This window comes from Vombatus ursinus, unplaced genomic scaffold, assembly GCF_900497805.2.
Source record: "Vombatus ursinus unplaced genomic scaffold, bare-nosed wombat genome assembly UNPS02014784.1, whole genome shotgun sequence".
Taxonomy (NCBI): Eukaryota; Metazoa; Chordata; class Mammalia; order Diprotodontia; family Vombatidae; genus Vombatus; species Vombatus ursinus.
In genome coordinates this window covers 16,132,594-16,262,837 of record NW_020954562.1, presented here as the reverse complement: position 1 = coordinate 16,262,837, position 130,244 = coordinate 16,132,594, and the positions used below count along the sequence as shown (strand labels likewise).

At 36.8% G+C, this 130,244-nt stretch overlaps 1 protein-coding gene and 1 pseudogene across 3 annotated transcripts; one reads left to right on the top strand and one right to left on the bottom strand.

Annotated features, from left to right (window-relative positions):
- Window positions 1-12,049: 12,049 nt before the first annotated feature.
- RBM46 (RNA binding motif protein 46) lies at window positions 12,050-76,712 on the bottom strand. Of its 3 annotated transcripts, XM_027866919.1 has the most exons (8): window positions 76,640-76,712; window positions 75,808-75,984; window positions 44,386-44,547; window positions 43,224-43,691; window positions 41,448-42,230; window positions 39,151-39,203; window positions 18,590-18,653; window positions 12,050-12,776 (listed from the first exon to the last, which is right to left on the bottom strand). In XM_027866919.1, exons 3-8 carry the CDS (start codon window positions 44,534-44,536, stop codon window positions 12,577-12,579), a joined length of 1,719 nt encoding a protein of 572 aa, XP_027722720.1. In that variant the 5' UTR covers window positions 44,537-44,547; window positions 75,808-75,984; window positions 76,640-76,712; the 3' UTR covers window positions 12,050-12,576. The 3 variants fall into 3 exon arrangements, with proteins under 3 accessions (XP_027722720.1, XP_027722718.1, XP_027722719.1); XM_027866917.1 differs by lacking the exons at window positions 12,050-12,776; window positions 39,151-39,203 and adding an exon at window positions 13,598-13,894; XM_027866918.1 differs by lacking the exons at window positions 12,050-12,776; window positions 18,590-18,653; window positions 39,151-39,203 and adding an exon at window positions 13,598-13,894.
- Window positions 76,713-124,844: 48,132 nt separating this feature from the next.
- On the top strand, window positions 124,845-125,454 carry LOC114046601 (annotated as a pseudogene).
- The last annotated feature ends 4,790 nt before the right edge of the window (window positions 125,455-130,244 follow it).

Sequence of the window (130,244 nt, the reverse complement as noted above, 5' to 3'; positions counted from 1 at the left end):
TGGCAGGACCTTGTGACTCTGAGGACAACCATATGAATGAGTGGCTACTTACACCTTGCAAGACCATCTGAAACATCAATATGGTGTTGGTGGGAAATATTGCCCTTGAAATTAGGGGACCTAGGTTTGAATCCCAGCTCTTATACTTACTGGAAGTATAAACATCAACAAGTCATTTAATTTTTAATTTTTTTTATTTTTAGGCAATTGTGGTTAAGGGACTTGTCCAAGGTCACACAGCTAGTGAGTGTCAAGTATTTGGTCTGAGGCCAGATTTGATCTCAGGTCCTCCTGACTTCAGGGCCGGTGCTCTATCCACTGCGCCACCTAGCTGTCCCAACAAGGCATTTAACTAAGCCCTAGAAATTCTTACCTGTGAAATGGGGATAACATTTGTACCACCCAACTTATGAAGGGAAAAAGTACTTTATAAACCCTAATGGACAATATAAAATAGATGTGAGTAATTGTTATCAGCACTGTCCATAGCAAAGATAATTTCTTTCCATAGGTAAGGCCAGTCTTCCAGTAAAATACATCTGAGCTTCCTTTGCCCCTCTTTTACAAAGCGATATTAAGGTAGATAAAGAAAACAACAAATATTACATGTGGTCCAGTATTCCAAGAAAGCATTTGTAATTTTTTGTGGAATCTACCTTGATGCAATTGCAAGATACCTTAAAATAATTTTTTTTAATTTTTTATAAGTTGGTTCATGTTTCCCTCTACAGGAAAATGCCAGTCATAACATATTTTCATAGAAGAGTACACATGGATTCTCAGAAATGCTTGAGTCAAAAGAAGCTTCTCTTTAGGAGTTCTGATAGAAGGATTAAAAGAGGAAATGCCTTCTTGGATAAGCACATACCTCCCAGTTTAAACCATGAAATATCTCAAGGCTAAGTTGATATCTGGTCACCATTCTTCCCTTCCCAACTATGAATGCAAGGTAAATATGAGGCATGAAAATCACTTAAGGAATCAGAAAGTCTCAGAGTTGAAAGGGACCTCAGATACCATGTAGTCTAATGAACACCTGAACAGGAATATCCGTGACACATAGCAGAAAAGGGGTCATCCAGATTTTGATCGAAGATCTCTAAGGAGGAGTAACCCACCATCTCCATTCCTTTAAGGGTAGCTCTCCATGTTCCCTGGCCTACCAGTATACAAACAGACCTGTATACTTTGATTATCTTCACGTGGAGGAATACATTCCTTGGTAGAGATAACTGAAGCAAAATGGAAGCTGAGTAGTTCCACCTGTCATAAGTTAATATTACGATATACACCCAAGCCATAACAATTCATCTGACTCCGGAACAAAGGCCAAAAAACATAATTGGGGTAAGCAGTGCAAAAGGTGCCCTCGAATCAACAATTTAAGACAAATTCAGTTAAGCAGAAGTAGAGTAATTGGTAGCCAATAGGAATCAAGGGTGGATCCTGGTAAGAGCAAACCATTAAATCTTGACACAGGAGGAGAGACTCTGGGATATCACTCAGCAGAGAGGAAAAAGAAACCTCAGGTCACTGATCCCCATGAGAAAACACATCAGAATGCCATGAGTCCACTAGCAAGGAGGATACCACTGGAGGAGGATGTACTTGGGCTGGTGGAAAACTCATCTCCAGCATGGTTGCAGCAGGTAACCTTCTATTTTCACTAATTAATTTTCCTAAGCAAGTACTAAGATGCTATTACAGCTAAACTAAAGTTGCAGTTATTCTTCCTAAGCAAGTACTTAGTTGTTACTGTTAGTGTTGTTTTAACATGATGAAAGGGTATCATGCTGTCAGCACCCTCTAAATCTTGGCACCTTGAAAAAATGCCTGTTACCCATTCAAGTTTTAGCTCCACTAACCACCCCAGGTTTTCCCTTTCTTATTCTTCTTGCTCTGAATTTAGTTATCTTTAACAATTATTATTTATGTTGTTATTTAATTATCATTGCTATTATTTACAAATCTCCGGTCATCCAAAGCTTTAGTCTAACAGAAAGACTAGTATCTTACAAGTGGTTGAACTACTCTTTTGCATTCATATTTTCTTATGTCCATCTATTGTCTGAACTTCCATACTGAAAGATCCATGATTTCATCAGTGTGAATACCTCCTCTACAGGTGTCGATCACAATTCTTCAACAGCTCAGTTGGTGGTTTTTGGAGAGTTTCTATGGCTGGAAAATTATTCACCCTGTGATCAAACTGGCAATTAACTGCTCTGAACCTTGTTAGATGGCCTCTAGACAGCAGACACTACCCACTGACCATTAGGTCCCACACTCTAACTTTTTCCCTTGGGATGGGCTTCCAAAATCTGTGCTTTTCCTGTACAAACTTCAGGAACCCAGGATACCAGTGGCATTCTAGTCCAATCTGCCTTTAAGTATAGGAATTACCTTTATGAAGAGCTGTAAGTAGGAATTCCAGCACCAAAAGCAAATTTCATGGGTGGGAGGAGGGAGAGACACAAAGCCCTATGGAAGAAGAGTCCTAGGGACACACTCCCATAGAGAAAGGGAGACAGGCGTAGGACCCCAGGGCAGTTTGCCTTTGTCAGCATAGTTGTACTGGGAGAAGGGGGTTACACATTATACAGGGAATCCTGCCTATACCCCACATGGAAACTTCAAAGAAGGAGATGTTTTTGAGTTACAGTGGTAAAGAGATAGTTGCAAGGGACAGTCAGGATCAAGGAATATACTTTTTCTTCACAAGAGAAGGTATAGAGTACTGGACAAGTACTGGAGAAAATGACCAAGGAGGATATATTGTATTCTGTAAGGAGTCAGGTTTGCATTCAACAACTCAATCAATACACATTTATTGGGCATCAGCTTTGTTCAAAGTATTGTGTTAGGTAATGGTAAAAATGGTAAGATGAAAAGCAAGAGATGGCAAGTGTGAGAGAGAGATCTAGGATGAAGGGAACTTTGCTTTCCCAGAATTCCTAGAATAGGTGCTCCAAAGGGCATAACTGGGTTAATCCACAAGCATTTATTACATGCCTACTATGTGACACGCACTGTACTGGGTGCTGAAAATACAAAGACAAAAAATGAAACAAGGAAGAGGATACAAGTTGTATGAGGGCAAGGGCTGAGGTGAACAGGGTTGACAGGAAAGAATGGTAGGATAGGAAAGATGGATTTTGCCTCAGCACCTAGTAACTCTGAATTACAAGAATGAGAGAAGAGGAAGTGTGTTTTCTAGCTAACAAAGTGAGGTTAATGCCAATTAATTGTTATTACCTTAATTTTCCATCAATGGTTCCACTTGGCTTTGACTACATAAACATCATGCATTGCCCAGGATAAGCTCATCCCCTGAAATTTCATCATCACGCAGACTGATTCATCTTTTTCATTTTTCATTTGTGTATTTTATATATTTTTCCAATCACATGTAAAAATAATTTTTATATTCATTTTTTAAAATTTTGAGCTCCAGATTCCTTCCCTCTCTCCCCTCCCTACCTCATTGAGAAAGCAAGGAATTTGATATAGGTTATACATGTGCAGTCGTGCAAAACGTATCCATTTTAGTCAGGTTGTGAAAGAAAACAGACAGAAAAGAAACAAGAAAAATAGTTTAAAAAGTACGCTTCAATCTGCATTCAGACTCTATCACTTTTTTCTCTGGAGGTAGATAGAATTTTTCATCTTGAGTCCTTCAGAATTGTCTTAGATCACCGTATTGCTGAGAACAGCTAGGCCACTCGCACTTGTATAATGTTACTGTTACTATGTAACTTGGTTGTCTTGGCTCTGCTCTTCACTTCACGTCAGTTCATGTAAATCTTTTCAGATTTTTCTGAAACCATCCTGCTCATCATTTCTTATAACACAACAGTATTCCATCACAATCATATACTACAACTTGTTCAGTCATTCAATAAGTGATGGGTATCTCCTTAATTTCCAATTTTTTACCGCCACAAAAAGAGCTGCTATAAATATTTTTGTACGTACAGGTCCTTTTCCTTTTTTCATCTCTTTCAGATACAAAACTAATAGTGATATTTCTGGGTCAAAGGGTATGCACAGTTTTATAACCGTCTGGTGGTGGTGGTTGTTGAATCATTTCAGTCATTCTCAACTCTCCATGACCCAATTTGGGGTTTTCTTGGCAAAGATACTATAATGATTTGCCATATCCTTCTCCAGCTCATTTTACAGACTAGGAACTGAGGCAAACAGGATTAAGTGACTTGCCCAGGGTCACACAGCTAGTTAAGTGTCTGAGCCTCGGCACATAGTAGGTGCTTAATTTTTATTGACTACTATTACCCTCTTAGGTCTAGTGATTATGGAGGGTAGCATCAGGCTATACTACCTCAAACATCAGGGAAGAAGACAGTTAAACCAACAAAAAAACTGGGTTAATTTCAGAGTAAATAAAAACAGTGCTCAAGTCCTCAGGCGCCTGGATGAACTCATAGTCAGGGCCAATTCCTCTGTTTCATCGCCAAATAGCAAGCAATCACATACATCCAGAAAATATCTTGTAAATGGATCCCATACTTGACTCCTAGTCAAACTTCTTGTCAGATTCTAGTCCTAAACAAGTTCCTGGTGTCAAGAGACCTACAGTCTGAGTCTGAAGTGAGAGAGGGCTGTCGTTGTTGTTTATCTCAAAGGATTTCATAGATCAGGTTGAAGCAGACAGTTCTTCCACATGAAATACGTTACTATGGATTAAGGAGGGAATGAAAAAATCCAAGATCTAGAATTGGAAGGATCATAGATTTAAAGAGAGAAGAAACCTTAGAGATCATCATCTATCTCCCTTATTTAATAACTCTACAAATTGAAGCACAGAGGTCAGGTAATACATGGCCACACAGGCAGTACATGGAAATAGATTATGAGAAATCTGGAAAGATGTAAAAATTTCTGTGACTACAACATTGCAAAAGAAAATGCCTTTACAAGACTTAAAAATTCTGATCAATGCAATCAAGAGCCATGAATGATGCCAGATGACCAATGATGAATCTTATTTCCCACCTCTTGACAGAAAGGTGATAAGGTTAGAATGAGACACACGTATTTTCTGAGATAATGTGTTTGGCACAACTATACTTTTGTTGTTGTTGTTGTTGTTGTTGTTAGAAGGGAGGGCATTTTTGAGAGAGGGAGTGGTTACAAAGAGAGAAAGTATCAGTGATACAGAAAAAAAGCATTGAGAAAATGGTTATATAATATACAAAGCAGAGCAGAAAGTTCAGAGAGACACAAACAAGACAGTACTAGAATTGCTGTTAAATTTTATTACTTTTCAAAAGCGCTGTACATAATAGATTCACAGTTTCTTTTATGATTTTTGTACATGAAAATTATCACATCAGGGAGTTTTAAAAGTATAACAATAACTTGCCATTACATTGACATTCTGTCCTTGCTTTTCTTAGTTTAGTTTTTACTCCTAGTTTTATCATATTTGAAGCAATGACAGATGGAAGGATGTTAAAGTCAGAAGCAATACAATCTGTATACTTTTGAAGGTCAAAGAAAGGCAAAAATGGTGATCAGAACGGAACCAAACTGTTCCAAGTCTTCTACTTACCTTCACTACGATTTTAATATCAAGATAACAAAGCCTTTGTGGACTTGAGTCAGATCCAGGTGCAAAGAGGAATCCAATGGAACCAAGTATGAATTAAGAGAGAATAGAAATGGGAATGTTAAGGATGGTGATGGAAGCATTATGAATGCAACTTCAGTGCCATATGCACTCTACGTGCAGATTCCATACTGTCTCAAGAAATACCAATAGAAGTGTACTAAGATCCAGAGTCACTACAATAGACTGGATCCTGACCTAATGAGAGGTTTGCTATGTGACTAGAAAAGTTACCAAGGAAATGATTTATAAGCTCCCCAGTGGAAGTGGCTGGGAACTCGCCTTTAGACAGCACCGTTTCTGTCTTGTCTGAAGAGGATCATTCAGGTTGTGGGTACCACTCATTTTGAATGTATCAATATTATTTACTTATCCATTTTAAATACTGGTTAAAATTTTTGCACAATTTTTATAAGTAAATCAATGAAGCAATGAGTGAATAAGGAATGGGAACAATCTGACTGGGTAATTTGTACTTAAAAGTCCTAGACCATGTTACCACCCAGAAAAGAGTGGAGTTAATTAGAGAGGAGCCAGCTCTGAGAGTAAGAAAGCATAGATGTTACCTTTAGCAAGCCTACTGGTCCTGAGTGGTATGCATGACAAGTGGGGATGAATACTTGATTGACAACACATGGTCCATATTACTGAACATGGTGGGTCATTTACTGGGTTCACCTCCTGGCTGCTACACATTGGGATTCAAATCTGACAGATCACACTTGGACAGAATGTCAATGGTACCGGCTGCCTGTGACACAAACCCAATATGAGTCAAGAATATAGTGTGTCATCACAAAAAGCTAAGGAGCATTGAGAGATAGGATGTCTAGGCTGAGTGAAGAGACAATTTTGCTGTTCCCTATACTGGCCAAGCCACATCTGGACACTGATTTTTAGAAAATACCTAGACAATTAGAAGCACTTAAAGGGTAACTAGCCTAGTGAGAACACCTGAGACTATGCTATCCGATGACCATTTGAAGGAACTGGGGATGTTTAGCCTGCAGGAGAAGAGATTTCTGTCCCAAAGGGCAGAATTAGGATCAATGGGTAGAAGTTGAAGGGAAACAAATTTCAGTTTGATGTAAAAAACTCAACAATTAGAGATGTCCGGAAGTGGAATAGCCTGCTTAGGAGGAGGGTAGTAACCTATTCACTGGAAATCTTCAAGCAAAGACTATATGACCATTAGTCAGTGATGTCATAGAGGGGATTTTTGGCCAGGTATGTTTTAGATTAGGTGGCTATGAATGACCCATCAAATCAATTCTTAGATTCTATTATTTTATAATGTCAAATTTTTATCATTCTTCAAAATGAAAAAAATTCATTTGTTCCATCTAAACACAAGTACCATAACAATTTCACTTTTTTATTAAAAATTCTGAGCCAAATTCTTATCCCTCATATCATTTAAGTTAACAGACTATCAAGAAGGGAAATGCCTTCCAGTCATCAACAAGCATTCATTAAGGGCCAGCTGTGTACCAGGCAATATGAACTGGGACACAATGAAAAGTAAACACACACACACACCATTTCCTGCTCTCAAAGGAGCTCAGAGTCTAATGGGCAAGATAATACTCAATTATGCATGCATGCACACACATATGATAGAGATAATCAACAGAGAGAAAGTTTTAGAATTAAAGTGGATTTAAAAAAATGTTTTCTTGTTTAAAATAGGATTTTAGCTGGGATTTGAGAGAATCCAGTGAAACCAGGATATAGAAATGAGGGAGAAGCATTCCATGTATGGGGGATAACCAGTAAGAATGCACAGAGTGAGGAAACTGAGGGTCTTGTTCAAGGCACAATAAGGATGTCAGTACCTTGATGTAGCCACACTACCTCCTCCTATTAGAGCCATTTCTTTTGAACAAAATATACATTTCTACAGTCATGTTCTCATTACAAGTCCCATCCCACAAGTACTGCCCATACTTATAAAATCAGATTTACCAGAGTTAAAAATCTCAGTGGCCATTTACGCATTGGTATATAGATACCCAAGATCCAGAGAAATTAATTCTTGTTCTTTGCTGCCACCTATATGGGGTGTCCCAGAATTTGTGTAGTGTTACGCTATTAAGGCTTTTAAGCTTAAAACTGCTCTAAGACTTCTGGGACTCCCTGTATTGCTAGCTGCTCACTTCCCATTTCCTCCTTTCTCTTCATAAGTCAGAAGTTTCACCAGGAAGAACAGCCAACAACATGCCCTCTGTCTTCTACGCATTTCAGTTCCCTAAACTAGCTCTTCAAGGTCACTGAAGGAACTCTACAGGTTCTTGTGGTGGTTTTGTTCACTCCATGAATCAGCAAAAAGTTAAAAAGAAGAGACACTAAGAAAACACTCAGATGTTTTCCCACATTATCTCCTCTACCCAGCTCACATGAAGAGGTGGCCCTTCTTCCCAAAATAAACCCCTATCTACCTAGAATCCCAAGCTCAAAGCCCATTTGTGTAAAACTCGAATTGGTGAAGATTGATCACTCAATCCTCCATGCCTACATGAGGAGTGGAGCTGGGGAGAGCTTGGGAGAAGAGAGATCATAGTCTTCTGGCTTCCATTTCAGCTTCAAGAGACAAACATGATTCCAGATTCTCTTCAGATCTCTAGAGTGAAAGACAGACTGAGGAGCATTCCATCACAGTCTTATTCTTAGCTTACTCCACAAGAGATCCTGGACTATCTCTTGGTTGAGCTCTTTCCCAATAGCAGAACTCATTTACTCTGTGAATTTCTGGTATATAGGCTCATCTGCACACTTTCCCTAATGTGCTTTTGGCTTGGATGAGTGGGGTTTACTTGCTATTTGCTATGTGCATTCTTGGGAAACTGGTATCTAATGGAGAGTCACACCTTGGATGCATAGCTTGGGGATTCCCTTCCCCATTAAGGGATAGTGATCAAAAGCTCAGCTTGAGCCTAAAAATTATTTCCCCTAGACTAACTTGGGGGGGGAAGGTGGGCCGCACACAGGGCAGGCAGGGAACGATACAACTCTACCTTGGTACTCTACCTCTCCTAGTACAGTGGCCAGCCTGACTCCATTGTCCTGCTTTCCCTCCTGGCAGAAATCAGTCTCCCTTGGAGAAGTCTGGATGGAGACTACTAGAGATACTTGTTCATATTTCCCTGTGAGCCACATCTAGCCAGACACATGTGGACACACATATGCTACAGGATGGGCAACAAAACACAACACTCTTTACATTTTTGATTCCATCATATCCTGTGTTTTCCAGATTACAGCAGCATCCCCTCTAAATTTCAGTGTCTTCCTCTCTAATGGCAGCTTCCCTGCTGCCTACAACCATGCTTGTCTCCATTCTTTAAAAGCAAAACAACAAAAACAACTCTTGCTTTATTCAATTACCCTTGCTATTCACTGTCCCGTATCGCTATTTCACGGCTTCCTTAAAGATACAGCTCAAATCCCACCTTTTTCAAGAGGCCTGCCTAGTGCTCCCTTTCTCTAAGTCCCACCACTATCACTGCTAGTGTCTTTCTTCTGGGATTACCTTCCCTAATATTGTATATACATTTGTGGATGGTCTCTTTTCCAATTCAGCTCCTTGAGGGCAGAGGACGTGTTTTTGCCTCTATCCCTACCACTTAGTATACTGTAAGCAATTACTACTGATTAATCTCTCCAATTCAACTCTATGAGTCAAGGTTTTTCACCCTCTCTTCTCTTTGCTCCAGTTTATCAATGCCTTTCCTAAAGTATAATGCCCAGAACTAAATGAATGCTCCAAATAAGCACAATAAGACTACTAGCTCTGTATTCTTGGAAGCTATGCCTCTCAATGTAGCTCAAGATTATTTTAGCTTTTTTTGATGACATTTTATAGTCAACTCCTATTAAGACTGCAGTCACTAAAACTGGTCTTTTTCAAACTATTTCCTTACCATGCCTCCCTAAGTCTTCTACTTGTGACTTCGAAGTTTTGAAAACCCAATTAAGAGTTTACATTTATCTCAATTACTTATTGTCTGATCTTATTGGAAAGATAAGTAGCCTAGATTTGCTGGGGGATAATTAGTAAACCTCACCAAGAAATGGAATCTTTAAAAACTAGAATAAATCAAACAGAAATTAATGACTCCATAAGATGAAAACTGTTAGAACAAAATTAATAGACTAAAAAAACAGAAAAAATTCTAAGAAATCGGATAGCAAAAAACAAAAACAAAAAAAAAAAAACACTTACCTGGAAATCAAATCAAGGAGAATTCATTTAAGAATCACTAGACTCCTTAAAAACCACATTTTTTCTTTAGTAAGTACAGACACAACATTTCAAGACATTATAAATACTAACTGCCCAAATATTTTAAAATTAGAAGTCAAAGAATCTGAAGACAGAAAAAATTCACTGGTCATCTCCTAAAAGAAATCCTCAAAGAAAAGTCCCAGTGTTGGCCAAAATCTAGAACTTCAACATTAAAGAAAAAATACTGCAAGGATCCAGTAAGAAGTTCAAGTACCAAGAGACTATATGATCATCTGAGACTAGCAGCTGCAAAAGGAGATGCAATATTCCAAAAGGCAATATTCTTGGTCTTACAACCAAGAATAACTGATGCTGCAAAGCTGAGTATAATTAATTCTAGCAGGGTAAAACAAATCTTTAGTGAAATAGAGGACTTTCAAGAATGAAAGAACAGGACCGAGTAAGAACTTTGAAATACAAACCAAAAAAGTTCAGAAAAAACTAGAAAGGTAAATTTGAGCAATTAGAAGCAACTGTAGTATGATGTAATGTTAATAATATTAAATTAAGGAGAAAAAAAATATCCCTTCAGAATCTTTATACCTTCAGAGCATACTGAGAAAGCTAAATAAGAGCTACGGGTCACTCCAAAAAATGAGAAATGAACAAAAGAAAACACTGGCCATGACAATCTGACAATCAACATTTCTTACAGAATTTTAAGCACTACAAAATAGTTACTATGAATAGAAGCCAGAAACATCAAGTTCCAAAAATGTAGAATGGCTCTGTTAAAAAGGGTTTGAAGAGAAGAAAGAAAAGGGAGGGTAAAGGAATATATGAATGTAGGAAGGAGGAAAAATGGGGTAGAACTATTTCTCATGACTATATAAACATCAAGCAAAGAGGAGGCAAAGTAGGTGTCAGATGAACCTCACATCTGAAACATGAGATAAAGCTTGGCATTAGTAATGCCTTATTGTAAGAGGGCCTTTGAAATATTTCTTAGAAGAACAGACAAGCAGGGCAGTTTTGAAAGTAAAGTGTGTAATTTATTATAAAGCAAATGCTACGAAATGGAGATTCAAAGTTTAGAAGCCTCTTTGTTCTGTTGTACATTGAAATGCTTAAGTTCAGAAATATAAAAACAAAAAAAGGACATTCAAAACATTTCAACAAGCAGGACAACCAAATTAGTGTGTTTCCTTTTGTTTGGGCTGCCATATTTGCTATTTCATTAGCCAGTGGCCACAAACTACTGAGAAGTAAGGCAAGGAAAATGAGAACTCTTTGCCAACCTCACTAGAATGGCTCTTCATGAAAGGAAATGATGTAGTTTAAATTCCACACTGGCACCTCTTATGTTATGCACCTGGGGAAAAAAGTGTTGCTAAGGCTATTAAAGTTACAGACACACTTTATATAGAGATCACACAGTATTTAATACTTGTCCTTCAATGAATATAGAATATTTTACTGAACATGTTAATAAAAATCATTTGAGTTTAGAAGTATAGTTGAAAGTCATGAACAATGTCAAGTTTGGCTTAGAAGAGTTGAAGAAAGTCCACTTTCCAATTCCATAACATACTGCTTTGAAAATGAAGTGTTTCCAATTAGGTCTTCATCATAGGTCTGCTTCAACAAATTCTTCAGAAATGGTGATGAAGAAGTTGGGGAGAAAAATAATGTAATCAGCCAATGAAGAAAGGCCCAATCACAAACTATTTTTATTTACCCCTAAAAAGAGGTTTATTGCAGTTGTGCTTTCACACAATATCAACAAATTTTTATACAAAATGTTTATTCATTGATTTTATGTATGCATAGACCGTGATTTCCTTGCAAGGGTTCTGTACTGTTCTCAAAGAAGAAATGGTAAAGAAATTTGAAAGAGAAACAAACAAGAAATGTAAGTAATTTTTAGCAATCTAAAAAATTAAAACAACAGACACATGTTAAAGACACATGTTAAATTTAATGTCAAAGTGTTTGAATTCAAGTACAGAAATTAAACAACACATGATTTCAACATTAAAAAACCATAACACTTATTCCAACTACTATACATTGAATATCACAAACTCAAATAAAATAACTAGAGTAACTCAATAAATTAACAGCAAAAATTATGATAATTTTTATAACAAGTATTTGTTAACTAAAATACTTATAATGATTTTCAAGGACCACAATAGTAAATTGTTTTTTATTTACTACTAAATAAAATCTACTTAATCTTTTTTCCTCATCATTTTCTGGCCACATAATGGTTAGATGCTTCTGGTTAAATAACTGTTTTAATCTCCAACACTGTAAGTGATCCTTGGTAACTAAACCTAACATAACTACTGTCTGCATGTGTTACAATATTAAAGATATGCTGGTCAGCAAAGGAATTATTTGAAAAACATTTAACATAAACCACTGGGTTCTACTGCCCACTCTTAGATCAGGAATTGGCAATACTTAAAATCCAAAAGTTTAAAAAGAATAGTAGCCTACTGAACCCTAATTCAAGGAAAACCATTGAATAACTTTTTAACTTGTTTCTGACAAGTTTAATAAACATATGCATATTCATATGTATCAAAGGTTACTATATTGAAATAAACATTTTTCCTTTCAAACCAAATGTGCAAACCCAATCTAAAAATAAAACAGTGTTTTAATCTGTCAGTTTTACAAAGAAATTTTTACATTAATGTTTACAACATTTTCTTCAGAAGAATGAGGCCTGATTGGAGATATATAGTCGTTGTCCAACATGGCTGCCATTAGCAAGCGATATTGTTGGTGACAAGGGGTAGCTTGGATAAGAATAAGGCCTTGACGTATAAGGAAGCACGCTGGGTGTCCCAGAAGAGAGGGTGGCACTAACAGGGGAAATACTATTTACTGAGCTGCGACGGAAATTGTAGTCTGTAAATAAATACATGAACAGTTACTTTGCATATCTTTATGGATACAATTTAATACAAAGAGACAAAGCACTGAAATACTAATCACATTTTAACATAATATGTTCTAACACTCAAAATCTTGATGTTATTAGTAAAGACTGTTTAAGCCTGCACAACACTGCAAATCTTGATAGGTTTTTTTTTTTATCAGTTAGTATTATTTGCCCTTCATTGACACAATTCTCCAGAGATTTTTATGGGGGGAAAAAACTTTTTTTTTTTTTTTGGTCACTAGTTTTACTTAAGTGTCTTTTTGTATTTAGGAAAAGAAAGCCTCCAATTTATTTGGCTCCACAGTGAAGCTTTGTTTGGATTAGATTTGGTACTAAAACTAAGGTATATAGTCTCAGAGAAAAAAGCTAAAAAGGCCAATTCATTTTTACTTCTTTTATTAATTATGGTTATTAAGACTTAACTAACAGAACCACTCATCTCCCTGAACCACAGAAATATGTGGTATTTACAAAGTAACTACCAATATTTCATGTTTAAATACTACTATAAACCTTTTACACAACTCTTAACTCACCAACTTAAAGTTGTAGTACTATGAGTCACATAAACACATCAAACTAATCACCTCTTAAAATAAAACTTCAGTCAACCATAATCAACCTATAACATAGAAAAATATCAAAATGTTGAAGCAAAATGTTTAAAATACAATTATATTTGCAAAATTATTATTCCACAATAAACACATATCTTATTTCCAGTAATTTTCCTGCATCATTAATTGTAATTTGATACATATCAAAGACCAAATTTGTAAATCCTGAACTTTCCAAAAACTCAACTATGCTCTTCAGTGTAGGATAAGCCTAAAAGGATTTGAAGTAGGCTACAAAAAGTATTATTTCCAAAAGGTATGATGTTATCTAGGAATGGAAGAAAAGGACAAATTAGGTCATTTAATGCACAGGTTAAGGTTTGCACTGTATTATTCTCCTATTACTATAAAGTGAGGCACCTAAAATACATATAAGCATTAACTTAATGTGGCCAATGAGACAATGTTTAGCCAACAGGAATGAGACCGACATCAGGAGAATAAGCTCAAGCAACATCAGAAAGGACCTAGTTAAGAAAAAGAAAAATGCAAAAATTAAAAATTGCTTACAAAGCATTCGATTTTAGTATTATAAAGAGTATAACTTCATTGTGAATATTTTATTTCGTGCGTGCATACTGCATCATTAACATAGGAAGTGAAATGATTTGGACTATAATAAAGAAATATATAACAACAGGTTCAATATCCTTTCAGTTAAGTTCATATTTAATGAAGGATTTGCTTTTGTGTTTCAAAATGAGATGCCTCTAAAAACCATAGTGAAAAATGTACTATCGTCTCCCTTGGATTAACAGTTCTTTCCTGAAAAGTTAGTTACAGAATTAACTACATTAAGTAAAGCTAGGTACACTAAACACAAACATTAGGATTAAGTGATCTCAAAAGTAAATTTTTTTTAAATCTCATCTCATCAGTAGTATTGTTATACAAAATGGTACAAAAGCTTATAAAACTAACTACCTTCTGGTAACTATTAATACAAAATAAGTTTATTTTGTATTACCTACTCTTCTATAGTATATCCTTATTTAAAAAGTACTTTAAAAATACTTTATTTAGTCTTCTTTATCAATCAGGCTACTGACAAAAACATCCTTGTTTATTCCTAAAAGATCTTAAAGAGCAAATCTTTTAGCCAAAAAAATAACATTTCTGTCCTAAGAAAACATGAACTACAAAATATGGAAAGAGAAACAATTCCTGTGGTGAAGATTTAGAGCTGAAAAGGAACTTCATCCAACCCCTTCATTTTATAAGAGGAAAAATTCAGTCCTATTACATAAGTGATTTGTCCAAGGCAGGGGTGGAGAACTTGCGGCCTGAAGGTCACATATGGCCCTTTACATCCTCAAACGTGGCTCTCTGACTAAAGGATTCAGACAAAGGGCAGCACTTGAGGACCTAAAGGGCCACATGTGACCTTGAAGCTGCAGCCCATCCCTAGCCCAAGATTTCAAAAGCAAAAGAGCAGAGTGGTAAGAACCTAAGTTCTGACTTCATATTCAGCACTTTTTCCAAACTAAAAGGTCATTTAAAGTAATGTCTCTTGTTTTGAAATTAAGAACGTTTGGGGAAATGACTGCATTCACTCCTAGCATTAAATTAGCTTATACCACCTCTGAGTGTTATGTTAGACAAGCCATTTAGTATCTCCAGTTGCCAGTTTCATCGGTAAAATTATAGAATGAGTCCCATTGCACAATTAAGCCTGTAATCTTCAGTTGCCATCTTACTCTGAATGAGGCCTAATGAGAATGGGCAAAACAAATCTTTCCTCAGAACTTTACAAAGATAGCAGAAAGTCCATGAAAAATTACAGGCATTTAAAAAAAGTTTACAAAAATTTACTGTGTACCAGCATGAAAAAGTCAATATTAACAAAAATAACTGTCCTGCCTCTCAAGAAATTTACATCCTAATAAGACGAAGCTCTAGATGTATTTAAAAAAATTATGATTAGAAAGTATTCATTAAAATACCCAGACTTAGATCAGGATAGAAACATAAATTCATTTCCTATTATTATTAGGATCATTTAGCTAGTAGAATCCCTAGGGGCTACATAAAAGTTTTGCAGTCTCAAAGCTACAATTACTTCTCTAGGCTGAATTTAAAGAGAAAGAAAACAACACCAAAGTCCCTGAAATTCTTGAGAACTTCATTACCAAATAAATGAGTTAAAAGTCTTCATATACACTAACCTAGCCTACTAGACTCTCTTTTCACTCTACATTCTTAGTTACTTAATTCCACTGCTCAGTTTTCTTTACCTCTAGGCAACTCAGGGACAATTTTAGATGTTTTATGTTAAAAAAAAAAAATACTATCCAATGTCCCTCTGGCATTCCATAAATATTCCATAGTTAAGTGTAACATAATTAACTAGCATATTTGATCAACCAGTACCTACACTCCCCCAAAAGAGAATTTTAGAGATAGACAGGACCTTAGAGATCATCTGATTTCAAGCCATTCATTTTATAAATGAGAAAACTCTGACCTAGAGATTAAAAATTTGCCGAGAGTCACAGAAACAAGAATTCAGGCCTCCTGACCCCAAAAACACAAATCTATTTTAAAGTAAAATGGTGAGTTGTAAAAACAAACTATTGCCTAGCAGTTCCACAATTCCACCCACGACTTCCTTCAAGTCTCTGAAATGAATAGCTTCCCATCACAATTCTGTTGAATAGTCAATTTTATTTTTAATCAAGAACACCCTGTATTTGTCAGCACTAGCTCTAATAACTTATAAATGAAAGGACTTTTCCACAGTCTCAAATGACAATTTGGGAATAGGAATATTCCTAATATCTTTATTAATGGAGCCTGAACCAAAAACCCATTGAGTCTACATCCTGAGTATACCATGGGTATAATAGACTGCTAATATTCTCTAACTGCATTCCTAACTTTGATATATTTTTAAACTGCTTATCAATGATTTAGGAGTTCCCTAGATGATTTTCCTCAAATAATTCTGACCACCTCATTCATAGTCTTTAAAACTTAAAACTTATCTTCTCCCCAGCATGGGGAGAATCTTTCCTTTGGGGACAAGAGAAGATGCCCTCTTTATTGTGATAGCTCCCATCATTTTTACTTATTAGCCAAGCAGAACTGTGGTTTTTTTCTGTTCATTGACTGTCTTGTCTTTTGTACTCACAGTACGCATTTCGGGGGGGGGGGGGGCGTGTTTCAGAACAGCCCCTTACAGGAAGTTTTCCATTTCTTTTAGATTATTTCCTTTTAAAATTATTTCTTTGGATTTTCCTTAATGGCCCCATTCTGCTTAGTTACCTTCTATAATCCAATAATCATATTTTGTCTTGCTTTGTAATAGTTCTCTCTCCTATTAGAATGCTGACTTTAGCATTCCAGGGAACACAGTTTTAACAGTGTCATGAATTAACAGAACAGAAACACAGTATTAAGATATAAGTACAAAAATGCTTTCCCAAGCCAAATGTAAATTATTTTTAATTATCTATGCTATTGCTCCCTTCCACCAACATAATCTAGATTTTACTGTAATACAGTACTGTAATATAATACAGTAATACAGTATAGTAACAATTATTCATAATTACAGATTAAAAGTATCCTATTAACTAGTTGTCTACAACCCATAAAAGTTAGCTAATCCATTCTCAGGTACATCTTATGAGTTTAGACAGATATAATTTGGAGTCACTGTATTAACTAGCATATTTTCACACACATACCTCCACTACTCTCTCCCTTGCACTCCAATTTATAAGAAATTATAAGATTTCCCCCCCACAACTTATTACCTCCCAAACATTTTATCACAAGTGACAGATTTGAAGAAACATTCTGTTTCTGTTTCTCCTGAAGGTAGCACTGCAGTTCCCATAAGTCTCCATAAATACTTTTAAATACTTTTTTTTGAAATTTTATTTAAAAATGAAAATATATTTTTCAACTCCTCTTATTAATTTCTAGAATAGCATGGTAGTCTTTAAAGTGATACTCACTGGGGGTGTGGGAAAACAGTAGACTATATTACTTGCAATCACTATCCTTTTAAATTGTGACTTAGGTATTACAACATTTGCTATTGAAGAAACAATCATTTCTGTACAGGTTTAGAATCAAAATGTCTATTTTATTTTCAAACTTAAAAGTTTATTTTTCAATTTTTAAAAATTTCCCATGGAATTCTTTTAAAATGGTTTGATTTTAGATTTTAAGATTTTATTTTTGCCTATCAATTTATGTAACTATAGTCTGGTTCAAAGATGGTATATTTATTTTTCAAAGACTAAGACTGAATAATACGTAACAGGTACATAAGAGACCAGCATTTATTTCCGCTTTAAGTCCCCTTTTTGTTTTTTATCAAGATGATACTTTAAGGAGATAAGAAAGTGCCTGTGAATAAAAACACAAATTCAATGGAAAAAAACCTTTCAACTATTAAAATAATCACTGTTCATATCTCAGATTGCAAAAGGAGAAATGTATGTGTGTGTGCATGTATATATCTATGTATTTATATAAAAATTTATCTATCACTGCTAGAGTTCATTATCGATGAAGCAATGTCACTTAAAAACCTCCCGATATCATTTTGTTTCTAAAATCTATATAAATCAGTAGTGTGTACAATGGAAATAAATACAGTAGCACTTCTTTCTAGGAACCACTATAAAAACTAAGCTAAGCTCTTACGATCACAATCATCAATATCTACCCCACAATTTTAACTCTGTAAATGTGCAGTAATCCCACAATCTAGGATTTACTACTGATTTTCCTATCATGATTTCAGAATTATTTTCTTCATATGCAAGAGGGAAGTTATACTAAAAGGTATAAGAGATAGCTCTAATATTAATGCATCTGTTATGTACTCTCAGCTCTTTACAATAAATCTGCCATAGTCCATTTTTTATTGTGCATTGAAAACACAAAGATAGCTGTAAAATAAATCCTAATAATTTATAATTATGTTAAAGGCATTAACACCTGCAGTTTAATAAGAACAAAGAGAAGTCAATTTTTATGATAAAAGGAGAATATAATTTGATTACAGCAAGATAGGTATCAGCATTTACTTAATTTGACAGTTTTATCGTTTATTTTCATGATACTAGCTTTTAAAAAACCAAATGCATCATGTAAAATATTTCTTCAGCAACAGAACAAAATATTCCTAGTGGTATATTTCTTACCTCTTAATTTATTTTCTCCAAATTCTCCTACACAGGTCCAGGCTGAAGAGACTGTGTTCCCTGTCTGTAAGCAGGGAGACAGAAAAGAATTGAATCTTTAGGATGATGTTATCCCTAACCTGGAAGTGTATGGAACCCTGACAGCGTCAGATTTACAAAAAAAAAAAAAAATTAAAACCACTTAAGCAGCAAATAAGAAATTAATTAGAAAGAAAAAAGTTAAACAGTTATATTTTCTAAAGGACTACAGAGACTAACTGCAGAAGAAAGCGATGTTTGAATCTGCCAAAGAAGAAATAAATTAGCAGAAAAGAATTAAATTTTTCTCTTTAACTTTTCTACACAGGTACAAATTACAGGTCTTTCCAAGAACTGTGGCCAAACTAGTAAGATAAAGAAAGAATAAAAATACTTAAAGATATTAACTGGCTTCAGACTTCTCCTAAAAGCAAATATCAAAAGACACTATTATAGCAAATTTGAAATATGTAAATAGGATAAAGTGCAGTTGGATTATACAACAAAATACAGTTCTGTCCTGTTTGAAAAGGAGTGAAGACTGCCTAGACTGCTTGAGTACTCAATACTCATGGCAATAAAAGATACTCTGCCTTAAATACTTAAAAGCTTTGCCTACAGAAGACCTAATTCAACTGGAAATAATACTATACAATAAAAAACAACTGCTTAAAGATTTTTCTCTTCATGTCTATGAAAAGCCATGGTATAATTGTTCCTCCAATCAATTTTGCTTAAGATTTTATATTAGTTTAGAAGTCTGATGATCAATAAAAGTTTATTTTTTATATATTCTTTATAAAAATAGAACTAGCAAGAAACATGATTTTCATTTCCTGAGAGCTTTGATTTTTAATAGGTAAATATCCCTACTAAAAATTCACAAATATAACAACGTAATGAAAATGCACAAAAAGACAGTGATATTGTAAGAAACCAAAAAGAATTACACACTGACCATGAAACAAAGGTACCTAAGAATAAAAGAACTAAAAGAAAATTATTAAGATCTTCAGTCCTTTGACCATAATAATCTAGGCTACTGGCAATAACATTATAAAACAAGTTTTAATGGAGATTTTCCCACAGAAGCACTAAGTAGAAATGATGATAATGTATGGGAAGAGAACCCTTTCTCTCTTTTTAATGTTTACAGTAGTTAACACTTGGACTCTGGAATTACTTTACTAATTCTTAATTTAATATGAAATCAGAAATAAGATGGTAAAAATTTGTCAAATTATTTAAATCTGTGACTACCAAACTTCTAGTATCAATTAAGAGACTGACAATATCTAATGCAAGGTATTTATTTGAGGGGTAAAACAATATAATTCTATTAATACCTCCATTCTTTTCTCAAACATCTTAAAATTAATGAAATTTGAAAAATGACTTCAGAAATGGTATACTTTGTTAAGATATAATGCAAAGAAAAACTGAAAAAGGACAATTATTTTGAGCAAAATGATCCTACTGCTACACTTGTTCACAGTAATTACCAGTGGAAAAGGGAGTGAATCAGAATAGGATGAACTCTAACTTAAAGACTAATAGAAGTAAAATCCTTTTAATGTTCTGATTAATTTTATTGATATCTTCTACAAGATTCAAACTTTAGTATAACATTCCTACTCTTCTATTATTTTTAGGAATTGTGAGACAAAGATCTCCATGTAACAAAGATCTATCTTTTACTAGTGTTGCTGTATGGATGCAAGTCATGGAACTTTGCAGTCTATGAAAAACTTAAATTAGAGGACACTAGAAAGGTGCTTTAAGTGGGTGTAAGTAGGCTGGAACAAATTACAAAAAATTAATTATGAAGAACTGAAGTGAAGACTATCATCAAAGAAATGAATGAATGAAAAGTAATGTGGGCTGGACTTGTGGAGGGAGCAATATATTCCATACACTCCATTCACATCCTGACTGTGTCAACAGAAAATGAGGAAACCATGTCAAGTGGGATCTCCTATAACAAAATTATGGAAGGTCACAGACAAGAACCACACCAGAAAGGAAGAAATTGATAGGCTATGCCTTATATCATTTAAGGTTATTACAGCCTTCCTGCATATCAATGAGATCACAGATCCACTTAAGTATTTGAACTAGGAAAAAAAGCAAATAAACTAGGTGAAAATCTCATCCTTTTTCTCAATTATTTTCCAAAAAACTTTATGATAGAAAGGAAATTCTGCATGGTCCTGTTTAAAACAGAACCTCACAAGATGAGTGTTTTACTGGGTAGAAGAATGAGGAAGGACAAAGGTAACTAATAATGAAGATGAAATGTTTCTCTGACTCTTAGACAAAGCTGTCACGTTGTTATTTTCTCTTTTGAAGACAGAAAATAACTGAATGAGGATTCCAATGCACTCCAAATGAGGAAAATAGCAATATCCTGAAGTTTCAGGTTTTTTTTCTACCTCCATGAATATAGTAGAAAAAATGTCATCCTCTCAGTCTAGACCTGTGTAGGAGAATGAAGGATAAACTCTCAAATAATATGTAAAATGGGCTATTTTAAATTACCCATACTAAAATATTTATGAAACTGTTGTAGATGGCAATAAATGTTTTGTTCATATTAGCTGTGGATTATAAATTTAAGTAGCAGTATGACTCAAAGTTACAAAATTGTACTTAAGGTATACATAAAAAGAGTCTTTTCCTAATAGCTAAGTAGGTTAAAGGATATGAACAGTTTTCAAAATTCTGTAACATTGACATGTTCAAGAGTTGTTCCACATTACTGGGAATAGAAACAAAAAATTCAAAAGCTTCTTAAGTTTCACCTCACAATTCTCAAAGTGGCAACAGATGACACTCAACTAATCAAATGTTTTTGTGAACTCATTGATTTGACTGCTCTCTCCAAGGTTTGTAAATCACAACTCATCCATGCCTGCCTCTCTTTGTGACTGTTATCCACGTTCTCCCATACATTTGTCACAAGGAGACATCTTACATGCTCCAGACCTTTGCTACCTTTTTCAAATATTGTGAAGGTGTCAGGGTAGTACATGGGTTCTCCACAGACCTTCACTCCTGCCACATACACAGACTCTTCTTTTTCATACATTTTCCTAATGACATCTTTTGCTCCAATTATTTTTTGAAGTTCTTTGTTTTTCCTATACTGTGGTATGCACCTCTTTATTGCCCTCTGTGTGATATTCATTTTTAATTTTTCAGAGACCATAGTATGTTCCAATAGCTCACAGCTAAATCACACTAATAAAATATTGATACTAAGATTAGCCTTTGTTTCTAGAAGTACTGGGTTACTTTTAAAGGAGTTTTGTAATTTTCTGGAGGCAATTTATCCCACCCTCCTTTTATTCTGGGTCCAACTCATCCATCTGGACTTCCATTTGTACTGTCCCAAATATGTAAACTAATGGTCACATTCTATAGATGAAGATCAAAAGAAGTATAGTCAATGTGGAAAGAGCCAAGAGAAGATAGGCACTGAAACAGTACCAATGGAGCCATAAATTGATTCAAACTTTTTGTAGAACAATTTGGAATTATGTGAGATTAATGCTAAATTAAACTGTTTATACCCTTTGACCCACTACTACTTGGTAAATACCCCCAAAGAGGTCAAAGACAGGAAAAGGTCCCATACATAGTAATATATTATAACAGTACTTTTTGTGAAGGAGCAACAATTAGGGGAAAAGTGGGTACACACTGATTGTTGGGAAACAAGTTATGGCATAGGAATATAGTGAAATATTTCCACCATATAAATGATGAATATGAAAGATTCAGAGAAACATGGAAAAATGTTCATGAACTAATGAAAAGCTAATTAAAGCCCAACAGATTGACATACACCGCTTGTCTAATATTCTATACAGACCCAGACCACTAGACTATGTTTCACATTTCATCCAGTAATCTATAGGCTATCTACTCTACTGCCATCTACGACTTATTTCTAACAAGAAACAACAACCTTATCAGTCCTCTAGAATCCATGCCCTCAGACCCTGAGGAAATTAAACCAATAACTTCTGGAACTTCCTATCCTGGGACTGAGCCATAATTGAGTGCAAACTTACTTAGCCTACTTAGTCCAGATTAGCCACAGACCACTTTCCTCTCTGATCCTTCCATCCATCCATGCCAACTTGTCATCTGTTCTGTCACACATGTACCACCAATTACCACCCCCTCCCCACTTTTCATTTCTCATTTTGGGCACAGTATCAAATCAATACAATAAAATACAGCCATTGCTTCTGCAAGGAGCATATCAACTGACCAAATGATCGACTATTCCTGTGATCCTCAAGACTAAAAATCCCTTCCTTAGGCACCATGTCCCTATATACATTGTTTCCCCACCTTAGAATGTAAACTCCTTGTGTGCACGGGCCCTCCTCACTTTTTTTAAGCCTTAGGATTTAACACATAACCTGTCACATAATAAAAAAAATTTAAATGCTTTTTTCATTCATGCATGCAAATAACAAATTTTTTCAAAAAAAAAAACAAAAAACAGAAAAGGCAGTTTAACTCTGATTAATTGTAATGACAAATATTGATCCTTAGGGAACTGAAGATGAAACTTTCCTTCATCTAAGTAAAGGCAAGAAGCTATGAATGTAGACTATGGTATATATGCTATCTGACACAGTCATTGTATATTGGATTTAAAATATTTTTCTTTTCAAGAAAGGGTTCGGTTCAATAATGAAGGAAAATTAAGGCTTTGGTGTAAAAAAACAAAGGGAAGCAATAATTTTTTTTAAAACTGTACTTAAAATTTTAATTATCTTATACTACTTTTACTGTTAATAACTTGATCTAGGCTCAGGATGTAGACAAAGAAAAAACAAGTTTTTCAGGAGGTAATCTGTAATAGTAGAAAGAACAATTAAACTGAAATCAAGAGACGGTGGTTAAGTGCTTAACTGCACTGAGCCTCAGTTTCCTCATCTGTTAAACTGGTAAAAAAATGCTTGTAATTACCTACATCTTACTGTGTTGTAATGAAAAAAGTACTCTAAACCTCTTAGCATTATAAAAATGTATTTCTACTAACTTGGTTTAACTACTTGTGACTCATTTAAACAGTGCCCCTATGTATGATATTCAAAAAGATCTGTGATAATATTGATTTGAAAGTTTCCTACAAAAATATAACACAACCAGCTAGGAGGTTGTTAAGGAAATAGTGGAGGTGACTAAAGAGTCAGGAGCGAAGTGAAGCATGGCTGGGGCTTATAATTTTTAATTATCTGGATACTATGGTATTCCAAGTTTTTCTGCTATAGAGCAACACTAATAGAATGGTGGTATTGAAAAGATGGGCTTTTGCTTTCATAATAGGAAGCTTGATGGTAGAAGGGGAGTGGTGGTGGGAGAAAGTCATTTGTGGAGTTTTATCATTTCCCCAAAAGAATGCAACATACTTCAAAAATCTGTTGTTCAGGTCGAGACCCAATTTGTCCTTCTATGCTTTCTGTCCCAGATAAACATAATGATTAAGTTCTGTAGAGTGCCCATCCAAATGCATTCGAACAGTACAAATTCTTCTTCTTGACCTCTCCTGTTAGTTCAAGCTCCTTTGAATAACCACAGCTCTCTTCCAGAAGGCTCTGCTATGTTCAAGGGCTTGATGCAGTTAGCCCTACATCAGCTGCAAACAAGAACACATGAGGATCTTCACCATCCACAGGGAATGCTGCTTAATTGACAGGCTGCACTGGATCTCTTCAATCACAGTAGAGAACACCTCTGGCAGAAGGACAATGAAGGCAGCTATTTCTGTATTAAGTTTTACCTTAATCTTGATTGATTCTGATGTAAGGATTGGCCATTAAGGCCACATTTTGCTCTAATGAATCAAATGCTTTTTTTCTAATCAAAAAGTTTTATCTTCATCTACATCTTTCATTCAGTTGTGAGATGGTAAACATGTGGTCCCTAAATATGGGGACTGTTCTTTTTTTCCTTTCTCCTTCTTCGACTTCAACCAACTCTTTCTTTTCCCTTTGCCTTATTAGGCAACCCCAACCAACATAGTTAGTTATTCAGCACGTAACAACTCACATTTATATAACACTTTGAGATTTACAAAGAATTTTTCTCACAACAAACAGGTAGTATAAGTTATTATTCCTGTTCTACAAATGAGGAAAATTAAGCTTGGGGATGGGTGATAACACAGCTAAATGGTAGAGCTAAAACTTTAACCTAGGTCTTTTGACTCCAACCCAGTGCACTTTCTAATATACCAGGCATCATGTCTCCCATAAACACAGCTTACTACTAATATACTCCTAATAAACTCATAGGCTCATCTTTCCTCTAACCACGAAAGAAATCCCTCCTCAAATCATATCAGCTATTTGCTAAGTACTTACTCCGTGTGTTTGGTAGCATGAAGGTTATATATAGCAAATAGCATGATTCCATGGTAGGATTAGGACAAAATAAAGTGTAAATTATGGACCATGCTTTAAGAAGTTTATAATGTAATTGAGAGGTAAGATTTAGGGAAAAAAATAACGGGAAATAATCACAATGAGCGTAAGACAGTAAATAATAAATTGTCAAAATGTGTGGTTTATAGTACAAGTGCTATAGAATTTCTGAAAACAGATAGATCAGCATCAGCTAACACAGTCCAGGAAGGCTTGGGACTTGAGGCTATCTTAAAGGACAGATGGAAGGAGAGGAAAGGTGAAAGTCTTTTCAGGCAAAAGTTACAAGCATTAACAAAATAAAAAGGGAGACAATGGGCATTGTATGTGTGGATAAGTGTAATAAAACCTGAACAAAGAATATATGTTGGATAGTGTTAGGTGAGAAGGGCGGGCAAGATTTTAGAGGACAAATTAAGGTCTCTGCTGGACAGGAAGCTATTAAAGATTTCTGAACAAGGGAATAACATAATGAAAACAGTGGGTAAAACAGTAATTTCAGCATCCCAGAAAGGACAGGACTGGGGAGGAATTTTAAGTAGGGAGACTAGTTAATGAATTTTTTTTTAAAATTCTTAGGAACAACAATAAGGAACACCAACAGAATGGTAATAATGGGAACTCAGAAAAAAAGATATTACTAAGGGATAAGATATTACCAAGGGATAACCGTTGGAGGGGCAGGTAGGTGGCACAGTGGATAGAGCACCGGCCCTAAAGTCAGGAGGACCTGAGTTCATATCTTACCTCAGAACAAACACTTCACACTTAACTAGCTGTGCGACCCTGGGCAAGTCACTTAACCCCAACTGCCTTAAAAAAAAAATTATAAACCTTTGTAAATTATTATATTATGGGGTAGCAGTGTAAGAATATTGGAATAATTCAGACATAATAGTAGTAATAAGGGTGTAGTTTAATAGAGACAGAGAACAAAGAATGATGTAAAACATTATAAAGGGGAAGAAAATCCACTAACTTGATAACAAAGTATATGAGGAATAATGAAAATAGAGAATGGCTCCAAGGATTTCGGCCTAAGAAACTGGACAAGAGTATGATCAAAACTGGGAAGGCATACAAAAAGGATTTAGTCTTAGGTAGGATTTTTTGTTAAAGGAGATGATGATTAGTTTAGTTCTACACTCTTCTTCACAGAATAACGGCATTTGTGTTATAGACAGTTTTAAGTGGAAAACTGGAGGTTTGGATAAAAGGCTTGGGCAGGAAATATAAATATATGTATGTATGTATGTATGTATGTATGTGTGTGTGTGTATGTATGTATGTGCGTGTGTGTGTGTGTGTGTGTGTTCAAGTCTAAAATGGTCAGATTTGCTTGGAATAGATAGGACCCCATTTACCCAATTCATTTCTTCAAATATTTAAGGGTTTATGGCCACCACACCGTGCCAGGTATTTGAAGGGGAGGGCAGAGACAAAGGAGGAGCTATGCTTGGAAGTAACATGCTACCGGGGTCAGAAAGGATGCTTGACTGAACTGTTGAACACTGTTATGTTCTGCATACAACTAAATTTTCAGTGAAACTATTAGAAGATGCTTCTTTCTCTGATCCAAAGCTCATTAAAAAAGGGAAAATATTTTTATGAACAATGGTAGAATGATTTTTTTTACAGTTTATTCCTAAAATAAGCATAACTCTTGAGTATATACTGTATCTGTGACAATGTCTTTTTTTAAACACACTAGTTTTCTACTCATGTCTTTAATATTACTAAGTACCTACATACTCTTCAGTGCTCCTAAGGCTTTTAAAAAATATTGCATCCTACCAACATTGCTCAGGTTTCTGAAGTCCCTTATATCTTTACTACTTCAATCTCCAGGTTATCATTGTTTCATTTCTTCTCCTCCTTTCTACTCCCAGCTCTTCACAGCCACATTTGATGGTTTCTTAAATGCTGACACTCTTCCCTGTCATCAACCCAATTCTGTCCAATGTCTCTGGTCTCTACCTCGCTGGCCCCTCTCCATTGTTCTCTTCCATTTCCTCAATCTTCTATGATTAGCACATACAGAATTTAGTTTTTACAGCTTTTCTCAGTTTATAGAATTCCTTTCTTTTGATAAGCAAACTGACCAAACACAAAGCTTCTTAATTAAACTTTGTGCCTTTATTATTATTTAGTTCTTCTTATGGATGTTCAATGTCCGAGTCTTCTAGTGACTTCACAGGATCATCAATCTACAGCTGGAAGATATGTAAGAATCTACCTAATTCAATGTCTCCATGTTGCAGATAAGGGCTGAGGGCCAGGGAGGCTAAATGACTTGCCCAAGGGTACATAAGGGCTAAGAATCAATGGTGGGATTTGAAGCCAAAGTCGCTGAATGCCACCCCCGCCACCTCTTCACCCCCCTGAGCCTTACCACTGGATGACAAGTTGAGTTTTCTTAAGGACTGAATAACATATGTTTTACCACATTTTGCTTCTATCTAACACCATTCCACATAAAATCCCTAATATATTTTGCTTATCTGTTCATGAAACTGCTAACTGCAAAGGTCCAACATTTGGATGACATCTGAATTATTGCAAATACAACCCAAACAGGTATTCCTAATCTATGGAAGAGTTCCATTCCAAACAATCTGGCTATGAAGCAAGAGTATACAGTATTACCGAATAACACAACTATGAATGTCCACCGAAATCATCTAGTTCAACCTCTTCCTTTCACATGTGAGAAAATGAAGGCTCAGAGGGGTCAAGTGATTTGCCCAAAGCTGGTCAGTGACAGGAATAGGATTCATTAAATCCCTGTCTTTTGTTCCTATACATCACACTGCCATTTAAAAACAAAGGCAAGGGGTGGCTAGGTGGCGCAGTGGATAGAGCACCAGCCCTGAAGTCAGGAGGACCTGAGTTCAAATCTGACCTCAGACCAAACACTTGACACTTCCTAGTTGTGTGACCCTGGGCAAGTCACTTACCCCAATTGCCTTAAAAAATAAATAAATAAATAAATAATAAAAACAAGGGCAAGAGTCTCTGGTCCTCAATGTACTAAAATAAAAAAAAATTTTAAAAAATGAACTTAAGAGTGGGAGAGCAAAACATCTGAAAACCTATCAAAGGTGCAAGACATACAGTTCTCTCTCTTAGCATAAAAAAACACTTTTTACATGAAATTAAAACATTTTACGTTAAAATTTTTTTTAAAAAAATTAGAATCCTAAAGAGAATACAAGGAGAAATTGGAAGATCAAAAAACCACACGTTGTAGAAGGCAGCAGAAACAGAGGCTCCCTGTTCTCCTACACGAGGGGGAAAAGGGATGCTGGAGAACAGATTAGTTCCACTGCAACAATGCTATCTTCCCAGCCCCATACCCTAAAATGCTGCAACAATTTGAGAGATCAACAGCGGTAGCTCATTTTGTCAACTGAATTGAAAAATCATATAATTTATGTCATGGTCCAAAGACTCAGAACTGTTTTTGTCTCAAACTTCTATTAATGTCCTTTATTAATTTTTAATTATTAAATTCTAAAATGAGTTTTGTAACAAGGAATATCTGTACAGTCAACATTTAATTATTCACACTATATAATAGTATATATCATTTTAAACAGTATCTAGAAATGACGCAATATTAGCCTTGGAATACCTTTATGTACTTATATTTGAATATAGGTACATCTGACGTTCTGAAAATTTGCAACACTTAAACAAAATAATGATGGTGTACTGTAAAAGTTTAATCCAGAATGGAATGGAAAGATGTCTTCCCATATAACTGTTTTGTTCCCTAATCAAGGCTAGAAAGAGGAAGAATCATTTCCCATAAGGATACAACGTATAAATCTAAATAGAATTTAAGGTTGCTGTTATATTTAAATCATAACTTCGTTACTAGTGAAGATGGTAATAAACAGTTTGATTCAATGTCATCTTTAGTACTAGGTAGCAGCAAGGTGTTCATCACAGTCCCTACTGGGGTTCAGGCTATATCTGGAACAAGCAGCAGAAATATATCACCAAGAAAGTTAAATAAAAGAGGTTGATAATGCCATTAATTTCTTGCAAGTATGACCGCTACCAGTAACTAAAAATGGTTGCAGTAAATTCATCATTTCCAATGACGTGACTCTTCAAAGAGCCAAAAAAATAAAGGATGCCTATACCTTTATTATTAAGATTACTGATATAAAAGTAAAAATAATTGGCAACTTCATAAATCTATGAAAACAATGTCATAATCCTAGTTTCACTTTAAGATTGAAGCTACATGACATTTTCATAAACACAATCCAACAAGTGCAGAAATTATTAACACTGGTTGGGAGATGGGTTCTGAACCACAGATGATGGCTTTACAGATACTAAAAAACAACTACAGATACCTAGGAAAATGTGGTTCTGTCCCCAAATCTTTCTGTTGCTCCAGCTCGCTCTACTTTAGCTTTTCATCCTGATAAGTCTCTGGTATCCTAACCATAAAGATTCTGGCACTCAAAGTGGCAAGTGGATCTCACAGTGCCCTTAATTTTTATCTCATGATAAATTATTCCAGCACCAACCATCAAAGATCAGCTATACTCATCACCCCAACAAATGCAATTAAGATCTTAGTTACCAAGCTCTTCAGATGTTAAGGAGTTGTTTATATATGTGGAAGATAAACATATAGACAGTAAAGAAATAAAACAGAAGACAAAAGAAATTAGAAACAAAATATGTAGATTTGTAAATAAATAAGCACATGAGAGGAAATCAAGGGTAGATAAAAGAATGGCAAATGTGTGACAAGACAGTAAATCAGCAAGAGCAAGTAAAAATGGGTAAGCAAAGCATTAACCAAGCTACAAGGAGTATCAGAAATGTCTAATTAGAAGCAAACTGGTTAGGATGGATGTTTTTTCCTAACAGATTACAATGTTAGTGAAAATATGACGATATATAGAACATATATTCAAATAAACAAAAAGGACTGCTAGCAGGAAAAAAAGTTTCCAAACTTGTCACACCTGCAAAACTAATCATGTTAATGTTTATACTCTATTATCTAATCAGAAAACAGACCATGAGATGCATTGCAGAAAGAAATTTTAGAAAAACTACATTAAGTGGTCTTTCATGATAGGATATCAACAAATGAACAGAGGTAATTATAAAATTATTATATAAAATTCAGAATACCAGGAAATTGATAGCTAATAGTGGTTCATTATCTATTTGTTACATTATCTATTCCAAAATAATTTTCCCAAGAAAACAGACATAGGGGAAGAATTTAGATTATAAATTGAGTATATTGACTCTCTCCCAGTCCTATGCTTCTTTCACTTCATTCACCCACACCACGAAAGAGGGGATGAAACTATTTCTGAGAAAGCAGTACAAAAATGAGGTTGAATGAATTGGAAAAAGCTAGCAAATCTGGAGGAAAAGCCTCTCTTTTGTAAAACAACCAGTTTTTAAAATGCATACCTACTTTTGAATACCTACATTTAGGCCCTACATCATTTTACTTCTATAAATACAGTCTACAAGTTTAAACCTGTAGAAACAGAATGGTTCTCAAACACTCCAATGGTTGCTTTTCATCAAACTATCTATAACGTCCTACATATTAGAGTGAGTGTAACAACCAAATACTACCAGGTTTCTGATCATGCTGCCATGAATAAAAGCTGACCAATCTTTAGAGTAGGAACAATACATGGAACCATTCTACTGTTAAGCATATAAATTCTATGGATTTCATTTATGTAAATAAAGTGATGAGTAGAGCTAAAACAAATGGATATATATATGTACATATATATAATTATTTTAATAAAACTGATAAACAGTATTTATATATGGTCTACAATGATGCAAATTATAATTATAGCCAATTAATAATTTATCAACCAAAATGTTATAAATTTAAAGATCAGAAAGTATTGCTACTAATATTCTTGTGATTTAAAACTTTTTACTAACAGATTTCAAGATGATAGGGGGCACATTTTAAACATTTTTAAAGTGCTTAAAAGCATAACTGGCCTCTTAGGTAAACTTATCAGAGATGAAGATAGGACTCCAAAGCTTCTTCTGTTATTCCAGTTTCTGTTTCAGTTCAGTGCTCCACTCACTAAGTCACATTACTTCTCATAAGCAATATATAATTGTCTATGAATAAACTGTAATGGTCTATGGAATATCCAGTAGAAGGCAGAAATTTAAAACATGTCATACTAAAATAGAAACTCATATGCCACAGTACAACCAGTGGATGTCAAACATAAACTATAATTAAGTAATTCTCAAAGATCAGTATTATCCCCTGCATTAAAATAGACTACTAATAATAAAACAGCACTACTACTCAATACTATTCAAAATTCATCTATAAAGTCATATACATATATACACACATACACATATATATTATGTACATAGTACATAATATATATCATATATGTTAGCTGACTATGTGTGACAAATCATGTTCTGCCGCTACAGAGCAACAATTCAGCAATACTAACAAGCAGTATTAACTTTTTTATATGAAGAAAAATTAAACAATTATTTTGAAGGAAAAAAGATGACACTAAAAAATCTAAATTAAGATGCTGAAATTTAAAGCAAAATATTAAATATTACAAACTAGAAAGCATCATGTTTTTCTTTAAAAATTTATTCATCTGTTACCAAGATTACAATATGAAAGAAATAAGACACTAAAAATAAACAAAATTCGTAACTGTAGAATACTAAGGTGGCTGAACATCCCATGTATCAAGGGTAATTATTTACTTGAATGTTTTGTTTCAGAAAACACAGACTTTGAGTTGTTAACAATTGTTTATAAAATAATTATTTTGGTCAATTTGGTAAATTCAGCAAAAAGAAAAAAAAAGCTTAGCCTGAAAGAGATAAAATAGTTAAATAACTGAACTGTTCATTTTTCAATCAAAAGATTTGGGGTGATGGCAATACAGTTTTACTTCATAACTCAGGGGGATGGTTTTTCTAATAAATATTTTGGTTTTAAATTAAGTAGAACTAAATAATTGAAGTATTTTCTAGCAATAATATGAAGAATTCAATGTGATTAATCTTTGGTCCTTCATATCTTAGAAGTTCTAATACTTTTGATAAGATTCCAAATGCATAAAGATGGAAATGGCTTGAAAGTATATTTAATTCAACCCCTTCATTTTCCTGGTGAGGAAACTGAGTCCAGAGAGGTCAAGTGATTAACCCAAAGTCACACAACTAGCCTGCGAGTGGCATAGTGTGAACTAGAGAGCTAATCTCAATCTGAGATTTTTCATTCAATCAACCTTTATTCATTCTTTCCAGAAAAAAAAAAAAAAGTGTTCAAGAAGTGCCTGTCATGATCCCATCTGCCTCAAAGACACATAGTTGAGTTAGTGGAATTTTTTTCTACTCACAAACTGGTCATTAAAATGAAGGAATACACAAAAGTTTACCATTAACAGTTACATTCTATTTTATCAAGTGAATTTAAAACCAATTTAGGCAAATTATTCTTTGTTCTTCGAAATAACAGATTATAAAACTGGAAATAGTATCAATTTCTAAAAATATCATTAAATATCATTTAACTATTAGTAAAATTGCATTTCTTCATATTTCTTAAAAAACTGTATTATTTAGTCTTAAATTTCTTGAAAATAACACTTTTAAAATTTAAAAAAAAAAACTTTGGAAAGACATGATTTATTTCAAAATAGTAAGTAAGCTACCTAGAAAGAAAACAATTGAATTGTTTTCCTTCTCTGCATATCTGCCCATCAATCTGGAAATAATGACAGCTCATGAAGTATAAATGAAAGCACCAATTAAACATTTCAACTTGTATGGCATGAAGACTTTCCAAGTATAGTATTCTTTCTCCCCTGTTATGTCTCCTATTACACCACTTTTTGACAAAGTCAACAGTGAAAATTAAAAGTAAAAGCTAGGCTAATTGAACTACTGTTAAAATAAAGCCTATCACATAAAAGTTTCAGAAATGTTTTACAAGTAATAACCAGAAAATTCATCTAAGATATTAATAGTCATGTCATTTATTATCATACTGTAGGTACCAATGTCCTAAGTACTGAATTATTTCAAATAAAGGAAGTAATAGTCAATGGTAATCAACAATAAGATTATACTAAAAGAAGTTTCATAAAAGATACATATTCACACGTTATTAAAGTTATTACAGGAACAGAATTAAGTAGTCTACTAAAAACGACATTTTTAATAGAAAAACCAACTATCTACAAAACATGTAAAAGGAAAATATCCACAAATAACACATTCCCTATCTCTAAATGAGAATTGTGAAACCTAATTATTGATGATAACGTGTCCTACTTCCTCACACACACAATTCAAGGGCCACTCAAAATAAAAAAGCAACTTTTCTTATTGTATGAGGAGAGAAGGAAGTGGGATTTCCTAACCTGCAATTTCATCAGTATAAAGAGCTCTCAAGTGAGGAAACCCCCTACAGCAATATTGCAACTTAAGAATGTCCTCCATGATTAAGTGATTGTTCAATGACAAGGTAGATTTCCCCAACTAAAGCCAATTTTCAGCCCAATGATCCTTCATGCTGCCTCTCAATTTTTTTTAAATTTAAGATACAATATTTAACTTGCTGCTCTTTAAATTAAGAAGGAACATAAATCTAGTCAATACAGTAAATACTAAAAGAAAAATGTATTTTAGCTCCATATTACAGACAATGAAAATGGGAGAATGAGTAAATAAGAAGAGGGAAATGAGGGAGAAAGAAAAGCAGAGAGAAAGGAGAGAAGATTGAATAAAAAGACAAAGGGAAAAGAGTAGGAGAAAGAAATGGACATAGGATGAGAGTCACACAAAGACAAAAGGAAGAAAAAACACTAAGAGAAACACGAAGCAAAGAGTAGCAAACAGATATATAGAAAAATTCATGTTCTGAGGTCTATTAGCTAAATTAAGCAGTTACTATTATGCACTACTATAAATTTGGGCTACCGGCCTCAAAATAAGCTCTGACTGGTATTATTCTTTAAAATTTTGATTAACTGATTACCCATTTTTTAAAGTTCTCGAACTGCTTTAATCATTTTACCTTGATTGAAGCCACTCTAAATGGGATAGCTGCCATTATTTACAATTGTGGGCCTATAGGCAAAATGGCATTAAATCTATAATCCACTCTAAACATTTAATGTAGCCATACTGACAACATAAAGCTGCTATCAATGTTCAAGACATTGCAGATACTCACTTCATTACTTCAAGTACATATGCACCAGTGGGAAAAGTTGTTATTCATAATACGAGGGTATAGAGTCAATTTTCAATAACATATATAATGAACATTGTCTGTTTAACTGCATACTCTTGACTTCCCCCTAGCTAATGTTCTCCAGGTCTGTCACTACCATAATTTTAACTTTCCAAGGCTTCTTAAATCTCCTTAACTTAATCAATACTACGTTCAGGAACTTTCCTTCACTCTCCCTCATCTCCCACATCCAACTAGTTGCCAAATCTTGTCAAAGTTGTGCCTTCACCAAATCTGCTATCATTCTCTGCTCCACTTGCGCAAAGCTACTTCCCTTATTTTGACCCTTATCACCTCATCTGGACTATGGAAACAGTCTTCCAATTGGTATCCCTGCCTCCAGTCTATCTCCTCGCCAACCTATCCTACACATGGCTTCCAACATAGCTTCCAAAATAATCTACCTAAAGCAGAAGTCTAATCCCACTACTCTTACACTCCACAATATTTTTATGTTCCTTCTTAATTTAAATTTAATCCCTACTGCCTCTAGGATAAAATACAACACCTCAGATTGGTATTTAAAGCCCTAAAGCCACAGCCAGGCTCTAATCCATATTTCAAATTTAATTCACATTACTACCTTTCACACACTACATTCCAGCTAAAGTGGACAACTTGTTTCTCAAATTCAGAATTCTATTTTCCACTTGCATAGCATGTCCCACATGCCTGATAATTACAATTCCTCTCTTGTCTGTCTCTTAATCCTTACCTTCCTCTGAGGTTCAACTCTAGTACCATTTCCCACCAGAAGTCTTTCCTGTGTCACTGATTGTTGATACTTTCCCCCTCCTTCAATCACCTTGTATTTTAAGAAGAAGACATGAAGAACTAGGAGAGAATATTGTTTACATTGTAAACCACTGCAATGATTTGTGCTCATTCATCAAATGCAGCAGAACTACCATATCTGGATTCAAACAACTGAACACCAATATGCTACAACATTGTGCAAATTAACTGGGATGAGGAAAAAGAATTAGCTTTATTGATTTATTATTATTTTATTATTATTAATTATATTATTTATATAATTTTGTTATCTATTGTATAACAATTTACTTTATATATTATTTATTATTAATTACATTATCCATCTTCATTATGAAACTACACATAACATTGGATATAACGTGCATCTCTGACAAATAACTGATTTTCCCATGTCTATCCTTGATTATAGCAGATTTTTCAATGTAGTTTAAATCAAATGAGTTGACAGGATACTAAAGCATGTTTTTATTTCCATCTCTTGGATAAATTTCTTCACCTTTAATGATATTTGGCATTATACAAGATCATACCGCGCAGCTCTTCATCTTCATTTGGGAATTTCTGAATTTCCAGGATAATTTTGTAAGGCAGTAGATCAACATATTTTATCAGTGCTCGTAATTCCCTTAATGGGGACAAGACTTCAAGACCCACAGTCAATAAACAATCCCTAAAACAGTTTTTTTTTTCAGTGGATGTTTTCTAGTCTTTTGAAAATACCCAGATATTACAGGCTCACCTGGACTTCTAACAACAATTTGGGTATAGCCTTGATTGAAAAAGTTAAGTTTTATCAGTAAAAATTACCTTTTACTACAATTTTTAGTAGTCTAGCTTTTACCGAATCTTGCCTATTACAAGTATTTTTTTCCACAGTATAGGTTCGCAGTTATTTATTGCTTTTCTAGTTATTCTTCCAAATTGAAGAGGCCTACAATCTACTGCAGAACAATCAATAACAGTCTCTCCAATTGCTGGGTCCTTCTAAAGGTATTTGCCTTTTTTTTTTTTTTTTTTTTGAGAATCAAGGTTGTTTCAGAGCAATAGTCTGTCAGTTCTTGGCATTATTTTTCATTTTCAGCTTCACTTTTCTTGTCTAGTTCTTGCTTCATTGTAGGCTTAAAGGATGCGTGAAACATCAGATTTTCCCATACCAACAGACACTCTCTAAGAGTTACTGAAGTGTGCTCTTCAAGAGCTACAACTTTTGGATATTTTAATGGCATAATATCCATGTTAAAACCAAAGAATTACAAACACAACAAAGGAAAGCAATGAAACACTTGTATGGCACAAAATCTAGTACACAAATGATAGAGAAGGAGAATTTAGCTGAAGAAACCAGCTAAATTTAGTTTTATCTGGTCAAGAAGTGATGTTCTGAGTCAACCTAGAGTCAGGAGAAACATACATGCAAGACCAATGCTAAAACAAAATAAAACCATATCCAAGTTATTACTCGTTCTAAGCAATTTATCCATTACTGAATAAAAAGTGGAAGGTCAGGGAAAGTAGTTTTATTGGCTGAAGTACATATATTACCAAAAAAAAAAAAACATGCTAGAGGTAACAACCGTAATAGCACTAAGAAGCTGATTTCAAGATATGGTCCCAAAAGGATGGGAGAAAAAAATCAGTTATCACCAGAAAAAGAAGACTATAAAAACACTAGCAACTATTGACCCGTATTCACTTGCTTGACTGAATTAAATCTTTATGTGAATCATCCACAGGTGAACTGATGAAAATGTAAGAGCAGGCAGACTTCTGTATGTTACTTCCTATAGGAGACCACATGTCGTCAACAATAAAAGACTACAACCAAGCAAGGAATACAAGATACCACTGTGTTTATCTATTGATTACAAAAAAGCACCTGGTTCAATGGAACAAAATGCTACTTTAACAGCTCTTTTCCAATAAAATTATTTCCCATACATAAGTTAAAATCTTAAAGGATTTCTTCATTGATGCAATCACCAATATAATTTTGCCCAATGTTCCTCTGATGATTATCAATATGAAGTAAACCATAAAACAGGAAAGATAATGCTTGGGAAAGATATTCACAATGTCACAGACCATGTCTTGTACAAAGTCAAAATATAATAGGATTCCTTATAAATGATGAGGTCATCTACATGTCCCTTCTTTCATATGCAATTGTGCTGACTATAACAAACCCAAGAATACTATGTAACTCCTAAACAAAATCCACAGCCTTTCAAAAGTAATTAACCTAACAATTTACATAGGAAAAAAGTATAATGAGAAAGATTTATTTTCCAGATCATGTCATGTAGTTGGATAAGCAACAAATAACACACGTGTGTGTATTTATACACATATATACTTATGTATATACATACGTATAGGCATCATAAGTCAGCAATGATCAGGGCCTATAATTGTATAGAATGGAGAGGGCTACAATGCAAATGGGAAATTGCGCAGCATTTTCAGTCAACCAAAACTGTTCCCTAACACAAATCCATCTTTATAATACCAATACCAAGATTGGTACACGGACATCAGTCTCAGATTTTTGAACAAGCAAAATTGGGGATAAGACCCAAGGACAAAAGACAAAAGTATGGTGAATGTAAGTAGGTGGCAGCATATTACCAAGAAGGATACACATCCAAGAAGTGGTATAAAAGATACCATCTAGGAACTTTATAATCAAAAAGTGAGTTAGGTTAATTAGGTGAGGTAGAGCAATGTAGGTAACAAATGGGCAGCCCAAGTAATATTAAAGAGACTTAGAAGAAGGCTTCCAGAGAATACATCTCTGGTAAGACATGGACAAGAATTGTACAGTAAGGGCAGGGTCGTGCCCACACTCATGGGATCAGAGATCCACTGGATAGCACCATTTTAACATGAAACTCAAAAATCCTAATAAAGCCTACCAAGGCCAGCCCAGCTTTAAAAAGATGATAAACTTAAACCTAAAACAGAGGTCCAATTAAAAAGTCTTATTAGGGGATAGCTAGGTGGTGCAGTGGATAGAGCTCTGGCTCTGGAGTCTGGAGGACTCGAGTTCAAATCCAGCCTCAGACATTTCACACTTACCTAGCTGTGTGACCCTGGGCAAGTCACTTAACCCTGATTGCCTCACCAAAAAGAAAAAGAAAAAAGTCTTATTATTAGAAACCAGAAATTGAGCTTAAATGCTTAACAGGGCTATCTAGAAAATTAGATTCAAGATTTATGAGGAAAAATAAACTATCAATTGTTCACAGTGAACTCTAGGAATAATTTAGTCCCTCCATAGTCCCCAGAAAAATAAATCTTAAAAACCTAATAAACAACCCTGTTAGAAACTTCAAACTAAGAAAATAGGCACCTGGATAGGAATCCCAAAGTCCTACTCAAACCTTGAGGATGTGGCGCTATTTCAACTACATTTGATTTTAAAGAGAGACCTCAATCATCTGATGAAACCAGCTTGTGCAGAAGATAACAATCCTTTAATCACCACAAGTTGGAGATGATGGAGCTTGCCTCACAAGGTCCAGAAAAGCATTCAACCATCCTAAGTCAAAGCTGAAGCAACATTCAGAATGAAAGCTCACTGAAGGCAGGGACTGCTTTTCATTCCGTCTTCATATTCCCAGATTTTAGTACAGTGGCTTGCACATAGCAGGCACCTAAGACATACATAATGAATTGATTTAGCTGGTTCTGCTTATAGCTCTCAGTCTCTATTTTCACTGCTCATCAAGGTTCTGACCTTTTTCTCCCGATATAGTTCTGCTAGAATCATAAATTCCCTGGATCTCAATTTTCTTGGACTTCAGAGTTCCTTTACCCTCACCCTCCTAAATACTGGTTTTCTGAATGTATCTCCTAGTTCTAACTCCCAAGCCTTTACCTTCATCATCCTTGCTCTTTAACACTTATCAACCATTTGGGTCCACATCCTGGTCAAATAGCTTAAGGTTCAGGCCCTGTGTTTTCCACACAAATAAAATATTAAGCCCTGTATGCCACCTATTTCCTACCTTTTGGCCATGCGAACTCCTTGTTAGCCCTTCCCTCAGATAGCACGAAGAGACTGAGAGAAAAGAAACTCAAATTAGTAAAAATCTTGCTGTTTTTTGCAGCTAACAAAAGGTTTGCTAGAAGGCCAAAAGATGGCTAAAGTGAACCTGAGGAACAGTTACAGATTTTTAACCAAGACATATTAATTTTCCCCCTCCTCTCCCGAACCCTGGGCACCCATTAGCAAAGATAATTAGGATTCTTATTGAATGTGAACAGATACTTGGTTTTATTTAAGTCAGTACCAACTAACAATGACTGCCCTCTTATCTACTCTATATGCCAAAGTCCTCCAATAATGGAAGCAAGCGGTAGTAGTAAATACCTCTAGTTATCATGCAATTTCTTCTGATGCAACAAACTTTTCATGGGAACAACAAAATAGGCAGAAAAAAATAGAAGTCAAAAGAACTAACAGATTAGTGGATAGAAATCATATGTGCTAGGTTTTATAAATGTCAAGATTTTAAGATTTCATAAAGAAAGGAAAATAAAAGCAGAGGCTCTATCAATAACTTTCTACATGACTAAGCTAGTTCACTGACAACTATTCTAGGAAATTTTACCAAGACTAATCTCTAGGAAATCTTACCCTGACTAATCAAGGATGGGGAACTTGTGACCTTCCAGGCCACATGTGGCCTTCTAGGTCCTCAAGTGCTGCCCTTTGACTGAATCCAAACTTCACAGAACAAATCCCCTTAATAAAAAAGATTAGTTCTGGAGAACATGGACTCGGTCAAAAGGCCGTATCCAAGGCCCTCATGTGGCCTCAAGGCCAAAGGTTCCCTACCCCTGAACTAAATGTTTCTACGGTCATTTCTAAACCCATTAACTCCTTCTCCCCAAAAAGTCACCTATTTCTATGTAAAGTAGAACACTACTGACACTTTTTTACATTATAATAATTTTAAAGTAGATTGTCTTTATTTATTAGGAGGGTAGATTTTATAAATGCTTATATCATCAAGAGAATATTAACTGACTGAATGCAGTGATATCTGCATTCTCTCTACCAGATCTGCATATTCTATTTCCTTTTATCTCTACATCTAATACTTCAGATACTATTTCTGCCAAAGGTTCAGACTTATAAACCAGAGTATATAATGAACCCAAACAACAATGTGGGTATAAGAGGCATTTTTAGAAAAACAAAGAAATAATGTAGACGAATATCCTCTCTTGCAGACTATTTTTGGTCTATTTCCTTTTGCTGTCTGTTCTCACTACTCTGCTAGGACCAAATACACAAACTTTAAAGAATTAATGGCTAAACCTGTGGTTGCCAAGAACCATTTCTAATCCCTTATAAGAGTATATAGTCATTACTGAAAAAAGATACCTTTCATTTTTTTACTGTTGACTTTCAAGAAACCATTGACCATTGAGTGTTTCCAGTAGAAATGACATAACTCTGAGACAACATTGTAAATGGAGACCAACAAGAGGAGAAAAAAAAGTGTAATTTTTTTAATAGAAAAAAATAGGAACCAAAGTAGTATTACAACTCCCTTCTTCATAATTTCAAGTATTTTCTTTAAGACATCTCTGAAAAACTCAGTCTCTTGCGTTCATTTTTATGAACTAATTATTCCACACAACAATGTGAAGAATATTTTACTTTTTAAAAATGCATGAATATATCAAAACGAACACAAAAGACTTTAACATGCTTCTCGCTTATCATGATAAATAGTGACAAAATTCCAGATTGGTGAACTTATGGCTGTGTCTACACAGAGTTACTAATTTGGTTGTTTTGACTGAATAGATAGATCAATTTATCCAAACAACTGACTTAACTGATATTTTAACTACACCAAATGGTTATTTAAGCAAATGACTTAACTATGGACCAAATGACAGAACAATGTGAAGACACTGCCTAAGATGCAGCGGTCATGCACTGACTTTAGTAGCAGACACTGTACTTACCACCTCTCAAAAAGATCATAATTAAGATTATTAGTCAAAGTGATAACTCCAGACAAAAAGAATAAATAATAGGGCCATATCCTCGAGGGTAGAACCACTTTACATGTATCACAAGAAAACATTTTAAAAGCTATATTAGAATCGGGAAAAAACGAATTCTACTATAACTTTGTGAAATCAGGGTAAAATTCATTTAAAAAAAAAATCACAGCTGCTTTTGTTGCCAAAAAAAATCTACTAATTTAGGCACAATCTGTAATAATGTTTTTTTTAGTTTCATGTTAGAATTTCTAAAATATCATGTGAGCATTTAACTTACCTAAATGAAGCAAAGTAAACTGGGCTGCCAATTCCTTTGCATCTTCTAGCGTTGTACATAGTTTGTCTGGCATGAAGTAACTCTGAGATCCATTTGCAATAGCAGGAATAACTATTTTATATACCAAGAGTACTTTTCCATCTTGACTTGTTGTTGAATATAAATAATATTCTGGTGGTGCCCAATTATTTTTGTTGCAGTAATAATCCAAATGCATTACTGCAGAATTGAAGTGATTAGATTTTAAAGAATACATACTTATTGGTGTAAGCTTTGTTCCAGGAAAAAATGGATAAGTGCATCTTTCAATTTCTGGGGGGCCTGGGCTATGCTGACCATTTAGACGAGCTGGAAGACTTGGTGGTTTTCCTAGAGTTTTTTGGTGTCCCTCTTCTTTGTTAGCAAATACCAATAGGTTTTCAGAATTTGGGCTAATCTGACCATTAAGATGTTGTCTCCAAGTGCTTTCTTTATTTACTGGTTTAGCCAGTGTTACTTCAATATTTGCTCCATCAATACATCTTCCATTCATAACAGACATGGCAGCCACTGCATCTTCTCGGTTGAAAAAATGAACAAAAGCATAATCTCTAAGTTTCTTCACCCTTTCAACAGCACCAGGTTTGAATTTGTTGAATTCTGCTTTAATTGTTTCCTCTGTGGTAGAGATCATTAAATTTCTTACATACAAAACTTTAACTCTCTGCATTGTTTCTTCATCAACTTCTTTTTCTGGATCTGCCCAATCTACCTGTATAGTATGGCCCCACAGTTGGAATGTTCCTGTAAAAGTTATAAATAATATTCACTTATAGGCAAAATTAAAATGGACAAAATGAAGGTCAAAGATTTGACTAATTCTTTCCAAAGAAGGCGAAATTGATATATCTCAAATATTTGTAACTCTGAAACAATTTTTTCTATCCAAATAAAATCCAAATTGGGAATGTTTAGCTTGAAATTGTTTAAGTCAAAATAATAAATGTTGACCTTCATATTTCTCAAGCTCTATTTCTAAGTTTCATCCTTAAAACAGAGAAATTCAAATAATGCATCTTGTTAAAATAAATGAGAAAGTTATTAAATTACTTCCTGTAATGAATAGCCTACTTGACTTTTAAAAATCTAACTGCAAGGCTTCTGAAATATTTTACTTCTGTTTACTCAGAAATTTTCTTTTTTTTTTTTTTGTAGAGTTATGTGTTTTTACAAAACTGACCTCAAAAATTTATGATCCTTTTAAGGTAAAAAATAATAGCTACATCATTTGACATCTATAATAATTTTCCTTTAGAAAACCTACTTTAAAAATTGATTTTTCTTTCCCAGAACAGTGTAGCACACAGCACAGAGAAGCTCAGAGTCAGATTTACATTAAAGTCCTCCCTCTACACATATTGGCTATGCTTTTTGTTTTTGTTTTTTTGTTTGTTTGTTTGTTTGTTTTTAAGGCACTTGGGGTTAAGTGACTTGCCCAGAATCACACAGCTAGTAAGTGTCAAGCAGTTGGTCTGAGGCCAGATTTGAACTCAGGTCCTCCTGACTTCAGGACCAGTGCTCTATCCACTGTGCCACCTAACTGCCCCCACATATTGACTACGTTAGCCTGGGCAAATCATTTAATTTTTCAGTGTCCCAGGTACTCTTTATAATTTTAGGATGAACACTTACTGACCTACACTAGTAGAGAGAATTTCCTCACCAGGAATTCCCTACACCAATGAAATCACAGCTCTGGATTAAAAAAATAATAGAAGCAAAAAATGATTTGTTCACCTGGAATAAGTTTTCTCCTTGCCATGGCAGCAGCTCTGTGGGACTCATATTCTACAAATGCGAAACCACGATTTTTGGTCTTATCAGTTGCACTTGGATAAACAATGACATCCACAACTCCTTCTGTAACTTTCTTCATTTCATCGAGTATTTCTTCTTTTTTCTTTTCTTTGGGAATAGCTCCAATAAATAATCTGCAATTATCCAAACTTACACACACACCAATAAATTTCCCTGGACGAATCTCATAATTATTAAGAATTCTAATGGCTAATTGGGCTTCTTCTTTAGTTGTATACATTACAAAAGCATATCCTCGATTTTCACCACTAAATTCCATCATAAGTCGGAATTCATATATCTTTCCAGCTCTTTCAAAAACAGGAACTAATTCATCTTCATACATATCACGAGGGATCTTTCCTACAAAAACTTCACACCCTCTAGGTGGAGGTGGACCTTCCCAACCTGAAAGGGAAGCATAATTTTCAAGAAAGATATTTGTAAAGCATAATTGTTTATTGGCTTATTATTGAGAGATAGCTTATTTTTGGAGATAAAGCAAACAAGGTACCTAACACTTTGGTTTTACTGATTCATCCTCACTTCCAAATACACTCCAATACCCACTGCTCATCCAGTCAAACTTCCAAAGTTGCCAGCTCCTCCCAAAGAATGGTAAGAGTGACAAAAAAGGGACTTAGAAAAATTGAGTTTGATTTCTAGTTCTGCCTGTGTGGTCCTGGGCAAGTCAATTAGCCTCTCTGGGTCTCATTTTCCTGATCTTTCAAATGTGGGGGTCAGACTACGTGATCTTTTAAGTAATCTTCCAGCTCCAACTTCTATGATTCTAAGTAGACAGCTCCTATTAGCCCATCATTACAACCTTAACATTGTTTCTTACTGCCCATCATTACCCTCTCTCCCAAAGCTGGTTTTCTAAAATAAACAAAGAGTTGATGGACTAGCTACGAGAAAGTTACAGAGAAAAATATTCAGGACCAATTTTTTTTCTTTCCCAAAGATTAAATATGACCTAATAGTTAAGGAGAGGCTAGAAAGAGAAAATTTCTGCTGAAGACACTTGTACTAGGCAAGAAGATATTCATAATTTTGAATGCCTAAAGCACAGGATTAAAAAGATAACACAGACAATCCTCACCTGGTGGTGGCCCACCAAATTTCCTTTGTCCATTTTCTTGAACCATGTTGTAACCAGTTTTTTCCATTAAAGCTAACAAGGCTGCTTCATTCTGGGTACCAGTCCGAACTTTGCTGCATCCATTTGTTACATCTAGATTTTCTTCATTCATAGTTGCAATTTCTAAGTAAAAAGATTAAGAAAAGGTTTAAAGTAGCAATGTGCATATGTTCCATGTCACTACAATCTTATGGTCTCCATAGGTTCACAGAAACAAAGTGTGGTCATTATGACTAACAAGTCGGCTAAATGTTTCACCTACTCTAATGCTCTGCCCCAACATTACAGCAAGGATTAAGGTACAAAAAACCTCATGAAGAGAAAACTTAAGTTTCACAATCTTGATAAAAGTTAAGATGTGAAGGTGACCTAAGTTCTCGAAGATTATACACACAGAGCACAAGCTCTACCCAATCCGACCCAAATGAGAATGTTTCAAATACTTGCCCTATCTAGTTAAGTGTGAAATAATTTATCAAGTATTAAACCTATTAATCTTACGTTAACATATAAAACCACCTACTAAGCTACTGATGGGGTGTGATCTGTTTCAGTGGAGGAAGTGTTAACATTAGTAAAATTATAGATCTTTTGAAATATTGTATTATATAAGAAATAAATATTCAAGTTCTCTAAAATAATATTTGGAAGACTTAGCAAAATAATACAGTCTGTTGTCAACATCATAAATATCAGACATTAATACATTAAGGATATGGTTTTCTTGTTTTTTCTTGTCTCACCAATGTAGAACATAACCTATATACAATTTATAATATTACAGATTTGTCTGAAACTCAGAGGGTAAATGAGTTATCCATGGCTTCCCATGTAAGTGAGCTTATCCCCTGAGTCTAACAGAGTAGAAATTTAATAAATATTTTTTGAAATTATCTGAATTCCTGACTCCAAGGCCAGAACTCTATCCACTATAACAAGTTATCTATCTCTATAATCATTCTCCACCTTTTTTCTTTCTTTCTTTTTTTTGGGGGGTGGTCTAGATCTATGATTTCATCAGCAAAACGAACTTCTGTTTTAGAAATTCTCCTCTACTAATGCAGAATAGGAGTTTTGCATCTCCCATTCTGCAACCTGAAAACTATCTATGGCACTTAGAAGTTGTGACTTCCCCATGGTGATATAGCTAGTATGTACGGAAGTTAAACCTGGACCCTCCTAACAATGACCCTCTATCCATTAGCCCTGCCCTCCCATCTCCTATTCTCATATCCCCACCCTCCTCAACTTTAGCCTAACCATCTCCCATTCCAACTTTGCTCACTCCCTCCACTGTGCCTGCTGGAATTCCTGTTCTATAACAAACAAAATCCCTACATTTTGGATAATTATCTTTCAATTTTTTTTTCTATCCACTTGCTCTAAGCTTGCCTTCTTCCCACAAACAACTGTATCCTTGACTATTCTCTCTAGCACTAGCTGTACCTTTACTCACATCCCCCAAACCACTGATCCTACAAAGAGATCAGAATACACCTTGCTACCCAATGCTACTTCTAGAGTGTCCCTTTGACACCAATACTCAGCAACCTCTCATTCTTTGAAATTTTTCATCCCCACGTAAATCATGGTGGTTATTGTCTACTTTATACTATCTCCCAAATTATCCTCTCCTTTATAAAAAAGTTTACTATTTTAATTTTTCCCAAATACATGTAAAAACAATTTTAACACTCATTTTAAAAAAAATTGAGTTCCAAATTCCCTCCTTTCCCTCGTTGAGAAGGCAAGCAGTCATGCAAAACATATTTCATGGGAGTCATGTTGTGAAAGAAAATACAGACAAAAAAAGAAAAAGTATGCTTCAATCTGCATTCAGATTCCATCAGTTCCTTCTTTCAAAATGGACAGCATTTTTTTATCTTAAGACCTTCAGAATTGTCTTGGATCACTGTATTGCTGGGAATAGCCAAGTCATTCACAATTGATCATCATACAATATTGCTGTTAATGAATACAATGTTTTCCTGGTTCTGCTCACTTTACTTTGCATCAGTATATATGTCTTTCCAGGTTTTAGTATTCCATCACAATCATATACAACAGCTTGTTCAGTCATTTCCCAATTTATGGACATCCCCTCAATTTCCAATTCTTTGCCACCACTAAAAGAGCTACTGTAAGTCCTTTTCCTTTTTGTTTTTGTTTTTTTTTAATCTAAGATACAGACCTAGTAGTAGTATTACTATTACTTGGTCAAAGAGTATGCATGGTTTTATAGCCCTTTGGGCATAGTTCCAAACTGCTCTACAGAATGGTTGAATCAGTATGTAACTTCACCAACAGTACATTAGTGTCTCAATTATCCCATATCTCCTCCAACATGTCATTTTCCTTTTCTGTCATATTAGTCAATCTAATAGGTGTGGGTGGTACCTCAGAGTTGTTTTAATTCGTATTTCTCTAATCAATAGTGATTTAGAACATTTTATATGACTATAGATAGCTTTAATTACTTCATCTGATTACTGCCTGTTCATATCCTTTGACCATTTATCAATTGAGAAATGGATCTTATTTCTATAAGTTGACTCAGTTCTCTAGATATTTGAGAAATGAGGTCTTTATCAAAAAAACAACTTGCTATAAAAAAATTTTTGTTACCTATGATTACCATGTATTTCTCTCTATCCTGTTTTCCCCTTGTTTATCCTACTCTCTCTCTCCCTTCACCCTGTCCATTCTCAAGTGTTTTGCTTCTGACTTCTACTTCCCTGAATCCACCCTCTCTTCTATCAGTGCTCCACCATTCCCTTCCCCTCCTACTCTCCTGGATGGCAACGCAGATTTCTATACCCAAGTGAGTATGTATATTATTCCCTCTTTGAGCCAATGCTGATGACAATAAGGTTCATGTACTCTCCCCCATCTTCCTCTCTACTGTAAAAGTTCTTTGGTGAGTCTTGTATGTCAGATAATTTACCACATTCTACCCCTCCCTTCCTCCTTCTCCCAGTGTATCCCTCCTCACCCATTAACTTTATTTTTTTAGATAACCATCCCATCATATTCAATTCGCACCCATGCCCTCTGTCTATGTAGACGTCTAACTGCCCTAACAATATGAAATTTTTTAGGAGTTACAAGTGTGATTGAATCCCTTATGCTTTCTTTTTCCTGTTTACCTTTTTCTTTTTCTCAAGTCTTTTATATGAAAGCAATACTTTCTATACAGCTCTGGTCTTTTCAATCAGGAAAGTCCTCTATCTCACTGAATATCCTTTTTTCCCCCCGAAGGACTATACTCAGTTTTGATGGGTAGGTGATTCTTGGTTGTAATCCTAGATCTTTTGCCTTCTAGAATATTTTATTCCAAGCCCTCTAATACTTTAAGGTGTGGCTCCACAACATTTGAACCGTTTCTTTTCAGCTGCTTGCAATGTTCTCATCTTCACCTGGAAACTCTGAAATCTGGCTAACTTCTGGGAGTTTTCATTTTGGGATCTCTTTCAGGAAGTGATTGGTGGAGTCTTTCAATTTCTAGTTTTACCCTCTGGTTCTAGAATATTAGGGCAGTTTTCCTTGATAATTTCTTGAAAAATTATGTCGAGGTTCTTTTTCTGATCATGGCTTTCAGGTAGTCCAATAATTTTTAAATTATCTCTCCTGGATCTATTTTCCAGGTCAGTTGTTTTTCCAAGGAGATATTTCACATTTTTGTCTATTTTTTCATTTTTTTATTTTGTTATAGTTCTTTGATGTGTAATAAAGTCATTAGTTCCTACTTGCCCAATTCTAATTTTTAAGGAATTATTTTCTTCAGTGAGATTTTGTACCTCCTTTTCCATTTGGCCAATTCTGCCTTTTTAAGGAGGTCTTTTCTTCAGTGAATTTGTGTACAGTTATCCCTTCCACACTTCAACTTTCCCCATTGAGGTTTCAATATATTGTGGGTCAGCATAAGAAATGGGAATTTTGGGGGCAGTTTTGCAGAAGTTGAAGATGACACATGATGGTGAGCAGAGATCACAGAACCTGTGATCAAATACTTAAATACATTTTACAATAAGGTACTATAAACACCCCATAAAAGAAAAAGAAAAAATTCAGACTTCTATGGTATGAAGAGAGGGCCAAAAAATTTTACACAGATTTTCCAGATTGCATGAGCACCACATCCCTAACACCCATAACGTGAAAGAAATAACTGTATCTTTTTTTTTCCCATTTGACCAATTCTGCTTTTCAAGGCATTCTTCTCTTCAGTAGATTTTTGAGCTTCTTTTATCATTTGGGCTATTCTGTTTTTTTTTAAAAGTTATTTTCTTAGCATTTTTTGTCCCTCCTTTATCAAGGTGTTGACTCTTTTTTTTTCCATGATATTCTTGCATTACTCTCATTGCTCTTCCCTATTTTTCTTCTACCTCTCTTACTTGATTTTTAAAATTCTTCTTGAGCTCCTTCATGGCCTGAGACCAATTCATATTTTTCTTTGAGGTATCAGATATAGGAGTTTTGGTTTTGTTGTCTTTTTCTGAGTTTGTTTTGGTCTTTCCTGTCACCATAACAACTGCCTATAATCAGGCTCTTTTTCTGCTTTTTGCTCATTTTTCCAGCCTACTTCTTGACTTTTAACTCTATGCTAAAGTGGGACTCTGCTTCCAGAGTGGAGAAAGCACTGTCCCAAGTTTCAGGTTTTTTGTGCAGCTACTTTCAGAGATAATTCTGGGGACCTGTTAGTTTTTGGTTCTTCCAAGGTGGTATGATCTAGGGAGAGATGAGTTCACTACTCTCCTGGCCTGTGCTCTAGTCTATGACCACAAGCACACTTTTCTATCCTGGAACTGTGACCTTGAGCGCCCAGCTCCCCTGTGGCTACAAGTTCTAGTACGCTAGTGGCTCCTCCTTGCCTTGGAACTGAGACCTGGGACTGCAACATAAATCCAAGTATGGGCAATACACCAGCAAAGGGACCCCTATAATCTCCTTCAGACCAGTTGTCTGACACTCCCCCCAACCCTTACTATGGTCTGAGAGGTCCAGAAACTACCACTGCCACCACTGATTCAGCTGTATCCCACCCCCACTCCCAAGGCCTACTGCTGGTTTGCTGAGGCACAGTCTGTGCTGGACTGCATTCTACTCTCACACCAGTGGAACAGACCTTCCCTGACAAACTTCTAAGTTGTCTTGCTCTGGAAAACTGCTGCACCCCTTTCTTTTGTGAGTTCTGACACACCAGAATTTGTTTTGAGGTATTATTCAAAATTGTTTAGAGGGGTTTCGGGGAAGAGTCCAGGCAAATCCTGCTTTTCTTTCCCGCATCATCTTTCCTTTCTAAAGGAGTTTAGCAGCTGTCTTTATCTCCTCTCCAACTTCTGCCCTCTCAACTGGGGATATCTCAGTATTTATAGGCTAATGTTCCCTTCAACACCTAAGCCTCTCAGTTCCCTAGTCTACTCAAATCTGGTAACTTATTCCTCCATTCCACTTCAGCCACACACTCAGATAGTTACACTCTAAATTTCACCATTACTTACTAATATTCTACTTCTTGGATCAAAAAATCTTACCAGACACTAGCTGTGTAACCCTGGATAAAGTCACTCAGCCTAAGTCTCAGTTCCCTGATCCGTAAAAGGTTGACTTGATGGCCTTGAAGGTCCCCTTTCAGCTCTAAATCTATAATCCTATGACTTTCCACCATTCCTCTGACCTCTTATCATTCCCTATCTCCCTTCCTCTCAGACATGATAAATCTATGGGAAACTCTAAATCACTCCCACTATCTACCTACTTTGCTCCTAAATCACATGGATTAGAATAGAGGAACTAGAAGAACAGAACTAGAAGAAGTCACAACCATGCTGACTAGGTTACTAAAAATTTCCCTAACTTCACCTGCGCCGTCACCGCAAGACAATTCCTATTTTCCTATCTTACTCCCCACAAAATACATTCCAAAACCTTTTATTCCTCTTATCTTCTACACCCCCCCCCCCCCCCTTCCTCCAACACCTCCCCTCTTATTTTGCTGAGAAAATTGAGGCTGAAGCCATTCACTAGGAGCTCCTTTTTCCCCTTATTGCAAAACCCCTTGACATCATTACTCACTTTAGCATCCAGCTTCCCATTCTCCTTGCCAATGTCAATCTCTCCACATATGCCCTTGATCTCATCTCCTATCTTGTCCAGGGAACTGGCCCCTTCATCATCTCCACTCTCTCTTATCTTCAATCCTTCCCCATTTATACTGTTCCTTCTCTACTGCCTTAAAACATATCCAAATTTTCCCTGCCCTCAAAAAAAAAAAAACCTTTCCTAAATCCTACCATCCATCCCCTAAAGCTATTATCCTGTATCTCTATTTGTTTTCTCAACTTAATTCCCAGAAATAATCTTTCTATATCTATTTCCTCTCCTCTCACTCATTCAACCCTCTACAATCTGGCTTCTGACCTCAAAACTCAAACAGCTCTCTCTAAAATTAGGCTGATCTCAACTGCCTAACGTGATGGTCTTTTCCTAATTATCACCCTTCACAATCTTTCCAATCCACGACACTGTTGACCTCGCACTTCTCTTGGATATTCTCTCTTATCTGGGTTTTCATGACACTATTCTCCCAGGATTCACTTACCTGTCTTACTCTTCAATCTCCTTTGCTCGTTCATCAACCATATCTCCCCTGTGGGAGTTCCACAAGTCTCCACCCTAGGCCTTCGTCTCTTTTTTACACAATCATGGTAATCTCCTCCGCTCCATAGATTTTTTTTATCTTCATATGCAGATGACTCAGATCTATATACACAACCCACTATCTCTCCCTGAATTTCAATCACATCACCAAATGCTTAATGGACATATCAAACTAAACTTCCCAGAGACAAATCTCTATCTAATATCTCTAAACTAGGATTCCTTATCTTTTCCCCAAATTTCCCTCTTACTTTTCTTGAAGGCACCATCATTTTTTCAGTCTCCTAAGTTTATAACCTCACCATGATCCTAGAGGCCTCACTCCTCCTCACCCCACATACTTAATCAGTTGTCAAATCTTACTGTTTCTACATCTCATCTATTGCATCTGACTCCTTTTATTCCCACAGGTCCTACTACTCATCTCTCACCTAGATGACTACAACAGCCTTCTAAACGCTCTCTCCTCACTTCAATCCATCCTATGGAGTTGCCAAAGTTATTTTCCTTAAGCAAAGATTTAATGTTGCTGCTCTCCTACTAATAAACTCTAGTGGTTCCCTCTTACCTCTAGGATTCAATATAAATTTTTCTGTTAAAGTTCTTCACAACCTGGCTCCAACCTATCTTCATAAACTTTTTGTATTATTCCCTTTCTTGCATTTTAGAGTCAAACCAAAATGGCCTTTCCTCCTCTCTTCACACATGGTACTCCTACACTAATCCTATGCCTCTGCACTGGCAATCCTTCACAAATAGAATGCATTCCCTCCTCACACCCACTTCACTGAATCCCTGTCTTTCACAATGTTTTTCCTGATCTCCCAACTGCTAGTACCCTTACCACCATATATTTAGCTACCTTGTATTTACTTTGCATTTGTTCTGTATATACTTACATGTATGTGTACATATATATTTATATACAGGTACATACATACACACATACATGCTGTCTTCCCTGACAGAATGTAATCTTCTTAAAGGTAAGAAATATTTCTTTTTTGTGGTGGTGTTTTTTTTTTTATCACCAACGCCTATCACTGTGCCTGGAACACAGCAGGCACTTAATAAATGCTATTTTATTGAGGTACCTGCCTCTCATAAATATCAAACTTAAAAAAAAAATCTTATTCTGTTCACAAAAATAAGTAAAGAAGTAGTTCTTTCCCAAGAAGTCCATAAACAGGCACCCAACAATTCTGATACCATTCTATGATGAATCTCCACAAATTCATTTTTTGAACTTCCTTTACTATTCTGTTTCCCAATGAGTATTTGACTTCGTATTATGGAATGTTCAGGGCCTCTGAACTCTCCTTTTTCAGTATCTGACTAACCAGGTTTATGCTGAACCATAGTGAAGAAAGGCAGTTAAGAGATTAGGGTGGTAATGACAGTGAATAAAAGCTGAATGGCTGGTAGATCTAATTACATACAGATGGGTATATATAATGGGGCAAGTGATAGCAAGGTGAGGACCCTTGATATGCTGGAATGTGTATATGTACATAAAAATTCATAGTTCTTCACAAACCAAGAAGAGTTAAGAAAAGTTATTCTGATATTCTTTCCACAAAACAACTACATTTTTATTATTATTTTTAATGGGATCTTATGATTCACTAGTGTAGTTTATCTCTCAATGAGAAAATTCCCTCCACTAATTAAGTCACTATGCTGACATCTAAAATGTGGCACTTAGAGAATCACCAACTAAGCATTAATATTAAATGAAGATAAAAGTATTCTGGAAATCCCAAGTCAATAAAACATTATTGGCAATTTATTAAAAGCCATTGTGCACACAATAATTCAAGAATACTTGATGAAACAGATAAGGAGTGAATTGTTTCAATTACATGCCATATCTTTGTGTCAGTATCTCATCACATCATCTTAGAGCTCCTCATTTCTTTTAGCTTTTTGCTAATTTTGACCTTTGCTCTGAAAAACTGGCACTACAGACAGACAAGTTGGAGATACATCAGTAATAAATGTAATCAACTGTTACGTTATTTGGTGCTCACCATGTGCAATACCTACCAATTCTCTTCTCAAAGTATTCATGATGTAAAACTATAGTACTTCTGTGAAGTCTGCAAGTCTTTGGTCTCTTTCATTCCTTCTTCCTGAGTCACATTTTCCCACTTATTTCTCACCATTCTAATCTCCCCTTCCCCCTTTTTAATGAAATCACCAAATTTCAGAGTATATGTTAATTTCATTTAAAGGGTTGGAGTCCTAAAAAAAAAAATTTAAGAAAATAGAAACACTTCTTAACCTCTCTATCCTCTGAAAATGATGTTGGTGAATACACTGCAACTATTTATTTTCACGGTGGGGTTTTTCGCATATATTTATTATGAGTACTACAAAGACAACCAAATAACCTATGAAAAATATTTGTATTTGTATGTGGGCATCTGATAAGACCATACATCTCAGGTTTGGTTTGTTTGTTTGTTTGTTTGTTTTGGTTTCTCCAAGGCATGTCATTGTTGTTCAGTTGTTTTATTTGTGTGTGACTCTTCATGACCCCACTTAGGGTTTTCTTGGCAAAGATACTGGAGTGGTTTGCCATTTCCTTCTCTAGCTCATTCTACAGATGAGGAAACTGAGGTAAACAAGGCTGAATGACTTGCCCAGGGTCATACAGCTATTAAGTATCTGAGTATTTGAACTCATGAAGATGAGTATTCCTCACACCAGGCCTGGCACTCTATCCACTGCAGTATTTTTTTATTTAGCCACAACCTCCTTATTTGTTCTGGTTTCATTTATAGAGAGACTAGGAAGACTGATTGATTCAGCTTCTCCAACAATCTATTTACCCCCTTGTTGGTCACTAGACAAGGATCTTTCATTTAAAGTATCAACACTAAATTAAAAGTTTGACATTTTAAAAACTATGTTTCTTAGAATCCTCTTTTCCCACTTCTACCATGCTGCTATTATTACAGATGCAGAAAGCAAACAACACAAGTCTGAGGCATTCTGTATTTTTCTGTTTCATGGATTGCCACATCCAATAAATAATCACCTTCATCAGATTACTTGTGAAAAGCCTCTCTGTATTTATCTGGGCCAGTCCTCAGAAAGCAGACTCATCTTATTGTCACAATCATACCTAAAGTCCTTCCAGCATGGAAGAACGTGACAGAGTTTGCCGTCCACTGAACTAGTCTTCAAGAAGTCAGGATCATCTCTATGCCAAGATGAACCATTAGAGTAAGACTCTGTGGATTTAATTCTTCAAATAAAATATGAGAAATGGACAATAGAAATCACATAATCACTAATTATATCAATTTTATGCAGATTTTAACTAGTATAAATCAATTGCCACAACAATAAAACCAATGAGCACAGAAATCACCTTAGTAAATACTGGACATGATTGCCAAATAAAGAAATGATGGCCAAAGGCAGCTTAGAATACAAACCGATTAATAAAATCTTACAAAGGATGATGTATCATTATTAAAAATATTGTTTCACAATGAGAAGGAATAGAGAGTAAAATCTATTTTATAGATCTTAGTAAGAGATCCAATAAAGCAAAATTATCTCAAGGGTATTTAAAGATAAAAATTAGAAGATTTACAGGTCAAGCGACCAACATAATAGACTAGACATTTTGTCTAGTCCCCATTAACTTGCAAAAACAAATCCAACAAGGAATTAGGTGCCAGAAATAGAGAAATTACAGCTGTATTCATAGGTCAAGATACCAAAAAACATAACAAGATAAAAGCCCTATGAATTCCCAGTGGAGAAAACTAGTCCCTTACCTTGCCCAGAACTTAAAACCTTTACACACTCACTGAAGTCTCTCTCAACACACCCTGACATGCCCTCATGCCACTATTCTATGGCAACAAGTAGTAGACATCAACTCTGCCCAGCCATTTGCTAATTAGGTGGAAGTATAACAGGGTACAGTGACACTTATTCACAGAACTAAAGAATGGAAAAAACAGGGGTAGCATTGCTACCTCACACCTCAAAGAAAAGGGACTGGCATCCTGCTGGAGCAAGTCCATCTGTGCACGCGCGTGCACACACACACACACATATACACACACACACACACACACACACTACAAGTCACTGGGACAGGAACTGAGCTAAACCCAAAAAATATGAATTCCCCAACAAAGGAGGAGACTGAAACAGCTTTCAAAGGAGTCGGAGAGTGAGCAACAGAATATGAATGGAAAAAGGCTAAAACTGTCAAAGACCTCAGGAAAAATAAAACTCAATTAAAAACTGATAGCACTGATAAATCAACAGGAAGATATAAAAAGAGATGTGAAGACATCTAAATGACTCCAAATATCATTAAATAAATACTGTAAGATAAAGGGAACTGAACAAACTGAGAAAATACGGGATCCTGTGAATTCCAAAGAGGGCTTAGAACTGAGGATGTTCCAAAATGCTTCAAGAGAGAAATCAAAAACTTGAAAGGAAAAAGGAACAAATGGCGTAATTTCTGAAACTTTAATACACAATAGCTAGTTTCTCCAAAAAAAGCAAAAGAGAGAATAAATGATGTGAAAAATCTGAAAAAAGAGAAACAAAAAGGAAAAACGTTATAAGAACATGATCTCTACACAAGCAAAACACAACAATCTCAAAGACAGATGTGTTGAGATCATTAAGGATCAAATGTCTCATAGAAAAACATGATGACCAAAAAAACCCTAAATACCATAAAGTAATAAGTAATACTAGAAAATTGTCCAGAATTTATGAATATAGAAAATAAAGCACCCACTAAAAAAATCTACAGGGGCAGCTAGGTGGCACAGTGGATAGAGCACTTTAGTCAGGAGGACCTGACTTCAAATCTGGCTTCAGACCAAACACGTGATACTTACTAGCTGTGCGACCCTGGGCAAATCACTTAACCCCCAGTTGCCTAGAAAAAAAAAATTTGAAAATTTAAAAAATTAAAAATGAAAAAATCTACAGATCACCTTCAAAGAATAAAAAACTATGCTTCAAACTTCAAGACTCATAGTGGTTAAATCCAACAATTGCAATGAAAAATAGTAACTTCTACAAGTGATCTGAAGGAAGATCTTCAAATATAAAGGAAAGGAAATTCAAATAACAAAAGACATTTCTATATCCACCAGAACATAGGAGAACATAATATACATATATATGTTATATAATCATTATAAAATATATATGTGTGTGTGTGTATGTATATATATATATATATATATATATATGAGAGAATGGAATATACTTGGAGAAGCAAAGCAGTTCAAGATACAACCCAAAATGACAATGCCCTAAAACTCTAAGCCTAACTATCAATGAAAAAGATGAACATTCAAGAAGCACATGAAGTATTCCTTTAAAAAAAATCATACATGATCAGATTATTCAACTAAAACTACCAAGGAAAGCACAAATAATGAAATTAAATACCCCATGCCTTGAAAGTATTAAAAAAAAAAAAACTTGAAAGATATACCTACAGGATTTTTAAAAAAAAGAGAAACAAACAATGAGAGATTTTTTTTCATCAAAGTACATAAGGAGATAAAGTTGAGAGAAGAAATAAGAAAAGTGACAATAGTGGAGAAACAGGCTTACACCATCTCCCTAAATTAATCTCTGTGAGACTAAACTGTAGAATGGGAAGGTACACATAAAGGGATGGAGGTGGTAAAAGACAGTGGAAACGTAAGATACCCTAATCAAGTCAATGGTAAACAACAAAAGGAAAATAACTCAAGTTGCTCAGCAAGAAGAGTGGGTAAGGGCAAAGGGAGGAAGCGTAAGAGAGGGAAAGAGGAAACCTTGACACAGTGGCACAATTGGGTCCCATGAGGGGTAAAGGTAGATTCTGTAATGGGAAACTGGGACTCTACAATGGGCATAATCTGATGAGATTTGATACTCAAAGAGACCACTTGCTGGAGAACATGACTTAGGAGAAGAAAAATAAAAGCCCCTGGGAGCTACTAATATACAGAAGGATGGGAATGCCAAGGACCCAGAAAAGATATTCCATTCAAATGGAAAACGATAACAGAATAAGGAGGGCATAAGTCATATTATCAGGAACACAGGGAAATTTCTATCATATTATGGTAATAATATTTCTATCCTTTCTAACTTCTCCATGAATTGATACTTATAAGAGCAAAGGACAACAGAAAAATGGGGAAAGGGGGTAAAATCTACAAGGCAATAAATCAAAATTAGAAGGAACTCAAAATGACTATCTTAGAAGTTATATTTCCAAAAGAAGGAATAATTAAACATAAAGACTATGAATCAAAGAATGAAAGTTTTAAATACACAGAAAGAGAAGAGAAATGATGAAAAGAAAATCTTTTTTTTTAGAAAAAGGTATAGAAAATTGGGAGGAACCCTAAAATCAAAAGAAGCTGAAGGTGAAATAAGGAACAGGAAGCACTTTTAATTATTCAACTGAGAAAGTAAAAAAGAGAGGAAGAACTATATAACTAAATAACATGAAAAGGAATCAGTAAGTAAAACCCCAAAAGTAGTAAAAGGAGTGACAAATGGGAGGTGGTACAAGTTGAAGGTGAGAGGAAGAGAACCTGTGGGTACAGGATTGCTTTAAGGTAGATTAAACAAAAACGGGACAAAGTACTGTCTTGAAATAGAACAAGCAACAACAACAAAAAAATTCAAATTAAGAAAGAAAAAGCAATATCGGAGAAACAATAGAGAAAATATATAAATATTGTCTTAACTTTAAATGTGAATGGATTAAACAATACAATGAAAAGTATGACACAGACAAACAAAACCCCACAATGTCATGCTTACTAGAAAATCTAGAAAACAGACACACAAAGAATAAAAATGAGAGGCTAGAACAAAATTTGTTATGCATCAGGTGAACCCAAAAGGAAGAGTTGCAATCATTCTACCAGACAAAGCAAAAGCAAATACTCACAATATAAATAGGAATAAACAAAGAAATTACATTATATAGCCAAAAAAAAACCATAGATAACAAACCAATATCAATAAAAAAACCTATATGTTCCAAAGGCCTTAGCTTCTGAAATCATACAAATCCAACAGAAAGATAAACAAAAAGTAAAATACAGGAATGAACAAATTGCTGGAGAAACTAAAGCTAAAAGTCAAGTGGTAGAATAGCAGGAAGTACAGCAAACTCCTCTCCTAAAACTCCTTTAAACAAATCTAGAAAACACATTAGACCAAATCTTGATCAGGAAACCCAACTAAAAATCATAGTGAGTTATTTTTCTAGCCCAAATCAGCCCAGGGAAACAACAGATTTAGGGATACTGGAGACTAAATCTGGTCAGAAGCATAAGGACTGAGCATTCCAGCTCAAAACAGATGCTGTGCAATAAGGCAAGAAGTCCCAGAACCGTATCTGGGCACTGCAACAGCAGTGGATGACAACTGGCATCTCTTTCACCCACTACACTAAGTCCTAGGTAACAAACTGAGAGAGGGACCAAGGAGGTAACCTGTGCCCAGGACTGGCATTCTGGGGTAAAAACCAGTTTATATAGGTGGTATACCAGGAAAGGAGCTAATTAGCAACCTTAGTGTAGCTTCAGCCCCAGAAGCAGAGAAGCATCCAGCTTCTATCCATGTCTGAAGCCTGCAGAGGAATAACCAGAGCAGGAATCCTGGACCAGAGGGGACCTTGAAGTTATGACACTTTCAACCAGCAGAACTTCCCAAATGGCTGGTTGGGCAGAGTTGGGAGCAGTCTACAATGTTTCAAAGACCCAAATTCAGGTCAGTAACTTGCAGAACTCAAGCTGTCCTGGATGAGACCACTTTGGAAGCACTGAGAACTTGCCAGAACCTGAGCTGTTCTTGAGATCCTGGAATAATACAACTCTCAATAGCTTAAGAAAGCAGCAACAGATCAGCCTGGACCTTCCCTCCAAAAGTGTGCAGAGCTCAGCCCTAATCCCAAGTTTAAAGTCAAGAAGTGGATTGGAAGAATGAGTAAACAAAAAATTAATCCCATCATAAAAAGCTAGTACAATGACAGGGAAGCTCAAAATACAAGGCCAAAGAAGAGAGTGACTCCAAAACATCCATAGCTAAACCTAAAAACAAACAATAAAACAACAACAAAAATCCACCACACAGGTTGGGTACAAATTCAATTAGAATTCCTGGATGAGACAAAGGAAGAGTTTTTTAGAAGAGTGAAAATGTTTATAAATTCAATGAGTACTACAGAAAAAAATATCTGAAGTGAAATGAGAGCTATGGAAGAAAAAACTGGAAAGGCAATTAATAGCTTGATAAAAATGGTACAGAAGCTTGACCAAATAACAAACTTCTTGAAAACTAGAATGGATAAATAAGGCAATGACTCTAAGACACAGCAAGAAATATTAAAACGCAGTCCAGAGACTGAAAATAATAGAATAAAATGCAAACAAATGACCTGAAAAACAGATTGAGGGAGAAAAAAGTTTAAGAATCATTGGGTTCCCTGAATATAATGCCAAGACCAAAAAAAGGTGACTGGACATCATCTTTCAAGCAATCTTAAAAAAAAAAACAATAACAACAACACCCTGCCCAGATCTCTTAGAACCACAGGGAAGTGGTTGGCACTTCAACTTCACTCCCATTTGAACTGGACAAGAATGGAAAAACCCACTGACAAGACATATATTTATTAGGATATAAAAATATATTTGGCTCAAAAGAAGATTAGGAGGGAAAGGGGAGAAGAGAGAATGGGAAACTAGAGTGAGAGTAGATTAAGGGAGGGTTTAGTCTCCCAAGCAAAACAAACGCTGAGGACATACAAAAATACTTATAGCTCTTTCTGGAAGGAAACCTGAGGGGATATTTGTTAATTGGGCAATGGTTGAACAAGTTATGGTACATAACTATGATGTAATATTATTGTGCTAAAAGAAATAATGAAGGGGCTTGGGGGAGGAGTAAAAGCAGTGACTTGCTTAAGCTCTCCCCCAAACCCCTCCAAATACCTGTAAAAAATGTAAACAAATTCTAAAGCAGCAGAACCCATAAAAAAGACAGAGTGAAACAAATTTCCAGCCAAAGACAGCTTGGATGGTTGGTAAAAAAAGTTATATCACGCCGGGCTGGGAGAGGAACACAAGTTCAGCATGGGTACACTGGCCACAGTGAACCTAGAACAGGCCTCAAAGGACTGAATCGCGGGCATCTGTAGCGGCTTCCAGACTTCTCAACCCATGAAGGCCAAAGACAACTTAGAAGGTCAGTAGGAAAAGTCTGTTTCTGTGGTGGTGAGAGAGAAGCAGAGGGCTCCAGCCCCCACTCTCCAAGCGCAGCCCCAGGGCGGTAGCTGCCTCCTGAGCTTCTGGCCCACAGACTGAGGGGGAATCAAGTGGCTGATCAGAGGGGGATTGCAGGGATCTCTCCGCTGCTGCAGAATTCTCTTGCTTTGCCCGGGCTTGGATGTGGGTCACAGTTCTGGGTGGCGGTCCTGGGGCAAGAAGAAGAGCTGGCATGGTAGAGCTTGTAGTGGCTGTGGAGAGGAAATCCTCACAGTTCCAAGACAGAAAAGAGTGCTTGTGGTCACTCATAGATCAGAACACAGGCCAGGAAAGGAGCAAACACCTCGCCCTTGATCACAGTACCCTGGAAGAACTGAAAATTTACAAGTCCCTAGAAGTATCTCTGAAAACAGCTGCACAAAACCCCTGAAGTTTGGGACAGTACATTCTCCACACTAGAAACAGACCTCTACCTTAACAAAGAGTTTATAATTCAAATAATTGGCTGAGATCATGAGCAAGCAGCGCAAAAAGGGTCAGACTATATTATCTTACTTTGGTGACAAAGAAGATCAAAACATACAACCTGAAGAAGACAACAAAGCCAAAGCTCCTACATCCAAAGCCTCCAAGAAAAATAGGAATTGGTCCCAGGGCATGGAAGAGCTCAAAAAGGATTTTGAGAAGTAAGAGAAGTAGAAGAAAAACTGAGAGTGATGCTAAAGGAGACCCAAAATAATACTGAAGAAAATAACACCTTAAAAAATAGCCTAACCCAAATGGCAAAAGAGGTCCAAAAAGCCAATGAGGAGAAGAATGCCCTAAAAAGCAAAACTGGACAAATGGAAAAGGGCTTACTGAAGAAAATACTTCCTTAAGAATTAGAATGGAGCAATTGGAAGCTAATGACAATTTGAGAAATCAAGGCACTGTAACACTAATCCACAAGAATGAAAAAATAGAAGAGAATGTGAAATATCTCCTTGGGAAAACAACTGACCTGGAAAATAGATCCAGGAGAAAGAACTTAAAAATTATTGCACTACCTGAAAACCATGATCAAAAAAAGGGCCTAGATATCATCTTTCAAGAAATTATCAAGGAAAACTGCCCTGACATCTAGAACCAGAGGGCAAAATAGAAATTGAAAGAATCCACAGATCACCTCCTGAAAGAGATCCTCAAAGGAAAACTCCTAGGAAGTTTTGTAGCTAAATTCCAGAGTCCCCAGGTCAAAGAGAAAATATTGCAAGCAGCCAGAAAGAAACAATTCAAGTATTGTGGAAACACAATCAGGATAACACAAGATTTAGCAGCTTCTACGATAAGAGTCTGGAGGGCATGGAATATGATGTTACAGAGGGCAAAGGAGACAGGACTACAACCAAAAATCACCTACCCAGCAAAACTGAGTATAATCCTTCAGGGTAAAAAATCGTCATTCAATGAAATAGGGAACTTTCAAGCATTCCTGAGGAAAAGACCAGAGTTGAATAGAAAATTTGACTTTCAAATACAAGAGTCAAGTGAAACATGGAAGAGGTAAACAGGAAAGAGAAATCATAAGAGATTGGGGGAGGGGATAATCAAAAGCAAAAACTTCTGAGGAGGTACAGGGTCAAAACAGAGAATAGTATAAATGGGGGGTAGGATAGGATGAAGGGAAATATACTTTGTTTTTCACAATAGGACTACTATGGAAGTGTTTTGCATGACTACACATCTACAACCTGTATCTAGATGCTTGCCTTTTCAATGAGGGTAGGTGGGGAGGGAGGAAGGGAGAAAATCTGTAACCTAAAGTTTTACAAACACATGTTAAAAATTTTTTTAAAAAATAAATTACTTTATAAATTCAAAAAAAAAATAATGAAGGGGATAGTTTCAGAGAAGTCTGGGGAAGACATATGAATGGATGCAGAGGGAAGTGAACAGAACCAGGAGAAAAATTTATACAATAACAATAATAGGGTAAAGATCATTTTAAAGAATTAGGAAATTCTGTTCAGCATAATGACCAACAATGATTCAAGAGCACCCACCTCCTGAAAGAAACGGACTCACAGTGAGGAATGATACATTTTTGCAGGGACAAGGACAATACAGAAATTTGTTTTTATTGACTATACATGCCTGTAAAAGGGTTTTTTTTTTTCATTCTCAACTGGGAGGATGAGGGTGGAGAGAGTGTAGACTTTTGTTGGCTCACATATATAAACTATAATTTAAAAAACAGAAAACAATGATACATATATAAGTGTTTGTGTGTGTGCGTGTGTGAGTGCGTGTGTGTACACAAACACCCACTAAAGCTAAAAGACTTCTGGCACCTTCTTTCTAAATGGGACTAATTTCTATTTTGGCCAGAAACCCTGAGGATCTTCCTCTCCCATATTGATTCTTCTTTCTTTTTGACTAGGTAGAAGAGGCCTTTCTCTTCCTCATTTCTTACTTAGCCTTAATTACTGAATGGGCATTGCCTCAGTCAAACTGAACCACATGGCCAAGATCTCTCACTGCTCTAGGGGCCATCTCCAGTCAACCTGATCTACATCTTGCCACTGAACCCAGATAGCTCTGGGGGAAAAAGTGAAGCTGGTGACTTTGCACAGTCCTCCCTCACTTAAATCCAAATCATTCGTATATCATGGCATTACCTCCCTAATATCATGGTCCTCTTCAAGAATGAAGGACAAAGAACATTAAGGAATATTTATAGTTCTTAGCACTACATGGAATTGTTACAACTATTTACTATGTCTTAGGGTAGACAGATACTGCAAATAATGTAAAAGGTCAGAAAAAATGAACATATCCTTTATAGATCACAACGCAAAATAAAAATAATAATAATAATAATAATAATAATAACCAGTTCAGGGAACACAAACAAAAGACAGACCCAAATAGACTTTATCATGACATCCTAAATACTGAATGGGTCAAAGAACAAATCAGAGAGAATATTATTTATATGAAAAACTATGATAAAGATTAAACAACATGCCAAAATTTTTAGGATGCAACTAAAGTAATCAGGGGAAAAATAATATTCCCTAAAATACACATTAACAACAAAGAAAAGGATTAAGCAATAATAATATATAAATATACATTGTTAAAAATCAAACTCTTAAGACTTATGCTACATAAAATATTCTTAAAAATTGGGAAGTGATCTAACAAATTCCTTTTGTAAAATAATTTCATTCTAAAACTTGAACCAAGTATATAGCAAAAAAGGAAAACTACAGACCAATATCATTAATAAACATAAAATTTTAAAATGTAAATAAAATTCTGTCAAAAACACAATAGCATTTCATATAAGCAATCATCTAATATGACCAAGTTGGACTTACAGCAGGAATACAAGGATGATCTGCATTAGTAAAATAATCAACACTATTATGTTAAAAATGACAACATCCAAAACCACATGAGTATGCTATAAACTATGCTACAAAACATAAGAGAAACTTTTTAAAAATATCATTAGAATTGCTTGCCTGAAATCAAAAGCAAGCATCATATGCAATAGAAATAAACTAGATGCTTTTCATATAAATACAGGAATAGAACAATAAGACCCAATGTCCCCAGTATTATTTTCTAGAGTTCTAGAAATGACAGCAATAGCATTAACAGCAGAGAAAGAAATTAAAGGTGTAGGAGATAAAACTATACTTATTTGCTGATGACACAATGGTTTACTAATTGAGACAATAGGCTTAGCAAAGTTACAGGCTATGAAATAAACCCATTAAAAAAAAGAGCAATTTCTTTATAACAAAGTTGAAGACAATAATAGAAAGGGAAATAAATATTATCCAAAATAACTACAAAACACATACAATATTTGGAGATCAATCTACCAAAGTACATTCAATACCTAAATCAATTCAATTACAAAGTGCTCTTTAAATAAAGTATAACTTAAGCAGCTGAAGGAATATTCATTGACTATGATTGGGCCATGCTATTATAATAAAAATGCCAACATTATCAAAGTTAATTAACAGTTTTAGTACTATATTTAGTACTACAAATTATCAAAAGGATACCTTATAGAACTTGATACTATGATAATAAAATTCATCTGAAGGCACAAAATATTTAAACTATCAAGGGAAATAATGAAAAGGTAGGAAAAGGGGGAATAACATTTCTAGAGCTTAAACTATAATAAAGCAGCAGTCACCAAAATTATTTGGTATTGGTTTTATAAAACAGAAGATTAAGAGAAAAAGGTCTATCCAAGAAGAACGAAAAATTATAGAATACAATAACGTAATGTTTAACTGGAAAACAAATTTTTTTTAAACTAAGTTTAATTTTAAGTTCTGAATTCTCTGCCTACCTCCCTCCCCCATTCGCTAAGAAGGCAAGAAAAATAAAATAATTTACAAATATAGTTGTTTAGTTGTTTCAGTTATGTCTGATTCTTTGCAACCCTATTTTGGGGTTTTCTTGGCAAAAATACTGCAGTAATTTGCCATTTCCTGCTCTAGTCCATTTTACAGATGAGGAAACTGAGGCAAACAGTGGTTTTGTTGTTTTTGTTTTTTTTGCCCAGAGAAATACCTAGTAAGCCTCTAAGACCAGATCTGAACTCACGAAGATGAGTCTTCCTGATTCCAAGTCCTGTACTCTATCTACTACACTACCTAGCTGTACAGCCAAACAAAATAAATTCTTACATTAACCATGTCCTAAACCAAGAGGGTGGGAAAGGAAGGAGGAAGGAAGGAAGTAAGGGAAGATTGATTCAATCTGCATTATGAGTCCATCAGCTTTCTACCTAGAGGTAGATAGCAAGTTTTATTACGAGTCTTCTGAATTTCTGCTTGGTAACTGTGACATTTGGAAAGAATTGTCTATTTGATAAGAACTGCTAGGACAACTAGAAAGCAGTATAGCAGAAATTAGGCTTGGGCCAATATCTTGTAACCTGTTCCACAATAAATTCAAAATGACTATGTGACCCTAATATCATACCTTTATAAAAGAGCTAGAAGAGCAAACCATATGCCTTTCACAGCTATGAGTAAATGATGTATTTTTAGACAACAATAAAGACAATTACAAAAGATTAAATAATTTTGACTATATGAAACTAAAATACTTTAGCACAAGCAAAAATTAATACATTTAAGATAAGAAGGGAAGCAGTCAAATGGGAAAATTTTCTTGAATAAAGCTTTGGTATCCAATATAGACAACTAACACAAATATATAAATACCAAATGTCATTCCCAATAGTTAAGTGGCCAAAAGACTTAAACAAACACTCCTGAAAAGAAGAATTACATTCTAGCAACCATAAGAAAGCTCCAAATCACTAACAATAAAGGAAATGTAAATCAAAATAATCCTGGAGCTTCACTTCACAATAAAAAAATAGGACAGATGACAAAAGATGGGTAAAGTCAGTGCTTAAAGGGGTTGTAGGAAGATAGGCATATTACATTAGTACATTGTGAAAGAATTGAAAATCAATACAACCACTCTGGAAAGCATTTTAGAATTACGCAAATAAAGTCACTAAAATATCCATACCCTTTGATCCAGAGATTTCATACTAGGGAAACGCTCAAAAGAGCTCATTCATAAAAAGAAAGTACCCACATACATGAAAATATTTATTGCAACGCTTTTTGTTCTAACAAAGAAACCAGAAACAAAGCAGAGCCCCATCAACTGCATTACAAATTTACATGAATGTCAAGGAATATTACTGTGCTTGTGAGAAATGGTGAATTCATACTAACATAGAAAAACACGGAAATAACATGACGGAACTGATGCAAAATGAAGTAAAGAAAGCCAAGAAAACAACATACACAACTATAACAACATGGATTAAAATTACTACAAAACGACAAAAAATGAATGTTGCAAAACTACAAAGAATAAGCATAGCCTCAAAGAGAAATATGAAAAGACAATTCCCCACATTCCTTTCAAGAAGTGGGAGGTTCACTAGTAAAAAATACTTCAAGTATTTACATATTTTTAATGTACTAACTTTACCTATTTTTTCTCTCCTTCCTCTTTTTATTTAAAAAAATCTTTCTTAGTATAAATGGAATACAGAGGAAAATTTCGGTGCCATAAAATAAAAGATAATAAAAATTTATTTAAAAAAACAAAAGGATAAAAATGAAATAAATACAAAAAAAGCAGTAGAAAGTAGAAAAGATCTTCAAAGATTATTATAATCAACTGTTTTTACCATCAAGGACAGTGGCACTACCACAGATAGGCGCCAACATCATACTTCCAGATGTTTATAGGAAAGAAAGAAATGGTACTAAAAATAAAGACAAGAAAAACAGTTGGATTGAACCAAGTGTATATAAAAGGAATTTGTGCATCAGGTGGAAAAATTTTTGAGTCTTTAAGGGATCAACTAAGGCATCTGAAGTAGGACAATACACTAAAAGAATAGAAAAAAATTAAACCTTATTAAGACCAAAACAAAATGCAACAAAAAAGGCAACAATCACCAATCTATATACCTACTTTTCCACCACAAAATCTCAGTAAGTCCTCCTCTATGAAGAAGGTAGTTGTTCAGTCATTTCCAACTCTTCATGACCCCATTTGGAGTTTTCTTGGCAAAGATACTGCCATTTCCTTCAGTTCATTTTACAGATAAGGATACTGAGGCACAGGGTCACAGCTAATAAGTATATGAGGCAGGATTCGAACTCAGGAAGATATATCTTCCTCACTCCAGGCCCAGCACTCTGTCTACTATATCACCTAGCTGCCCATTAAGGTTGCAGTAGCAAAGAAAAAAGGCATTCAAAAGCAGTATCAAAATATGAACCACAGCTGTATCATTTTACAACTGACTAAATGATGCAGTGAGTACACATTACTATTTTGCTTACTGTTCACTGATTACATAAAAAAGTAGATTCAGCAGTGCAACACATCTCTTATCTAACAAGGTATTACCCATCTATATATCAAAATCACTCAAAATTCCTTGAAAGCTATAACAAATAACCTTCAATCAACTACCTCCCATCATAAAGATCATATAAGGCACAGAAACATGATGTATCTGCTGGCAAAAGGTGCTTACCACTATGACAGTGGAAATCTAGAGCATAGTCCAAGTTGAAGAGGGTGTCCCCTGGAACGGTGAGATTCTCCAGATGCACCTATCTACAGAAGTCTGCAGATTATATTATATTATAGATTATAAAAACTATAAAATATAAAAAATTATTAAAAACTATAAAAATTATAGATTACATTTTTTAAAACCTATAAAATTGTGCATACCCTTTGACCCAGCAATAGCACTTCTAGGGCTGTATCCCAAAGAGATCATAAAAATGGGAAAAGGCCCATGTGTACAAAAATATTTATAGGAGCTCTTATCGTGGTGGCAAAGAATTGGTAATCGATGAGATGCCCATCAATTGGAGAATAGCTGAACAAGTTGTGGTATGTGAACGTAATGGAATACTATTATGCTATAAGAAATGATAAGCAGGCAGATTTCAGAAAAACCTGGAAAGACTTGTATGGACTGATACTGAGTGAAATGAGCAGAACCAGAAGAACACTGCACACAGTAACAGCCACACTGTGCAATGACTGACTTTGACAGACTTGGCTCTTCTCAGCAAAGCAAGGATCGAAGTCAACTCCAAGACTCATGATGGAAAATGCTTGGGGGAAGGTAGGTGGCGCAGTGGATATAGCACCGGCCCTGGAGTCAGTAGGACGTGAGTTCAAATGTGACCTGACATATAACACTAGCTGTGTGACCTTGGGCAAGTCACTTAATCCCATTGCCTAACCAAAGAAAAGAAAAAAAAAAAAAAAGAAAATGCTATCCACATCCAGAGAAAGAACTATGGAGTCTGAATGAAGATGGAAGCATACTATTTGTTCTCCTTTTCCTTTGTTGTTTTGTTTTATTGCTTTATTTTCGTGATTCTAATTGTTCTTTACATGATGACTAATGGGGAAATACGCTTAATATGCATGTGTAAGTAAAGCCTGTATCAGATTGCATGCTCAGGGAGGGGCAGAAAATTTAAAACTCAAAATTTTATGGAAGTGAATGTTGAAAACTAAAAATAAATAAATTATTTAAAAAGAAAAGAATAACCATACAACAACTATAGTAGCTATAGAAAAGTTTGACTATTACCATACCTTTATACTTCTTCAATTTGACCCACAGCAAATTTCTGCAACTTCTTTAACTCAGAAGAACATTAAAATTTACAAATGCTTGGAAAAGGCCCAAGTCAAAAGCAGGCATAAGAAAAGAAAAAGGTAATGAATAAAGGAATAAGGAAAAGAAAAACGAGTGAAAGAAAAAGTTAAGATGCATACAAAATACATAAAAGAAGGATAATACAATGTAGAGGTAAGGCAAACCTGCCCTACCTGATTTTTTTCCTATATATTCAATGGTGCAGTGGATAGAGCATTAAGCCTGAAGTCAGGAAGACCTGAGTTCAAATTTGACCTCAGACACTTACTAGCTGTTATGATACTGGGCAAATCTCATAACCTCCATTTGCCTCAGTTTCCCCAACTAAAAAATGGAGGAAATAATAGCACCTACTTCCCAAGGTTGTTGTGAGGATCAAATGAGGTAACTGTAAAGCACTTACTACAACACCTGGCACATCAGAGGCAGTATGTGGCCCCAGAGAAAAGTTGACAAACCATACTTCTCTTCTGCACAGGTAGAGAATTATAGGTGTAGGATAATGACTACTTTCAGATATGACTAATGTGTTGATTAGTTTCACTCATTTTTTTTCCTTTTTAAAATTGTTGTTCAAAGATTAGAGTAAGGAAGAGAGATTAGGAAATTAAGCTGATATTAATTCTTAATATATCAATAAAAATAAGATAAAAAAGACAAAACTATAAAACTATATAGGTCTCACTCCATCCCAATGCTACCGATATTCTCCGTGGCTCAGCTACTTAAATAGATGCCAATAATAAGTGATTGCTCAAAGCCCCTGTTATGCCAGCTGTTGAAGGAGAAATATTTGGGGATATCTTTGTTCTATGGCAGCTAATTAGCAACTAAAGCAGAGATCCTAGATTCCACAGTATAAAATTACTACAATTTGGAGAAAAGCATGTTTTAACCTCAGAAACTTTATTCCCTCTTCTGTAAGTTAAGAACAGGGAACCCCATCTTTTCTACACTACCTCCCCAATAAGAAAAATTCAAAATCCAGTGTTTTGTTTTGTCTTTTACTGGTGCCCTGCTATGTGTGCCAGATATTCACTAGCTTGCCCACTCCTCATTTAGGGATGCGACACTGGTATTGTTATCTCCCAAAAAACCACCCTGGACTTCATCTGGCTTTCTCTTTGCTAAATTATTTCCAGCATTCTTGCTGCCGAGGAAGCAGTTTACAGCTACATATCAATACATAGATGTACATATGTATATTTCTCACTAGGTTTTATTTGAGTAAATTCTGTATTCCTTTATTTCTAAGTGTCATCTGAAGAAAAAAAGCCAGTTATTGGGTACAAAAATTATGTAATATACTTTGCCTTAAAGTAGCATTCTCGTAGGCATAACCAAAAACCAATAATCTCCAAAGTTCCATTGAATCTTACACTGCTTTGCATCCAAAATTCCTTTATCTACCACCTCCTAAAGCAACAACAAAACAAAAGCAACAATTAAAAAAAACTTTTGCATACCATTTGAGCTTTTTGAAACTAATTATCACATCTAATAATCAACCCAGCAATCAAGAATTAAGTTCCAACCTATTTAATTAGTCCTCCAAAAAATCAAAGCTATTTCTTGTTGCTGTTGTTTTTGCTGCAATCAATCTTAGAACAAAATAAGTATAAAACAAGATTGATATGAGAGGAAGGTTGAGGTAACCTTCCCTGATAGACTCCAAACACAATTTCCCTTCAGGAGTCTCTACTAAAAAAAAAAAAAATAGACATAACCTCTAAAGAAAGCATCACTGAGTTTTAATTAGAAGTTAAGTGACAATGGAAGTTCCATAGCACAAAGCAGTAGAAAGAGCACTGGAGTAAGAATAAGAAAACCTACTCACTTAGCCAGTAAAACTAGCTGATCAAGTCACATATTATTCACGAGGCTGACTAGATGATCTTTAATATTCCTTCCAACACTAAAGTTGTTAGATGCTCACTAAAGACTAAAGTTCTATAAACAGATATCTAGTTCCATAAACAATTCATTAAAGGATGTGAGGAATAGAGGTCTGAATTTCTTAGTAATATTGTTCTTTAAAAACCTTCAACCAACTTCTACTGAAGAACCTAAGTATATTTAGAGGAAAAAATTATAAAGAATTTTCATTAAGGGTAGCTGAAGAACACAAGGATTTTCAAAAACCTCCTTTTATCAACTTAGGAATAATCCTTTATTTATGAAGCTAAAAAAATTATAAAGTTGGTATTCCATTTTACTAAGAAAAATTTCTAGAGATAAGCAGTAAGGTATGATGGGTAGAGAACTAGCCTGAGAGTCAGCAAATACTGATTTTATGTTCCACCTCTGACACAGAAGTTATGCGATCAATGCCAACCAGACATTGTGCCTGTGCCGATATGCATTGGTAGAGGGGGTATCCTTACTGGGAGTCTGCTATACTAATGAAATCAAAGATCTAGTCCAGAAAATTTAAAAAAAAGTCATGCATGGAGTAATCCTAAGGCAATTCAGATACTACTACCACCACCACCACCACTATTAGAGATATTATATTTTAAAAATTAAATGCAAATGAATTTAACAAATCTCTTTGTACATTAAAGACTTATCATTATAACTTTTTTACTCCCTAGGTATAATTAAAAATAAGTGAACTGAAGAATATAGTCCAAGATTTCTTGAAGAAATAGTATAACTAAAACTCAAAAAAATCTAGTCTAAATAAAAGCCTCCCAAAGACATTTAGTCAATATAAAATACAATTATTCCTGCTTCATTAACCAGATATTCCCATGATTAGCAAAATGAATAGTTAATAATTGTCTAGTTAATTTCATCAATTAAGATCAGATCCTAGGCCTAGAGTCACAGAAAAAGACCTTAGGAGACATTTGATATAGTCCCTTCATTTTATAGCTGAAAAAAAAAGTTAATGCCAAGAGACAGTTACTTACCCAAGGTCACACAAGCAGTACGAGGGCCTTAAAGTGAGATCATGGCACTCCACTTTTGAGGTACTTTTCTCTTTATCTGGCTGCCTCCCCAAACAGTCCTTACTATTGGCCTAATTTCCCCAATATGGGAATTTCCATTAATCAAATTAATCTCAAATTCTGAAATACAGAATTAAATTTGTACTATTAATAATACAATGGAAGTGTTACAACTGAATTCCACATAACTAAATCCACAAATTATCTTTTAAAATTTTGATATCATGTTTATTTTAGTAATCATGATCAATTTTATTAGAAATAGATTTTCTTTACAACATTAGCATTGGGATAAACCTCGTGACCAAGTTTCAAAACATGTTACAAGCTAAAGCATGCCACACTATTTTTTGGGACATAATCTAATTCATGACATAAAAATACGCACTACAAAGAATCATATCATAAAGGAGTCTAATAAAGTTTTGAAAACAAGTTAAATTAAGGGTGAAGATCAAAACTGTGTTGGAATAATTCTTTTAAAGGAACAAAGCTAAACATTCCTAGCCCTTCTGCACATACTGATTTGATGTTTTTCAAAGAATCATAAAATTGGAAAGTGTCATCTCAAAAGTCATCAGAGGCAAAACACTACCTGAATCAGGAATATTAAAAGAGTAGATCCATTCCAAAAGACATGTATTTGTCCACATTAATGATTAAGAATTTGACTTCACTGATACTGTTGAATTCTTCTCTACTTCAGCAACTTACCAGTGTATCTTGAACTTCAACATCACTCTAAATAGTATCATCTTGAAATTATGAGATTTTGAAATTCTATTTACTACCATCTGTTCCTATTCTTGAGGCAAAATATTCAAGATTTTCTTTTGCCTAATCCTTCCCTTCAAGCGTCCCCTGAAGAAATTCCAGATTACTTAATATAGCATCATTTTTTTCACTGAAACCTTTCAGTTTTTCTGAGATTCTCACAAGCTGTCTCTAATTTGTTTTTTATCCTTCCATTCTGAGGTTCATTATGAAAACTTATTTTTTCTAGTAGTAATTAAAGCTTTAACGTTTTCAATGCCAGCTAGCCATTAAGTCGCTAATTTATCCCCAAACAAACTTCTTTAGAGTCACATCCTATCATAGTAGCCTCTGTGGAATACTGCTGTGGTTTTTCCTCAGAGAATAGCTGGGATTTTCCTTGTGACAGAGTACTTCAACTCTCTTACTCCAGGAAGCAAAGGACTCAGTAGAGAATATACACTGAACACAGTTAAGCATAGAATCTTGAAATCATACAAATGAAGAAATGGTAGGAACTTCATGAGTCATTAGCTAAAGCCAAGACAAAAGATGAATTATTAAAATGTAAAAGATTTCCAAGGAAGAGATTATATAGTTTTCTTTATTGACCTATTCAAATTTCAATTGCCCAACCACCTTTACTGCCAAGAAAGTTTTACATCTAATCTAAGCAGCTTATGATTTAGTTTAAGTTCACTTCCCAGGAGAACTGGATTTTTAAATTTCAATTAGAAAAATCATCTTTATATTTGATCCTGGGACAATCCACTAGTCAGTTCCCTTTAACAGTTTAGGAATCATAAGTGATGAGCTATACATGCTAATTACCTGTGTCCCACTCCCAAATGAGGTGCCAAAACTAATTACTCCCTTCTCAATTACTACTATTTCAATCCTAGCTCTGTCACCCAAAGCATTGTCACAGGCCAGCCTAAACTACAGACTTGTGGTTATAAGAGTAAAGGTGATGGACATGAGAAGGTAATCAGGGCATTGCTCATATGGAAGTGTAAACTATAAGGTAGAAAATGTTACAACATACCTATGTGTGATGTCTACAGACAATTCTCTAGACCAAGATCTTGAACTTTCAAAGATGTCTCCTGACACTCGGGCAATAAAATCAGCAAGCCATGGAAGCAAGGAAATAATACAGCCAAAACATGGATATGCTCAAGACCATTAGGTTTAAATGTTGACCGTATTTTTTTTTTACATTTTAAAATCTTGTTGTCAATAATAATCAAGACTTTAAAATTTTTACTGCCCTTTAAAAAAAAAAAAAACAGTAGACAGCTAGGTGGTGCAGTGGACACAGCACCACAGACACTACTAGCTGTCACCTAACCCAGTTTACCTCAGTTTCCTCATCTGTAAAATGAGCTGATGAAGATGGGAAACCATTCCACTATCTTTACCAAGAAACCTCAAATGGTTTTAAGAAGAGTCAGACATAACTGAAAAACAACTGAACAGCAGCAGCAACAGACAGTGCATTACCCAGAAAAGTGAGTTTTATAACTAAACATAACTTGATAAATATAAAGTCTACAGAATTATATTTCATTCATCAAACTTATATCCTTATATAGAAATTCTCCTTTCCTAAAGCAAGTGATGAAGATTCGTTGTAAAAATTTTTAAAATATTGCATATACTTTATCTGAACTTTTAAATTAAATTAAAAATTAAAAACATTAGCTTCAGATCCAAAAGTATCATCTTAGAGGTTAAGTCAATCCTTTAATGCATTATACACAATATGTAGTAGTTAAGTTTCTAGCCTCTTGGTCTGTTTAGAGTGTGGTGCTCAGTAAGGCTCGGGTTCATAGTTGACTGAATGATTGGTTAAGCCATCTAGTTCACTATTCCAGTCACATAATCCACCACAAAGACATTTACAATAACAAACGAACTAGCCAAAGAAATGTGGCTGGATCAACACAAATATTTTGGGCATACAGTATAATACATAGCATTATGTGGCCAGTACATTTATTTTCATAGTAGGCATACAAGCAATTTATTAAAATATTTTCAAAAAGATGTTTCAGATATTTTGGGAACACTGTCAGATTTACTTTAAGCTTAGGAGGACTAAGTTATAAAATTTTTAAAAATAGCTTAGTACCTTATACCAGAGTTGTAATTTTTAAATGATTATAAGTATCAAAAGGTAACGTGTTCTTTGACCCTAGATTAGACCTTTTTCTGACAAGTACTCTCTTCCTAATGAAATACACAATTCCTTATATAATATTTTCCAAGGTCTTCTGTGAAGTTATAATGTGAAAATACTGATTTTTATTTTCTTCCCTCTTTCACCAATCATCAGGTAGTAATTAAAATGGGTAACTGCATTGAGAGTTCTGTGGACCTTAGTGATAAAAACTTCAATGGTTATACAAGAGTTGTCATATATGCAAACACGGACTCTTGCCAACAATTGTTTATGTATGTAACTTCATAAATCGAAGCCTACTTGCCAAGGTTTTATGATTGTAAGATGGAAATGTTATGAAGCTTGATTGAATCCTACCTATTAAAGAAATTTTATTATCTCATACTATAGCTAGAGAAAAACATGGAGTTTTAGATTTAAATAAGGAGATGCAATGATAAGCAAAGTATTATGATCTATAACCATATCATCAATTTGGTCCTGATGTCATCATGTATGTGAAAAGTCAAGTTACAAAATATTTCAACAGAGAATATATACCTTACAGGGCAACTAGTAGCACTTTTAATTTTTAGCAAATAAGAAGTTACTACATTACTACTATGTGATTTACATATAAAATGACTTCATTCTTTTTTCCACATTCATAAATTACTGAATACCATAGTGCTACTGGTGACACTTTCATGAAAACCTCTTACAATAATTTTTTTTAAATAATAAAAGAAACCACCCCAACCAAGGATAATTTACACACATATACCTGGATGTATGTATGAGTACCTGTATTGACATACACAGCAATCTTTGCTTAACGCTAGCCCTGAGTCCATATATAGTCCAAGACAAAGCAGTGAGTCAGGTCATAAGTCTTCTGAAGCTTCCAATAATTAAAGCCCAAGAGACTCCTGATAAACAATACTAAAAATCTAAAGACAAAACTCCATTACATTTTTTAATGCCTATGGAATAAGATTACAGAGGCTCCTTGTTTTATCCCATACCTTTCGACAGCCATATTTTTAAAGACCTCCTAATCCAAACCCCTCATTTTGCAGATAAGGAAATCCAGACCCAAAGCAAATGACTTGTCCAAGTCACTAGGCAAAGGATGAGGGCTCTCTCGAAAAACACTACAGGTCCTTCTCTGTGTAACAGTCACGCAGGTTAGGGGCAGAACCCGCGTCTTCTGACTCCCAGTCTAGTGCTCTTTACACATCAACAACAGTAAGATAAAGTCGAACAACACTCTTCTGCCCTTACTGAGTGATCAAGATGGTATATCCGTTTTTAACTATTGATTACCGTGTGTGGCTGCCTGCCCTCGTATTACGGTTGAGAAGGATCAGCTGGTGTTGTTCCTATCCCTCCAGAAGCTTTCCAATGCACAATAATCAATAAGGGTAAGATCTCGGAGCAGAAACCCGGGAGTCCAAGGTAGAGGAATCCTAGGCTTCCAAGCATGCACCCAGGTTAAGACCTCTATGAAAACAATAAGGGGAAGGGAGGGTTATAGACAAGTTTCAGCCGAAGGGCTAGGTGCCTGAAAAGGTGGGGGCGGGGGGAGGGCATCCCTAGGTTTCCTGTCTAAGTTTGCGTGTCCTTCCTACAGGTTGGGGGAAGGGCCCGGAGTGGAATTTACCTGCCAAGTCCCCGAGTGGCCGTGAAGGAGTGAATTACAGGTAAAGGGAATAAGACAACCGCGGAGAAAGAGAAGGGAGGCGGGGATGGGCTAAGGTTGGGGCGACGCGTCACCAAGGGAAGGGAGGCCCCCACACGGGGAAGGGGGGGGCTGCGCGCAGCGGGTGTCTGGGTGGGTGGGGGACGCCAGGAGGTAACAGGTGGGGGGAGGGGTCTGGACGGCTGACTTCGGCCGGGCACGGAGGGGCAGGGGGGCTGGGCGGGTCGCCGCCGGGCGATGCCCCCAGGAGGCTGAGCTATAACGGCCTTCACCCGGCCCGGGCACCCCCGAAACCCCCACCCCACCTCGGGGGCTCCTTACACGCAGGCGGCGGCCCCGGGCGCGGGAGTGTGCCCCAGTGTGTAAGCGCGTGTGAGTGCCTAGGGGGAAGAGGCGGGGGGCGGGGGGTCCGGCCGTTACCGGCGGTTTGGTGGCGCCCCCCTCACCCCTCCTCACCCCTTTGGTCTTCGGATGTTGGTCACAAGTCTCTGGGACCAACGACCACAAACCGCCGCCGCGGCCGCTTCGGGGACCCAGCGGGCCGTGTGGGGGCTGCCGCGGGGAGAAGAGAGGCGGCCAGGGGGCGGCTGCAGCACCAGCGGCTGCAGCGGCGGCCGGGAAGCGGGAGCCGGGGGTAGGAGGGGCTCGCGCTGTCCTCGAGCCTCCGCCTCGGCCGCTCGCGCCCCGAGCGCAGACACCAGCGCCAGGCGTCCTCCACCGGCCCGCGTCGAGAACTCCCCACCCGCCGGGCAGGGGCCGCCCCCAGCCAATCAGGGGCCAGCTCTAGGTGCTCCGGGCGGTGGGAGGGCGGGGGCCGGGGCCGGGGAGCAGTAGTGCCCCCTCCCCCCACTCAGCCGGCGCTCACTCGGTGGGAACCACCCGAAACACAAAAATGGGCGGGCCCACAGTTGAAATCTGAAAGGACCACATGGCGGTGGTTTGGACGGGCATAGAGGGTAGCCAATGAGGGAGTAGCTCGGGCCCAGAAATGTTTTCGGGAGCCAACCAACGAAGGGCTACCTGAGGGAGAGTGCACGTGGTGGAGAGGCACCTACTCCAGTGAAAAGTTGTGTAGCTGTAAGTGCGGTTGGGTTTTGTTTTCAATTGGCGAATTGTGAACTGGGTGGATACTTATGAAAGAAGGTTATAGGGGAGGAGTTTGTATTTGTTTGTTTCAGAGACCCGCATTGGCAGTCTGCACAAGTCCAGGGACCCGTTTTGTGAATGCCGTTTTTAAATGCATTTAAAAAAAAAAAAACACCTAGAGTTGCAAAGGAAGTCAATTATGTTGAAATTGCAGTTATCAAATTATTTTTAAAATTAACTCAGAGAGTAGAGGAGTACTTTTTTAAAATCCGTAAACATGCACTTCCTTAATCTAATTTGGTGGCTAAAGTGTCATCTTCCTCTAGTTATATGTACAGCATACTTAAAAACTACATACAGCATACATATAACTCTATGTAACTATAAATGTGTAAGTCTATCAATCAAGCATTTATGAAATACCTACTTTGTGTTTTGCCACATTTTGCAATGAATGATTGGCACACAATAGGCACTTAATAAATGTTTATTGATTGATTAATACTGTGTGCCAGGTGCTGTGCTAAACTCTGGGGATAAAAGGGAGCTAGGTGATTTATTCCACAGAGTGCTGGGCCTGTATTCAGGAAGATCCTTCAAGTTCACATCCAATCGGAGGCCTCAAAGCTTACTATCTCTGTGAGGCTGAGCAAAGCACATTACCCCATTTTGCTTCAGTTTCCTCAAATGCAAACTGGGGATAATAATAGCACTTACCTTCCAGGGTTGTTGTGAGGATGAAATGAGATATTTGTAAAGATCTGGCATATAGTAGGCACTTAATAAATGTTTCTTTTCTTCCTTCTTGCTCTCAAGGAGCTTATAGTCTAATGAATATTTGTATACATATATATAAAATATGTATACATATTTGCATTTTAATGCCCGAAAATTTCTGTTCATGGCATCAATATATTTATTTGGTGTAAGTAACGTCATTTATCTTGTGACTGGAAGGCTCCAAGGGGTATCTGTTCAAAGGGGACACAATTTTCAAACATTGAGTTGGAAGCATAGCTGCCTTTTCTGGGAGCTATCTGGCACTTTGCAGATTTAGGTTTGCAGGACTGATGTTTGTGAGACTTATTTTATCATAAGTAATGTGTCTCCCTGCTTTTCTAACATAGGCACTTATCTTTATAAAAGGCTTATGAGTGTGATTTTGAAATCCAGAACCATTTATTGATCAAACTAAGGAAAAGAACTAGGTTCACTACTAAATGGTGAGTGAAAAGACCTTCTTTTTTGTCTTATAACTTTAGATAGGTCAATCTACACCTCCACACCTTTCCTTGTCTGAGCCAAGTGACCTAAAAAAGTCACAGTTATCCATAAAATTGTTGGAATGCAGTTAACACAGTTTGGCCATTGAACAAGGCATTCTGCTGCTCATAAAATGGATAATTCAGTTAAAAAAAAAAGCCACCAAAACATTAACAGAAGAAGTTGTCTAACAGAACTGGTAAAGCAAATAAGGAACAACAAAGTAAACTTAATAACACATCAGAAACTACAGTGACTTCAGATAAACTAATTTAATTAATAAACTAATTAATGGAACCAGATTTTACTGTCAATTCATAATGCTTATACTTCAAAACACACTAGCCTGGGAGATTTCTTCTCTAACCACAGACTTTAATAATACTTACAGCCACTACATCAAATGAAATTGAGCTCAATTCAATTCAACAAGCACTTATTTACTTGCTTACTGGGAGCCAAGCTAGGGGCTAGGGCAGGAATACAAAGACAAATACTAAACAGTTCCTGCCTTCAAGGAGTTTGCATTTTACTTGGGGGGTGGGGGGTGGGGCAGGCATTAATAAGTATTTGGGAGGATCAGGAAAGATCTTTTGTAGGTGGTAGAACTTCACCTGAGCTTTAAAAGGAGCTAGGGACTCCAACAGGCAGAGAAGGAGGTACATCTCAGCCTTAGAAGACAGCCTGTACAAAAGCATGCAGATAGTAAGTATATGGGACATCCCGGCCAGTTTGGCTAAGCAAAGTGCATAAATTAAGGTCATTCAGTACAGAAATTGGAATGAGGGATGTCTCATTTGAAGGAGTTTTAAAATGAAGAAATAGATGGATTTTTTTTTCCTTCCCATTTCAATTCTTTCAAATTGATATCAACTGTCCCTTCCAAATGAGTGACTGATAATGTGATGATTCATTTTCAGACCAGAAAAGGAAAAAAGAAACCCACGTACAACATTTAGAAGAGATTTGTAAAGAAATATTCTTTATAGCCAACGGGATAGTAGAATGTGATGCCCCAAGCCTCCAAATATATGTCAGGTTTGGGGTGATGGTATGGTAGTTTCCCATACTGAAGCGGTGGTGTGGAGAGGTTCCAAAGATGGCTTCCCAGTTTTCCCTTTTCCCATCTCTGATGCATGTAAAAAATGTTTCCTCCTTTTCAGGGATTCCAGGATAGTCACTGATGAGGAACAAGTTGTTGTCTACTGCCTCTTCTTCCAGGTCCATGCTGTAGCAACCCTGAGCACAAAACTTGGTTGAGGGGAATGAGATTATGAGATTGGAATTTTTCCCAATTTACCCAAGGTAAGCTAACAAGGAAGAACTGGAGAATTTTAGCTATGATGTTCCATGCTGTGAAACTATTTGGGTCCAGATGGACATTTATCTGTGAAGTTATAATTGGGGGAAAAGAAACTTTCTATAATTGAGAAGATAAAGAGACCTTCTTAGCTAGTATTGGGGGAGGAGGCAAAAGAAAGCAAGAAATAAATGACACTAACACAGTTGATATGGGCTTGAATCTTGCCAGGGAGTTTTTAATCCTAAATTATCTGGCAAAAGCCAGGAAGCTGACCTTGGGTTGTTATATCAGAGGAAGTACAAAAGGCTTTATGGAGGTGTAGGTGGCTTTTTCCTCAGGATTCTAAAAAGGAACTGGCTTCAGATTCTCTAGAAGAGAATCTTTGTTTTCTTTCCAATGCACAAAGATCCTAAAAAGGTAGAAGGGAAAGAGAGAAGTCCTTAGTTATTAATATAGTTATGTATAAATATGTATATGCATGTAAATACTCTATAGCAAACATTATCAATTACTTTGTATTCCCCAGAGTGAAGTAGACTAGCATTTGCAGTTTAAAAAAATTCTAACCAATAAATATAGCAATCACAAGTGAAATGAATCTTGGCTGCCATATTTTTGTGGTCCTATAGCAGTATGAGAAAGGGAGTAATGTGTAAGCCTGGAAAATATTAGTTGGAGCCAGTTGATAATGGACTTTAAAAGCAAACAAATAAGCTTATATGTGATCCTAGAGCCAAGAGGACTTTAGATCTGGAGCTCCTGGAGTCAGGGAGTGACATGGTCAGATGAAAGGTTTATGATATGACTGGAGGGATGGAGATGGATGCTCAAGATATCAGTGGGTCCTAATAGAGCTGCCCCCAGCTCCAATATTCTAACTTCTTTATGGCCTCCACTGAACAGCAGTCATGTCCTGATTTGACCACTCAATCTGACTTTAACCACATCACAGGTCCCCAAACTCAACATAGGCAGACCCACTGCCCCTAGACTCAATATGTGGGTATCTGAGTAGAGAAATGCAGATTGGACATAAAGATCTTCAATTCATCTGCATAGAGAGGAGAATTAAACACATGAAAATTGACTAGATCACCGAGAGAAAAGGACTGAGGTCAGAACCTTGAGATACTTATTTAAAGGTTGAGTCATGGGTGATTATCCAGCGCAAGAGACTGAGGAGGAGTGATCAAATGTATAGGAAGAAAACCAGGGGAGGAGAGAATATCCAGAAAGAGAGGGAAGTTAACAGTATTTAGTGCTACACAAAGATGAAGAAGGATGAGGACTGAGACAAGGTGACCATTTGGTAATTGAGAGATCCCTGGTAACTTTGGAGAGAGGTGTTTCACTTGAACAATGAGTTAGTAGACTTTGAAAGTGTTGAAAAGTAAGTGAAAAGAGAGAAAGGGGTAAGGAGTATAGACAGTTTTTAGTTTTGTTTTGCCTTTTTTCTATAGAAATTTGGCTAAGAAAGGGAGGAAAGATAGAAGGAGATAGGTTGAGAGAATGGTAATGTCTTAAGCAAAGTTTTAAAGATGGAAGACACCTTACTGAAGATTAAAAAGAAAGAGGATGATTGCTTAAGAGCAGTCTGATAGAGGAGAAAGTAGGGAGTGAGATAAAAGGGACTACTAGAGGGATTGGCCTTGGAAAAGGGCCACCTCTTCCTCAGAGATCAAAATAAATGAGGAAAGATGGAGTGATGATTGTAAAGGGTTTTTCTACATAGAATAAGCCAGAAGGAGCTCACAGGAAATTGCCTCTGTTTTCCCAGGTGAGACCAGCTATCCTCCACTAAAGTTCTACCATGGGTTTTCTGAAAGCTCTGATCATACCAAAAGAAGAAACACTGAATGGAGAGCAGCTTAATTTAGTACAAAAATAGCTCATTACCACAGGGGGATTGCCCACCAATTTTTTGGCCACAACAATTCATGAAACTGGAAGCTAAAAGAATGCAGTTTTGGCACAGACAGTACCCACCCTGCTGAAATCATCCGTCTTAAATTATGGGAGATCTGCTACAGCTGATTTGTACAAGTAGATAGGTCGGTGGCACAGTGTCAGGCCTGGAGTCAGGAAGACTCATTTTTCTGAGCTCAAATCTGGGCTTAGACACTTACTAGCTGTGTGGATCCTGGGAAAGTCACTCAACCCTGTTTACTTCAGTTTCCTCATGAGCTGAAGAAGGAAATGGCAAACCACTCCAGTATCTTTGCCCAGAAAACTCCAAATGGGGTCACAAAGAATCAGACATGACTAAACTCAACAACAAGAAGATAATTTTTAAAACAATGACTAGCTCGGTTAATGATAGTAAATAATGTAGTTACTATGTTGAATTATTTTTCGTTATTTCTGGATGCACAAAGTTCATTATTAGTAACTTCATTAATTCAAAGAACAGCAAAACAGAGCAATAAATGTGAAACTATATCTTAATTTGGGTCATCATTTATAGGAGATTTAACATTGCGCTGTGGGCAGAAGCAGCCTTTAAAAGGGCCAACCAACCAAGTTATAAAGTGGTTACCAAAGTGTCCCATTTCCCAACCTACTCACTATCTTATAATATATACGCGTAAAGAATAAAAAGATGCTGAAAAGGGGTAAAACTGGTTTCTGTCCAAAGCAGCATACTTGAATCTTAAACTGATTGACATGGGGCCCAAGGTGTCCTAACAACCTTGTCCAATGCCCTCATTTTAGAGACAGAAATTAAGTCACCTGCAACAGACACTCAGGAGCAGGGCTTGGATGAGAACTCTGTTCTCCTGTCCACCAACTCTTTCCACTAAACTACCATTAAACAGGACAAAATAAACTAGTAGTGGATAGCCCATTCATGAAAATACATAAGAAACATTTTTAGTTTTTAATGTGGTTAGTCATTTTAATTAGTGAATTTTAATGCAAACAAACATATCAATTTTTGTGCTTTAGTAGGTTAGTCTGCATCTATTGAAAGTTCAGTATGTGGAAAACATAATGGAGGAATAAATGTTAATAGCTGTATTACAAATAAAATATAGAAAAACATTAAGGGGAAAATACAAAAGTGGCCACAGATAGCTTCAATCAATATACTACAAAGTATAATGCTTCAACAAATTCTAGTCATGTAAGTCTGATGAGAGAGCCTGGCCTAGTGTTTAGAGAGCTGGCCTCCAGAGCCCAGAAGACCTGTCATCAAGTCTGGTATCTGATACATGCTGGCTCTGTGACCCTGGAAGAGTGACTTAAGAGTTTTCCTTTTGAATGACCATACAAATTGTGGTATATGAATGTAAAGAAGCATTATAATGAGGATGAAAAATATAGAGAATCATAGGAAAACTCATATTAAATGATTCAAAGTGAAGTAAGCAGAATTAGGAAGATAACATATATAACAATTGTTGTTCAGTCATGTCTAACTCTTCGTGAGCCTATTTGGGGTTTTCTTGGCAAAGATACTGGAGTGGTCTGCCATTTCCTTCTCAGTTTCAGATGAGGAAATGAGGCAAACAGGGTTAAGTGACTTGCCTTGGGTCACATAGCTAGTAAGTGTGTGAGGCTGGATTTGAACTCAGGAAGATGAGTCTTCCTGATTCCAGGCCTGGCACTCTATCCACCGTGCTAAGCACTCATTAAACTCTTAGCTATGTGCTTAAGCACTGGAGATAGCAAAGAAAAGTACAAATGTCCAAACACCACGAAATCATGTCTACACTAAAAGTAAGAGTTTTAAAAGTCAATCAGTCTTACTTTAGCAGACAATATATGGAGGATGGTGTGAATGAAAAACTCATTGTACAGTAGCCAAACAACCCAGTGATGAGCCTCTCTGAATTTAGCTGGGCTGTTTCTTCAGCAGCTCATTTACATTTCATGAGTAGGCCCCAAGTTGTTGCCTCTCCAGCTTGGTAATACCTTCCAGACCTTAATGGCTCAGAGGCCTCCAATGGTATCACTGGAGAATCTGGGATCATTTCCATACCTTCATGAGACTTGAGGCAGACACAACCTTAGGGGAAGTGACAATAAATAAGTAGTTCTAAATAGTTTTCTTTTCACAGCTGACTGCTAAAATGATCCAGGATAATTAAATACTAAATCACTGATTTCTCATTTGGAGATTAAAAATCAACCTTTAAGATTGTAGTAGCAAGAGTTGTAGGTTCCTAAGTAGTCACTAGGTGGGGATGTTATTTTGTGTTATGGGGGAAAAATCCTTTTTTAGAAGTAGCAAAGTATTGTATTTTAACGTCTCTTCTCATAGGATTTAGAGCTGGGAAAGGGGCCCTAGAGATCATCTATTCCACTGATGTCAAACTCAAATAGAAAAGGGACCTCTGGTCCATACATTGTTGGATACACATTGACCTAGTTTTAAAATGGAATGTTATCTATGTTTTACTGTATTTTTATTTATTTTGCTAAATATTTCCCAATGACATTTTAACATTCTGTTTTAGGCCTCACTCCAGAGTGGTACTGAGCCATATTGTTGAAATCAAGCTCCTCACTTTGTCAGTCTTTGTCGAGGAGTGACAGAACACAAAAACTCTTAAGAACCTCAATGAGGCAATAATTGGGGGCCTTGCCACAGAACCAAGTTATCGTATGTTAGTGTTATGGAGCCAGAAGACCTGGATTCGAATCTTGCTGCTAATCCGTGTGACCTTAAGGCAAGCTTCATCACCTAGGGTGTTTATTCTGAAAAAACAAAACTCAAGGCTTTGGGCTAGATCTTTAAGGTTCCTTCCTGCTCTAAATTTTATGATCCTTCAGCAAGCCTCTTTAACTTGATAGACCCATATTGATGCAATTCGAGACATGCAGTGCGACACCTTTATTAAACCCTTAGGATGTCATTCCTAGGGATTAAAAAATGAAATGACTACCTGCCCTTAGGAAGTTTATAATCTGCCAAATTCTACCTGTTGGTGTAGTTGTAGGTTGCAGGAAAGGAAATCAAAAGGTACCTGTTCAACAGGTTTCTTAGAACATTATACCTGTATTAATTTCCTATCAAATCTCTATTCTCTGTGTTAAAATCTTAATAAATGGGATTTGACCCACTGTCTGTGAACAGTTGGAACAATAGCAGCTCATATTTGCACAGTGTGTCCAAGAAGCTTTACAAAGCAACATTGGGGGAGATAGGACATAGGTTATTTTACAAAGGAGGAAATTGAGGTAGAGTAGCAAAATCATTTGCCCGAGGTCACCCAGCTAGTAAATGTCAGCTAGAACCAGGTTTCCAAGACAGGCATTGTTGGTGAGTTAACATTTATTAAGCACCTGCTATGTGCCAGGGACTAAACTAAGTGCTGAGGATACAAAGAAGAGGAAAAGACTGTCCCTGTTTTCATGGGGCTCCCAGTCTAATGGGGGAGACTACATTTACGTTATGTCCAAACCAGCTATTTACAGAATAAATTGGAGAAAACCAACAGAGAAGGAAGGCACTAGCTTAAAGGCGGATTGGACACCTTTACCTGAGCCAAGCAAAGCGGGGAGCCTAGGAGTCAGAGATGAGAGAAAGTTCCAGGTATGAGCTTTAGCCAGGTATTCTGACTCCAACCTAGCTCTCGTTCTAGTGCATGGCCCCCAAGTGTCCCAAAAGTCTTAGTGTGATTTTAAGCTCTAACTAGCTAAAAAGCTGCACGAAGACTTTTGGACACCCTACGCAGCTACTTTTGCTCATCAGAGTCCTTCTATAAATTGTATTCTTTTTAGCATCTCCTTGTACGATATTTTCACTTATGTGTTAGAAGTAATAGAATGATAGTCCTGAGAAGTGGAAAGAGATCAGTACAAAGAATAGTAATGATATAAATAATAATAATTACTGACATGGATATAGTGGCTTAAGATTTTCAAAGTGCAGGGCAGCTCCGTGGTGTAGTGGATAGAGCACTGGCCCTGGAGTCAGGAGGACCTGAGTTCAAATCCGGACTCAGACACCTAACACTTACTAGCTGTGTGACTCTGAGCAAGTCACTTAACCCCAATTGCCTCACACACAAAAAAATAATAATAATAATAATAATCCATCGACCAACATTTATTAAGTTTGGGGCAGATAGGTGGTGCAGTGGATAGAGCACCTGCTCTGGATTCAGGAGGTCCTGAGTTCAAATGTGGCCTCAGACACGTAACACTTACTAGCTGTGTGACCCTGGGCAAGTCACTTAACCCCATTGCCTAGCCAAAAACAAAAAATAGATTTTCAAAGTGCCTTACATCCATTCTCTCATTTGAGCCTCATAATAATGCTGTGTGGGAGGTGCATTACCCTTGTTTTATTTTTTTGTTTGTTTGTTTGTTTTTTTTTCTTGGTGAGAAAATTGGGTTTAAGTGACTTGCCCAAGGTCACACAGCTAGTACAAGTCAAGTGTTTAGTCTGAGGCCGAATTTGAACTCAGGTCTTCCTGACTTCAGGGCTGGTGCTCTATCCACTGTGCCACCTAGTTGCCCCTACCCTTCTTTGAAATATGAGAAATATGAGGCTCAGGGAGCTTGAGTGGCCTAACCTATATTAACACAGCTAGTCAGTATTGAAAGCAGCATCTGAACCTGGATTTCTTGACTCCAGAACTCTGTCCACTATGTTGCCCTGTGTCCCTTAATAAAATAATAAATAGAAAACTGCACTGGAAGCAATAATGGCAGCTAACATTCACATAGTATTTTAAGTTTTTTGAAGTGTCTTATATAGATTATCTCATTTGGTGCCAAAACAACCCTCTGAGGTAGGTACTATTGTTGTCTCTATTTTGCAGATGTAGCAACTTAACCCAGAGAGGTTAAATGACTTGTACAGGATCACACAGTATTTGGGGCAGAATTCGAACTCAAGCCTTTCTGATTCTAACTACTGGTTTAACCACTTGCCCATCAAGCAACCTCAATATGAAGTATAAGGGCACACTGGGATGAAAGAAACAGAATTAGAAGATAATTATTTGGAAGAAAAAAATATCTAGAATATCAATGGACATAATTCAAAAAGGTAGGAATGAAGGGGAAATAGCACTTCCAGACTAGCAGCTATAAAAAAATACTTAGTATTGGTTAAAAAATAGAGAAATAGATTAATGAAACAGACTAGACAGAGGAGAACCAGAAACCATGCAGCTCCATAATCCAGTGGCTGGAAACAAATCATGTAGGCAGCATCATTCTATTTGCTTAGAGCCTCAGGATAACTAGAAAGTCATCTGACAGAAGTTAGACCAGCATCTCATGATATATTCCACAATTCATCCTAAATGGATACATAACCTAATATTAATGTCATACCATTAAAAAAATTAGAAGAGAAACAAATCATAATCTTTTCATAGCTATGAGTTGGAGATGTATTTTTAACCAACTGAGAGCTAGAGACCATTACTAAGGATAAAATAGATAACTGATTACATGATACTGAAAATCTTCTGCACAAACAAAATTAAAGCATCTAGGTTAAAAAGGGAAAGCAGTCGAATGGGAAAAAAATCTGTACCAAATTTCTCAGATGTCCAAAATATATATAGACGATATATGCATAAAATATATACATGATTTTATTGTTCAATCATTTTCAGTCATGTCTGACTCTTCTTGACCCCATTTGGGGTTTCTTTGGCAAAGATACTGGAGTGGCTTGCCATTTTCTTCTCCTGAGAGAAACAGGATTAAATGACTTGCCCAGGGTCATACAGCTACTACATGTCCAAGGCCAGATTTGATCTCGTGAAGATGAGTCTTCCTGACTCTAGGCCTAGCGCTCTATGCACTATGGTGCCACCTAGCTGCCCCAATATATACATGCACATATGTATGTGTGTATGTATGTGACCAAAAGCCGTTCCCAGACAGATAAATGAGCACACAGTTGTCGAAAGAAGAATTGCTAACTATTAATAAGTATATTGGTTTTTAATTGAACTATTAAATATCATTAATAACCATTTGGAATGCTCCAAATCACTATTAATAAGAGAAATGCAAATCATAACAACACTAAGGCTTCATTTCATACTCAGCAAATTGGCAAAGAAGATAAATAGTCAATGTTGAAGGAATTGAGGGAAGATGGACTCACTAATGCATTGTTGATGGAGCTGTGAATCAGCACAAACATTTTAGAAAGTAATTTGGAAAAGGTGACGAAAATATCTGTACCCTTTGACCTAGAGATTCCACTACTAGATGTATACCCCAATGAAATCATTTAGAAGGAAACTCCCATATACTCCCAAAATATTTATAGCTGCACTTTTTGTGATAGCAAAGACCTGGAAGCAAAGTAGATGCTCATCACCTGGGAATAGTTGAACAAGTTGTGGTAGGCGAATATAACAGAATAATACTGTTCTGTAAGCAAGTACAAATATAATGGATGCTGGGAGGCATGAAGATACTGACACGGACTAATAGCAAGCAGAGCCAACACAACAGTACACACCATGGCTACAACTATGTAAATAGAAGGAACAAGAACCGCAAAACCAAAAGTGAATAGTACAAAACTACCAAAAGCAAGCCTGACCCCAAAGGAGAGAGGAGAGGACAACATCATGCCAAACCTTTACAGAAGAGGGGAACACTGCCCATCTTTTCAGACTTTTTTATCTAAATAAATAGAACAACGAAGCATTTATGGAGCGCTCAGCGCTGTTTTAAGTGCTGGGAATACCAACAAAAAGTAAGACAGTTCCTGCTTTGGGAGAATCTCACGTTCTAGTGGCAGAGATGACATATGTGGAAAGTTTCAGCTGCAAATTGGATGGAAAAGGTCTATGATGTTAGTGTACAGCAGCACATCAGATGTTAATGTCTCTTCTTTAATATCGTTTCCACTAAAGTTACATTTAAATCGTATCAGTTTCTGATTCAAACCATCCGCCGATGCCAAGGACTTTGGTAGTAAGAATTTTCTTTTCTGGGTCTAAAGTAACTATAGCACCTGCGGGAGCAGCGGCCAGGCTGCATCTTCCAAGGATGCTGGCTGGCTGAGGGCACAGGGCTGGAAGCAGTGCTATTCGGCTGTTTCCTTTGGGTCTGAGCAGAGATGGTGGTCAAAGTAACGTGGTTGGTGCGCCTTCTTGCTTTTTGAGTGGCAGATGGTTGGAAGGTAGTGGGGATGGATGGCCCTTTCTCCACAGAGGCCTCTTCCTGGATGCTCCAGGAGGGTTGGCAGTGGGATTGGTGGTATGGGAGGAGATGCTCTACCCAGGGCTCCTGGGCAGGTCTGCCGGTTGGTGGCATTCAGTCAGATGTTACTGCTGGTGGTGATGAAGAATGTAAGCCCTCTCTACACAACTGTATTGGTCAGTTGGTTTAATTATTTTTCCCTTGTTTCTCTTTTTTTTTTTTTTAATATTTGTTATAAGGGATGGCTCTCTGGGAGGGAGAAAGACAGGGATACTGGGGAAAATTTTGACAATGTAAAAACAAAGTATAGAAATAAGATTATTTTTAAGAGAATATAATTGATACTAAGAGGAAAAAATACATATTAACTAGAAATATAGTGAGGATAGCCAAGCATGTGAGACATTTTCATTGGTTGCTCCTCACTGCTAGAACTCTGCCTCTTCTTTTCATTCTCCCTGGCTTGCTTCATGTCTCAGCCAAAGCCCCACCTTCTGGGAGGTCTCCCCAGTGCCTTTCCTCTGAAACTATCTCCAGTTAATCTGTATACTGTTTGCATGTTGTCTGTTCCATTAGACTGTGAGCTCTTTGAAAGGAAGGACTGGTTGGTTTGCCTTTATTTGATTTTTGTTTGTTTTGCTTTTTGGTGAGGCAGTCAGGGTTAAGTGACTTGCCCAGGGTCACACGGCTAGCCTCAGGTGTCTGAGGCTCCATTTGAATTCAGGTCCTCCCGACTCCAAGGCTGGAGCGCTATCCACTGCTCCATCTAGCTGCCCCTGTTGGCCTCTATTTGGATCCTCAACTCCTAACAAATAGCATGTAGTAAGTGCTGGCAAGTTAGCTGGCAAAACAAAATTTGGGAGTTCAGGATGTTTGACTAGCTGCAGCAGAAGCTTCTTTAGTTGTTCAGGCCCATTTTCATATTTTCTTTACTAATATATACAGAGAGGTCATAACTAACAATCCATCCCCAAGAAAACCTCCCTGAGAAAAAGTAAGAAAAAGTAATGGTATGTGATTGCAAAACATTTTTTAGCTGGTGATGGGCTGGTTGTCTTAAATCAGATTCACCTCTAATAAAAGAAATGAAAAGTAAATGGCTTCATTTGATTTTGGTACAAGTTTATGGGTCAGCTTTTTCCAGGCAGGCATTAAAGTTTCCTCCTTTCCTTATTTTTCAGGAATGGCATAGATCCACCCAAAATAGGAATACTAGCTTACTCATTTGTGGTGTCAGAATTCTCCAAGTCCTGGCACAGAGAGAAAGGGCCCTCATTTATTTGGCATGTTTCAGAAATGGCGATCCAAAAGACATGGAAATACTTCAGTATGTAGGCCCAGAGAGACTGTCAGTACTTTAAAGTGTTAGTTTTTATTCCTACTTAATATGTTTATTTAAATCTCCAGCTGGCCACCTGACCTTTTATACCCAAACTTGATTTGACATTTCTTTTTCTGAGGCATTGTCTTTAGCTGAACTTTTCTTAGCTATGTTTATGCTTTATATACAAATATGTGTGTGCTTTGAGGGGTTCTTTTCTTCAGAAGTAGTGATGATTGAGGCTGGTAGTGCTTACCCTTGTGACCAGCAACTTGCATCTTCCACACAATTGGCCAGTGTCAAGGGTGCCGTCTGCTGCTATATATAAAAGGGCTTTGCTTGGTCCAGTGCTAATTTGATTATAGGGGACCACACACATACACTGAACCTGAATTAAGAAAACCAGATTTGTGTTGCTGGCTCTGATATTTACTAGGTGTTGTAAGCCTGGACAAGTTACACAACCTCTTAAGAGTCAGTTTCTTCATTTGAAGAATGAGAATAATAATGTCTATATCTCTTAATTTCACAGGGCTACTATCAAGATCAAATTAAATTATGTCCAACATTTTGCAAATCTTAAGCTACTATATAAAGTCAATTATTATTTAGCTGTGTGACCTTGGGCAAATCATTCTGCCTTTCTGAACCTTAGTTCCCTCCTCTGTAAAATGCAGATACTACTCATTTCATTGAGTTGTGGTGAGCAAAACTTTAAAGTGCTTTATAAATGTGAGTTATTATTATTATTAACCAACTGAGCTGACAAACTCACCTTTATATTAGTGTTGCTGGTTGTCAGCCTTTATTAACATCATGAACATGAAGAATTATTAAAATTCAGGTACTATATTAGAGATGGTCATAAATGAAGACTGGAACATCATTTATGTTGTAATATGAAGTAAGTTGTTTTCATTTTTGTAACCTCTGAAAGACAAGTGCTTAAATTGCAACATGAAAAAAATTGTTAGACAAAAAAAAAAAACTACCTTGTCAGTAGAATCTCTTTCTTCCAATAGATTCTCATTTCTGTGATATAACTTAGTATGAATGAAGAGCACATACCGAGCTAGTTAATAATCTTTCAAGGTTCCTTCCAACTTTGTGAATCTTTAAACTGGTCCTCTTCTTCTTCACAGTGAGAACAGGACACATAGCCCAATTCAAGCAGCTCTGGTATATGTGGGCATGGTCCAGGGTGTCCAGGCCCCAAAGGAAGTGTGGGACAGGACAAAATCAATAAGGGTGCCTCTGCATTCTTGGGAGTCAGACTGGAAACTTCATTGCCCTCCCTGAGAGGGAGCCTTTTCAGCTGAGCCCCTCTCGTCAGTTCTCATATAATTGGGTTATTCTCCTTTGCAATTGTGGTAGGACTCTTCTCTTCATTTCCAGGAGTACACAGGTGCTATCATCTTCTCTAAAGGAAAGGAAACAGAGAGTATATGGAATTGTAAGAGGAGCTGACAAAGGATTCTAGCCCTGGAACTCTGTTAAGCATTTTGATCAGACTCCATATGGTTGAAGTGCCTGTCAGCCTACTTCTAATGTTCATAATGCCTGACTAACTGCAGCTTAATTATATTACAACTGAAATCTCTGGGTCATCTTGCCCCAACACACCAGCCTTTTGTAGTAGTTGGTATTGTTTTAAATTGGCTTTTACTTCAATATTACCTGACAATTGCATTGTTACTGTTCAGTCGGTTCAGTCGTGTCTGACTCTTAGTGACTCCATTTGGAATTTTCTTGGCGAAGATGCTAGAGGGGTTTGGCATTTCTTTCTCCAGCTCATCTTAGAGATAAGGAAACTGAGGCAAACAGGGTTAAGCAATTTTCCCAGGGTCACACAGCTAGTAAGTGTCTGAGGCCAGACTTGAACTCAGGAAGATGTATCTTCCTGACTCTATGACCAGTGCTCTATCTATTATGCCACCTAGCTGCCCCTGACAATTGCAATATAGAGATACAAAACAAATGTTGTGTGTGGTCTAAGGGGGATTAACTGATTTAAAAGATGTTGAAGTGATGGAGAATCAGAAGAATATTTTGTCTCCAAATTCAAAGGAATTATCTTAGAAGTATGTTGTTTTAGCAGCCAGAGAAGGAGCAATTAGACAGCTGATAGGAGAACCAGAAAAACCCATGGGCACTGATGAGATCACCAAGAAGGAAGATAGAGAGAGAGAAGACAAAGGAAAAAGTCTTGGGGGACCAACATTTAGGAGACAGGATGTAGATAACAATGCAAGAAAGGAGATCCAGAATTAATAGTGAGAATTAGGAAAAGAGTATTGTCACAAAAATCATGAGAGGAAAGTAACCTTTTTATCTACCAGAATTATCTGGGACTTTTTTTCTTTGTTTTGATAATTGAATTTTGATATAATTGGTTTCTTTTGTTATCCTATATATTTCATTTTATGCATTTAAAAACATTATTCTGCTTCTCAAAATCCTTTTTGAGCTCTTCCATGGCCTGGGACCAATTCATATTTTTCTTGGAGGCTTTGGATGTAGGAGCTTTGACTGTGTTGTCTTCTTCTGGTTATATGTTTTGATCTTCTTTGTTTCCAAACAAATATTCTATAGTCTGACCCTTTTTACGCTGCTTGGTCATGATCCCAGCCAATTACTTGAGTTATAAACTCTTTATTAAGGTAAGAGTCTGTTTCCAGTGTAGAGAATGTACTGTCCCAAGCTTCAGGGGTTTTGTGCAGCTGTTTTCAGAGATACTTCTAGGGACCTGAAAATTTTCAGTTCTTCCAAGGTGCTATGATCAAGGGCGAGGTGTTTACTCCTTTCCTGGCCTGTGTTCTGATCTATGAGTGACCACAAGCACTCTTTTCTGTCTTGGAACTGTGAGGAGGATTTCCTCTCTGTCATCATTACAAGCTCCACTACACCAGCACTCCTCCTTGCCCCAAGACTGCCACCCAGAACTGTGACCCAGATCCAAGCAGGGCAAAGCAAGAGAATCCTACACCAGCAGAGAGATCCCTGCAATCCCCCTCTAATCAGCCACTCAATTCCCCCTCAGTCTGTGGGTCAAAAGCTCTGGAGGCAGCTGCCGCCCCAGAGCTACGCTCGGGACTGGGGCTGCCAAGCTTCTCTCTCTCACTGCAGACACAGACTTTTCCCACTAACCTTCAAAGTTGTCTTTGGTCTTCATGGGTTGAGAAGTCTGGAAACCACCACAGCTGCCCACGATTCAGTCCCCTGAGGCCTGCAGCAGGTTCAGCAAACCTTTGCCTGCGCGCCCACACCAAACTGCGCTCCTCTCCCAGCCCGGTGCAATATTCCTTTCCAATCAACCATGCAGGTTGTCTTGGGCTGTAAATTTATTTCACTCTGTCTTTGTGTGGGTTCTGCAGCTTTAGAATTTGTTTATAGCCATTTTTTATAGATATTTGGAGGGGTTTGAGGGAGAGCTCAAGCAAGTCACTGCTTTTACTCCGTCATCTTAATCATGAAAAACAAGTCAACAGCTTGTTAAAGGAGACCCAAAAAAATACTGAAGAAAATAACACCTTAAAAAATAGCCTAACCCAAATGGCAAAAGAGGTCCAAAAAGCCAATGAGGAGAAAAATGCCCTAAAAAGCAAAATTGGCCAAATGGAAAAGGAAGTCCAAAAGCTTACTGAAGAAAATACTTCCTTAAAAATTAGAATAGAGCAATTGGAACCTAGTGACTTTATGAGAAATCAAGACACTGTAAAACAAATCCAAAAGAATAAAAAATAGAAAACAATGTAAAATATCTCATTGGAAAAACAATTGACCTAGAAAATAGATCCAGGAGAGATCATTTAAAAATTATTAGACTATCTGAAAGCCATGATCAAAAAAAGAGCCTAGACATCATCTTTCAAGAAGTTATCAAGAAAAACTGCCCTGATATTTTAGAACCAGAGGGCAAAATAGAAATTGAAAGAATCCACTGAAAGAGATCCCCAAAGGAAAACTCCTAGGAATATTGTAGCCAAATTCCAGAGTTCCCAGGTCAAGGAGAAAATATTGTAAGCAACCAGAAAGAAACAATTCAAGTATTGTGGAAACACAATCAAGAGAACACAAGATTTAGCAGCTTCTACATTAAGGGACCACAGGGCATGGAATATAATATTCTGGAGGGCAAAGGAGATAGGATTACAACCAAGAATCACCTACCCAGCAAAACTGAGTATAATCCTTCAGGGGGGAAAAAATGATCATTCAGTGAAATAGGGGACTTTCAAGCATTCTTGATGAAAAGACCAGAGCTGAATAGAAAATTTGACTTTCAGATACAAGACTCAAGAGAAGCATGAAGAGGTATATAGGAAAGAGAAATAGTAAGAAACTTATTAAAGTTGAACTGTTTACATTTCTGCATGGAAAGATGATATCTGTAACTCATGAGACCTTTGTTAGTAGTAGGGTAGTTGGAGGGTAAAAATTAAATGTATATATGTATAGATAGATAGATAGATAGATAGATAGATAGATAGATAGATAGATAGAGGGCACAGGGTGAGTTGAAGATAAAGAAGTGATATCTGGAGAATAAAATTAAGGGGTGAGAGAGGATTATACTGGGAGAAGGAGAAAGGGAGAGGTAGAATGGGTAAATTACCTCACATAAAACAGACAAGAAAAGACTTTTATAGTGGAGGGGAAACAAGGGAAGGTGAAAGGGAATGAGTGAATCTTACTCTCACAGGATTTGGCTTAAGGAGGAAATAACACACACTCAATGACGTATGGAAATCTATCTTACTCTACAGGAAAATAGGGGGGAAGGGGACAAGAGAGCAGGAGGATGATAGAGGGGAGGGCATATTGAGGGAGGGGGTAATCAGAAGCAAACACTTCTGAGGAGGGACAGGGTCAAAAGTGAGAATAGAATAAATGGGGGGCGGGATAGGATGAAGGGAAATATACTTAGTTTTTCACAACATGACTACCATGGAAGTGTTTTGCATGACTACACATGTATAACCTGTATCAAGTTGTTTACCTTTTCAATGAGGGTGGGTGGGGAGGGAGGAAGGGAGAAAATTTGGAACCCAAAGTTTTAAAAACACATGTTAAAAAAAAATTGTTTTCACATGCAACTAGGAAATAAGAAATACAGGCAATGGGGTATAGAAATCTATCCTGCCCTACAGGAAAATAGAAGGTTAAGGGGATAAGAGAAGTGGGGGTAGAGATAGAAGGGAGGGCAGGTTAGAGGAAGGGGTATACAGAATGCATGCCATCTTGGGGTTGGAGGAGGGATGAGATGGGGAGAAAATTTGGAACTCAAAATCTTGTGGAAGTGAATGTTGAAAACTAAAAATAAATTTAAAAAAAAAAAGAATAAAGAAAAAAAAATTATTCTGAGAAAGGGTCCACAGCTCTCACTAGAATATCGGAGTCCATGACATACGCACAAAAAAAGCTCAAGAACACTTGCTTAGAGAAAATAGTTTGAGTAAAGCGGTGAAAAAACTCATGATTTTTTTTTCTTTTATTAATCTGTCCCTCCCACTATATCCTCCCGCCTCCCATTGATCTTTTTTTTTTTTTTTTGTAAAGAGAGAAAGGAAAACTAAAGTCTTCAATACCTTTGTGTGTAGCCTAGCAAAACATACTTCCACATTGGCCATCTCCAACAATGTATGCCACTTCTCTTTGGTTTGTTTCATCAATATTCTTTTGGACTTGTGGTTTATCATTGCATTGATCAGAATTTTAAAGTTATTTCAGTTTAAAGGAATTTAATAAAAAGAGGGGGTAGTAGTGTGGAAATAGAGATATTTGGTACGAATAGCTTTTTCAATAAGTTTTAACACTGAAGAGGAGAGAGATGGAAGAATCAGCTGGAGTGATGAAGGGAAAGTTTATATAGCCTCTGTGAGAAATGATGTGCTTACCTTTCACAGGCTGGGTATCATGTTGGTGGCACAGTGAATAAAGTAGTAGAGTACATGTCTTAGAGTTGAGAAGACCTGAGTTTAAATTCTCCTGTGATTACTTACTAGCTGGATGACCCAGGCAACTTTTTAGCCTCAGTTTCCTCATTTGTAAAATGGAGATAATAATAGTGCCAACTTTATAGGGCTATTGTGAAGATAACAAGATAAATTATTTTATAATAACAAGATAAATTATTGAACTTTGCAGACCTTAAAGCATTATGTAAATGCTAGCTATTATTATTAATATGTATCCATGAAAAGGGGCCCCCTCTGCACCTGTAATAGAGAAATAAGAATATTTTTCTTCTTCCTAAGAACAAGGGGGTTCTCCACAAAGTCATTCTGCCCATTTTTGAGGCTTTAAAGAACAACACAGAAAAGCAAATAGACACAGTAGTATAGTGTTCAATAAACCCAAAGACTCCATTTAGTGGGGAAAAGAATCACGTTTAACAAAAACTTCTGGGAAAACTGGACAACAATCTGGCAGAAATTAGATTTTGACCAATACCTCACACCTTACATCAAAATAAGCTCCAAGGGAAATATGACCTAGATATAAAAAGTAACACCATAAATTAAGGTTTTAGAGGAGCAAGGAAGAAATTACCTTTCAAATGTGTGTTTAGGGAAGGGTTTGTAACTGCATTCAAGACAGGTGCCAAAGAAGATCACAAAAAATAAAATGATAATTTTGATTATATAAGATTTAAAAGTTTTCACATAAACAATGTAGTAAAAATTAGAAGGGAAACTGGTAACTGGGAGAAAAAAGTCTGCAACAATAAAGGTCTCATTTCCAAGATTTTTAAACATGGCTAATGTGGCCATTCACTTTGCTGAACTATGCACGTTTATAGTACAGGTTTTATTTGCTATGGTTCATCTGGGCAGGACATGTTATAAATACAAGTAAAATAAATATCTACTTTTTAAAATTCAAGTAGCAATTTTTTTATCAATCTGTCTCTCCCATTACCATCCCACCTCCCTGACATGAGAATGTAAGACTAAATGAATGAATGCATGTATGAAGCCCTCAAGACACGCGTTCATAGGCCCACAAAACAAATTCCCACATTAATTATATCTGAAATGTCTTTTTCTGCATTTTAAGTTCATTACCTGTCTGTTAGGAGGTAAATGGTATATTTCTTCTTCAGGTCTCTGATTTATCATTGCATTGATCAGAATTCTAAAGTCTTTCAAAGTAATTTTTCTCTATAATGTTATTATATTGTATAAATTGTTCTCCTAGTTATGTTCACTTTGCTCTACATCAGAAGTCTTCCCAGATATCTCTGAAACTGTCCATTTCATCATTTCTTATGGAATGATAATATTCTATTACATTCACATGTCATATGTTTATCTATCTATCAATGGAACACATATATGAATGAGTGAGTGAAGCATTTCTTGAGATCATATTCTGTATTAAGCACTGGGCATACAAATAGGAAAGACAGTGTGTTCATAAGGTGCTCACATTCTAATGGGAGAGGCAACATATATGGAAAGTCTCAGCTACAAATCAAATGGAAAGGTCCCATGGTCCTTAGTAAGACGTGGCAAAGACGCAAAGGAAGACACCACCTTAGTCTCTGATTTTTTTGGCTAATATGTTAAGAAATGCTATAAATATTTCTGTATATATAGTTCCTTTTTCTCTCTTTGATCTCTTTGGGCATAGGCCAGATAGTGTTTAGAGCTGGGTCACAGGGTATGCCTAGTCTGGCAGCTTTCTAAGAATACTTCAAATTGCTTTCCAGAATGGTTGGATCAATTAAGGAGGCCACAATTAGTGCTCTAGTGTTCCTGTTTCCCCACAACCCTACCAATATTTGTCATTTTTCCTCTTTTGTCATCTTTGCCAGTCTGATAGCTATGAGGTAGAACCTCAGAGTTGTTTTAATTTGCATTTCTCTAATTATTAGTGATTTAGAGCTTTTTAGAAATAGTTATGGATATTTCTTCCTTTGAAGGAATTGAAAAATGCCTGGCATGTTCTTGACCATTTATCTTTGGCTTTTGTTCTTATAGATTTGAATTCTTATCTTGGAAATGAAACCTTTATCAGAGAAATATAATGCAAAGTTTTTTTTCCAGTTACTTGATTACTTTGTAATTTTTACTACATTAATTTGTGCAAAAACTTTTAAATGTTATATAATCAAAATTGTCACTTGATCTTTTGGAAATCTTCTTTGTCACTTATCATGAACATAGTCATATATTCTTCCCCAACCATGTATCTGAAAGGTAATTTCTTCCTTGAGCCTCTCATTCCTTTATTTATAATCTGACCTTTTATGTCTAGCTCATATACATTTAGAGCTTATCTGGGCACATGGCATGAGATGTAGGTCCAAAACCAATCTCTGCTAGACTGCTGTCTAGTTTTCCCAGAGTTTTTTGTTAAATACTGATTTCTTTCCCCAGGAAATAAGGTCTTTGGGTTTATCAAATACTGTACTACTATTTGCAAATGTAGTTTGTTCTACTGACTGACCTTTTAAAAAAAAAATCAAGGTCAGATTGCTTTAATGATTACTGCTATGTAGTACAGTTTGAGATCTGGTACTATTAATTATTATTTTAAGATTCTTAACCTTTTGGTCCTCCTTTTGAATTTGTTGCTATTTTTCTAGCTCTCTAAAATGTTCTTTTTGGAGTATGATTAGTTTAGCACTGAATAAGTAAATTAATTTTAAAAGCATTGTTATTTTTATCACATTGGCTTGGCCTACTTATGTTAATGTCTATCAAATTATTTTGATTATTTTTAGATAAAATCATTTTAAAATTAAGTTTTGTTTGTTTTCTGTAACTTAAGAAAAGTGCAAATTTGGAAGGTTTCCAAAAGTAATAATGCCTGGACAGTTTCATCATCTCATCCTATATTCCTGCAAAAAAGTGAGATTTTTTTGAAAGTTTTGACAATGAACTCTCGAATGTTTTTTGGGGGTTCTCTATGATACATACTCTATATCTTCTTGATTAGTGTATTCTCTCCACCTCCATCACCACATTAGCCAGCAAATGATTTGTAGTGGTTTTAGCCACCCATCATTTGGTTTGGGGAAGAGACATAACTTAAATTCTGAGGATCCCCAAGCAACATGTTGCAAAAGGTTCTGTCTTCCCCCCTCCATTTCACTATTTCTAAAAATGTTGTCAATATATAATTTATGATACCATGATCTTTTTGGGGTGGGGAAGAGAAGTTGATATATGATTTTTTTCAGTGTAGGGAACTCCTGGCTTGGAAATTGCCTCCATTGATGCAATCCACCAAATCATCTGTAACTTAAGAGCTTTTGAGAGTTGCCTGGGGGCACCATGAGGTTAAATCACTTCCCCATGGTTACACAGCTAGTATACAGCAGAGGCAAGACTTGAACCCAGGTCTTCTTAACTCAAAGGCCTACCCAGCAACCTATTCTATATGCACAGGTTATTTAATTGGTCTACCCTCCTAATCCTATTTCATGTTCAGTGGCATAACTAGTTATTCATAGTATCATAGATTTAGAGCCTAGAAGGGACCTTAGAGAAAAGTCCATTCCTAACCCATGCTTTTATTTTACAGAGGAGAACACCAAAGTCCATAGAAAGGAGGGAGGTGAGTTGCTCAAACTCGCACAGTGAGTAATTGAACTACATTCACTTTCATAGCCTTGACTCCAAATCCATTCATTCATTTAGCAAATGCACACCTGTAGTATACAAGATCCTGTACTAGGTACTGTGGACATTGTTAAAAGTAGAGTTGGTGGCAGAAGTCTTTTACCTCAATATATTTCCTTTTTTTGTTGTTGCTTTTTGGCTAGGCAATGGGGTTAAGTGACTTGCCCTGGATCACACAGCTAGTAACTGTCCAGTGTCTGAGGCTGGCTTTGAACTCAGGTCCTCCTGACTCCAAGGCTACAGCCCTATCCACTGTGCCACCTAGCTGCCCCTCTCAATGTATTTCCTTATGTGTGGGACAGCGATAACCCTTACCCAAATTAATTCAGAGGCTTCTCCAGGTAGAAGGTAGAAAGGATTTTATTTCGATCTCGAGAAAGGGCGACTCGCACCGAAAGGCAGTTCGATGTAAGACCGCAGGTGGTGTCAGCCAAGCAAGCATTTTTATAGGTTCTAACCGCAACCCCTCCCTAGCCCCCTACCTCATATCCCATTGGCTGGGCTTCAGAGGGCACAATCTAAACACAACAAAACTACCCCAGCAACAGCAGTGGAATTACAGAGTCATTACATAGTTTTAACTACCTTCCTCTCCTTCAAGTATCCTCTTAGTACATCCTGTTTTGTTCATTTCAGATCCTGGAACAATTTGTAGTTATCAACAATTTGAATATATTTATCTGGGCTATTTACAAGCTTCCTGACCTGGATACACATATATTATTAGGGGTCTTTACCTTATTTTACTCATTTAAGTTTAAATTTTATGAGGGGTCTTCACCAATGTCACTCACTTATCTCTCCTGGATACTCCAAGCATATATTTCTTCTAAAACTTAAAAATCTGCAACTCAGAAACACTCTTTTCTGATTGAAGCTAAATTGGTACCCTAGGATATGCTAGATCAGGAGTGGGGAACCTGTGGCCTTGAGGCCACAAGGTCCCATTTAAGGATCTAGAACGCATGTGGCCTCAAGGCCTCAGGTTCCCCACCCCTGTGCTAGATAATTGAGATGAAAAATGAGTCTCAGCTTAAAAAAGAAAAAAAAAAAAAACTAGTTAGCAACATGCCTTTCACACAGTGCGCACTTAAAATGTTTGTTGATGTTTAATCTTTCATCAACATATATTTAAAACTTAATGATATTACTAATAGGCCAAAGGATTACATAAATGTTGTATTCCAAGAATCTCCTGAGGAACTCAAAGGTCACTTACCCCACCTCTAGCTGAACATTCTCTATAACATGGCAGACAAGCAAGCAATTATCTGCTTCTGTCCAAAGACCTCCTGGGAAATAAAATCCATTCCTTCCCCAGTCAACCTCTTCCAATTAGAAGAGGATTTTTTGTCCTATCAAGCTTAAATCTGGATCTCTGTAGCAGCTACCTGTTTTTCCTAGTTCTGTTCTCTCTGAGCCCCAAAACAAAACCCCAAATCTCATCCCTCTTCCACATGACAGCATTTGAAATATTTGAGAAGAGCCTTCATGTTTCCCCTGCTCAGTGTTCTCTTATCCAGACTAACTCTCCACTGTACCTCCAAAGGCTCCTATATGCCAGTATTTTATTCTCTCACCATCCTTATTGCCCTTTTATCTTTACACTCTAGCAGGTCCATGTGTTTTCTAAAATGTGATGACCAGTAATGGACTCAGTATTCCAGAAGGCAGGCAGAGTACAGTAAGGCACATCATTCATTCTGAGCACTCTTTTTTTCATGGTTTAGCCTAGGTTAGTATTGGCTTTTTAAAATTCAGTAGCCAAAAGTACAACTGTGTCTGAATCCTCTTACTGAACAAATTTGAACTCAAAGAAAAGTCATATTTACTTGTCTTAATATAAGGGTGATGATGTAGACCATAAAATGATATACAGCCTCAGAGGTCATCTAGCAAGGCCAACTCCCCAGAGGTATCTTGTCCTATATTCCTCTCACCTACCATATACATACATAGACACGCATATATACATACATATATATACAAACACACACACACACGTGTGTGTGTGTGTGTGTGTGTGTGTGTGTGTTAGGGGTGAAAACTAGGTCACTTGGATAAAAATGTTTCCTTTGATAGCTGTAATGCCTATTCATTGCTCACCTTCTTACCTGTGAGGACTAAGCTCTTAGAACAAAAGGTTACAAAGAGGTTGGCAGGGGTGGCTACTGAACCACAGTATACCTTGTTCTGAATTTACTTTATAATGAAAACACTAACTCAAAACCAATTAAAGAAAAGATCAAACTTTATTTGTTGAAAGTCTGGTTTGAAAATTATTTGTAAAATAAAAATGCAAATGTATTCCTTTTGGGATACATAGATAACAGGATCTAGCAGTATTGTTGACTGGTAGAAATCCTTAGAGGAATATACTTAGTGAATAGATTAGCCAGCTGTGACTATGATAAGGAGCATGTTGCATTAGAAAGAACTCTGTCTTTGTAATCAGAAAATGGAAGTTCAAATCCTGCCTCTTTGTGACCTTGGCCTGAAGGAAGTAGCCTCTGAGTACCCCTCAGGATCCATTATCATTTTTTAAAAATAATAATGAATAGATTTTTCTGAAAGACTTGTGGTTGCTAGAAATTCATTTATTCATCTGAGTAGTATATCCTTTCTTTCTGCAATCTTGTTTACTTACACAGCAAATTATGTTTAGAGGCAGATTTAATGGGTTGGGTGTTGGACTGCCTCAGATCCTTAACAGCTGTGTAATCTTGAGCAAATCACTTAAGGCTTCTCAGCCTCATTTTCTTTCTCCACTGAAATGGAGTTAATAATGGCATCCACCTCACAGGGTTGTGGTGAAGATGAAATAAAATAACGTGTAAAATGATCTGTTACCTTAAAAATGCAATGTGAATTTTAGCTATTATTATTAAAATGCAGAAGCAAACTTCAACTCAGTGCTTTCATACTGTAGCAAACTCTAAATGGTCTGAATCTTAATTAGGAAGCTTTTACTTATCCTATGGGCCATTCAAATGCCACCATTGAGCTTTCTACCCTTAGGTAGCAAAACCTAATGACATGCAGTAGCCAAATGGAGATTCACAGCCAGCTGTTAACTTTTCCTGTGGTGTTTGATGAAATTGAAAGGACGCAGAATATTAACATAGTAGTAGAGGAATCAGATTATCAAATTTCAAAGAAGTGATTCTAAAACTGTTTACAACCTACTTGCAAGATTGGCCAGGGTTACTCTGTTAAGGGATCTGAGCAGCCGAGGAGTAAACAGATCTCCTTTTGACATTCCCTATACGTTTCTTTGGCTAGATCCACTTAGTAAGGACTCTGTGAGTCTACAATTCGGGCCACCTGTCTCCCTATAGGACAATAGATTTTAGTGCTGGGACAAACCAGAAAGGCCACCTAGTACATTCAACAGATTAGGAAACTGAGACCCAAAGAAGATAAGTGACTTGCCCAAGATGTCATGTCGTGGTTTGTCTAACTGTCTACCTTCATATCTAAGGTGCAGTGTTTTAATTTGGGGCTTTTGGTGCTTCTTGACTAACCCCATACCCGAAGAATATGCCTTCTAGGGTGGTGATCAAGAAGAAATAAACAAGGGAATCTGTGGCCCCCCCTTGTGGTGGTAAAAGATATAGAGAGCTATAAAATTGCTAGTCAATCTCATAAATATTGACTAAAGAACTTGGAATTTTTATTCTCAGTGATAATAGGTCTTGGTTTTTATCCATTTATTGGTTTTGTATCTCCTCTTGCTGTTCAACTCCTTCCCCACCTCCAGTCACTCCCTCAACTTGATTTGCATTAAAGTACACTCCCAATCTTATCTTTGCTATCCACCAAACTGAATCCTGAAGTAAAGTCACAATGATAAATCTTTTCTAGGCAATATACAACAAATTATGCGGTGCAAAATATTTACTTTACCCTAAAGAAAAAATTGGGTCCAAAGTATAGGGAGGAAATTTTCCTTAATGGAAAAATTCTCAGAGGTGATTTATCTGGAAAATGATTGAGTAACCATTCTTTAGGCAAAATTCCTAAAGGGTCAAACAAACCTAAGGTAATAGAGAGAGACTTTTCTTCTAGTGATTTTCTTTCTAAGGTTATACTAAAGTGTTAATTTGAAATTATAGAGGGTTCTCTGAGTGGAATGTAATGAATTCATTGTTTAGTATTAGGTGGCTCCTTGATAAATGACTGGGGGCTGAGTTTGCTAACATAGTGAAGTTGAAGGAAACATGTAATAGCTGTCCAAAGGAACAAAAAGTATTTAAAAAGGAGTTGAGCTTATTTCAAAACTAAGCTGGAGGCAGGTTTCTCTAATAAAGGCCTCATTTCTCAAGTATATAGGTTAATTGAGCCTAATTTATAAAAGTAAGAGCCATTCCCCAATTGATAAATGGTCAAAGGATATAAACAAGCTGTTTTCAGATGAAGAAATCAAAGCTATATGGAAAAAAATGCTATTAATTAGAGAAATACAAATTTTAAAAACTCTGAGGTAACACATCACACCTATCAGATTAGCTAATACTGCAGAAAAAGAAAATGACAAATATTGGACGGAATGTGGCAAAATAGGTACACTAATGCATTGTTAGTAGAGTTGTGAACTGGTCCAACCATTCAGGGGAAACAAGTTGACACTATGCCCAAAGGGCTATGAAACTGTGCCATACTCTTTGACCCAGCAATACCGCTACTAGGTCTGTATTCCTAATGTTGCAGTCTAGCAGTACTGGGAACCCCAAAACATTCAAAGGGCAAAAAGGTTCTGCCTCGAAAGAATTTGACTCAAGCCTTCTTTCAGTCAGAGACAAGGTTTATTAAAACACTGGTTGAGGTGGATGAGATTTTAAGAATCCCTGCTTTGATAGATGAGACTGACCCTTTATATAGGGAAAAAGATGTGTGGGAAGATTTGGGTGAGATCTAGGAGTGGACAATAGGCTGGGGTGACCCAGAGATAACAGAGAAGGGGCTAGGTGGGATTAAGGGTAGGAAATAGCTTGGAGTGGTCTGGAGATAATAGACAATGAAGGTTGGGCTGGATCAGAGAAAACAGAGAGTGAAGGGTTGGAATTGGGGCCACAATGAAAGGAACGTTGAAAGGATTATTGGGATGAGCTAATGCCTCAGGCAAACACTAGGGACTGGGCCATATGCAAAAGGAGGAAGGGATCCAGGGCCCATACACCATCACTAAGAGATAAAGAAAAAGGAAAGAGACCTATAAATACAAATATATGTATAGTAGCTCTTTTTGTTGTAGCAAGGAATTAGAAACTGAACCAGAACATTGTACACAGTAACAACAATATTATAATGATGATCAATTGTTAAAGATTTAGCTACTCTGATCTATATGATGATCCACAACATGATAAAAAATCTTGTGGTGAAAAAATGCTATCCACCTCCAGGGAGAGACTGATAGAAATTAAAGCATATTGTTTTTCATTTTCTTTAATTTTCTTTACTTTTTTTTTCAATATGACTAATGTGGAAATATGTTTTGCTTGACTTCACATGTATAATGGGTATCATTGCTTTTCAGCAGGTGCAGGAGGGTCAGGGGAGAGGGAAAGAATTTGGAATTCAAAATAAAAAATGAATCTTAAAATGGGGGAAAAGTAAGCTAGAGGATAAAAATATAGTTTGTCTTTTAAAAGAACTTTCTTGTAATAGAGAAGCAAATCTAACAAGTGAGTATTTTGAGCAAAGTAATACTTTATTTTATTCTGCTATTGACAGAATATCCCTAGGCAAACCAATGAGATTTTTGTTGGAAAGTGTATCATAAAATTCTTTATTTTACCAGTAGGTTATATGTGTTAGAAGAAAGTACCATGTTATGTTTATGTCAGTTGATTATTAGAACAACATACTGAATATTTGATTTAGGGACTAGAGGAAGGGAAATTGGATTTCTCTGCACATATATTGCTTCCTAACTAGGGTTTGTGAGTACATGCTTCTTCCATGCTTGGAATGTTTTCCTTCTGCATCTCCCCCTTATAGAATCCTCAGCTTCCTTCAAAGTATAATTCAGGTACCACTTCCCAGCGGAGAACTCTCCTGAATGTCTGATCTGCTAGGGCTCTCCCTTCAAAAAAGTTACTTTGTATTTAGTGTCTATATATTAGTGTACTTATTTTTGTACAGGTTGTTCCCACTCAGTTGAATGTAAGCTTCTTGAGTGCAGGAACGCTGATATTTTTGTGTTGGTATCCCCAGAGATATGGTAGGTATATAATAGTTAATTTATAAAGGCTTGTTGAAATGAATTGAACTGATTTCATTGATGCATTTTTTTCTAGATGTACAGTATGTGCCTATTGACATTACATTATTTTGGTTTCTGGCTACCTAAAGAACTGGCTATTATTGACCGTTGCCATTTCTTATTTGAGCTTGCTTGGTGGTTGCTACCTTCTACCATGCTGTAAAAACAGTGACTCAATCATATATCATCCTTGTACTCCCTTCCTTCCATTTATGATGAAAAAGGATTACCATTTTCACTACTAAAATAATTTTATACATTATTCAAAAAACACCTTTTTAAATGTGTCGACATGAATATCTACGTAACATTTAAATGAAATTCAGCTTTCTGTGATATTATCATACTAGGTGTCACATATGTATAGTACAACTCTTTGTGTTATTCCCTTCCTTTCTCTCCGTCCTCCCTTCCCTTTACCTTTCCCTTCCCTGCTCTTGTCTTCCCTTCTGTCTTCCTCCTTTCCTTCCCCGCTCCCTTCCCTGTGTAGCTTCTGGGACCTAGGTTCACACCATTTTGTAGTACCACATTCAAATGGCTCATTTTTCCAAGTAACTTTCACTCTCACTGACCCTTTAGTACATATTTTGTGGTTCTGCTTCGAAGAATTAAAGAATCATTCTTGAAACTAATCTTATTCAATGTCCCTAAGGGAGTTCATCTCACAATTAGAATTGCAATCTTCACAGTAGATTTTGTAGAAATAGAAAACTCCTGAGAGCTGTCCCTCCACGTACTCTAATCTCAAGCAGCAACATGCGTGAATGAAATTATTTATATGAGAATGAAATAACTTATAAAAATGATTTAAATGATATAAAAATAATTTATAAAAGGAGAATCACAATAAAATATATCCAGCAGTGGTAGATAGCAAAATGGGAAAATTAAGTTTTTTCCAGCTCCACCTAAACAGAAGGGAGAAAATGTAGGAGGGGAAAAGAAGATGCTCCTCAGTCAGTGCTTCATGGCATAGGGGAATGAGAATTTATTACTTATCTGGCCCTTATTCTAATCAAGCTACTTCAGTCCTTCTGCCTCCTCTAAATGATGGTATCTACCTCCCCTTTTACATTCCATTAAACAGTCCCCTTCCTGGTCTCTTCTGAGTACCACGGACTTTATGCTGCTACAAGATCTCATCCCTGCTCATAACCAAACAAGGAATTGAGAGAATCACAGAAGATAAAATTAAACAGCTTTTGCACAAACAATCCAGTGTGACTTAAGATTTAAATGAACAAGTTAATTTCAGAAAAATCGTTGAATCAAGTTTCTCTGATAAAGGTATCATTTCTAGGATATATAAGGAACTGATTCAGATTTATAAGAATAAGAGTCATTCCCCAATTGATAAATTATCAAAGTGTAGTACAGGGATCTAAGACATCTCCAAAAGGCTCATGATGGAAAATGCTATCCACATCGAGAGAAAGAACTATGGAATCTGAATGCACATCGAAGTATACTATTTGCTCTTTTTTTGGTTTTGTTTTGTTTTTTCTTGTGATTCCTCCCATTTGTTCTAATTCTTCTTTACAACATGACTAATGTGAAAAATATGTTTAATAAGAATGTATATATAGAGCCTGTATCAGATTGCACACTGTCGTGGGAAGGGGGCAGGGAAGGGAAGTGGAGAAAATTTAAAACTCAAAAACTTATGGAAGTGAATGTTGAAAACTAAAACTATATAAATTAATTTTAAAATAAAAAAAGAAATATAGCTCATAAACCCCAAGATATCTTACGAGGTTTCAGAGATTAAAATTTATATTCCTTTGGGCAGAGCACCCACAGGTAAAGGTATGATTCTCTATGTGGACAGAGGGAGAGAAGGGAGAAAAGGAATGAGGGAAGGAAGGAAATCTGGGTTATTAGTGACCAAATGAAAAAGTACTCTAAATCATAGGTGTCAAACACTCCTCAGCAGAACCAGATTAAAATGTGATAGGGAAATATTTAAGAAAATAAATAAAAATAAAACAAAAAAATTTTTTTTATTGATACAGTCCATTATGCTGATAGTTTTCCTAATATTGAACCATCCCTGCATTCCTAATATAAATCTCACCTGGTCATAGTGTATTATCCTCATGATAAGTTGTTGTAATCTCTTTGCTAATATCTTATTTAGAATCTATATTTGTTAGGGAAATTGGTCTATAATTTTCTTTCTGTTTTGGCTCTTTCCGGTTTAGGTATCAATACCACATTTGTATCATAAAAAGAAGGGAAGACGTTTTAAGTGATAAAGAATGAAATAAGCAGAAAAAGGAGAATAATTTATACTATAACAACAACCTTGTAAAAATGAACAATTTTGTAAGACTTAAGAACACTGATCAACACAATGATTAACTATTATAACAGGGGACAAGTGTTAAAGAATACAGTTGTACCTCTTGACGGACAGGTGATGGAGTACATATGCAAAATGAGACACATTTTTTGATATGGCCAATATAGGAATTTGTTTTGCTGGTCTAAGCACATCTCTTACAATGAACTTGTTTTTCTCCTTTCTCTCAAATAGGGGAGAAGGTAGAGGGTAGGAAAAAAAATGCTGGATAATTGAAAAATTTTAAATTTAATTACATGTTTTAAAAAAAGGGAAGAAAAATCATGTACTCTTTGGACTCAAACCATGGGCAGCCATAACATATAGCTCTCTTCTCATCCAGGTAGCTATTTCACTGGTCTGTATAAACTTTTAAGAAGGGTTACAGGGGCAGTTAGGTGGCACAGTAGATAGAGCTCCAACCTTGGAGTCAAGAGGACCAGAGTTCAAATCCAGCCTCAGACACGTAACACTTACTAGCTGTGTGACCCTGGGCAAGTCACTTAACCCCAATTGCCTCACTAAAAGGCAAAAAAAAAAAAAAAAAAAGAGGGGTTACAGTAGCAAAGAACTAGAAACAAAGCAGATGTCTATTGATTGGGGAATGATTAAATATTTGGTGCATGAATGTAATGGAGTATTATTGCCCTATAAGAAATGATAAATATGAAGAATTGAAAGAACCATAGGGAAACTTAAATGAACTGATGTAGAGTGAAGTAAAAAGAACAAAACAAACGATATACTCTATGGCTACAACAGTATAAATAGAAAGAACAGCAGAGGGGCAGAGCCAAGATGGCGGAGGGAAAGCAGTGACTTGCTTGAGCTCTCCCTCAAACCCTTCCAAATACCTATAAAAAATGGCTCTAAACAAATTCTAAAGCAGCAGAACCCACAAAAAGACAGAGTGAAACAAATTTCCAGCCCAAGACAGCCTGGATGGCTGATCAGAAAGGTATGTCACGCCGGGTGGGGAGAGGAGTGCAGTGCAGTGTGGGCGCGCAGGCAGCAGCAACCCTGGAGCAGGCCTCAGTGGACTGAATCGCCGGGCAGCTGTGGCAGTTTCCAGATTTCTCAACCCACAAACGCCAAAGACAACTTAGAAGGTCAGTGGGAAAAGTCTATGACTGGGGTGAGAGAAGAAGCTAGGTCTCAGCCGCCCTCACGGCAGCGGCTGCCTCCTGAGCTTCCGTCCCACAGACTGAGGGGGAATTGAATAGTTGACCAGAGGGGGATTGCAAGGATCTCTTTGCCAGTGCTGAGGCAGGAATCTCTTGCTTTGCTCATGTTTGGATTTGGGCCACAGTTCTGAGGGGCAGTCCTGGGGCGAGGAGGAACGCTGGTGTGGTGGAGCTTGTGGTGGTGAAGAGGATACACCTCGCCCCTTATCATAGCACCTTGAAAGAACTGAAAATTTACAGGTCCCTAGAAGTATCTCTGAAAACAGCTGTACAAAACCCCAAAGCTTGGGACAGTACATTCTTCACATTGGAAGCAGACTCTTACCTTAACAAAGAGTTTAAAACTCAAGGAATTGGTTAGGATCATGAGCAAGCAGCGCAAAAAGAGTCAGACTATATTATCTTACTTTGGTGACAAAGAAGATCAAAACATACAACCAGAAGAAGAAAGCAAAGTCAAAGCCTCCAAGAAAAATATGAATCAGTCCTAGACCTTGGAGGAGCTCAAAAGGGATTTTGAGAAGCAAGTAAGAGAAGTAGAGGAAAAACTAGGAAGAGAAATGAAAGTGATGCAAGAAAATCATGAAAAACAAGTTAACAGCTTGTTAAAGGAGACCCAAAAAAATACTGAAGGTAATAACAACTTAAAAAATAGCCTAACTCAAATGGCAAAAGAGGTCCAAAAAGCCGATGAAGAGAAAAATGCTTTAAAAAGCAAAATTGGCCAAATGGAAAAGGAAGTCCAAAAGATTACTGAAGAAAATACTTCCTTAAAAATTAGAATAGAGCAATTGGAAGCTAGTGACTTGATGAGAAATCAAGATACTGTAAAACAAGTCCAAAAGAATGAAAAATTAGAAAACAATGTGAAATATTTCATTGGAAAAACAACTGACCTGGAAAATAGATCCAGGAGAGAGAATTTAAAAATTATTGGACTATCTGAAAGCCATGATCAAAAAAAGAGCCTAGACATCATCTTTCAAGAAATGATCAAGGAAAACTGCCCTGATATTTTAGAACCAGAGGGCAAAATAGAAATTGAAAGAATCCACCGATCACCTCCTGAAAGAGATCCCCAAAGGAAAACTCCTAGGAATATTGTAGCCAAATTCCAGAGTTCCCAGGTCAAGGAGAAAATATTACAAGCAGCCAGAAAGAAACAATTCAAGTATTGTGGAAACACAAGCAGGATAACACAAGATTTAATAATTTCTACATTAAGGGACTGCAGGACATGGAATATAATATTCCGGAGGGCAAAGGATATAGGATTACAACCAAGAATCACCTACCCAGCAAAACTGAGTATAATTCTTCAGGGGAAAAAAATGGCCATTCAGTGAAATAGAGGACTTTCAAACATTCTTGATGAAAAGACCAGAGCTGAATAGAAAATTTGACTTTCCAATACAAGACTCAAGTGGAACATGAAGAGGTAAACAAGAAGGAGAAATCATAAGAGACTTATTAAGGTTGAACTGTTTACATTCCTGCATGGAAAGATGATATTTGTAACTAATGAGACCTTTGTCAGTATTAAGGTAGTTGGAGGGAAAAAATTATATGTATGTATAGATAGATAGATAGGTAGATAGAGGGCACAGGGTGAGTTGAAAATGAAGGGGTCATATCTGGAGAATAAAATTAAGGGGTGAGAGAGGATTATACTTGGAGAAGGAGAAAGGGAGAGGTAGAACAGGGTAAATTATCTCACAAAAAAACAGAAAAGAAAAGGCTCTTACAGTAGAGGGGAAATGGGGGAAGGTGAGAGGGAATGAGTGAATCTTATTCTCAAGGATTTGACTTAAGGAGGGAATAACATACACACTCAATTGGGTATGGAAATCTGTCTTACCCTACAGGAAAATAGGGGGGGAAGGGGACAAGAGAGTAGGGGGATGATAGAGAGGAGGGCAGATTGGGAAAGGGGTAATCAGAAGCAAATACTTCTGAGGAGGGACAGGGTCAAAAGAAAGAATAGAATAAATGAGGGGGCGGGATAGGATTAAGGGAAATAGAGTTAGTTTTTCACAGCACGTCTACTATGGAAGTGTTTTGCATAACTGCACATGTATAGCCTATATTGTGTTACTTGCCTTTTCAATGAGGTGGGTGTGGAGGGAGGAAGGGAGAAAATTTAGAACCCAAAGTTTTAAAAACACGTGTTTTAAAAAAATGTTTTCACATGCAACTGGGAAATAAGAAATACAGGAAATGGGTTACAGAAATCTATCCTGCCCTACAGGAAAATAGAAGGGGAAAGGGATAAGAGAACGGGGGAAGAAATAGAAGGGAAGGCAGACTAGGGGAAGGGGTACTCAGAATGCATGCCATCTTGGGGTGGGGGAGGGGCGAGATGGGGAGAAAATTTGGAACTCAACATCTTGTGGAAGTAAATGTTGAAAACTAAAAATAAATTTATTAACAACCAAAAAAAAAAAAAGAAAGAAAGAACAGCAACAAAAACAAACAAAAAATCCAGAAAATAACCGATGTGTAATTATGACCAAGCTTGGCCACAAGAAAAGATGTGTAACTAGCTCTCCCTCCTTTATTTAAAGAAGAAGGGACCATAGGCATGAAACATTGCATATGCTGGTCAACTCAATGTTTGAGATAGGTTTGCTGATGTACTTTTGGTTTTCTCTTTTATATTCTTTGTTACAAAGGTTCGCTCTCTGAGTAGGGGATGAGGATTATATGTAATATAAAAACAAAAGACAGCAATTTATTTTTAAAGCCCTATAACCTTTCAATGGCTTTTGATATTGTTTATCCACCCCACTTCTGCTGGAGAATATCTCCTCCCTCAACTTCAAAAACATCTCACTAGGCTTGCCTAATTGCTCCTTATCCTGCTCTTCATCTTCATTTCCTCCTAATGTGGGTATTCCCCAAAGGTGGGTAGGCATTCTTCTCTTACCTCTCTACTTTATTTCCTGTGATGATTTCATCCACTCCAATGGCTTCAAATACTACCTCTGTGCGGGTGGCTCCCAAGTCTGTCACCCCAGTCCTGACCTTTCTTCTGAGCAATAAAACTTCTTCTCCAGCTGCCACAGGATGCCTCTACTTAGATGACCCACCAGTACTTCAAATTCAACGTGTCTAAAACTGAAGTCGTACTCATTCCTCCTCTTGACTTCCCTATTTCTGTCTGTGGCACCACAATTGTCTCATCCTACAACACTCGTAAGCTTTGAGCATCACTTTATATATAGTCAGTTACCATCTCCTGTCAGTTTCATTTCTGTAATACCCTATGAAAAGACCCATTTTGCTATGTCAATAACCTCTTTACCAGTTTCCTTATTTCCACTCTTTCCCCCTTCCAAATTATTGCCTAAATAATATTTTAATGTATTGACCTGACCATAGCCTAGTGTCAGAGCAGAATTTAAAGGCAAGACTCCTGGTCCACCGTACAATCCACCAAACTGTATTATGTTTTAACCTCAATTCACATTAATCTTCTGCATATGCTCTATACTGTAGTCAAACTGGACAAGTCTTTGTCCCATCCTACAAGTTTAGCTTTCCTCAGGCTGTTCCCTAGATCTGAAACAAACCCTCTCTCTCACACGTTTTACACAGCCACTGAAATCTGCCCAAATGCCACCTTCTCCAGAAAGACTTCCATAATTCTCTTAGCTGATGGAGGCCTTCTCCCTCTGACCTCAAATAAATATTTTGTTTTATGCTTCTTTACTTCTCACATAGTATTGGTGATTGTAACTAAACGTTGGTAATTCATTCCCCTACTCCAGGCAAACAGGTGCCACAGTGGATAGAGTGCTGGGCCTGCCATCAGGAAATCCAAAGTTCAAATCCAAACTCAGGCACTTAACTAGTTTGTAATCCTAGAAAAGTGACTTAACCTTTGTCTGCCTCAGTTTCCTTATCTGTAAAATGGAGATAATAAAAGCACCTATCCCCCAGGGTGTTATGAGCATCAAATGAGTTAATAGCCTGGCCCACAGTAAGCATTATATAAATGTCAGTTGTTATTATTGTGCTTGCACATTGCATGGCACACAGTAAGTGGTATAGAAATGTTAGCTACTATTATTACTATTAAAATGCTTACACAGTTCCTGGAACATAGTAATTGCTATATAAATGTTAGCTATTAATATTATTATTAAACTGTAAGTACAGGCAAAGTGATGTAGTGGTTAGAGATCTGGCTTTAGAGCCAACAAGACCTGGGATCAACTCCCTTCCCTGACACATACTGGCTTCACAGACTTGAGCAAGGCACCTAACTTCTCACGGCTCTAGGCAATTGTCTGAGACTCTTAAGTTATAGAGAAAGTGCTGATCTCTATTGGTAGAGTTCTTATCTGGTATTCTTTAGACCAGTGACATCACTGGCCCTGTCCCTCTCCTATGTCCACAGTGCTCTTCACAAAGTAGGCATTTCAGAAACATATATTGTTCTAAAAACTTGAAAGTAATTATGATGCTTACTAGATGAATAATAAAGTAAATGAACTACATGTGTTTAGCACATAAATTTTTTTATTTTTTTAAATATTTTTCCAATTGAATTTAAAAAATTTTTAACATTTGGTTTTTAAAATTTTGAGTTACAAATTCTCTTCCTGACTCCCTGCCCTCCCGCTTCACTGATAAAGTAATCAGTTTGATATAGGTCATACGTATGTAGTCATGCAAAACATATTTCCATATTTTTCATGTTGTGAAAGAAAACATAGACAAAAAAAAAGAAAGAAAAATGAAGAAAGTAAAAACAAGTATGCTTAGATCTGCATTCATACTCCATCAGTTCTTTCCCTGAAGGTGGATAGCATTTTTCATCCTTCAAAATTGTCTTAAATAATGATATTGTTGAGAATAGCTAAGTTATTCAGAGTTTATCATCATATAATATTGCTGTTATTGTGTACAATATTGTCCTGGTTCTGCTCATTTCACTTTGCATAAGTTCATATAAGTCTTCCCAGATTTTTCCTGAAACCATCCTGCTTGTTGTTTCTTATAGCAAAATAGTATATTCAACCATTCCTCAATTGTTGGGTATCCCCTCAATTTTGGATTCTTTTTCACCACAAAAGAACTGCTATAAATATTTTCATACATATATGGGTCCTTTTCCTTTTCCTTTGATGTTTTTGGAATGCAGACCTAGTAGTGGTATCACTGGGTCAAAGGGTATGCATAGTTTTATAGCCCTTCGAGCATAGTTCCAAAATGTTCTCCAGAATGATTGGATCAGTTCAAAACTCCACCAACAGTGAGTTCAAATTTTTCCACATACCCCTCAAACATTTGGCATTTTCCTTTTCTGTCATATTAGCCAATCTCATAAGTATGAGGTGGTATCTCGGAGATGTTTTAATTCACATTCCTCTAATCAGTAGTGATACAGAGCATTTTTTCATATGACTGTAGATAGCTTTGATTTCTTCTTCTGAAAATTGCCTGTTCATATCCTCTGATCATTTATCAATTGTAGAATGACTTCTGTTTTTATAAATTTAACTCAGTTCTCTGTAGATTTGAAAAATGAGACCTTTATCAAAGAGATTTATTTTAAGAATTTTTCCCACTTTTCTGATTTCCCTCTAATCATGGCTGCATCAGATTTATTTGTACAAAAATTTTTTAATTTAATTTAATTTAAAAATTATCCATTTCACATCCCGTAATGCTGTCTCATGTTTGATCATAAATTCTTTCCTTATTTATAGTTCTGACAAGTAAATTATTCCATGGTCCCCTAATTTTCTTCTGATATTACCCTTTATGTCTAAATCATGTACCCATTTTGACCTTATCTTCATATATAGTATGAGATGTTGATCAATACCTAGTTTCTGCCAAACTTGCTTTCCAGTTTTTCTGCAATTTTGGCCAAATAGCAAGTTTAGTGTTGATACTACTTCATTGTCTACTGTACCTTCAAGCAAGATATTTCCTGCTTATCTTTCTAATTAGGTCTATTGCTTTTGCTTTGTCTGAGATCATGATTGCTACCTCTGCTTCTTTTACTTCAGCTAAAGCGTAACATATTCTGCTCCAGCCCTTTACCTTTACTCTGTGTGTGTCTCTCTTCCTCAGTTGTTTCTATTATACCACATAGTGTCAGATTCTGATTTTTAATCCACTCTGCTATGCACTTCCATTTTATGGGTGAATGCATCCCATTCACATTCACAGTTATAAGTACTAGCTGTGTATTTTCCTCCATCCTGATTTTTCCTCTGCTTATCCTTCTATTTCCTTTCACCCTGTCCCTCCTCAAAAGTGTTTTGCTTCTGATCACCACCTCCTCCAATTCACCATCCCTTCTATCAGTGCCCCCCTTTTCTTATCTTTCTCCCCTTCTACTTCCCTGTAGGTTAAGACAGCTTTCTGTACCCAACTGAGTGTGTATGTTACTCCCTCTTTGAGCTAATTCCAATGAGAGTACTGTTCAAAAATTGCCTGCCACCCCACCCATCTTCCCTTTCATGGTGAAAGTTCCATTGCACCTCTTTTCTTTAAAATAATTTACCCCATTTTACCTCTCCCTTCCTGCTTTTCCCAGTGCATCTAAGAGGGCTTTAGGATTTAGAGTTCCTGGAATCACACAGGGAATTACATGGTCAGGCCTGTGTCTTAAGAATACTACTTTGGCAGCTGGGTGGAGGATGGATTTCAATAAGGAGAAACTGAAGTCAGGAAAACTAATTAGATTATTTCAGTAGTTCAGGTGAGAGGTTGCTGAGTCTCTGTACTAGGTTGTGATGTGACTGGAGGGAAGGAGATAGATGCAAAAGATGTCAAGGAAGTAGAATTAAAATACTTAACAAATGATTGCATATAGGAAGGGGAACCATCACCAGTTGTCTTGATTTTTGGCTTGCCTTTGGACTCCAATGACACTGGAGGAGAGGGTGAGGCTGGAGACTTCACAACTCTACCTTACTTAAGTCCCATTCAGGCACAAGTCAAGACATCACCCTCATGATGTCATTGGCCCTTGTAGAGAACATAAGATGAACAATAACAATTTTTCTCGCCCTTTAATTTTATTTTTTTGAAATCATCCCATCCTAGTCAACTCATACCTGTGCCCTCTATGTATACCCCTTCTAACTGCTCTAATAATAAGATTCTTAGGAGTTACAAGTATCATCTTCCTATGTAGGATTGTAAACAGTTTAGCTTTATTGAATCCCTTATGATTTCTCTTTCCTGTTTACCTTTCCTTCTCTTGAGTCTTATATTTGAAAGTCAAATTTTCTATATAGTTCTGGTCTTTTCATAAGAAATGCCTGAAAGTCCTCTATTTCACTGACTATTCATTTTATTCCCAGAAAGGATTATACTCAGTTTTGCTGGGTAGGTGATTCTTGGTTCTAATCCTAGCTCCTTTGCTCTCTGGAATAGCATATTGCAAGCTCTCTGATACTTTAAGTAGAATCTGCTAAATCTTGTGTTATCCTAACTATAGCTGCACAGCTATCTGGATTGTTTCATTCTGGCTACTTTCAATGTTTTCTCCTTGACCTGGAAGCTTTAGAATTTGGATATAATATTCCTGGAAGTTTTTATTTAGGGATCTCTTTTAGAAGATGATCAGTGGATTCTTTCCATTTCTCTGTTACCCTCCAGTTCTGGGATATCAGGGTGGTTTTCCTTGATCATTTCTTGAAATGTGATATGTAGGTTCTTTTTTTTTTTTCATGGCTTTCAGATGGTCTAATAATTCTTAAATGCTCTCTTCTTGATCTATTTTCCAGGTCAGTTGTTTTTCCAATGAGATATTTCACATTTTCATATTTTCTTCTATTCTAATTTTTAAGGAATTGTTTTCTTCAGTGAGCTTTTGTATCTCCTTTCCCATTTGACCAATTCAGATTTTTAAGGAGTTCTTCTCTTCAGTTCTTCTCTTCAGGATTTTTGTGGCTCTTTTACCATTTGGTCTATTCTGTTTTCGAAGATGTTATTTTCTTCAGCATTTTTTGTGCCTCCTTTACCAAGCTATTAACTCTTCTTTCATAATTTCCTTGCACCCTTCATTTATTTTCCTAATTTTTCTTCTACCTCTCTTATGGTTCTTTATATCCTTTTGAACTCTTCCAGGAATTCTTTTTTGGGCCTGACACCAATTCATATTTTTCTTTGAAACTTTGGATGTAGCTGTTTTGACTTTGTGGTCTTCTTCTGAGTTTGTGATTTGATTTTCCCTGTTACCATAGTAACTTTCTATGGTCAGATTCTTTTCTGTAGTTTGCTCACTTTTCCAGCCTATTTCTTGACTTTTAACTTGATGTTAAAGTTGGACTGTGCTCCCAGGGTAGAGAGGGCACAGGTTTTTCATGCTACCTTTTTCACAGCCAAGATGGTATGATCTAAGGAGAAGTGTTGTCAGTGCTCTCCTGGCCAGTGCTCTGGTCTGTGAGTGACCAGAAGCACTCTTTTCTGTACTGGAACTGACTAGGGTCCCTGTTCCCCTGTGGCCACAAGCTCTGATGTGCTAGTACTCTTCCTCTCCCTTCTCATGCCTGCAACCCAGATCTGCATGTGCACAATGCAACAGAGTCCTACACCCAGTGCCAGCAAAGGATTCCCTGTGATTTCCTTCTGATCAGTTGTCTGATCCCCTTAACATCTGTGGGCTGAGAGCTCCAGAAGCCGCCACTGTGGTAAATTTGGTCACTCTGAAATCCAGCCTCTGGCTTGCCATCTTTTCCTGTGCTGGACTGCATTTCACTCTCACCAGTGAGATAGACCTTTCCTGCCAACTTTCCAAGTTGTCCTTGGGCTGGAAAATTGTTTTACCCCATTTTTTTTGTTGGTTCTGCCATTTCAGAATTCATTTTGAAGTGTTATTTTAATGTTGTTTGGAGATGAATTTAGGAGAGCTCAAGCAAATTTAAAATTTTTAAATTTAAAAGCCTTTACTCTATCATATTTGCTCCACCTCTCAGCTGCATATAAACCGTACAAGATGACTGTGATTTTATTTAAACTCATTGATAGCATCATCAAATGATAAGCTATGAATCCCATAACTTCCTATTTACATAAAGCTTATCAAAGGCAGTTCTTCTCCTTGTCCTCTGGTTATGGCTCTTTCATAATATTTTTCAAACATGAGAATGACCTTCTTCCTGCATTGTTACTATGAAACTTCAAAGGGATCCCAGCATTGCTTTATATGCTACATGCTACAACATTGGTCTTTTCTTGGATGACACCTTGATACAATTTCAAGTAGCACAAATAGTTTTCATTAAGGAAATTAGTTTGATATAAGCATATTGATTATAACCTAATTTCCTTGATATCACTAACATCAACCTTATCTAGATAGCTTTTCCTCTTATGCTTTATATCTTCCCACAACTTTTTTTTCTGAGGAAAAAAAATGAATATTTTTGGCAACATTTTCACATATGTTAGGAAGAAAGGATTCAACTAGAGCTTAGCTCTTTTTTTTTTAAAGGCTGCTTATAGTTTATTGTAAATAAAGTTACTGAGACTACTAGAAAGCACCTAAGTGACTTAGTTTAAAAAAATATGGTTTCTTTTCCTCATTTTTGTTGTTTTGCCTTTGTTTTACTTTAAATACACACACACACATACACACACGCACACACACACACACACACACACACACACACACACACACACATGCACACCCCCCACAACTATTTGTACATTTAGGCAGCCTACCTCATCTGAAAGACCAGGTAGGAAGGGGAAGAGAAGAGGAGAAAGTTACGGTTAGATATGGGCTCAAACACTAGTGCCCTATAGAAGTGGAGAGCAACAGGCAGGGCGCTGCCCATCACAAAGAAGGCCCAGTGCTGGCTCTGCTGGGATGGATGACATCTGACTTTCCAAGGTAGTTCACAGTTGTTCATTCAATGAACTACCTGGAAAGTTCCAAAGTGCTCTGGGGATTCTTAATACAATCATTATGAATGGATGACTGGGCTTCTTCTTCTTCTTCTTCTTTTTTTTTTTTTTTTGGTGAGGCAGTCAGGGTTAAGTGACTTGCCCAGGGTCACACAGCTAGTGAGGGTCAAATGTCTGAGGCTAGATTTGAACTCAGGTCCTCCTGACTCCAAGGCCAGAGCTCTGTGCACTGTGCCACCTAGCGGCCTCAGTGACTGGACTTCCTGAGGAAGAAGCTTGTCCACATCTGGTTGAGGAAGGATGGGATGGTCACTTCTAGGATGGGGGATCACATCCCCTGAATTCTTGGCACATCCTCAGGAGCTACTGCTGTATGTAGATGGAAGCCCACTCAGTAAATCAGCTGCAACATCTGAAATCTATACACCACACTTATCTTTTTTCTTCTGGTAGATGTCATCATACTTTCCTGCCTTGTTGGATTTATTATCATATGACATATGATTAGGTCAAACTTTACCCCAAGTATGAGTCAGGACTACTATAGTCTGTCTGTACTTGCCCTGGGTGTTGTTCAGCAGCTTAGAGACCCCTGGGCTAATGAAATGTTGGTATAAACTGTAGTTCTTTGTGCTCAGATTTCAAGTCAGGATGGTAATGTCTGTTTTAGAGTTACTTCCTTTTACATTTAAAAAACCAATTACGTATGACATGAAACTGAGTATATTTTTAAACATACATGCTAAAGACAAAGTTGTAGCTTATATATTTGCATAAATATAGTATTCCAACAATAACATCATTGATAAAATCATTGCCTATTTGCTCTTCCGAAGGAATACACCAAGATACTTTTAAAGCAATGTAGAGAGATTTTTATCAAGTAGTTTTTAAGGCTGTCAATAGCTAACAGAGGAGAATTCAAGGTGGAAAGGGAGGAAAAGTTGCTCTCATTCATTTATTAAATAACATACATTGTGTCCCAAAGAAGACATAATTTCTGCTTATATCATATAAGACATTCATTAACTGAGGAAAACAGTTTGAGAAACATAAGTACCATAGGAATTTAGAATAAAGAAAAGGTGATTATGAGTTGATATTTGCCCAGAATATCAAGCCCATTTATTGTACACCTCCATTTACACAGAAGGAGGGTGTCTGCTTTGTTTAATCTTCTCTTTGACTAAGAATTACCATGATGACCTTATGTGAACTTTAAAGAATGAGAATATAATGAATACACTTAGCACAAAAACTATTGCTTGGTATTTTAAAAAGAAAGTGTTATCTTATCCATATGGGTACTCCTGCCACCCATGAGGATTATAACCTTTCCACATCTTACTGGGTGGTTTAATGATTTGTTGTGGCCAAAAATTTATCACCTGATAGCCAGTCTTTTGGTGATTAAATTCCCTGATCCTCAAAGGTAATCTGTCACTGGGTGCATAACCAAAGCTTTTCCAGTTTGTAAGGTACTCCAAGAGTTTTTGCCCCACTACAGTAGCCCTTCAAGAAGCCAGGATCATCTTCACACCGCCACAAGGCCTGAGGAGGACTTTTATTTTGCCTTTGTGTCCTTCCAAGCATGCCTCCCTATTGCCATGCCAAAAGGCCATTCTTCTTCCTAAATTTTTGCTTTAAATGAGCCACTCCATTCGGCTGCTGAGAAAAAGGCTGGCCTGTGTGCCGCTGTGATTTCTCCAAACTCCACAACCGTGCCAATTGCCTGAAAGACAAGAACCGTGAAACAACAATGAGGCCTTGGCACTCAGCCACTCTGCCATCCCTGAAGCAACAGTGCTTGATGTTCTCCACCTCTCCGGTCAGGGCATGTTCAAAGAGGAGGTGACAACAAGGCCATCCATGCAACTGTGCTTTGTCAGCTGAAGTGGAGTGACCAAACACTGGGTGGGCACATTTTAATGATTCATGAACAGGAAGCATTATGAGCCATAGTGGCCCTATCATAGAGGAACAATATGAATTCAGTAAGTTGGGAAGAAATGAAAAGGAAATAGGAATGGGAAATTGCAAAGATCTCGATAAATCAAGAGTTCTTAATTTGGGGTCCATGGACATATTTCAGGGGTCTGTGAACTTGAAACAGGGCAGCTAGGTGATACAGTGGATAGACGGACCTGGAGTCACAAAGACCTGAATTCAAATCCAGTCTTAGATGTGGGGTAAATCACTTAAACTTTGTTTGCCTCAGTTTCATCATATGTAAATGAGGTGAATAATAGCACCCACCTCCCAGGGTTGTCATATGTGTAAAGTGCTTGTCACGTAGCATGCACTATACAAATATTAGTTAACGCAAGAACCCCTGCTATAAATGGTGACTTCAAAATGGAGTCATATTTAAAAAGGAAAAACACTGGGATTAAGTGGCACCAAAACATTTCCCATGTATTTGAGGGGCTTTGCACTGAACCAGGCAGAATAATGAAGCCTAAAACAAAGGGGGAGATCACTCTAATTCTTCTCAAGACATTGAATTCATTTTTGATTCATCAGTCTCATGATTTCCTGTTTGACAGAACTTTTGTCTATTATATTAAGAAAATTGCTCTGAAAGAACTTCCTCAAAGTGGATGGTGGATAATCAGGAATGTATAAAAGAAATATCAGGCTGTTATGAAGTGATGACACTATTAGGTAAGTGTATATTGTGCATTAAAAAGGAGAAGTTCCATGACCCGCGCCAAAAGAACTTTGAGCTAGACGAGAGGAAAGATTGGCTGGCCCTCCCCCACAGGATAAGTTCACTTGAAAGCAGATACATGTCAAAACTTTTTTTTTTTTTAAGTTGGCTATTAGCTCCACTGAGTCCTGGGGAAAGAGTAGTAACCCACTGTATTGTTTCCTAGTGTGAAAACAGTGATTTATTAGCTCTGAGGTCAGATGAAGCCTCTGGAAACAAAGGCACAAATTGAAAATCAGATCTTCAGGAGACAAACAATGAGGCTGAAATCATCTGGCAGTATTGAGAGCTGGGAGTGATTTGAGAGATCACAGAGTCCAGCCCCCTCCTTTTGCAAGTGAAGAAACAGGTCCACAGATGCTAAATGAATTACTCGGGGTCACACAAATAGTAAAGGAAAAATGCCAGGATTAAAATACAGGACCTTTGGGTCCCAATCCAGCGTCCTTCCCACTGCACCATGCTGGGTTTATTCTCATAAACAAAAGTCTTGAATAAGTGACATATCACCACTGTAAGACAGACCTGCACAACTTGGCGGTAGGTAGGACCAAAATTAAAATAAGCTAAACTTCTTTGGGAAATAGGTTAAAGTAGAGACAGACTGATTGGTTAATTGCCATGGGTCATGTGACAGCCACCCAAAGTCCTTTGGTGGGTCATTTAGTGGGCCACAAGCAGCCCACGGGCCTTATGTTGTGCAACCCTGCTCTAAGATCTCAGGAAATTTAAAAAAAATATTTGCCCCCTCAGGGGTGATGAAATATAGGATAGAAAATGGTTTCACTCAGGGATCCTACCCAACATTAAGGGGGAGATATTAAATAAATATTAAAATAAGTGTCAGAGCTAACATAGTGACCTATCCCTGCTGGGGAGCCTGAGGCAGGTGGCTCTCTTAAGTTAGAGATTCTGAGCTGCAGTGGGCTAAGCCACATGGGGGCTGAATCCTTCACCAATATGGTGAGCTTCAGAGGACAGACTATTTAAGGAGCCCGGAATGGCCCAGGTGGGAAATAGGGCAGATTAAAGCTCTGTGCTGATCAGTAGTGGGATTGGACAATGAATGGCCCCTGCACTTCCAGCCAGTCTCAAAAAAAAAAATAAAAATTAAATAAGTGACAGAGATCCGCCATATCGGCTTTACAGTTGAAAGGTGCATTTTATATAGTCCTAAGCTCTTTGAGAGTGGGAACCTGGTCACGTAAATTTAGAGCTTAGAGGGACCTTAAAAGACCATCTAGTGATTGGACTAGGTCCTAGTCTAACTTCCTTCTATTAGAAATGAAGAAACTGAAGCCCGGTCTGACTCCCAGGGAGTAAGCAGGTGGCAGTGCTGGCCTTTGAATCTGCACCTCTGACTTCAAATCCAGTCATCCTTGTCCTGTGGCACACTGCCTTTTATCATCTTCATCCCCCACAACATCTAGCATAGCACCATGGGTAGAGTCTGTTCTCAAATACTCAGGTATTTGAGTGCCTGCACGACATGGGAGCTAGGGTGCTTCACCTAAGGCCTGAAAGGACTGGGTTCAAGGCCTTTCTCTGTCACTGGGGGACTGTAGGTCCATTTCCCAACCTCTCTGAACTTCAGTTTCCTTATGGTGAGAGAGGTACCAAAAGATACTTTGTCCATAGGGTTGTTGAGAGGTTCAAACAAGACAGAGTGTGTAAGGTATTTGACAATCTTAAAAGCTCTTTACTAGGTGAATGAAAGAACATATGTTTAGATCTCATGTAGGAAGGCCTGCCCCTCCAAGGTCCCAATGATGGAATCCATCTAGACCAATGCTATAGTATGCATATAGAAACAGGGGCCACTAAACTGTACTAAGGATCTCTATTGACTTGGAAAACCACATAATTAACATTATCTATGGTCTATTGTATTTTTATTTATTTTGTTAAATATTTCCCAATTCCATTTTATTCTGGTTTAGGCCTCACTCTGGAGGGTTTCTGCTTGCTGTTCTGCCCACTGGCTGCATGTTTGACACCTCTGGTCTAGAAAGTATCCTCCCTTCCCTTATAGCCTATAGAGAGAGGAGGGATGAGAAAACCATGGGCTTCTTTCTGTGCCTACTACATGCATTTTGGAATATTAAAAAAAAAAATAAGAAACAGGGTCTTCAATTTGAAAGAGCTTATAATTAAGTTAAAGAAGGCAAGGCAAACATTCAATAAGTTTACTATAGGATATATGTACAGTGACAAGATGCAAACAATAAAATACAAACTCTACATGAGTACTGAAACACACAAAACTAGAGGAGGGTGATTAATGTGGCCTAAAGTTAATCTCCTGAGCTAGAAAATAAAGGGGTAGGGGGCAGGGACAGTTAGGTAGCTCAGTGGAGAGAGCACTAGGCCGATAGTCAAGAAGACCCGACTTCAAATCCAGCCTCAGACACTTACTAGCTCTGTGACCCTAAGCAAGTCACTTAATCTCTGTTTGCCTTACTCCACTGAAGAAGGAAATGGCGAAGCACATGAGTATCTTTGTCAAGAAACCCCTACATGGCTTCTCGTTCTCATTCGGCGCCGCCACATGGTATTCAAGCGCTATGTGGAAATTGGCCGTGTGGCCTACATTTCCTTTGGGCCACATGCCGGCAAGCTGGTAGCTATTGTGAATGTTATTGATCAGAACAGGGCTTTGGTTGATGGCCCATGCAGTGGTGTGAGGAGGCAGGCCATGCCATCGTGCTCAAGTTCCCACACAGTGCTCGTCAGAAGTATGTCCAGGCTGCTTGGGAGAAAGAAAAGATCAATACAAAATGGAAAGCCACAAGATGGGCCAAGAAGATTGAATCCAGAGAAAGGAAAGCTAAGATGACAGATTTTGATCGTTAAAAAGTCATGAAGGCCAAGAAAATGAGAAACCAAATTATCAAGCATGAAGTAAAGAAGCTCCAGAAGGGGTCCACCCAGAAGGGGTTCCCTAAGAAGGGGGCTGCCCAGAAGGCACTGGCCGCAAAGGTCTCTGCTAAGAAGATCCCCTCGAAGAAGACTGAGGGTCAGAAGGCTGCCCCTGGCCAGACGGGTCAGAAGGGTCAGAAAGCCTCTGGCCAGAAGGCCCCAGCCAAGCAGGGACCCGCCCAGAAGGAGCCTGCTCAGAAAACAGCTGCTCCAAAGGCCAAAAAATAAGAGGCTGCCAGAAATCAAATAAAGGTTTTGCTACATACACATACAAAAAAAAGAAACCCCCACATGTGGTCATGAAGTCACACAATTGAATAACAACAAGGAAAGGGTCGGGAGGAGGGAGCGGGGGTGGGGTGGAAGGGAGGCTGGACTGGATCCTCTGAGCTTTCCTACAGGTCTACCATTTCAGTCTAGGTCTCACCTTCTTAGGGGAGGTGAGAACCAGGCTGGACTTTTTCCGTTCTCTAAGATCAAAAAATAGAAAGAAATTTCATCAAAACCATTCTAGAGAAACTAGCCTACTTGCTCCTTCTCCCACCAGGCATTCAGAATCCCCACTTCTCTGTTTTTGCAGAGGTGTCTCTTGCCTGGAAGGCCCTTCCTCTTCACCCTTACTTCTAAAAATCTATTTTTTCAGGGCCATGTGGGACAGGTCGCATTTCCTGATCTCAGGAGTTTAGAGTTTTCCCCCTCAAATTAACTTGAATTTATGTATAAAAATGCATCCCCTCGTAATAAGTATATGAATCCCTTAAAAACAAGATTACTTGTCTTTTTAATCTTTGTAAATCCATTAACTAAGCTTAATAAAAACATGTTGGATTGAATTGGAATTCTAGATGTTACTGTTTTTAGAATTCTTGAAGCTGGGGTCCATGAGTTTTCCAATTTTTTTCACACTGAAATCCAATAACCTTTTGCCGTTTTGGAGTTTTTAGCACAATGTTGCTGAAAGAGCACTGGATTTGGGCAGAGGACTCCAGTTCAAATCTCTGATCTGCTACTCATTAATTGGCATTACCTTTGTGACCTTGAGCAAGTCATCAGCTCTAGACCTCAGAATATCAGCTTCCTTAGCTACCTGTGTGACCTCGTAAGTCACTTGGCTGTTCTGGACCCCGATGACCTCTCCATAAGTTGGACTAGATGGCACCTGAGTCCCCTTCCAGTTCTATATCTATAATCTTATGAACTTAAAGCTTGCAGGCATTTCAGTTTGGCTACTTTGGCTTAAAAATCAGAAATTTCTGTCTTCCTGACAGCAAGACCAGGTTGGTCTATTTGGCCATCCATAAGCATGCTCTGCCATCTGCATTGGGGTTCTGCTGCTTACTTCAGCTCTATCTGGTTTGTTTCCTGATATGGAAAAGGAAAGAGATGGACTAGATCTCTAAATCCCTGCCCATCTCTGAATCCTAGAAGACTGCAACCAGAGGTTCCTTCTGGGGAAATGTCCATGAACCATAAACATTAGATGGGCTAAGCTGTCAGGGCCATTGCAGGTGTCTTCCTCCAAAGCTCAGCCTCTTCCGTTGTTTTAGAAAAGGCGGCTTTTAACATGTAATCGCCTAATGAAGCATGGCCGTAGTGTTTACCGAAGTCCATGAGCTGAACTTAACACTTACCTGGGTTCTATTAAAGATGAATGAAGCCTATTTGGATTTCAAATCAAACTGACTTTGTTTCTACAATGGCAACCAAGTTGAGGCACCTTCAGTTTGATTCATTGCTTTGCTTTCAAGACAGTATTACTTTACAGATAATTCATTACAAACCTTTTGTTTTACAGATGAAGAAACTGAGGTGCATAGAGGTGAAGTGACTTCTTTTTTGATAAGCACTTATTAAGCATCTAGTAGGTGCCAAACATTATGCTAAGTGTTTTACAAATATCTCATTTTATCTTCACAATAAGAGGAAAAGAACGAGCATTTATATATCTCTTATTATGTGCCAAGAACTATGCTAAGCACATTACAAATATGATCTTATTTGATCCTTATAACAACCCTGGGAGGTAGTTGTTCTTATTATCACCCCTGTTTTACAGATGAGGTAACTGAGGTAAACAGCGGCGATGTGACTTGCCCAGGGTTATGTAGCAGGTAAATTGTCCGAAGCCAGATTTGAACTTAGGTCTTCTCGAGCTCCAATTCTAGGGCTCTGTCCATTACACTAACTTGCTGTGTAACTTGTTCCAGGTCACATGGATTACAAACCCAGGATTAAAACACAGGACCTCTGGTTGCGGATCCAGGGCTCTTTCCTGTGAACCATGGCAGACCCAAGGCAAAGGCTGACCCTTTCTGCTTTTCAAAGAACCTGCTTTCCCTCTGCATAGGGTAGAATGATGAGAATAGAGGAAGCTCCCACCCTCCACCCAGTCATTTGGGGCTCACCTTAGCAGTTTAACTAATCCTATTATTTCAAAATAAGCCATTAAAATGAGTTGTAGAAATGTGTACAGAGGAATGTAGTTCCTAGCATGCCCTGATAGGGAACTAGCATATGTCACTTCAATGGTACAGGAAACTCTCTCTGCTAGTGTAGATCAGCACCTTCTTTGTCACTAAGTTTTAGAGTTGCCAGAGCACTAAAATATTAAGTGGGGCAGCTAGGTGGAACAGTGGATAGAGCACCAGCCCTGAAGTCAGGAGGACCTGAGTTCAAATCCAGCCTCAGACACTTGACATTTACTATCTATGTGACCCTGGGCAAGTCACTTAACCCCGTTGCCTAGCCCCCCCAAAAAATGTTAAGTGATCTGCCGAGCTTCATATAACTAGTATTTATCAAACTTGAACCCAAGTCTTCCTGCCTTGAAGAGTACAAATGATCCTTTCTGCTGAGGCTACCTAACATTTGGCTTATACTAGGATTGCATTTAATCCGTCCTACTGGACCTCACACAACATGTTTGGTTTTCCACCAAAAAAAAAAAAAGAATGAAAAAAAGTTTCAAGAAGGAAAGAGGTTGAGTACATTTTCTTTAAATTAACACAAAGTAAGGGGAGATAGGAGATATGATATACTTAGGTAGCTCAATGAATAGAGTTCTGAACCTGGAATTAGGAAAATTTGTGTTCAAATCAAGTCTTAGATACTTACTAGCTGTGTGATTCTGGGCAAGTCACTTAATCTCTTGCTTTCATCCCCTGGAGAAGGAAATGACAAATCACTCCAGTATCTTTGCCAAGAAAACCCCATAGACAGCATTGGCATGCTGTAGTCCACAGGGTCATGAAGAGTCAGACATGACTGAACAACAGCAACATGGGGAGATAATATGGGTCATAGATTATTAACTTCATGGCTTTGGTATTTCGATCGAAGTAAACTTCCAAACCACATGTTTAGCATTACTCTGATGCCTATCTTTGCTTGGAGATGGCCTGGAGTTCTAAAACACGATGGCCTACAATATAATAGAGAAGAGTAGGAAGTCCTACTAAGCTGGAAAGCCTTCTAGTACAGGCTATTTATAGACTTGTCATTCAAGAACTAGCCTAGCCAAGGTCAAAAAGGTTCATCATGAGAACACCACCAAAATGATGAATCTTTTCATTATACCATAATTTCATTTTCATCGTTTCAGTCAAAGCTAAAATTCATGAAGACTATTGGACTGTGGCAGGGAGGATTAGTAGTCTGCATCAAAGAAATACCCACACTGATCAACTCATGCATCTTGGAAGTATCAAAGCTCTTGAAGCCCTCTACTTAATATTATCTACTTTCAAGAAGACCTAGCTAAAATACACTTTCCAAGAAACCAAATCCACTTACCCTATCTACTACAAAGGTCCTTGAGACAGACTTCAGAACTCTGATGACTCAATCAATCATTGACCAACTAAGATTCCAGAACATCAGTGATGAAGAATGCTACTTACCTCTTGAGGGAGATGTGATGGACTCATTCAGAATGAAACATACTTTTTTGGACGTGGCCAATGTGGGCATTTGTTTTGCTTGACTATGCACATTTATTGTTCAAAGCATTTTGTTTTTCTTTGGGGGGAGGGGGGGAGGGATGGTGAACATGGGAGGAAGAGAACATAAATGTTCATTAATTGGAAAAAATAAAAATAATTTTTAAAGAAAAGGTCCTTGAGATGCCTGATCTGCCTTTTCTAAGGGAAAATCAATCCTTACAGAAACATTAAGTTGTACATATATCTATACACCATAGTGTTTAGTATAGTACAGTTAATGATTCTCCTGCAACACAGAGGAAAGTGGGACCATCAACTATTCCTGCTGGTTTGTGAAAGAAAAAAGAAAACAAGGAGTTTAGTCAAACACTTAATTGAATAGCCAGGATAAGCAACCTTCCCAAAGACTTTATTCTCTAAAGTTTGATAATTTATTCAAGCCTGCTTTCTTGAAACTTTTTTCCCTTTATTTGCTTTTTTTCATTTTTTTCTCAGATTAATTTTTTAATGTCGCAAAATTACAAAGAACAAGTTTTGCCCCTAAAAAGAGATAGGACAATATGCCTTCCTCCACTCCTTTGCAGAAGTCCAGGGGTATAAAACACTATAAGGAATACAGTAGTCTTCCCCACAAACATTGCATACATTTTTTTCATGAATTGATCAGTTCCACTTAATTTTTTTCTCATCTACCTCTTTTTCTTTTCTTTTTTTTTTTTAAATACTTCCTATAAGGGATGGCTTTCTAGGAGGAGGGGAAGTATATCAATGATAACAATAATCTTTTTTTTTTAAGTTCCTTTATTTTAACTGCTGCTTGCATATTGGGGTTTTAAGGCAGATGAAAGATTAGGTTTATAGACTGAGTTCAAGCCTGCTTGTGGAAAAGATTCATCAAACATACTAATTCTCATTTTTTCTTGTTGTAAATCTTTGGTATTAGGGAATAATTTGTGGCTGATCTCAATATAGCAAACATTTATGAAATTCATGCAGATCATTGTGGTAAGCATTGGGTGAAATATAAATGTCAGATTCAGGCATAATCCCTGCAAACACAGATAACTATAATATACAATATT

Excerpts from the sequence above, each read along its gene's own strand:
- RBM46 (XM_027866919.1), bottom strand. The coding sequence starts at position 44,536 with ATGAATGAAGAAAATCTAGATGTAACAAATGGATGCAGCAAAGTTCGG. Across the intron at positions 42,231-43,223 it reads AAGGAGAAAACTTATTCCAG|GAACATTCCAACTGTGGGGC; the intron begins GTGAACAAATCA and ends TAACTTTTACAG. Across the intron at positions 39,204-41,447 it reads GTTTACTTTGCTTCATTTAG|TCTCTTCGTGCTATCTGAGG; the intron begins GTAAGTTAAATG and ends CTTTTCTCTCAG.